We start from the raw sequence: 144,179 nt of genomic DNA, 5'->3' as shown, positions 1-144,179 counted from the left end.
TTTATAGCAAAGTATAAATGTTGGTCATTAAATACTTTCCCCAGTGTTGTTCATATTTATTAGTACAAAGTCAAAAGACATTATGTGTTTAAATGTAAAGTGGACATACTGTATGCACTGAAAATATATTAAATAACAAAAACAAAAGTGTCCAAACATTTATTTCCCCCACTGTAATACCTTGAAATTGTGCCACATGATGCAGTGGTATATGGGATTGAATTGGTATTGATTCTGACCATTTTCCTCTGACCTCACTTATCAACAAGGCATTTCCACCCACAGAACTGTCACTCACTCAATGTTTTTTTGTTTTTCACACCATTCTTTGTAAACTCTAGAGACTGTTGTGTGTGAAAATCCCAGGAGTTCAGCAGTTTCTGAAATATTCAAACCAGCCCTCGTGGCACCGACAACCATGACACTGTTAAAGTCACAGAGATCACACTTTTTCCATATTCTGATGTTTGATGTGAACATTAACTGAAGCTCTTGACCTGTATCTGAATGATTTTATAATGCATTGTGCTGCTGCCACATGATTGGCTGATTGGATAACTGCACAAATGATTCATTAAAATGAATCGTCTCAAAAGAACAATTTGCTCATGAGTCGGACACTGTTCGGAACTGACAATAACCAAATTGAGAGAAGGTGGTTTAAAGAAAAGAAAAAAAAAAGGAATCATAAAATAACATGACTGGAGATGTCTGTCATTGGGTGAGCCAGATATTAAATGAGCCTTTTTGGTTCATATTAGCTTTGACAACATGAATATACATCTTCAAAACAATATTAAAAACCTGAATTTTGACTGAAATCAAGATGTTCCCTTAAAACATATGTTTTCACAACAATAAATATCTTCACTGGAATAGAGCAAGTGCATTCTTATCATAATTAAATTAATTTCATACTCAAGTCTCTAAATAAAAATCTAAGGAATATAATTACACTAAGAGTAAGTCAAGACGACTTTCTCACAGGGAAAAAAAAGTTATTGCTGTTGAAAATCCCAAGAATCAATTCTTTTTCAATTTACCGTCTGCTAGCTTATGACCCGAGACATTGTTTAGTTTTCTTGGCTTCCTGCGTTCTCACTGAGCTTTCTGGAAAAGTGAGCAAGTGCCAGTGTGGTTTAGGCATCCTATGTCCCTGAGGTCAGACCACCACTGTCCGAGAGATGGGCCGTGACCTCAGACACGTGACAGCCACATGAGAGTCCAACCGGTGTAATAACATCTAGTGCACGAAGGAAGCAGCATTTACTGCTGTAGCACAACAATGTTCAGACTACAGGTTTAGTCTCTTTTAGAGGATGTTAATGCCGGCACATCTACTGGATGTAAAAGTTACCTCTTTACACTAGATCTATTTGGACATATTTTGCAAATGCATACCAGGCATTGAGGTAATAAAAGTTGTCTAGACTCAGTTCAAACAGTTTTCCTGGTAGTTATGAATTGGATTAAAAGAGAATGGAAAGGATTTTGCAAATGGCTGCCAACTGCTCACCCTCACTGAGGTAATCCCACACAGCTGGTGTAAATCATTACTTTAGGCTGCTTGGAGACGAATATGCTTATATCATCGCTACTGAGCATGCAGATTTCATTCTGCTGCCAGCATGCACCAGGCTCTCTACAGCACACTGCCATTCATTAGCACACCTCATGTCTTGTCAACTACAGACCCATTTACAACCTTCTATTTTTATTTAAGCTCCTGGAGAAAGTCACACCTTCACCATCATCTATTCAATAATAGTCTATATGAACCTTTCCAATCTGGCTTTCGGTCTCAAGAAAGTATAGAATCTGCCATCCTCAGGGTAGTTAATCACCTTCTTTGTTCAGCTGACTCTGGTTCCAATAGCATTCTCATACTTCTGGACCTTTCTGCCGCGTTTGATACTGTTGAGCACACCATGTTGCTCTCCCTTCTTCGGTCTCAACTAGGCATTTGTGATACAGCTTTGGCCTGGTTTACATCCTATCTCACAAATAGACATTTCATCTCTATTGGCAAATTCAAATCTCACACTGTTACTGTCTCTCAGGTTTTCCCCAAGGTTCCATTCTAGGTCCACTCTTATTTATTATCAATATGCTTCTACTCGGTTCCAGTATTCGTTACCACGGCCTACAATTTCATATTTACGCAGATTTCATATTCTTCTTCACTTCCTCCCTCTTCCCTAATAAACTGGTGATGTTAAACATTGGATGTATCTAACTTTTTCAAACTAAACAGTGCAAACACCAAAATCCTCATCACTATAGGCACTATATAAAATAAACTTATTTTTATTTTTGTTATTATTATTATTATAATTATTATTATTATTATTATTGTTGTTGTTGTTGTTGTTGTTGTCTTCAAATCCTTATTCATGTACATGAGTCATTTTAGAGACATGGTGCAAAATACAGTTCCCCAATACACATCCATCCATTTTCTGTACCACTTATCCTACACAGGGTCACATGGGAGCCTGGAGCCTATCCCAAGGAACACAGGGCACAAGGCGGGGATCACCCTGATCAGGGTGCTAACCCATCGCAGTGTACATTCACACACTAAAGACAATTCGGAAATTCCAATCAGCCTACAGCACATGTCTTTGGACTAGGGGAGAAAACCTGAGTACCTCGAGGAAACCCCAGATACACTTGGAGAACATGCAAAGTCCACACATACAGGAAGTGGGATTTCAGCCTCAGAGGTGTGTGGCAAATGTGTTATCCACATGAATTGATACTGAATTGAACAATGAAAAGACACAATTTGTGTTTTCACACAATTCACACAATTTTTAATTTTTTGCATACTGTTTTCTTATATACCTTGTATACTTTTAGATAACTATGCACATTAAGTTAAAATGTGCTTGTCCAGCCTTAAAAAAAAATCTTAAAAACTGTAAAATATGCTGTCCCCAATTTTCATGTCAACATTGAAACACAAAAATCTCTTTGCAACAAAGCAATATTTTTGCTATGTTGAGTAGATATCCTTTAATGTTCTGTGATTTAAATGTTTGTCCTCTGTCCTAGTGTTTAAAAAGTCTGAAAATTTGCATTATGTCTGCTTGTAAAAAAAATATACAACAAATGTTATCCCTAAATTAGTTCTTTTGGAATGAGATTGTTACAGCACCAAATTGTTTGATTGCTAATGAAGAATTACACATTAGCACATTTTATCAGTAGCTGAATTTATGGCCCTGAGTTTATTGTTTGATTTTGCTTGCTAGTGGAATGACAGCGACTAGCTTTTTTCCCCAAAAGCTTTCAATTCAGTTACAATCCACAAGTTGATTTTAATTTGTAATATGCATCCTAAGTTTATTTGATGGGCCAAATTAGAACTTTTATCAGGCAGGACTCAGCCTGAGGACAGGATGTCTGATACCCCTGGTATAGAGTATAGTATAGAGTTGTAGAAGAGTAATGACTTATAATCCCACTATATGGTGTCACTCATAGTCGGTTTCCTCTCTAGGTTTCTTCCTTATTTCTTCACAGGGAGTTCTTTGACTCCTTCAGGATGTTCATTACATCTACATTTGGATTTCTCTAAAGCTACCTTGTGACAATACCTACTGTCAAAAGCGCTACACCAGTAAAGCATAAATTGAAAAACTGAGTGCATCTCGCCTGAACCTGAACCTGTACAGATTTGCAACTTCATATATATTCATTCATTCATTCATTCATTCATTCAAGACAATCCTTAGTACATTGTATTAAGGATTCTGTGTCTTTATGACCAAATTCAATTTATGTGAAAACTCTTCTCTTGCAAAAGTTAAAGTCAGGAAAGACAAAAATCCTACTTAATTGTAAGTTAACTTATGTTAAGGTTTACCCATGTTGGCTTCTCTTTATATGGTCAAATCTTTCTTACTGTACAAACTTTTAAGAAAAGAAGTCTAGTTTGGCATCTTTTTTCCCCCTTTCAAGTGGTTATTTATATTTTTACTCAAATGACTGTGTTATTTACAGTGCTGGTTGTGGTTCAGTTCTAGATCTCACTGAAAGCTAATATCACTGAGTGACAAACAGATGTTGCCAGCTGCTTGTGTTTCATGCAAAGAGGCAAACAGAGATGTTTCAGGAATGAGCCCTTCCTTCAGCATGTGGACCCCATTTGTGCTCGGTGTGGTGAGAACATGGAGGACAGAGAAGCCCTGTGGTATCTCTTTATCCATCTGCTTGGGCCAAATGATCGAACTCTCCAGACTCCAATGAGCATAAATCAGCACTAGAAACATGGACACGTTTTCTTTTTCCCCGTCCGTCATAAAACAATGATTTAGGGCCTCAGGCTGTCAAAACATGGCTCTGCGGATTTCATCCAGCAGCTTGAGGAAGGAACACAAGGACTTCATCGCATCTGAGCAATTTATAGCCACTGAGGGAGCCTGGGCCGATTAGGGCTCGGGCCACCAACACACAGAAAAACAGGAGGAAGTGAAGCAAGCCCCAGCTGAAACACAGGGCCTGGATATACCCATCAATCCAAAGCGCTCCATCACTGCTCCAGGAGAAGCGAGGATATATCATACATTTGGCATATCGGTATGTATTCAGAACATTCCATTGGGTTATACTGCATTTGTGGATTTTGGAGTCTCTACATTAAATAGTACTAAAAGACACATGGATTTGACTCGAGGCACCATATGTGGCCAAGCAAAATATACAAATGGAGTCGCCTGGGTTGCAGGAGAGTTATTTGTGTGCACGGCTACGTGTTTTCCCCGTGAGATCTCAAAGCATTTATTTGTAATTAGACACTGAGTGAAGCAAGCCACATGGCTTAGAGTGGAAGTTGTCGGAAATGGTGAATGTAGATGTTGGAAACTTCGTAGCCAACACTTTTGTTGGCTTTAAAGAAATGAAGCAAAAAAAATAATAATTCAGTTAATTTACCCTACAATAAAATAATATGCAAATCATTATCTGATTTGTGCAGTTATCTGATTAAAGAGATCATGTAAATATCATACTATGATATAACTATGATATAACATAATATTATATAAAATTAAAACTAAAATCTGATTTCAAATAGCGTTATAAAGACATCTGAAGTTTATCCCATAATCTAATCTATGTATTTGGCGTATGTACAGTATACCATTAACTTGCTTTCTTTTATTTTTTCACTTCTGCATACATGCACAAACAAAACTGTTTAGAAAAGAACATTAAACATCAGCTTAATTCAATATCATATGTGTCTAATGACACAAGACAGCATTCCTTTAAACAGACTGCTAAATATACTGTATGTTCTAGTAAAGTGACTCCATGCTAAAAAAAATTAAAAATAAAAAAGCAGTTGGTGAAGCCTGCATTAGTATTCACATTATCACATCTGTAAATTTAGATTAATATTTGCCAAGAGAGGTATTTTTATCCTAGTTTTCAGATTATTTTGATCATGCAAACATTCTCCTAGAGTAAAAATCTTAAGGCCAATTATAAAGATGTTTTTTTATGTACCATCAGACTGTACATGTTCATTCTAAATGTACAAAAGTCATTTAAATGAAGCATGTAAATGAATCATAATTTATCCTGATGCTGTTATGACAGTGATCAGAGAGATGTACAACCAGCTGTGATTGTCTGATAAAGGCTATCTACAGCACAGGATATTTCTCTTCACATCATTTAAATGACTTAAACAGTCATCAGTATTTCAGTCCAAAAGAGTATGACAAAATTTCTCTCACTTTGGATCAAATGATTAATACTTTGGCTTGAACTTCCAAAGATTAATCGCCTCTTTTATATGAGCTGAACCCATTAATTAAATCTACAGTACCCAACTCACCTAGGCAGGCAAAAAGGGAATGGATCATGATCATATGATGTCATTGTTAGGGTTGGCATTTCAATAATGTAGAACATGAAGACATTTGCATTTTATCTCTCAGTATTACAGAGTATTCCCAAAGTGAGTGCTAACACACTTTATAATGCTTTGGTACTGGGGTTTCCCTTTCAACATCTGTTTACTACCATGTTCCAGAGTAATGATTAAAGGTGCAGGTTGGGGTTTAGTCACTGCTGAGGCCACAGCGGTGGCATAAAATCAAATGACTGAAACATCAGTAAAAGCAATATTAAGTGAAAGAAGAAAAGGACGTGCAAAACAAAGCCCCTGAAGCTCCACTGCTTTTTCCTTGTCCTCCATCAAGGGGTATGTCAACTGTTAGCCCTCAACTGAGTGATAGATGTGAAATTTTCCCTCCAAACACAAACATCTTCAGTGATTTCAGCTGTAGAATATACACGTGGGACAGTGAGCAGACCACCGTCACAGCTGATTCTTTTTTCTACCATCTATTTTTACAACTTCCATTTAATTCCCTCACCAATCGTTTCGCTCCATGTGAAGAAAGGCTATGCCGGCCTCACAAGATGATCTTCTGCAAAAAAAGACACACACTACTGCCATTACTGCAGGTGCTTTCCAACACGGTATGACGGACGGATTTGAAATTTTATTACCATTTTACCTTTAAAAAAAATCCTCCTTGAATGCGATGTTTTTTTTTGTGAGGACCTGTTTCTTTTTGAGCATTTTTTGGTTTTTGTTTAAATGCCTGAATTAAGGTCTGTTTAATTCAAGCTCAGGATGTTTTCACGTTTTATTTTACGACATAGAATACATACAAAATTTTCCTTTTCGAAACCCAAGATACAAAGGATAAACCTATATACCACCTAATTTATTAATATTGAATATTTAATATTGTAATAATGTTGCATACAGTATATATGAGAACAGATATGAAAAGACGACACATATTTTTGTGTCCTATTACATCAATTCAGTTCAATCCAGTGTTATTTGTATGCCACTTTTAACAAAAACGACAGCTTTACGGAAACCCGGATGTAGACTTAGATCCCTAATGAGCAAGCCAGAGGAGACAGTGAGACGACATGAGGAAGAAACCATGAGAGGAACCAGACTCAAAAGGGAACCCATCTTCTTCTCGTCACACTGGATAGTGACATTATGAATTATTACTGTATACAGGTGTAGAAGAGTAAAGAAAATAAGTGTGTTGAAAGGATATTCAGTATGAGCAGATTGTGAATAAGAGTCCGGGGATGAGTACAGGACAGTCTTTATGATTACAGCAGCAGTTCTTGGGTATAAATCTACAGAATCCAGGTGAAATTATCCACAGCAGTATCACTTTTCCATTACTGTGCCTTAATAGTGTATTTGTTCTGGAAAAACGTGTGCATTTGGCTCACTTCGGTGTCTTGGCCTTTTCTACATTCCATCTTAGATTTCTGCTGATGGTCATTTCCATGTCTTTAAGCTTTCACAGCTTTCATTCATTTCATTTTAGATAAACTCGAAAACTGCTAACAGAACCATGTGACCTGATGAGACACAGGTTAATGCAGCAGCAATGAGTCCCCTGGGAGGTTTTTATTTACTTCAACTCTGAGGTCTGTAAGGAAACTTCCTGTGTCCATGAAACCAACGCTCACTGGTTCACCTGTGCAGCTCTCCTGAACCTACTGTGTGTCTCTTTTATACCAAGCGATGAATATGAACAATATGGCATATCTAACATACACACACACAATGCAGTACTACACCACAGAGCTCTCACTGAGTTCAACAGTAACAATGAAGTCTTAGTCAGTAGGGGGCGGTGTTGTTGTAAATGAACTCTTATAAGACGGCGTGAATAATTCAAATCCTGGACAGAGGAAGTCCAACACTGTACTATGGCGTTGTTGCTGCCTTAACACATCCAACAAACCAGTTAACTACGATGTTTACTAGGCATGACCTTCAGACACCCAGGACTGCCTGCTCAAAGAAAATGCTTAGTTGGAGCATTTTGGAGCATTACTGGTAGCATTTTCATGTAAGGTTCTTATAGTAGCTATTTTATTTATAATTCATTAAAAGATTAATAATTAATTAAGTAAGGAATAAAATATGACAGTGTGCTGTAACAGAATGTAGGATCATTTGGAGTTACTGGTACCACCCCATAACATATATTTCCTACAACAACATGTTCTGAAGCATTTTATTCCTCTTACAGCCCAACAATTTGCTAACAATTATTTTTTAAATTTATTTCTTAATGAATGACATGCCATTCTTTTTTTAAATTTTTTTTATCCATTTGTAGTTACATTTAATGTTGTGGAATATCCACAAAACAAGCTTGTTCTTATCATAACTTATGTCATAGCAGATATAAACTGTAATTCCTTCACCAGACTTTTGTGGCGCGTCTACATTCTAAGAGTGTGTAAGCCTAAGTGCACGTTTTTACTATAGGAATGATAATCAATTATAACAAGTACTGTCATATGACCCTGTGATTTGTCTTGCTGCTAGCAATACTGTCAGAACTGCTGTTACCGTAAATGACCTTCTAAACGATTGGCGTTAAGGATTCAACAGTGCTGTCTTATAATGGTTTATTAATGAATAATTATGGTGGAAAGTTAAATATACATTATCATTATTAATCTTTTATTAATTTAGGCATCAGGGTAAAATTTCCTAATGTAATTACATCTTTATTTCTTTTTTTCACTGATTAATACATTACTTTTTTAGACCTCAACCCCAGCCCTGCACAGTTTCAGGCTTTCACTGCTCCTAACACTTCTCAACATCTCAATAGCTGATAGGATCAGGTGTGCTGGGAATGAGGCAAAAATCCGAATCTTTGAAAAACAGTGGACTGCTGACTTTTAAAAAACTGTTTTAAAATGTACAAATGTTAATAATATATTAAGAAAGATTTTGATGTAATATTTAATTAGTAAATCACTGATTACTTGCTTATAACCAGTTTACTACAGAACCTTATATTCTGTTTGGATGTAAATCAGCCACTCATTAAATTCCTTACTCACCTGCTTCCCTTTTCATTTCATGTTTTAGTATGTTTAGATTCAGTAGCACTTCAACATTTTAATTAGGATCATATAAATTTCATCTAGAGGAAGAAAAAAACAGTTGATTTAAAACGATAACTTGCATTAAATCATCTTACTCCTAAACCACCCTGTATTGATCATTATCCTATAAATATCATCTTTTTATTCCTTACATATTCTCCCCCCTATTGTGGTTTCATTTAAAACAGGACTTAATTCTAGCTTAGCTCAGAGCACCAAAACATGATGGATAGATATAGTAGATAGATAAATAGATAGATAGATAGACAGTAGTAAAAATAAAATAAATATAACTGTAAACACCAGTCCTATATATATTTGTATATATATATTTGATTGCAAGTAGTAATAACAGATATGCAGCAACAGATATAATCAGCAGAGTGTCCACAGTATGTTGTAGAGTCCAATTATATAGTGAATTAGCAGCAATGCAGAAAACAAAATACCTCTCTACTAAGTGCAAAAATTTAAACAGCCTGATGAGCTTATTCAAGGAGTAGGCTTTAATGCACAATATTGTCCCGGCACCGTGATGACCTATTGTACAGGTGATCGCTGTCGGTAAAGAAGGCCTCCTGTACTGCTCCTTGCTACAGCTGAGCTGAATGAGTCTGTTACCGAGTGTGCTCCTCTGTTTGACCAATAAATCCTAGAGTGGATGTGATACTGTACATTGTCCAGGATGGACACTAGTTTGTTTAGTGTCCTCCTTTCCATGACCACCTCAGAACTGTTCAGGTTACATCCCAGAACAGCGCCAGCCTTCTTAGTCAGTTTGTTTAGCCTCCTTACTTCTCCACCTCTAATGCTGCCTCCTCAGCATATTGACACTAAGAAGACAGCACTGGCAACAACAGACTGGTAGAAGATCTCAAGAGGTGGGTAGTAGCGCATTGCATTTACTTCGCTTTTTGAAAAAAAAAAATACTTTTAAGAGTAGGTTTAACTGGCCATACTTATACTCTTACTCAAGTTAATTTTTAAACACAGAAATCTACTTTTAGTTCGCTACATTTGGTGACATTCCTCTGTTACTGTTAAATATTAATGAATATATGTAGTTTTAATAAGGTCTGACTTGTACTGGACTTTGTACAGTGACAGCACTGTTCTCTGTGGTGCTCTGGTGCTGCTCAGTAGCCGCTCAGGCATGCAGCTGCCCAGATGCACAAACTGAAGTCTGTCTGAGACATAGTCTGTGACCCAGGAGATCTTGGAAGTGTTAATCGTCATTCTAGCCGTCATCTCACTTAGCAGGAGAGGTTGGATGGTGTTGAATGCACTTCAAAAATCAAAGAATGTGATTCTTACTGTCGTGTTGGTGCAGTCCAAATGGGATTGGGCCTTCAGCAGTAAATAAATTACTGCATTGTCCATGCCTGCTTGTAGCTGGTAAGCAAACTGCAGAGGGTCCAAAAATTAGTGCACTTGATGTCTGAGGTAGGCCAAGACCACCCCAGACCTTCAGAACATGTGTTGTGAGGGCATGTCATGCTGTATTACCCTTCAACTCAGTTAAATGACACCATCCTCCAACAAACACATTTCTGTTACTTAATTTCAGACATGATCACAGAGCACCACCTGTCATAGATTCTTTGCTTCTGTTACTCTATGTGTAAAAGGTGTGTAAAATACAATGTATAAAGTGTAATAAGCTCATTATGTAATATTTGTCATGGAATGTAACCTACCATAAATATTTCTAGGTCTAGTAGCCATATCTATGTCAAACATTTTATCATCAGTGGCCCATAGAAAGTACCTGACATGTGTCTGTCTTGATTTTTTTTCTTCCAATTTTATCCATATGAGACTTTTCTCCTATAAAGGGGGTTTTATATGGTTTATCTAACTGCATATATGCATTTGGAAATAAATACAGTATACTATGTATATTGTATATAGGCTACTATTTTTCTCTGTTTTTAGAACTAGTACAGAATTTCATTGCTGAATTAGCCACAATACAATTAATAAATACATTATTTAAATGAAAACAAAATTTTCATTTTGTAATTTATTGCTATTGTGTTTTTGTCTATTTCAGACTTAATGTAAGATTATTATAAATTAAATTTTGTTGCAGGACAATGGGAATTTAATTATAATTACTTCAGAAAAAAGCCTGTGCAACTTTATTGTCTCACCCTTTTCTTTTTCTTTGGTTGTATTGTTGTGCTTCTTTTCCCTTGCCTGTCTATTATTATTATTATTATTATTATTATTATTATTACCCACTATCTGAGTCCCTATGTCCCCCTTATCCCCCCCCCCCACTCTCTCTCTCTGGGGCATTAAGAATGTGTCATGTACTGTTGAACAAAATGGTGAAATAAAGTTAGGTAAACCCTAACCCTAACCCTAGGGCTCTTTTAAATTCAAATCTCTCTCTCTCTCTCTCTCTCTCTCTCTCTCTCTCTCTCTCGCTCTCTCTCTCTATCTCTCTCTCTCTCTCTCTCTCTCGCTCGTGTGTGCATAGAAAACAAAACATCCATGAGAAACCATTTACAGCCCCTGCAACTTTCAAGACTAATGAAACTGTTGAAATGCCTTATTTGTTCTGAATCACCTGACTGCACAAAGCCATCTTTCTCTCTGCTCTTCACATTCAAACGGCTGTTTTTTCATCCTTGTGCTTTTCCTCATACTGTGCAATATGAAAACAATTCCAGACCTCTTCTCTCATTTAAAATGGCCTTCAAAGTGCAGGCAACTCATATGATGATCATAAAAAGCAAAGTTTAACTAAATCTTGTAAGTTTTTTTGGCTTTGAAAATATGAACCGGCTCATGAAAACTCATGAAATTCAGCTAACGTATATAATAATAAATCATATTCTCATATGAATTTCAAGCCAAAAATGCTGGCTCTTTAAGACTTAATATCATACCTAAATAACAAATATATATAAGCAAAGTTAGATTTGTATTAAACAATACATTACTATTTTTGCAGTGTTTATACAGGAAGAAAACGTTGTTTTTTGAATGCCTGGTTGTGTCACACTGTTGTGTGTAAATGTTTTCGTAGCTCCAACCAAACCAAAATGTCCCACCGGATTTACTAAGTTCGCTTAATGCTCATGTGTGTATGTTGATAAATACCAATCACTTGTAAATTACCAAATGCATTCCCAGCACAGCTGATTTACATTTAGTGACGCCCACAAAACTCCATAAAAGGCTAAGCTCACACAGAGCTGAAAATGGCAAAATGACGACCAAATGGTGAAAGCATGCGCTAAGCATGGTATGTGCTAAATTGTCCAAGTAATGCTTATAAAAGATAGTAAGGCTAACATAGATAAACTCTAACACTTCCTCTTTTTTTAGGGCCTTTCTATTTTCCAATTCTATCTACTCTTATTTGTCTTCTCATTAAAAAAAAAAAAAAAAAAAAAAAAAAAAAATATATATATATATATATATATATATATATATATATAAATTTTATATATATATATATATATATATATATATATATATATATATATATATTTTAATGAGAAGACAAATAAGAAGACAAATAAATATATTTTATATATTTATATAAAATATATAAATATATATAAATTTGCAGTAACTCAGTGCCAAGATTCACACTAGTGAGTCTCCTTTTATGTACATTTACTCAGAAGCTCTCATAGGATACAAGTAGGTTTATTGAGTTGTTCAGTATCTCAAACAGAGATAAATGGTTTAAATGGTTTCTAAAAAGCTATACAATGGACAAAATGATTGCTTAAAACCCTATATCACACAAGCATTAGACTCGGCTAGGAGAAGGTGAAGGCCATAGATATGATTGAATTGGTATATTTAATTTTATACAGAACTATTCTGCGATTTTACCTGCTGCTTTCTGTATAAATGGTATAACTGAGCAAAATAATATTTTTAAGGCAAGTGTGTGATCATGTTTCGGAGGCTATATGCTTATTTACCTGTTAACAACAGTACTTTAAGGGAACACTTTATATTTTAAGTGAAGGTCCTAAACTCCTTCTGATAAACCAGAGCTGAGCTCATATTATAGTGTGTATGGTATACATTTGTGCCAGGTGGGTGAATTCTAATCCAACCATAATCCAACATTTCTAAACCAACACCAGCCCTGCAACACTGCATAATGTATCGTGGCAAAAAAGTGTTGATGCCTTATAATTAAAAATTTAACATTACCATGTGCTGCTCTGCACATGACAGGCTTGGCATCAGTTATCTGTTTTGAGGAAAAAATAAAAGTAGAGGTGCATTTATGTTTTCTATTCTCTTAAATTCTCTTATTTATACCTATGTTTTTGAAAGAATTCAATTAATAATTGAACACAGATGGCATACAAGAACCACTGGATGTTATTCCATCCATCCATCCATCCATTCATCTTTTATATCGCTTATCCTTCCTTCAAGGTCACGGGGAAACCTGGAGCCTATCCCAGGGAGCATCTGGCACAAGGCGGGGTACACCCTGGACAGGGTGCCAATCCATCAGGGCACAATCACATACACATTCCCACACCCATTCATACTGGATGTTATTCCATTAAATTTAATAAAAAACAGCACTACTTATTCAGAAACCTTTTGCTATGGTCTTTACTTTTGAAATTGTGCCACCCAGGGTTATAAAACCAGTTCAACCCTTTGGTATGTTTCCTAATTGCTGCAGTTGTTTCAAATCTACATCAGACCATAATTACTCTCAAAGCTTTTGATAAGGCTTTACTTAAAACAAACAGAACCTTCAAACAGCCACCCATTAACACGATTAAATTAAAAGGACCACATTGCTAAAGTGCTGTAACCAACATGCTGGCTCCTAAACTAATGGTTGCTGAGGTTAAGTAAACAAGTCCAAAACAACTGGAAAGCCCCTGCAGCACTCGGTACAGTAGCTGGAGTAAGTCCCAGGAGACCCAGGACTCCAGATTACAGATGTAGACTTTTACACTAATAAACATCAACTGCTCTATTTTTGTCCCATCTGATAATAAAATGAGAAGAAAATTGCTTTTGTGCAGATTTACTTAAATATTTAACATGAATTAACATATTTTGGAACCACCAACCATCATAGACTATCATGAACAAGCAGATGCATCTTTGGTTAAAAAAAAAAAAAAGAAAAATGAGAAAAAAGTCACCTGAGAAATGTTTGGTGCCCACATTTTGCTAGTGTCTGTAAGGCTAATGTAGCTAGTAAGCAAGAGAAGCTTATGCTTGCTGAATTTGTCCTGCTGAATATCATACACTTTTTTCTCAAACTAGTTGTTCAGTGCCTCAAACATAATTGCTTAGGGGATTTTTGCCACTCTATAACACAATATTACAAATGATCAAAAGCTAAAATCTTTGGCAGTTGAAGCTGAAAGCACTTTTTTCCTCACCATGAAGGAAGCTTTGTGAAGTAAATTTGTAAAGTTTGTACATTCGGAGGTATATTTATGTAAAAATAATAATAAAAAAAGATGTTGGGTGAAATAGACTTCCCTGTGAAATCTATCCATTAAATTAGTCTTATAGCTCCAGTACAAAAAAAGTAAACTTCGGTGACCATACGTGCCTTGGCTGATTTGGGTTAATATTTGGGTTAAGGTGGAAAAATTGTGTGCATTTCATTTTCTGGCTGAAGCATCGCTTTAAGTGGAGAAACAGTAGCAAAGCAGATCAGATCCTTTCAGCCTCCAGGAAACCTATTATTCCCCCTAGTTTGACTCATCCTGTCATTTCCCCATCTGTGTGTGTGAGCTCAAGAGCAAATGATGTATTCTAGTGGTGTGCATCACTGCCTCTCCAACGGTCTATGGCTACTGGGAATTCACGTCCGCTCAGCCAAGCTCAACAACCATACTTGGAGATGGGCCTCAGATGTAAAATTGGGAATTTCCTGGATGGTTTTTGATAAGCCTGTATTTACTGATGTGGACCGCTCTAACATCAGATGGACAAACAAAAGAGAAGCATGGCTTTACTTTGATGGCTAGTGAAAAAAAAAGCTTGCAATGTAAACTGGCTCATTTTTGAGAAATGTAAAGATGCGCATCTGTTATAATTCTCTGTATGATTTGTATAAACTTAGTGAAATAGTTTCCCTTCTGTGTTCTCTAAAGTACTTCAGAGATCACTTCTCAAAGTCTTTCGTGTTATGCTTCTACATACTTATACCACAGCACGGCTCTGACAGTGGTTCTAGCTCTAAAGCAAATCCCAGGTTTATATTAATGCACTCATTCTTCTATAGTAACAGCTCATTTACAGGGACATGTATGATACATAGACAATCTAAATAAACAGGTTAAAAAATTGTGTAACATGTGATATGGTGACATTTTCTCTAAGAAGATGTTTATTTAGCATTTATGGAAGGAGACTCCACCGTAAGTGCTGTTTGTAACAGTCAGGAGTAATATTGTTCATTTTTTAATCCACAGGAAAGGTTTCAGCAAGAGGAGCATTGTGGTTTCTTGGTTACATGAAAAGCTGCAATTTATGTGTAATAAAAATCAAAAGAATGCTAAAAACTGAGGCTAGTTTATAACTGCTATAACCTAAATGATAACCGGAACTTCATTGTTTTACATACGTTCCACAACATTAAATGTAACTATAAAAAGATTGATTTGTCATTCTTTCATTAAAAAATTTGACTGTTGGAAAATTGTTGTGGTGTAAGAAAAATAATATACTTTGGGACTTGGTGTTACAGGAAAATCTTCCTTCCTTCCTTACTTAAGGAGAAACATTGACCAGATAGGGTTAGAAATAAACCTGATATCTTCAGACTGACAGGAAATAAAAAAATTATCCATCCATCCATTTTCCATACTACTTATCCTACACAGGGTGGCAGGGGATCCTGGAGCCTATCCCAGGGAACTCGGGGTACAAGGCAGGGGACACCCTGGGGCAGTTGCCAACCCATTGCAGGGCACAGTCACACACTACAGGCAATTTGGAAATGCCAATCAGCCTACAATGCATGTCTTTGGACTGGGGGAGGAACCCGAATACCCAGATAAAACCCTCAAAGCATGAGGGAGAACATGTACACAGGGTGGAGGTGGGATTTAAGAGTATATATTAATTATATTTTTCTAGGCCTTAAATTGATCTTGTTTTATCGGAAGATAATTTTGTTTCTTTTGATCAATTAACCAACCAATCAGTCAACCAATCAATCAATTGAACAAGACAATCAAAAGACTTAATATTAAAAATGCTATTGATTTTAAATTTAAATTTAAATTCATTCATTCATTCTCAGTACCTGCTTTATTCTGGTCAGGGTTGAATTGGATATGGAGCTAATCCTAGGAACACAATTCACACTGTCATTGACATCTAGGGGCAACTCAGAGTAGCCAATACACTCACCAGCATGTTTTTGGGAAGTGGGAGGAAACTGGAGAACCTAGTGGAAACCCAAGCGAGCTCTGCACAGTAACCTGAGCTCAAGGTCGAACTGAGAACGTGAAGTGGCAACGTTACCACCAACAGTGCTGACCACAATTTGAGATTTTTTAAATTTTTTTTTATTTGTCATAATCTCATAATAAGATTTACTGTATTAGATAAGTTCACCTACCTTCATTTTGTCCTGGATGTTTTGGTCCATGAAGGTTAAAATCGACACATGTGGTGTGACTCCACATTGGCCTGAATTCCTCCCCAAAATGATAGAAATTCCCTTTATCGCTCTCATTCTCCTGCCCCAGTCTTTCATATCTCATGTATCACATGTATTCTGCACCATGTGGGTAAAGGTGATCACATGCAGAATTTCTAAACCAACACCAGACCTTGGTATGCCTTATACAGAGTTTATATGACACCATAAATTGTTTGATGCCTCAGATTTAAAATGAATGTTAATGGTTCTGCACATTACAGGCTTGGAAATATTTGTGTGCTTGGTAGAAAATAAAACTGCATATATTCTTAGAAATGTGGTGTTTTTTTTAGTATGCATATTCTCTATTTGATATAATAATATGCTTTTTTCCTAGCATGAAAAAACCCATATTAATTGCAGTAACTGTTTAATATCAGTTTTATTAATTAACGTTGGTTCAATTTTTTTTCTTATTCATACAATTACTGCTTACTGCTTACATTTTAATATTTACATCAGTGGAGGAACTGCAAATATTACATGTACGATTTAACGCAGAAAAAGATTTCATCTCACTCACAGGAACTTTTAGGAATTTGGTGTTGAAGCCACAGCACTTTACAACAAGCTATAATGGAGCTGAGACATCTCTCTAAACCGACAACATCAGATTTAGCCTGACCTTATCCTGATAGCAGAATTATTTAAAGCCTGAGTCTTGTTTTTTTCTTGAGTGAAGGGGAGATACTATCACTCTACAGCTATTACACTACAGCGGTTAGAAAAATCTGAGTAAGCTGTTTTTCCCTCTGTATCAGCAGTGTTTCTAGGGGGCACCATTTTGTTTAAAGATCTACAATGAGTTAAAAAGAAGATAAAGTACTTTGGGTGTGTCGAGTCTGTGGTTGCTTTTGGGTTTGGGCAGTTTTAAGTGCCGTTTATTAAGTACTGTACTTGTCTTAATGGATATGTACAATGTAATGCTGTAGTAGTAATAGTAATTAATGCTTTGATTCTATTTTATTCTACTGCTGGCCCTTTTCCTGCCTTTTTACAATGCTTTATGGATTTCCGTGCAGTATCTGGGTAGTAACACGTACAGAAACATGCATGCACATGTTATTTCCTGAATTTCAATGTACAAAATGAACAATTAAAACATTTTTTCTTTACCTTGAAATCAACCAAATCCTGATCTGTTCTGATAAGACAGACTTATGTGCATGACTTTGTTAAACCCAGATGCTGGACTACAGGCAGTTATGACATGCTTTATCACCCACATGGCTAAATAATGTATGAAAGACCCTCAGCTCTCATGACCTGATAATCTCTCGGCAGCAGAATGAGGGCATTGGGTTTTCTCACCATCTCACCAGGAGGAGGAGCAGAGACACCATCATGTCATCACCTCACTGTTGGCTGCGGGCTGCCTCTTAAAAACGCATGTATTGAGAAGTGGCTGAACCCTGAGCACTGTCTCCTCAGTTCCTGCACAGCCCCATTTGGGGCTGGGGGGGGGGTGGGGTAGTTAAAATTTCAGATTTAGTGTCTAATTGCACTCTCTGCTTAAACAACACAGTTCATTGTGAACATACTGACCAAATATATAATTCTGTAACACTTTCTGTGAAGGCCATATACACTCACCATCCACTTTATTAGGAACACATTAAGACCTGCACATTCATGCAATTGTCCAGTAAACCAATCATGTACAGTAGAATTAATTAATAAAAAAAAATCAAACAGATAAAGGTAAAGAGCTTCAGTTAATATTCACATTAAACATCAGAATGGAGGGGAATGTGATTTCAGAAATTGCTGGTGAAAACACCAGAAGCGGAAAAAGTACTGAGAAATTACACTTAAGTGAAAGTATAGATAATGTGTCAAAATCTTACTTAATTAAAAAGTGAAAGTAACCAGCCAAAAATGTATTAAAAATAAATAAAAAAGTTGATACTAACATATTAAAAGTTAAAAGTAAACATTTTTAGCCGAAGAAATTACATAATGTCAGAGTTTTATGTGAAAGGTTACTTTTATTACTTATTAACTACTTCAACTATGTTGTTTTGCCTGAAAACATCAATCTCAAGTTTTCTGGTCATAAGCCATCTTGCAAAATCCTCATATAAAAACCAGTATTTACCACTGGCTAGAATTTGACTTGCCTTGCCAGTTACATTAGCTACTGGAATCAATGTTAGTCAGTGCTGGAATTAGCAAACAAAACAGGATAAACTCATTAAATATAGCCAGTTAATATTTTCAAATTACCTCTCAAACTTTCAAACTTACCTCAACATGCTTTTTCAAATTAGATTCATGCCTTCTAGGAGGACAAAGGAGACGGCTCATTTTTAAGTCTTCGCTTACTTCAGCATATTGAAACATTTTACTGAGGTAGGGCCTGGGGCAGTCATCATCAAGCTCCACACTACAGTCTGGTGGTTTTCCATATTCAAACATTACATGGATAGCTCTAGTGCTAACTACATACAGCAGATTATGATTTTTCTTGATAGTTCTTCCTACATTGATGAAACTGATTGAATGCTAAACTGAAATGATTGGATGTTAAACTGAAATGATTGGATGCTAAACTGAGCCTATTTGACTGATATATAGCATACAGTCAGTGGATGGATGGGAGAAGAGACCTTTGAGGATTGTAATGAGTACTTTGAGGGTAAAAACGTAAGAAGTACAAATTAAAATGCTGCAATGAGACATCAAGGCTGAAAGTAGGTAACAGTAGATAGACACTTTAGACAAGTGTAAGATTTTGTTAGGCCTGCCGTATAGTTTTTATTTTCTACTCTGGTTACTCTTGTATTAAGAATGATCTCAAAGGCAAAAGGTTGTTTAGATCCTAATTAATAGAGTCACAGCACTAATTAACTAATATCGCACTAGCAAGAGTGCAGTTATAGTGAATGTTAGCACAAGAAATTAATATTTACTAACTGATATTTTGGACACAGTATGGATCAAATATTCTGGTTCTTTTTGCTCCAATAAGGGAAATAGAGCCCAAAGAAGCCATGCGCACTTTATAGCACGTCGGCTAACTGGCTAGCTAGCTCACAATGATTTCCCATTACATTCCCGTTAAAGGTGCTTCCTTTTTATTTTCATCTGATGAGCTTTCATATTTTAAGTCAAAAGTTATATTCATGAAAAATCTATCTTTGCTATGTCCAGTGACGATATTGTGAACACCGGTAAACCTTTTGAACTAGAAGAGACACACACAGTGAAATATCCCAGTGCAGTACTCTTGGAACGCTGCTCATCCAATCAAATTATGAGCTGCTTTAAACTATTAGAGACTGTGGACTATGCAGATAGTCCACAGCTTTCCTTTTGCCTTCTAAGTGCTGACACTCAACCTGACAGCTCCTAAAGCTAAACCTCTTGACCTTGCTTTCATTGCTGATGACATGATATGAGCATGATGTTTAAGTGGAAAGACGGTGTCATTGAGGTTTTTACATTTTAACTGTCAGGTTTTGTGTACTATCTCTCATCTTCTGTAATTTAAGCATCTAATAATACTCGCCTGCCAAACAGCACAGCCAATTGCAAACACACGAGTCACAGCATACGGCTGGAAAATGTCATGCAAGAAATTATATACAATTATGCATCGCCAAAAGACGTTTTCATCTGTAAAATCGTTCTGTTTCCCTGTCATAAAGACTGTTTCCAAAACCACCCACGTATTTTTATTCCACTGAACAAGTGAGCAAGCGTGGCCAGAAATTCTCTAATCCTGAGCATCTGTCTCATTCTCTCTCCACAGAGGAATGATAAGACATCACTCTTGCGTTTAAGGGAAACTGGTGTGAAAATTAAACAGGATGTGAAAATCTATAACCCTTAATCTCTCACTTGATTTCTTGTTAGCCATATTAACTCATTGACAAATGATTGTCATCACTTTCATTAGCCGTGAAACCTCACAGATGTGATATATGGTATTTACTCTGACAGCACTGTCTCTTTCAGTGCTATCAACACATATTCTTTATCACAGTTTAACACTTAATGTAAAACAATGTGTACTGAAAGGCATCTCCAGTTAGCATCTAGTTCTGCTAATATAGCCTGACAAAAAGCAAATTTGGTGTTTATTTTGTTACAGAAAAATGTTTTAATTTGTGATACTGAACAATTCTCTGTACAATTCTCAGATATCTGGGGAAAACAGCAGCCTCCTTAACAACGTTACTCACAGGGGAATTGTACAGTGTTCAAGGGAAATAGTAGACAACTGCTGATGGATCCTATACCACATAAATAAAGAAAAATGTCTGGACATACAAGTGTCCGCCAAGTAACCCTATCCCTGTTCAATGCTGCGTAGCCTTTGTTCCATTTGATGAGATGAACGTTAGTGGTCCGTACTATATGAAATCATATAATAATGAGATTGAATGCTTGTTCATTTCTTCTTTCATTCATCTTCAGTAACCATTTTATCCTGGTCAGGTGCAAAAGCAGGATACACCCTTATGGGACACCAGTCCAAATCTTAAAAATAAAATAAAATAAAATAAAAATCTTTTACCAAAACACTGGCAAACAAATATATAACATTGGTGTTCCACAGTATGTGTTTTTGTAATAGTCAGAATAGCTTTTTACTTTTGAAGATTGTTAAACACCAATAAGGTGTCATTTTTTTCCAAGTTGTCCATTTTTTTTTATAGTCCTTTATGAAGGCAGAATTACTTCAGACGATCCAGAGAACTAATCAGAAAGCACCATTCAGAATTCTTAAGCTTGTGGCCGAAAAAGTGTAAAGCAAAAAAAAAAAAAAAAAGGTAATGGACAGTGTGGCAATCTGAGAATACCGAACCTGCTAAGTAAGTTACTTAGCTGCCTTAGCTAATGTTAATGATGAACACAAGTGTAGTATATTTAACTAGTCCGTGACAAACATGTTTAGAAAATGTTGTGGCTTTAATGCAAGGGAGAGGGAAGAGAGAAGACATTTTTATGCATGTACCAATGGTGGTGTACAGTATGATGAATAATGTAGGACAGTTTGGCTAAAGCACATAACGTACTAAAAAAGAAGATAAGGTAAAAAGTTAAATAGAGGCAAATGCTAACAGAGACGTAGTTCAGTGAAATGAGTAAATATAAGTCAAGAATGCAAGAATGTCCTGTCAACTGTCAGGCGCTACTGCATGCATATCCTGACACCTGAGATGAAACGTCATGTTACGACATTGAGCTCTGTGTACATGTTGGAGCTCTGAACAAATTACCCTCAATGGATACCCTCAATTGGTTCTCTAAGGCACAGCCAAAATCATTCATTCATTTATTTTCCTTCCGCTTTTCCTGGTGGGGGTCAAAGTGGCAGGGAAGGTTGGGCAAGACTTTTCTTTACCCAGTCACAGAGTCTAGCTCCTACTGGGGGATCCCCAAAACATTCCCAAGCCAGCTGCGAGATACAATCTCTCCAGTGGGTCCTGCCCCAGGGTCTCTGCACTCCGCAGTGGGATGTGCTTGATCCTGAAGGAGCCAACCAAGGAGCAAACTTGTACAGTGCCCAAACCATTTCAACTGGTTCCTCTTGATTTGGAGGAGCAATTGCTCGACTTTGAGGCTTTCCTTTATTGTCGAGCTCCTCACCCTATCACAGAGAGTAAACCCAGTAATTTCCACCAACTGCACTCCTGACCATAATCTTTCAGTCTCTACCCACAACACATGACTATAGATGAAGTTAGGGGTGTAGACTGACCAGCATACACAGCTTCATCCACAAACTGTGTTACTTTTTCATCAGCACAGACCATTGTCTCTAACTAAATCTGTTTATCAGTCTCATCATTTATGAATACCATCCAAAAAAACATAACTCCTCCACCAGGGGCAAGGTTTCTTTCAAGTTTTCAGGTGAGGAGAGCATCCCACTGTTTTCCAGGAGACAGTCATGGCCTCATGTTGATTTTCTTCACAGCCACTTCACACTAAGCAGCAAAATGTTCAAGTGTTTGTCTGAGGTCCACTTTGGATGGTTCCAAGAGAACAACATCATTTGCAAACAACAAGGACGTTACCTGTAACTCCTCATACTGGACACCTTCAGACAAAAATTGTAATTGACAAATAATTCTTGTTATCTAGAATGTAATTGATCAGTCTAGGCTTTTGGTTCATAAGCTTTGCTTCTTTAGTTTTGCACAGCAGGTCTAGACATAGTGTATAATACTAAATTGTGGGCTATATACTGTACGCGTGCTGTCTTATTAACAACATTAGCCCCATCACTCCAGTGAGAAAATGGAGAATTAAATGCCCAAAGCTGATTGACTTTATTTGTGGTAAGTTGAAAACCCTGTTAGGGTTGGTTTAAGGGAGTTCTAAACACTCCAAATCACTTTTGTTATTTAGAGTTGGTGTAACTAGACATATTTCCTTTGGAGTTGGAGTAAGAGTCAGGATAAAACTCTAAATCCAGAAGGGTTAGGAAATGAGAGATATTGCTTAGTTCAGGTGTGGCTAAGGAAAGTGGGTATTTCCAGCAAGAAGAGCTTCAGTGTGCAGCTATTTTAGATAATTTGTTGAAGAGAATAAATATTTACTTGTGTGCAATAATTGCATTATTTAAATAACCTTTTTTATTATTATTTATTATTTTTTTATACATATTATAACATCATTTATGTATGACATCAGATGTTTTTTTTCTAACGAAATCTACAAAACCTTGGTATTCTTTTCTTGTGGCATGTGTAGTTTCATACTCATTGGCTTAATGTTTCTACTTCTTAAGTATACCGCTATATATATATATATATATATATATATATATATATATATATATATATGTAAATATAAATAAATAAAGTACCAAACAGAACATTTTCCTCCAAACGTCATGCTAAAATCTATTCCAGTTGCTTAGTATAATGTACCCCAAAACCAGAGACCTGGCCAAAGCGGTTCTGAGCTAAATATGTAACATATAATAAGTATACTGTGTATGTTTCACGTTTTGGTGGCTATCACCATGAAGGTCTTATTTCTGACACATAGGTTCTCATGTGAATCGTCTGCTTAATGTGGCACACTCTGACAGATAATATTTTACACATGAACCTACACACATGGTAGAGGACTGATTAATGAGCTGTAGCCCATTAGTGAATCGCTCTGTGATCTGTGCTGGCTTCATTTCTCAACAGACATATTGTTGGTGCTGAAACTTGGTCAGTATCGAGCGAATGCTCTTGGATGCATGCCAGATGGGTAAGACCCCCTCTTTCCTTTCCCCTGCCTTCATGCGGATTTAACAAGTGAGCCTAGAGTGACCTGGGGAAACAGCTTAATTGCCCTCTATGGACACTATTCCAACAGTGGAGGGGTGGGTGGTCTGCCTTTGACTCTAATACATTGCAGGGGTGTGTATAGCATGTGGGCAAAAAGAACAACAAGCCTTGTATCAAAGATTAGTAATGGCAAAAACATATTGCAATCGATGTATTTATAGGTTGGGTATGATGGATTCTATTACAGCTAGTGAATGACTTCTAAATAAACAAAAACATATATGGATGACTGGTATGTGCAATCCAGAAACAGAAATGCTTTCAAAAATTCTTTGGGCAGTTTTTTTTGGTGTCTATCATTTTATCTTATTCTGGAATTAGTTCAGAAATTATTTATTACTTAATTTTTACCCAAGTAGATAAAAAATACCAGGGTGATTCCATGACTGGGGTACTATTTAGCCCTTATGTGGGATTGCACTGTAAATGTCTATCTGTCTAGTCATGGCAATATGGTGATAAAAGCTTTCTAGCAAAATCAGTTGCGTAACTTCTTGTAATTAAGCTTAATAACTTTATTTTTCTGCATTGAATTAACGGTAACAATCTCTCTCTCGCTTCCTTTTTTTGCAAGGTTTCTTTGCTGCCAGTGGCTGCATTTTCCTCTTAAGTAAGTAACAAGGCATTAGCATATAATTAGCAAATACACAAAATATGGTGAACTAGCCTCAAGGACATTCTAATAATTTACACAAAACGTGTTGTTTTTAAACAAATTATTTTACTTCTGTAGAATTTGGGTAACAGAATTTGGGTTGTACTTTCCAAGAGGCCTCCTCAGTCAATATAACAATATAACTAAATAAAGCAAAAAGAATGAGAGAACTTTCTTCTGTCCATTATTTTTTAGGAAATTCAGAGCATGAAACTTCCTGTTGAACGTATTTGGGATGTGGAATATCCCTAATACTTCAAAGGGATGAATGTGTTCATGTAACAGGGTTGAGTGAAGTTTGTGGAGCTAAAATGTAAATTTTTCATAACCTATAATGGATGACTTATAAAAACACATGTTTCAAGCATAAGATGTTAAATGGATTCACACATTAATCAAAATATTCAGATTTTTGAAGAATTCTAACGATTATATTTCAAGGTTTAATAGTTATGGTCTGAGATGGTCAAAAATGCTGTTTGTGCTAAGTGTTGTAGAAATTGCATATTTATCTGAAACATGCGCTTAGATTGTTGTGAAAATAGCACTTTGCCTATATTGTTATATATTTGCCTGTATTCATATGAATACAGTTCTAATCAAAATCATTCAACCCCCATTGCAAGTCAGGTTTATTAAATGTACAGACTTTCAGCTGTTTGCAATGAATAAATCAAACAAAATCAATTGAAATAGTTCAACACATGAAAATGCAACTTATAATGATTTCCCCAGTTTAAAAATTATTCAACCCCTTCGTGGCAAGCATCTTTAGTACTTAGTAGAGCACCCTTCTGCTGTTATGATCTCCAGTTCAGTAATATTATTGGGTTTGCATTCACTGCAAACAGCTGAAAGTCTGTAAATTTTGACAATAAATCTGATTTGTAATGGGGGTTGAATAATTTTGATTGCAACTGAATTATTATTATATTATATGTACTTTACCTTTACTGTACATGCATATTTGTAAGTGTAATATCAGTGGGACACAAATGGCAGCTCAATCATGAGTTCACCCACCTGAGCATATATTTTGTTATATATAAATTCATTTCATATTCACAGTATTTTATTCCAAAATACATCAATAACTAAAATATATTTCACAATATTTTGCACACAAACCCAAACTTGTCATGCCATAGATTATATAGTATTGTTGTTAAACAGACTGTTGTATACACTTGGGTAATTGAATGTTTCTGAAACAATGCCATGCTTTCATCATCATAGATCAAAGTATATTTTACTGAAGCATCAAGGTTTAAACCGTTTTCTACTAAAGTGATAACTGAGTACAGATACAAGACATAAAAACATGACAGCTACAACATCTCTCTCTTTTTTGGAGCTGTCTTCCCACGTATATACATGATAATGAGCACAACATGGTCCATGGCAGCTAGTTTTAATATCTCTTTCCCATTCTTTGGAGTTAGCACTATGCTAGTGTAGATGCAATACTAGCTTATATAAAATGGACACAGCCAGTCAATGCCCCACTGTTTTATATGTACAATGGCGCCATTTCTCAGGCCTGTATAAAGCCAAAGCCACTGTACTGTACATACAGAACGTGTTATTCATCTCAGCTGCAGCTGATCAGCCTCTGTGTTTAAAACCTGACCGGAGATTTTACTGCCTGCACCTCTGAGCGGGTCGACTTCAGTTCATCTAAGAAGCAGTTGAGCTGTACATATGCAGAATGTAGTTGGTGGTCTGCTAATCACATTCAGTGTCATACTCAAAATTTATTTTCATACACCTATCAATGAAGTGACTCTGATTAACGCCTGATTAATGGGATTTTCTTCTACTCGCTTCCAACTGCTGAATCCATGGTCTGCAAAAAAGCTATGGAAAGGTATCGCTCAGGAGAGGGGTACGAAAGAATTTCCAAAACATTAGATGTTACCATGAACACCGCGAAAGTCATCATCATCAAGTGGAGAATATCGAGCACTACAGTGACATTATGAAGAACAGGATGTCCTGTGGACAGATGGAAACCCTTTCTCAGGAAAAAAAATACCCAACCCAAGACAGCTTTTTACCCAAAGAACACCATACCCACAGCAAAAAAAAAGAGAAGCTGTGCAGCAAGTTGCCTTTAAATTTAAAATTAAGTCAACTTTTCTTTTTTTTTTTTTTACAGTGAGCCGCAAATCCAAGTTAAGAAAGGAATGGCTTCAGAGGAGGAAGATGAATGTTTTGGAATGACCCAGTCAGTGTACTTCGCTTTAACAAAGTATTGGTTAAACCTGCAATTTTAAAAAGGGTGTGTAGAGTTTTATATCCAGTGTATCTAGTCATGCCAATACTGTGTACGCAACTAGCTACGTAGTTTTCTAGCTGAAAGTGGGACAATTGGGTAACTGCTGAGCAAAAATCAGTATCTCTTGCTAGACTAAATACTGTTTTCATCCTTCTATCTCCATCATACTTAAGTATTTCATATAATTCTTTCATCTAATGTTGTGCATTGTTTATAAAAAGCTCAAGCATTTTTGGTCTAATTCTATTGTTGTGTTTAATTCATGTAAAGCATAACTTTCATTTTGGCTCTTTGGCAATAATTACTCTTATATGTTACTTATCAAAACAATACCAAGTTATTTTATACATATGTTTAAAAAGTTGGATCACAAGCACCTTGACCATAGACAAACTACCTGACATATTTCAATATGAAAGAACTGACATACTCCATAAAAGACCTACCATCAAATGCTTCCTTTATATGTATATTATACAATACAACAGATTCAGAATCTGACCAAAGTAATTAAGTGGCTGCTGTAGGCAGACCATGAAACTCCTGAGAGCCCAATGCTGATTAACGTGGCATGGAAATAAAAGAAAAGAGAAGGTAAAGGAAAGAAAATGGATAACTCACCGGGTCACTTTTTCTTTTACTTTCTGTTTTGTTTCGACTAATGAGTGTAACTGTAGCTTTTTACTGTAGTTGAGAAATTTTTATTGCCTCTTCAGACCTTTTGATGGACAGTGTTCATGACTGTGTCCAATTGGCAATTGGTTTATTTCAAAACCAATTAAATCTAAAATGCAGCAATGAAGCAACTCATAACAGGCCATGAGGATACTAATGTTACCAAAAAGTAGTTTTCTTCTTTTAGCTGAAATCACTGAAGTAACTTTATACTTTCAACTACTACAAATAATATATTTGAAAGGACTTGCAAAGCATTCAACAACATTAAATAGTTAGTAGTTTTTCTAACAGCATAGTCTTTATTGGCCTTTGTCATTCATCATAGGGATTTTTTGTCAATACCCCTTCTCACGCATAAATGGACTGAGTGATGGATCCACCTCATTGGAGCCCCTGAAATAGTTAAGAGCTGACAGCTGCAGGCTCACGTTGAAAAAGTTGACGCATTACGTTAAAATTGGCCTGTTTATACAGTTACAAATGCAATGTACTGTGAATGCAACTAGTCTCACATAAATAAATAAAAACCAACAACCTTACATTCTCACTATACTCTAATCACTCACTATGCACAATGCACTCTGAAGTGATCATCCAAACTGTGATATTTAGGCTAAATTGATGCCTTCCATAAAGAATTTATCTAATGTTAGCTGATATGGGTACAAATTTGTAACTGTCAGCCACTTTTCACTTCTCAAAAACAGTTGGTATCCAAGTCTCACCCTTGCGCCCATGGATAACCTCACCTGGATTCTGCTGATTTGTACCAAAGAGCTGCTGTAATCATAAACACTGTTCTGTGCTCATCCCAGAACTCTTATTCACAACATGCTCCTACTGAACATCTTTGCACAACACTATACCAATCAGTTTGTTTCACACTTTGCCTTTAATCTTCTTGTGTATAATGTAATTTATAATCCCACTATCTAGTGTCACATAGAAGAGGATGGGTTCCATTTTGACTCTGGTTCCTTTTTGAGGTTTCTTCCTCATATTGTCTCAGGGATTTTTTTCTTTGCCACTCTCACCTTTGGCATGTACATTAGGCAAGCTGCTTTGTGACAATTGTAAGAGTGCTATCTAAATAAAATTGCATTGTAAACGTCCTTGAGTCGAATGTCATGTTTCGAACAAACAGACAAAAAAGCAGCTACATTACTTGATGGAGAAGATAAAATACTTTAACAGTGTGAAGAAGACAGAGAAAAATGTGTACACTATCACACACCTATACAGCTTCAGAGACCAGCTTGGTATCTCAGTGCAACTGAACTGCTAATCAAGGTACATCAAGACTTCATCTAAATGTTACAGTACAAGCATCTAACGAAGCTCTTATTACGGGGGAACATTTTTCAATTCAGTCCAGTCATACATCATTGAGCACAGTTGTTGAACTTCCTTAAATTGTTGGCTACACTGTAAAATGTAAGACACATCCCCTAATTTTTTTTTTAAAAAAAAGCAACAGACAGAGAGAGAGACGTGCATTCATGTGCTTCATATATTTTAATTTAGAACATTTTAAGTTGAGACAATTATTAAAATAAAAATGACACAATTATGCTAGATTATTTAAAGTTGTTCTTCTACTTGTGCAAAACTAAAAAGTGGTTAAAATTTAATAGACCAAAGAAATGATTTTCTATAATGCTACAAAGCTAATTTCGTCAATAGAAAGCACACAAAAATCCAACAGCATGGCTATGGAAAGTACAAAATAAATAACCAAGCTTGTTTTTAAAAAATCCACACTGCACATATACATACAGTTGATGGATGTGTTAGGATTAGACTCTTTTTTTTTGGTAATCCACAGATCGGGGAAGAAGGGATCAGAATGGAAACAATAATAATGTTGTGCCCAGTTTTGAATGCTAAACCCAAACAGAGGCGCATTTAATGATTTATTTGAACATATATAATACTCGTGAAGTGCCCGCGTATGCTATAGATCACTCAGAGCCTGAGTTTTATTCCCAATGTGGTTAAAAAAGGTTTTGCCTGTCCCTGCTTGCCTGCTGGCACTATCGGAGGCATTGTGGGTCATAGGGGCGTTTACAGTGAACATCTGCAGCCGGTTAAGATTGTCATAAGCTGCAGCTCAGAGATTACTAGAGTTTGAGTAACCTGTTTAAAGTTGCTGAAGAGACGAGTGTGATTACACTGCTTCACTTTAATCCATGCACATGTGCATTTGTCTCAATGTTCTTCAATTGTATATTGTGTTGTGTCAATTGTGTAGGGTCATTTCATCTCAAGTGGTCCAATACAGGTTGCTCAACCATTTTAACTTTCCTAATTTTTTTTGAGTGATTACCTTTATGTATTTGCATTGCAAAACCACCAGTTATTTTTTATTTTACTTGGTTGTTGTGTCATGACAAATTTTGGTTATACATTTAGTGTAAATTTATAAAATTTGTAAAATTTTTAGGGGGTACCTACAAGTAAGTAAAGTGTGCATGTAGAACATTTCAGGTTTGAGACTTCTCTTTTTTTATGTAGCCAAAAAAGTGCATTTTTTTAAAATTCCCCTTAATTTTGGGTTGAATATCTCTGGTGTGGGACCAGATACAAAACTGAAATTTTCTCAGAAATAAGTCCTGTATAGTAGCATTCTGCTGGAAAATTGGAGTTCTCACTGGTTACAGAGCTTTCATGTTCTTACTCAAGTTCATATCTGGTCCCCTACCAGAGATTTTCAACTTCAAAGTGAGGGGAATTTTTAAATAATTGAACATTCTCACCCCCATAAAAAAAATATTCGAAGTCTCAAACCTGAAATGTTCTGCATGCAGACTATATTTACCTAGGTACCCCCTAAAAATTAAGACTGCAACTCAAACCCTTCCCATTATAAATTTACCCTAAAGGTGGAACTGTGAGCAATCTTTAGCATTACATTTGGACTTATGTTCTAGGTCTGAGGAAGAAAAATGTGCACAATGTTTATAAATGCACACATACCTTGTAATGTGCTCTAGAGATCAGTTTTTGTTCCAAGGAGCTGGGCCCATCCTAAGCCGAGATATTGAAGTTTCCGTAAACAGCTGTATAACCAAAATTTGTTGCATGCCATGAAACAAAGATGGACATTGTGGTTAAACCAAGTCAAATAATAATAATTTTTAAAAACTGGTGTTTTTACAATGACAATACATAGAGGTAACCACTCAAAAAAACAAAACAAAAAAAAAAAAGGTCAACTTAACCCTTTTTGGACCACTTGATATGGACTGATAGTCCAGTCCTACACACTGTGTTGTGTAGGACACTATAAGGTCAGTTTAGAGCAGAGCTGGAGGGGAGAAAAACATGACGGTGCTGACCTAGTGACAGTGACATAGCCAGGAATACATATCAGATGCTCAGAGAGCCATATGATCTGTATAATTAATGTGACGTGCGCTTGCATTTTAGGTGGATGCAGATAGTAGTAGAAGTGAGTGGTGCAACAGAAAAGCATTTGCCCTATTGTCTGGATATCTTTAGCCAATTGTGGAAAAGGGCCGATAGCGTACAATAGGGGCAACCTGACTGGTGGGTGGTAATTGGCAATTGACCAAATTGAGGGGAAAATTAAGGGGGAAACTGTTTTTTTTAATTGCCTTTAAATTATTTAAAGCACAATCTACCATCAATCAATCTTATCATATTAATAACATTAATAGGCACAGGAAATAAAATACCTTTATGTGAGTTCGCCAGCTAGTAACTTTCAAACAGAAACAAGAAGAAATTCATGAATTTTGTTACTCAACATAACAGCTGGAGGCAGATAAAATGTTATTAAACAAACTAAAAAATGTTTGTATGAAGTGTGAGGTTAAATCTGGATACATTGTAATGAAGACTTCTGTCTATCTACAGTATCTATCTGTCTGTCTGTCTCTCTGTCTGTCTATCTATCCATCTATCTATCTATCTATCTATCTAATGACTTCACTCAACTGAAAGCATTTCAGTTCTGCTTGAGATCAAGGTTGAGATGATGGTAACAGCGTTTAGGTTTGCAATTCAAATCAACCATTATTCCTTTGGTTTTAAACGACTGTGTTCTAAAGGCTAAATTGCTATGTGTTCAGGAATGCATGACGCTTGGAAAGATAACATATGAATACACCATCTCTGTTAAATAAAAGCAACAAATCATTAAAAGTGGGTAGTATGGAAATCCTATGCAGAATGAGGAAAACTGTGAAAAATGGGCCAACTTTGGACAAATCACTTACTTTACACTACTCAATGTCTTTCAACAAATCCTAAGTGTCATTTCATGTGAGTAATTCTAGTTTAATGAGTAAATTATAGGATGTTTTAATAAACATTCTACTAATTTTACTACAATATTGTGGAATTTTAACGCAAAAGAGGAGTTTGTAATAAAAATGAAAATTATTCAATACATTACCCATTAAGAAGTTGCATAAATAAAAATTGGAGACATCAATCCTCAATCTGAAAACCCAAATGAATTTAGTTGTTTTTGACCCCATATTAAAAAGTATCGCATCTTCATCATTTAAAAAAATGATGATAGTTTTAATGACTAAATTGTTGTCTTTGTTTAAGGGCACCCAATTTTTTTGTGGAATTTCCTTTAGCAAAAGGAAAGAGGAGAGGACCGAATAAGCAAAATACTGTTTCTGTATGAAGCAACGAATTCGCATCAGAAAAAAAAAAAAAAAAAACCAGAAGAAGCATAGCTATGCTAGTTTTAAAGCACTAGAATGTTGTTAGTCATAATATCTGAACTTCTAGTAAGTTCAGGTCTCATTTTGTTACCATCACCTACCAGCCCACATTTCTTCCAAGCCTCCTTCTCCCACTTCCTTTCGCCTTTTTAGTAACACACTGCCTGTTCACGAGTACAATGCTATCGTATCAGAGGTTTCTCGCTGTGCCACCCAGAAGGGCTGGCATGGGCTGCAAGTGTCCTCCTCCACTGCACATTATGAATGCACCAACATTAAGATAAATCTTCCTCACGCCAATCTGCACACAAGCCCATTCAACCCTGAACACATCTTATCTGCAGTCACTTCAGTCTCTCCTGGTTATTAACACACACAATAGGTGGATGAGAGCTTACTTTCTGACAAAAAAAAAGAAGCTTTATCCACTTTGTGTTTAAAACACTATGAGGCTTAACTCACATACTAATCTTCCTACGAAAATGGCCCTGCCTGGGTGGAGCCTGATATTTGTTTGTTGTACCCACATAGATCATTATCTATTCACAGAAGCTATGATAAAAACTAGCTTACCTAATGTCTAGTACAAGTTTTCAATATCCCAGAATCGCTTCTCAAAACACTTTTATTCCTTGAAATGTGTTGTCTAGTTAATACAACAGTGCATGCACTACACAAATAAACGTAGACCTAAATGGTGCAGAAACAAAAAAGAAATTTTCTAAATGTAAATGTTAGAGAAGAGGCTGGGGATTTGCAGCATTAACAGAAAATAAGCCTTTGTGCTCCTGCCAGCGTTAGTTCTATCAGCCTTGCCTCAATTTCCTGATTTCTTCACCATAATTGTTGCTGTGGTTGTTCCCACTTCATCTCCTGAGCTTTCTCTCATACTCTTACTGGTTGCTGCTTGATCGCATTTAAAAATATATTGCTGATTACTTCAGACATTTATCATTTCACATGCTTGTATGTGATTGCTTGTGGGACTGTGGGACGAGTCAGGAATGACCAGAGTGATACCAATCATCAGTGTAAAGGCCACTCGGTGTTCTGTGTAGACCAGGGTGGGGGGATGTTTGACTATCATACAAATGTGTCTAAAGTTTTTGCTATATAACTATACTGTATATTTTAGTATTGCACTTTGTGGAGACATGGCATCTCCACGGAGACATTTCTGATGACGTGCACAACTTTGAATGACCACATGGTACGTACACAGGTCAGCCTTCTGCTAACTTAAAACCAATGCACATTTAGACTGGTCTTATTGGTCTTTATGGACAAATACAAGTTATTCCCCGAATGTTACCCACCTAAAGACTATTTTCCTGAACAGTACGTTACAAAGTGTTTTATTCCACTTATTCTCAGGTCGTAACACAATGTCACTATTTGTATCCGTATCATTCTCTGTATCTGTATCCAAATTTATACCTGTATTGGACATGGCCATATATATGTGACTTATAAAACATAGACTCTACCACTATGTATAACTGAGTTCTAGAGGAGCAAAGTGCACACAGTAGCGATGTAGGAGCTAGGGTAAGTAAATATTTTGGGGGGGGGGGACAAGTTATGTTAGGGGTTAGTTAAGTGTTCATGGAAGAGGTAGGTCTTTAGCCCTTTTTTAACGGCTGTGACGGATTCTGCTGTCCGGATTGAGGTTGGAAGTTCATTCCATCACCCATCATTTTGAAGGTTCTGGAAAGGGACCCCATGCCTTGCTGAGTACGCACTACCAAGCTAACTGATTGCAGGTTGTGGGAAGGAATATAAACCTCAAGGAGAGTGTTGAGGTAGGGGGATGCTGTTCCAGACAAGGTCTTGCATGTGAGCATCAAGGCCTTGAATTTGATCCGGGCAGTTACAGGAAGCCAGTGGAGGGAGATGAAGAGGGGTGTGACGTGGGTCCTTTTGGGCTTGTTGAAAACAATTCTGAATCATCTGAAGGGGTTTGATGGAGCTGGCTGGAAGGCCTGGGAGTAGTGCGTTGCAGTAGTCCAGTTTTGAAATAACAAGTGCCTGGACTAGTAGCCTGATCAAGATGTAAGTAAGGAATAAAAGACTTGGGGGCATGCTACTATAGGAAATTCAATATGGCTCAATGTGAAGTGCATTTAATGTTACCATTCTGAAGTTGATAATGTTTAAATAACAGCAAAGTCTTTTATTCCTCTTATACCAAAGAATTATGCCAACAATTACAAATTTAAATGTATTACTGAACAACACATTCTAACTGTGGTAGAAAACATTCGGGCTGTTACAACGCTTTTACACTGGAGACCAGTTGAATGTTGAATGAATGTCTCCTTACAGAAAACTTGACCAATTCAAATTTTAAACAGTTTTCTTTGTTAAAAAAAAACAAACATTTTAATCCATTTATTATTAAGTTTAGGTTATGTTTAGTGTCCTCCATATAAGTCCCCATGAATTAGCTGTTACTTTAGACACAATAGCATATTAGAAGGAGTGCATAAATATAACCTGTGATTTGAATTAGAACTGGAACAATTGTTAGAGCTGCTGTTATAGAAAAGTAATCAATACCATCTGACCAATCAGATTCAAGAATTCACTTGCGCTATGGTATACTAACCCTCACAAAATAAAAGTATTGGTTATGCTGACATTTTTCTTATATTATTTGATTTCGGATAATTTGCTAATATTATTTGATTTCATTTTATATAGCGGGGCAACTTACCGAACAACTCTTAATCTCTGATATGCACTCTAAAAAATGCTGGGTTATTTTTTCTGCCCAAATGCTGGTTTGAGCCTTTTGAGTCATTTAATTGGGCTATTTTCTCAGTCTTGGGTAGTTTTTGGCTAGTCTTGTGTAACGCTATCTTCGTTAGCTTCAGCTTACTCGTTTGTAATGCCCACTGGATCGTAAGTTGGTGACTCAGTTTTTTTTGGATGTTTTAAACGTCTCCTTTGATCAAAATCTGATGTTTTTGTTTTAAACATATGACTTATTTGAGTCATTTACATCAAAGTCTATATATAAACATCGTTTAGCAGCTCTAACAATACATGTTAACAACAATACATACAATACCATGTTGACGTATTTGTTTATAATATGGTATATTTGACATTTTCAAAGGGTAAAAAATAATCCTGAAAATATTAACCCATTTATGAAATAAAATTAACTCAGCGTTTTTGTAAAAATTAAACCATCCTTTGGGTTGAAAAACACCCCATTTGCTGGGTTAAAATTAACAACCCAACTTGATGGGTTAGTTTAACCCAAAATGTTTTCTGTCTTATATTTACCCAGCTATTGGGCAAAAAAATTACACCATTCGGGTTGTTTTTAACCTAGTGTTTTTCAGAGTGTAGGACTCATTGGCACAGATCCAAACATACAGTCATAAAATAAATAAAGTTTGTGAGAAAGACTTCACCCAGAACTAGCTAACTTCCTGGGAAATAGCTAACTTCCTATATATTCCCCCTCTTTTTTTTCAGTTCACTTTTTATAGATTTTAACAATCACTTCTCACACTAGATAGAGTCTTTCAGATTAGGAAATCAACTTAAACATTGGACACTATATATTATCCATCTTAGCCTTTCTGACACTGCACACCTGAGGCTGTTGATCTGTTAATCTCCTGCAATGTTCAGAGAGCCTGAGCTCCCAGGTATCAACAGACAAAAATAATCTGAGAATATTTGTTTTAGGGTTTAAGGTGCAAGACTTTTAAGGCTGCTCTGAAAGGCAAGAGTGGCTTGCTTGCACTCACTTGTTCCATCAACACAGTGATCTCAGATTACACAGCTTTCTAGGGGTGCTGTTCAAATGCAAATAGTCAAGATTTTCTTTGGGAGATATGAAAATAAAGTCTAGATTTATTTAATATAGGACTGTGTCTCTACTTTCCTTTCACAGTAGTTATCCATTGTAAAGGGGAAATCTGTAATTTTTTTGTTGTATAAATGGGAGACATTTACACTTGGAAAAAGACTACTGAACTTTACCATTCAGGATATAAATGCATTAAAAAGTACTGTACTTTTAAAAATGATATATGATATATGATATATATAATATACATAATTGGTCCTTAAATGTGTAGTGCAGCAAAAATCAACATACACAATTTTCTACTTACCGTAAATGTGCAGATGTATCAGATTTGTTGGGTGTACAATTTTTTTTTAAATTTAGCTCTAAAGTGGACACGTATCAAATTAAAGGAAAAAAAACACTGACTCTGTTATGCTTTGGGGGGAATTAACTTTTTTAGCAACTGAGTTCCTGCAAAACAGTTTCTATAGACCTATTCAGAATGTTTGTGCACATACAGGTAGGCTGTTCCAGACAGTGGTGGTAAAAATATCAAAATTCTTTACTCAAATAAAAATGTAATTTTTTATCTAAATATATGGTAAAAGTTGAAAATACAGCTTCAAATTCTTCACTCAAGTTAAAGTAGAAAAGAACAGTCCCCTCCGAAACTACTGGCAGTGCCATTTCATTTGTTTGTGTTATACACAAAAGACATTTGGGTTTGAGATCAAAAGATGGATATGAGACGAGAGTTTAGGATTTCACTTTCTTATTTCCTGGTATTGGGTGCACTGTGGCTTCGTGGTTAGCACATTAGGCCTGACTGATTGGCAGGCCTAGAGTGTCCATATTGTATGAATGGGTGTGTGAATGTGTATGTGATTGTGCCCTGCGATGGATTGGCACCCTGTCCAGGGCCTTGTGCCCCATGCTCTCTGGGATAGGCTCCAGGTTCCCCACAACCCTGAAGGATAAGTGGTATAGAAGATGGATGGATGGATGGATTTCCTGGTATTTACATCTGAATGTGTTAAACAACAAAACATAGAACCTTTTGTACCAGACCACCCAATTTTTATGTGAACAAAAATATAGGAAGAGATTTGTCTTGATGTAAATTGGCCAGTCTAAAACCTTCCACTTTTTCCCCCTGATAAAGTCCTTTACTGAGTTGGCAGTGTGTTTTGGATCATTGACTTGTTGCATGATAAAGTTCCTGCTGATTAATTTGGATGCATTTCTCTGTAAAATGGCAGACAAAATGTTCCTGTAAACTTCTGAATTCATTCTGCTGCTACCATCATGAGTTACATCATCAATAAAGATTAGTGAGCCTGTTCCAGAAGCAGCCATGCAAGCCCAAGTCAGGACACTACCTCCACCATGCTTGACTGATGAGCTTCTATGTTTTGTATTATGAGCAGATCCTTTCTTTCGACACCCTTTAGTTTTTCCATCACTTTGCTAGAAGTTACTCTTGGTTTCAGAACTTTTGTGGATCATCTCTGTATTTCTTTGCAAATTCCAATCTGGCCTGCTAATTATTACTGCTCATTAATGGTTTGCAGCTTGTGGTATTGCTTCTATATTTCTGAACTTGAAGTCTTCTTTGAATGGTGGATTGTGATACCTCCACCCCTGCCCTATGAAGGTTGTGAGTGATGTCATTGACTGTTGTTTTGGGGGTTTTCTTTGCAGCCCTCACATTGTTTCTGTCATCAACTGCTGTTGTTTTCCTTGGCTAACCTGTTCCATTTCTGGTTGTTAATACACCAGTGGTTTTTTCCGGACATACCAAATTGTTGTATTGGCTATGCCCAATGCTTGTGCAATGCCTGATTGATTTTACCTCTTTTCCCAGCTTCAAGTTGATTGTTTTTCTCCCATAGACAGCTCTCTGATCTTTATGGTTATCCTTTTTAACAACAAATGCAGTCTTTACAGATGAAACTGAAGGCTAAAACCAAGAGAATATGTACAGAGCTATTTATTGTTTAAAGAATCAATCTAACAGGACACACCTGGGTAACAAGAAACACTTGTCAGTCACAAGTTCCAATATTTTTATTCACTTACAAATTGGGTGGTCGGATACAAAATGTGCTATTTTCTATTTTATTTAACACACCTACATATAAAAACTAGGAAACAAAAGCTGAACATGTAAACTCTCTTCTAATATTAATCTTTTGATCTTAAACCCAAGCGTCTTCAGTCTACAGCAAAAATAATTAAATTGGCCTTGCCATTCCAATTGTATCAGAGGGAAAATTAGTGCCTTTCACCAAGGAACCAAGGAATGTTAAAAAAAAAAAAAACATTAAGTAAGGCTAACTTACAATAGCTTTATTCCCAATCTCTCAAATGTTAGCAAACATTATAAAAACCCTGCCAACCTGGACGATCTGAATGCTAATAGCTAGCTATAAACAAACTGCCATGAGCAATGCAAAGTGTATGCAGTAGCAGAGAGATTACAGTGATTGATGTAGTGTCTTATTTTCATTGTCACATTTGTTACGTTTGCTGAATAAAGATTGACTCCTTGAAGTGGTTTGGTGTTAAAATGTCACCTTTTGACTTTATGTAAAATATATTTAAAATAAATACATAAAGTATTTATTTTCTGTATGTAAAATTTCATTTTTACTTTTGTTTTTAATACAGTGATACATTTTTTAGGTGAAAGACAAACTTACGCGATATACAGATATTTAAAATCCAGACTCAAGAACAGTAACATAGTACTTTCTGGTGCACTCTAAAAAATACTGTGTTAAAAACATTATTATAGGTTATTTTTAGCCCAACAGCTGGGTAAATATAGGACAGAAGACATTTTGGGTTAAACTAACCCATCAAGTTGGGTTGTTCATTTTAACTCAGCAAATGGGGTGTTTTTCAACCCAAATAATGGTTTCATTTTTACAAAAACGCTGAGTTAATTTTATTTCATAAATGGGTTAATATTTTCAGGGTTATTTTTACCCTTTGAAAATGTCAAATATACCACATATAAACAAATATGTCCACATGCTGTCTCCTTTATTTACACACAAGAAGGTGTTCAGAAATGTATTGCTAGAGCTGCTGAAGTGGTGTTTATATATAGACTTTGAAGTAAATTTCTCAAGTAAGTCATATATTTAAGACGAAAACGTCAGATTTTGATCAAAGGAGACATTTAAAAAACTGAGTAACCAACTTACGATGCAATGGGCAAGTAAGCCGAAGCTAACGAACATAGCGATGCATTTAATGTCATGTAAACTGGACTGTTATCGCACATTTTTGCTTTTTCTTGTGTACAGTAATGGTTTTATTGGTAAATATGTTGATCCGAACCTTCTCTCAATCATGTGTTAATTTTGAACACAACTGCGTGTCCAGTTAAGGACAACACATTTTGTGTCGCTTTTAACACAATCAGTGTGTTAGTATATTTAACACATGCTGTGTGTTAAACATTTCCACACAAAGATGTGTTAAAAAAAACACAAATTACACAGATGTGTTGTATGTACTTTTTTCCTTTCAATTATCCTAAAAGGCAATTTGTTTGTATGCTGCAATTCTACTAAAATGCTCACAAAATAAACAAACAGTTGCATGAAACTCAGGCAAGATTTATTAAAATCATTAAAACATTTGTCAGATGTAAGAATTGGAGTTGATGCATCTTTTTACACATCTCCCTGCCATCTGGGAAGAAAAGAGTCCCACTCACTTACATCTGAAAAACTATAAAAGAACAAAAAGTGTGTTGTTAGTTGTTAGCCACAAAATACGGACAAATGCCTTTAGGCTTTAACTGAGACATTGTGTTACAGAATCCCAAATTGTGTAATTTTGGAAACGTGACCTCCACTCTCCTAATCAACAAAATGGCGCTGTAGCCTCACCAGGAAAATCTAGCTAACTTGTGAATATTTATTTTTCTGCCTTTAACACCTAAATTAATTTAACCAACAGTACAGAGATTGTGGAATGCATCACAACCTACTGTAACCCCCAACCTCTCTTTTTATCACATTAAACTTTAGAAGAACTTTTGGCCTCGACATTACTGAGCTAGCTAAGTCCCGTTAGCCACTGACTGTCTGCACCTGTTACCCAGCATTAACATTCACCGGATACATGAAGAAACATGGCTCTAACCCATCATCCTAATGCTAATTACTACAGCTTGCCTTGTCCAAACCACTTGCTAAATGTAGTTAACATGAACCCACTCTCTGTATTACACCATGGTGAATAGCCATAATGCTATGTTATCTTTAACTTTCAAAAAGGTAATGGGAATGTTTAACATTACTGCGAGCTCTATCCTAAAGTTATTAACTAAGGTGAGCATTTAGGTGAACTGAAACACTGGCAATAATGGTAAAGCTTTAATTTACTAATATATAGAAGTATATATTGTGATGACTTTTCTCTAAGAAATTTTAAATACAATTAGGTACGTCATCTTAAATGAGCCTGTATGAATTCTGTATCTGTTTCCTAACTCTCATGGTCATCTGGTCCAAACGGAGGTAGCCAAGGACATCACTGAGTAATTAGTTGCAGATCAAGACAAGTATTTGCAGAAAGGATTTTATATACCCTCATAGCTCCAGTACAAATCTAAAATACCAAGGAAATGTTTCAGCTAATCGACTGTATTTGCAGGAAAAGGAAATTTGTCTACACATTATTTTTGACTGAATCATGCTGTATTTGTACATTATCATTTTTACCATTTACCATTCGTCATCTCATTCGTTTCCTCACAAGTTAGTCAGCACTGAACACCGCCACTTCTCCCCATCATCCCAGACTTCACACGTATACGTTTTTAAGACTAAATCAGCCTTCAGTTCAACACAGATGAAAAGGATAAGACACAGATAATTATCATTGCTTTCTGCAAAAAAAAAAAAAAAAAAAAGCTACAGTGTGTTTTTGCAAGGATGCATGGAGATAATCATGCAGCTTTTGCAAATGCACAGGTAAATAAAGAACTGCTGGTGCTAGTCGACACTGATCTTTGTATTGATTACAACACTAATGTTTTGGTAAAGCTTCCCAGCACAGGATTCGTGAATGCTGATGCCTGCAAAGCAATTGAGCTTGTTTTAGTGTTTTAGATAATTGTCCACAGTCCTTTGCTTATAGTCCGCTGGGAAAGTCGTGTATGTGCTTTGTCAGCAGCAGATTGGTGTGTGTATTTAACAGCCCTGGATCTGGCAATCTTGTCCTGGGGGGGCCAAGCTTTCACAGAGTGTTTCCCGCTATCACTCTTCGACATCAGCATTGCATTTCTGAAAAGTAGAAAGGGCAAGGCAAGACACAAACCTACTTCCTCCCACACACATACATATATGGGTTTATTTGGATCACCATAGGGTAGATACAGAAATCTTATTGAAGTTTCAGCTGAGATGATCTGCCTTTGGCCGGAGCATGGGTTGAGGGCAGCATTTGCGTTTGTTTGTGTATTGATTGGCCTGTTGATTCTGTGTGTGCTGGTCGTATGGCTTTTGCTTTGGTGCTGTTCTCATCTTGAGTCTGAACCACCTCTTGCCCAACATAACAGTGTGCCTGTGCTCACGTCATTGATTGCATTGTGTAGCTTGATGGTGGTGATTGTAGCGGTGGTTCCTAGTGGTGTTTGGAGTGCGCAGTTGTGTGTGGCATGGTATTGTTGGCAATAAGTGGAACTGAGGCTAAACAATAGTAATCGCAGATACAGTTTATGAAGATCTCTGCCAGCCTCTTGGCACTTTTCTAACACACTTCCCTGTCATTTGTATAAAATACACTTTTGCACACGTCCCAAAAAGATCTTTGTAGACAACTAGTACAACTGAAATGAACCAGGGTTATTTTAGCTTTGTGTATGCACTTTCACACACACACACAGACACACACGCAACCTGGGTGGTGCTCGGAAACTATTCTATATTGGCCACCTGAGTCGAGCATTTTGCGAGAGAACCAGCAGCTTGAGATGGAATTTGAGATTGCCGTCAGGACTTGAACTCTCTCGCAGCTCTGGATGACGACAATCAGTCAGCAACATGCAGCTATTCAATAAAGATGTTATCGACTGGCAGAGGCATTCGCACATCTCTTTCAGCAGCATTCACCACGGCGAGATCAATGAGCCGAACGTCTCAGTCCTTTTAGCCCTCCTCACTTTTTCTTCTCTTTCCTTTTGCACACGAGGGGGAAGAGCTGAGCGAACAAAGGGATGTCAAACTTACTGATGTCAGTGTGGAGGAAAAACTAGTCTGACTTGGTCGTGATGGCAGCTGCTTAGCATCTGAAGCAGCTGCTGAGCTAGTCAAACACTCGCAAAAGGTCAATGAGAAGTCAGCGTGGAGAATGAGGAGGAAACTCATCTGACTCAGGTGACTGGCTCGTTGAATTGGCTATCATGGAAAAAATCTTCTGTATTTGTATGTAAATAAAGCAAACTTCCTTCTCGCTGACTTTTTTGCTGACGCCAACTTGTTGTGACATTGCCTATGCCTATAAAATAATCCTTACTATGATTATTGTTGCCTGTGTAACGTTTCCAAACCGCCATGTGTGCTGTAATTTCATCCACATACTTTTGACCGCATGAGAAATCAAATACTGCCTGATATGGAGTAAATGTTGACTCCAGTCCAAGATAATTATCTTGTTATATCATATTACATATTTAATGTTATATATCATATGTTATATGTTATATGGCTTAGTGGTTAGCACGTTCGCCTCACACCTCCAGGGTTGGGGGTTCGATTGCCACCGTGGCCCTGTGTGTGCGGAGTTTGCATGTTCTCCCCGTGCTGCGGGGGTTTCCTCCAGGTACTCTGGTTTCCTCCCCCAGTGCAAAGACATGCATGGTAGGCTGATTGGCATGTCCAAAGTGTCTGTAGTGTATGTATGTGAGTGTGCCCTGCGATGGAGTGTGCCCTCCAGGTTTCCCTGTGACCCTGAAGGAAGGATAGGAGTGGTATAGAAGATGGATGGATGGACAGATCAGAACTTCAGCTTTTATTTCCTGGTATTTATATGTAGGTGTGTTAAATAAAGTAGAACATAGCACATTTTGTATCAGACCACCCAATTTGTGGGTGAGCAAAAATATTGGAACAAGTGACTGGCACATGTTACTTGTTACCCAGGTGTGTCCTGTGATTGATTATTTAAACAATAAATAACTCTGAACATCTACTCTTGGTTTTAGCTTTCAGGTTCACCTGTGGAGACTGTATTTGTTGTTAAAAAAGGATAAGCCAACATGAAGATCAGAGAGCTGTCTATGGGAAAAAAGCAAACAATTTTGTATCTGAGAGAAGAGGGACACTATCAGAGGCATTGCACAAGCATTGGCAGTACAACAATTTGGAATGTCCTAAAAAAGAAGGAAACCACTTGCATACTAACAACCAGACATTGAACCGACAGAAAACATTGACATGACAGAAACATTGACCAGACACTGAACTGACAGAAACATTGTGAGAGTTCTGAAGGAAAACCCCAAAACAACAGTGACCACCAACAACCTCCACAGGGTAGGGGTGGAGGTATCTCAATCTACCATTTGAAAGAAGACTTCAAGTGCAGAAATATAGAGGCCACAAGATACCATAACACACCATACCACAAGATGCAAACCACTCATCAGCAGTAAGAATCACAAGGCCAGATTGAAATTTGCAAAGAAATATAGAGATGGGCCACGAAGTTCTGGAACCAAGATTAACTTCTACCAAAGTGATGGAAAGGCCAAAGTGTGGAGAAAGAAAGGATCTGCTCATGATCCAAAACATAGAAGCTCATCAGTCCTGCATTGTGGAGGTAGTGCCATGGCTTGGGCTTACATGGCTGCTTCTGGAACAGGCTTACTAATCTTTACTGATGATGGTAACTCATGATAGTAGCAGCAGAATGAATTCAGAAGCTTACGGGAACTTTTTGTCTGCCATTTTTACAGAGAAATGTATCCAAATTAATTGAGTGGAACTTCATCATGTAGCAAGACAATGATCCAAAATACACTGCCAACTCAACAAAGGCCCTTAACCCAATTTAACATGCATTTCACCTCGTCAAGAGGAGACTGAAGGGAGAAACCCCTGGAAACAAGCAACAACTGAAAGAAACAGATTGGGGTAAAAGCCTAGAAAAGCTTCACAAAAGAAGAAACCAACAATTTGATAATGGCAATGAGTTGCAGGCTTGATGCAGTTATTGCAAGCAGGGGATATGCAACCAAATATTAAGTGTTATTTACTTTAATATACTTCAAGGTGTATCTGTTCCTATACTTTTGCTCACCTACAAATTGTGTGGTCTGGTACAAAAGGTTCTATGTTTTATGTTGCTTAACACATCTAGATGTAAATACCCGGAATTAAATGCTGACATTCTAAACTCTCATCTCATATCCATCTTTTGATCTCAAGCCCAAACGTCTTTGGTTTATAGCACAAACAAATGAACACACCTTGCCGTTCCAATAGTTTCAGAGGGGACTGTGTGTAGATCACTAGCGGTTGTTGCCCAGTCTATAGGCCTCCTGTCACTAGCTAGAAGCAACTGTATACATCTTATATTTGTACATTTATTTTCAAATGAATTCATGCAAAAGAATCAATTGTTTTAGTAACTGTTAGTTCATTCTCTACTCTGTGTGTATACACGTTTGTGAAATATCCAGTCATTAAATACTCATAAATGAGCTACATTCATAAAACAGACAATACCTTACATGTACAAATTATATGTTTTATCTCATAATTTCCTGCTTACTATGCCATCATCAAAACAAAAATCTTTTGTAAGAATGGTGTTCATCTCTCCAGTACAGGTCCAGAAACTTGTACAATCCCAAGGAGCACTGAAGCTATTCTGATGACATAAAGTGGTCCTACACTAAGATCATTTCTACAAAATAAAAATCAAAGAAAGACAGAAATAGCAGTGGTGACAGGCACTGATCTATTAGACTATTTAATTCATTCATTCATCTTCAATTCATATTCATCTTCACACTGTGTGTGTGTGTGTGTGTGTGTTTATATCTTAGTGAGGACCAAATGTGGGGACATGTTGTGCAAAGAAAAAAAACCCCTAAAAGAACCAAAAGCATTCATAAACTGCATTATGGAACGTCAATGGAAGGTCTTCACAATGATAGCAATACATGACAGAGTGTGTGTGTGTGTGTTTGTGTGTACGTGTGTGTGTGTGTGTGTGTTTCAGTTGCTGCAAACCTGTCGAGAACTCATGCATTAAACTGGAACGCTGCGTTTAGTCACGCCAGGTTTATCCAAGATGCACCCACATGCACTTTTGCTGTTTCGTTCAAACACACAACAGTTCATTTCTATTGAATTCATTTACACAGAAATCATCTTATTTTCATTCAGATGAAATGTTCATTTCTGCATTTGAATAATACTGTTTGAAAATAATATAGTCACTGGTCTAGCCTCTTGTTGACAGGATTTAGGGCACATTCACATTGAATTAAGAGGGAATTCACACACACACGCACAGAGACATGGACACACAGACACAGACACACACACACACACACACACACACACACACACACACACCTGCCACCCGGGCTCATGTAGACAAGATGACTGCCCTGCATTTCCACTAATCATTACATTTTATTGCATTGTCACATGTTGTATGTTTTATATAACTTTTTATATGTTTTACACACTAAACAGCCATAACATTAAAACCACTGAGAGGTGACGTGAATAAAATTGATTATCTCATTATAATGGCACCTGTCAAGAGGTGGGATAGCTTAGGCAGCTAGTGAACAGCCAGTTCTCAAAGCTGATGTGTTGTAAGCAGGAAAAATGGGCAAGCGTAAGGATCTGAGCGATTTTGACACAGGCCAAATTGTGGTGGTTAGATGACTGGGTCAGAGTGTCTCCAAAACTCCAGGTCTTGTGGGGTGTTCCCAGTATGCAGCGGTTTGTACCTACCAAAAGTGGTCCACGGAAGGACAAAAAGTGAAGGACAAACCAAGGCTCATTGATGAGTGTGAGGAGTTAAGGCTAGCTTGTCTGGTTGGATGATACAGAAGAGCTACTGTAGCACAAATTGCTGAAAGGTTAATGCTGGCTATGATAGAAAGGTGTCAGAACACAAAGTGCATCGCAGCTTGCAGTGTGATGCTCTGGGTGATGTTCTGCTTGGAAACCTTGGGTTCTGGCATTCATGTGGATGTTACTTTGACACATACCACCTATTTAAACATTGTTGCAGATCAAGTACACCCCTTCATGGTAACAGTATTCCCTAATGGCAGTGACCTTTTTCAGTAGGATAATGCACCCTGCCACACTGCAAAAATTGTTCAGGAACGGTTTGAGGAACATAACAAAGAAATCGAGGTGTTGGCTTGGCCTCCAAATTCCCCAGATCTCAATCCGATCGAGCGTCTGTGGGATGTGCTAAACAAACAAGTCCAATCCATCAAGTGGCACAAGGAGGTCCTTCACAATATTATGCAGGCGGTTTTAATGTTATGGCTGCTCGGTGTATGTTTTATGTTTTATATGTTTAGAAAACAGCATTTGGTGGTAGTAGAAAAACATCTTGAGAGGCACATGTTCTGCGTGGCATACAAGTGTTTTATGTGGGAGAGAAAGTGCAAATGAGGGCATGAATGATAAACAGCATGGTCTGCTGCATGCAAATTCATAACTGTTCCCATGATTTGTGTAAGAAAATGGATTTTTGGACAGGATTAATGTTCATACCTTTTTATATGACTTCAGTTTTATGATACAGTATTAAACCAAATCCAACCACATTACCCATGATTGCTCAAATCTTACTAATTTTGTGTGAGATCAGATAATAAGGGCACTGGGAACTGTAGTTAGGTGGAACACAGAACTGGAAATTTCTTGTGAAGGAAATTTCCTCAGATGTTAATAACTTCAGGAAAAATTAGTCCAATTACAGAGCTTTTGAAAGACTCAACAGCAGTACAAATGCTGCAAAAGTAAATATTAGGGTAGTGGTGGTTTCAGAGGATCAGTTCATAAGGTTGTCAGTAAAAATCCCAGGAAAACCACAGAGCCAATCTTGGACCTCTAAGCAAGACCTTTAACCCTTAAAAGTTTGGATTGTATACTCTTTCAGTTGTCTTCAGTATGTATTCTTCTTCTGCTTCATATAAAAGTATATAACCCAGTTTAGATTTGCAAGATAGTAAGATATTAATTAAATATGTTGAATCTAGATGTTGCTTTAAGTGCTAGTATACAGGAATGCTACAAATATTATTCACAAAGCAGTCAGTCCAGCACTTAATAACACACACTAATGACCAGTTTGGTTCAGAATTGAGCTTAGTTTACAGCTGCCACTTGTGGTATGCTTGCACTCTGCATTTTTCTGACTTGAAGCAGTCTTAAAAATCCTGACCCTTTCCTTACAACCTGGGTTTGTGGATGTACACTATTTATGTGACCACACTGCCATATAACGGAGACAATTTCACAAAAAAATTACCTAAATACTATCAAAATTTGCCGGAAATAACGGAAAGAAATAGAAGGAAATAGAAAACGTATTTTTTGTAAGTGTTGTGAGCCAGCTATTTCTACCACTAAAATATTATTATAGTATTATAATATTATATATAAGTGAAATCTATATTTTGAAGAAAAAAAAACTTTTTTTTTTTTAAAGAAAAGGCAAGCTGATTTGATTAAATCATCTACCCCTGCTTCTTGATAATGTGTTCATTCAAGTCCAGATTATTATTTTAATGTTTATATAACCTCCTTATTAGTAATCATTCAGGGGAAGTCATAGAACATTTATGTAGTTATTTAGCTCTGTTTCCCAGTTTATGTAGCTATAAAGCAGCACACATATGCATGTTCAGGCATTTAAGCTTTTAGTTAGTTCGCTGATTTTAAATGAAGTGCATTACCTAGATACAGTAGGCAGCTAGTTGGTTCGAGCAGGGTTGCAGTTTAGAAGAACGAGTTTTATTCCTTTCAGAAATGTTCTTCTATACAGCAGTAAGTAAAATACATTTTGTTGTCTTTATACCTTTATATGTCTCTTTTGGAATACCAACAACATATTGTTTAAGAGCTGATATTTTCTCTCACCTAGCGTTGTCTGTAGACAATTTTGCACTCTGCACTTGTATGCTTTAACGTGTAAGATTATGGCTTATTTAAACCAATACAAGAGACAGTTTAGTGTGACGTCCTCATCGATGTAGGAGTAGAAAGTATCTTCAAGGCAGAATGTTATCCTACAGATACAGTATAAGTGCATTGATGTGCCAAAAGGAAAGAGCATGTGTTTGTATGATAGTGGAATCCACAGGACGAGCAGTGAGGGTGGAGAAATGGCCCTGTGGTTTCATGCTCTGTCTGTTGTGTATCACACGGCGCCTGCGGTCTGCTCCACTCCGTCTGACACACTGACCACACATCCGGGAATGACACTGTCTGTTACACTTAATCATGTCTGAATTAGCTATGATTAAACACATGCAAATTCTAAAGGTGCGGGGAAAAATCAACAATAACATGAAAAGCATGCGTGCTGTAATACCACACAATTAACCTGTCTGTCTGCGACACAATGTACTTGTTGAGGTGCTGCCAGCTTGTTCTATCGCTGATCATTAATCATTACTTTGTGTAGAAATGACAGCTCTCTTTCAGACCGACACACATTAAACCTGTTTGTTGCTAAACTGGTATTAAGGAGATCAAGACTTTCACACTGTCTGCAGTTCCTAACAAAGTAAGAACCTGCTTTTTAAATCCATTGATGAAATCCTAGCTGGTGTGGAATTTGAGTAGAGTTTAACTGAACTAAATATAGGAGAACTTCAGGGTTGGAGTTTAATAGGAAAAGTCATAATTATTTAGTGAAAACAGGCATGAAAAATAGTGTCAAAATGTTGCTGTTGTAGAGTGTGATTTAAGAAAATATCAGCTTTCTAATAAAAATGTGGTTTGCACCAGTGTGTACAGATACTGTGTGACCGACAGTGGTGTAGCCAGGAATTATTTACATAAAGGGATGAGGAAATATGCTAAATAAATTCACCACATGATCAGTACATTTAAATTGAAAAATGTGACATGCTCATGGATTTGGGGTGGATGCCAGAGGGTAGAAGAAGCCATTCTTTTCATGGTTCTTTTCATTATTTAAGGCATGATCCACCAACAACCAATCTTGCCATAATGATCAATTTAATAGGTGTATGAAATAAAATACCTTTAAGACTGATGTACCTTATAAAACCAGATCTCTTTCTGTTTCTCTTTCTCCTCCTGCAATAAATGTCCAACACGTCATCTCAGACTGCAGCTGACTGGCTAGTAGCTCTCAAAACGATCCTGATTGATTAATCCTGTTTCTCAGCATAGCACCTGGTAGCCAATTAGTTGTGATTGTAATGATGACTTTATTGACTTTTCATTACTGTAGGAAAAGTACTAGGCAAAATGTTATGTACTATATAATCAGTTACGTAAACCAGCCATAACTAAACAGTTTCCAACCCACACCTCTGGAGACCGGTGATCAGAATAGTTAGAAAAGAAAAAACATAGAAAAAGAAAAATCATAAAAAGTCATAAAATCATAAATATACATTATTACAGTCCATGAAGTATCTAGCTAATAGAATGTCTGCTAATCAGATAATTAGTGGTTTGTATGATCCTGAAAGTTTGGAGTCTGACAGAGATAACATGGACGCTAAACGAATATTATCTCGAGCTATACTATATGGCCAAAAGTATGTGGACACCCAATCACTGAACATCCCTTTGTAAAAGCATGGGCATTAATATGGAGTTGGTCACCTTTTGTGCTATAAAATCCTCCACTTTTCTGGGAAGGCTTTTCACTGGATTTTGGATTGCAGCTGTGGGGATTTGTGCTCATTCAGCCACAAGAGGCCAAAAGATTATACACTGATGTCAGGTGAGACTTGGCACAAAGTTAGAGTTCTTCCCAAAGGTATTCACTGGGGTTAAGGTCAAGGCTCTCAGGTACATCTACACCAACAGTGGCAGAACATGTCTTCATGGAACTTCGCTCTATGCACAGGGGCATTGTCATGCTAGAACATGTTTGGACTCTGCCCCTTAGTTCTAGTGAAAAGAAATGTTAATGCTACAGAATAGACATTCTAGACAATTGTGAATTTCCAAGTTTGTGGCAACAGTTTGGGGAAGACCCACATTTAGGTGTTATGGTCAGGTGTCCACATACAGTACATTATGATTATTCATTAACTAACTAAACTTAACTGTATGGAAACATGGAAATATGGTTTTATTAGAAGTGCTTCTTTATTTTCTAGCATTTCGTAAATGGCTGACAATCTTGTAAGAACACACACTAGAGAAGAACTCAACCTCAAATTTTCTCGAATTATTATTATTATTTATTTTTAAGATTGATCTTTAAAAATTGTGTCTATTAATTATGTGTATTCATAAATTGTACATTGTTCTAAATCAAGCTCAGTATGAAAAAAATAGACATAGCAGAATTAGACAATTATAATAGAAGAATAGAAAAATGATGTACCAGGTCCAGACTGCGACTCCTGACTACATTGTAAAGTCACTCAGATGTTGTTTTGAAAATATGTTTTTATTTTTAATGGCCTGGTACTTCCAAGTAAAGGAGCGCACCTACACTCTTAGAAAGTTACATGCATGAAAAGTGCGTGAAAAATCAAAACAATTCAGGCAAACTGCACATGTTATATGTTATGAGGCAATAACATTTGTTGATCACTTGTTGATCACTAAACATTTTCCAAAGGGTGTTTCAGCTCCTGTTCCCAACCCTTGTTTCTAAAACAATGCAGCAAAACCACAGCAATATTTTTTTTTTACACGTAATTGTAAATTATACAGAATTTTATACATTGTGGGTGAATTAAAGGACAAACTAGTAACACACCTCATCATCTCATAGCGGGATCAAATTAATATAATTTTAAAAATGTAAAAATGATGTGCTATGTCGAGACAGCGACTCCTGACTACTTTGTAAAGTCGCTCAGAACTTGTTTTGAAAATATATTTTTTTAAAAAGGCATGGTACTTCCAAGAAAAAGAGCGTGCCTATGCTCTTAGAAGGTTATGAAAAATGCATGAAAAAACAAAACAATTCAGGCAAACCCTATGTATTATATGTTATGATGCAATCACACTTGTTGGTCACATGTTCACTAAACATATTCCAAAAGGTGTTTCAGTTCCTGCTCCCAACCCCTATTGCTAAAAGAATGCAGCAAATGCTGCGATGATAGCTATTCACACCTAATTGTAAAATATATAATGTTTTATACATTGTGGGTGATTTACAGGACAAACCAGTAGCACATTATCTCTTAATACTACAACCCTGATTCCAAAAAAGTTGGGACAGTATGGAAAATGCTAATAAAAGACGTGTGATTTGTAAATGTACTTTGACTTGTATTTAAACAGAAAAATGTATAAAGACAAGTTATTTGATGTTTTACCTAATCAACTGTATAGTTTTTTGAAGATAAACATTTATTTTGAAATTGATGCATGCAACACGTTCCAAAAAAGTTGGGACAGGGGCAATTTACGACTAATAGCAATGTGACAAGTTGAAATAAGAAGGTGATCACAGTATATAAGGAGCCTCCAAAAATGCCTAATCCTTCAAGAGCAAGGATAGGTCAAGGCTCGCCAATCTGCCAACAGATGCATCAGAGAATAATCCAACACTTTGAGAACAACATTCCCCAAAGACAAATCGGAGGATTTTGGGCATTTCACCTTCTACAGTGCACAATATAATTAAAAGATTCAAGAAATCTGGTCAAATCTCTGTGCATAAAGGGCAAGACCGAAAGCCACTTCTGAATGTGCGTGATCTCCGATCCCTCAGATGTCACTGTCTTAAAAATCGTCATGAGTCTGTAATGGAGATCCTGACATGGGCTCAGGAATACTTTGGTAAACTTTTGTCTGTCAGCACCATTCACCGCTGCATCCACAGATGCAAGTTAAGGCTTTATTATGCAAAGCAGAAGCCATACATCTACACTGTCCAGAAGTGCGACTACTCTGGGCTCGTTCTCATCTGAGATGGACAGTAGCACAGTGGAATCATGTTTTGTGGTCAGAAGAGTCAACATTTCAAATAGTTTTTAGACAAAAGAGCCGTCATGTTCTCTGGGCCACTGAGGAAAAGGACCATTCAAGCTGTTATCAGCATCAGGTGCAAAAGCCAGTGTCTGTCATGGTTCAATTCAATTCAATTCAATTCAATTTTATTTGTATAGCGCTTTTTACAATAGACATTGTCTCAAAGCAGCTTTACAGAAATATCAACATGGTATACAGATATTAAAGGTGCGAATTTATCCCAACTGAGCAAGCCACTGAGTGGCGACGGTGGCAAGGAAAAACTCCCTAAGATGTTTTAAGAGGAAGAAACCTTGAGAGGAACCTGACTCAGAAGGGAACCCATCCTCATCTGGGTAAATTGGTATGGGGGTGTGTCAGTGCCCATTGCATGGGTAAATTGCACATCTGTGAGCAGGACATCCAGAGCAGGACAATGCCTGGGCAGTGGTCACTCAGTGGTTAAGACACTGGACTTCGGACTGGAAGGTCATAAATTCAAATCCGAGCACCACCAAGCTGCCACAGCTGGGCCCTTAACCCTCAACTGCTCAGTTGTATAAATTAGATATATGTAAGTCGCTCTGGATATGGCCAAATGCCATAAATGAAAAAATAAATGAATGCCAAACCACATTCTGCCCGGATTACAAGGGCATGGTTGCGTAAGCAGAGAGTGCGGGTGCTAGCATGGCCTGCCTGCAGTCCTGACCTGTCTCAGATGGAGAATGTGTGGTGCATTATGAAGCGCAAGATAAGGCAACAAAGGCCTCGTACAGTTGTGCAGCTGAAGAATTGCATAATGGATGAATGGGGGGGAATTCCGCTTGCTAGACTTAACCAACTGGTGTCTTCACTCAGCTCCCAAACACTCAATAAGTGTTATTAAAAGAAAAAGTGATGTTACACATTGGTAAACAGTCGACTGTCCCAACTTTTTTGGAGTGTGTTGCAGTCATCAGATTTGAAATGAGTATATTTTCAAAAATAAATTAAATTCACAAAGTAAAACATCAAATAATGTGTTCAAATAATGTGTTCATGTGTTTTCAATATAGTACTGTATTGTAGTATTGTTTTTGTTGCATTTTCCATACTATCCCAGCTTTTTCGGAATTGGGGTTGTACATTATAAAGTATTACTTCATTATTAGCAGCTCAGAAGTTATTTGCATTGTGACTCCAAAGTAGTGTAATCTTCCTTGGTCGTAACCCATTGTGCTGTTTCCTATTTAGAGGTATTTAAAGGTCCTATTTATTTGCCTGAGCTTTCTTTGTCATGTGATGGCATGTCCCCGTTCAGTTAGAGTTGTTTACTCTTGGCTCAGTTTACACCTCCCATTAGCTATATAGGCTACCAGAGTTGTCAGAACAAACACACAGTTGACCTTTGAGAGCCTGAAGAATTGAGCTTGATGACTTACTTCCTCCTGTGCAGCTTAACAAACGCACTAACTGAGTCTGAAGTGTTTTTCATGTCATGTTATGATATATGAACTGTTGCTAGTCCTGTGTAGTTTGACTAATGGTTATAATGTTTAGTCTAAAGATTATACCTAGCAAGGGAAATATCACCTACAAGTATTTCAATGTCACATATATTGCATTGCATATTGCACATACAGTACATATATTTTGTTCTCTACACTTTATTCGCTTTACTGTACAAAATGTTTTTTTAATGTTTTTCTACGTATAAATGTATAAATGTCAGAATATTTATATATTGAATACTGTTATATTTGTAAAATTATATTAACTAATTAATATTCATTCTAAATTACAAATCGTTCTATTTATGTTTAGCTCTTCTGAATTTAACAATATGGAAAATGTTCTGCTAGGAATGTATTGTACCAAGTGTTTTACCAAGATTATAGTCGACGTTTAAGCCGAATTAAAGGCTTCTTATCATACTTGCTAAATAAAGCCTACCTACACTGTCTCTCTCTATGTAGCCTATGTTTTCCCTGTGAATTACCGCACAGTATGCGAGTGCGTGTGAGCGCGCGCTAGCGTGCCTGTTTATGTGCGTGTGCTCTCACTATTAAAGCCTCCTTTCCCCTCATTCCTCTCTGTGTGTAAAAGCACTTGCATGGCTGTTTGTGGAACAACTGATTCTTATTTAAACATAAAGTCAGATCGAAGAGATGCAGAGTTTCCGAAAAGCGATATAAAAGCTGCATTTGGGAAGATCATCGATACCAGAACGGCATGAATTTCCAAATTTTCCACATTCAGATAAACTAGTAAAGTAGTTAACTACTTGCATAAACGAGTTGGACAATATAAAAAAACCCGATTATTAAAAGCCTTTGATATAATCCATTTCACTGCAAACATGCGAATAAACAAGGCAAAGAAACAAACAAATAAAATATGAAACTGATGATGATGATGATGATGATGATGATTATAGAATTTATATTACTACATTCATTAATTTTGTTCTGTCTGTTCTCAAATATATTAATATATTTGAAAATATATTAAAAATATTTATTTATCCCTCAAATCAAAGTATATATTGAGTGATCATTTTGATCATGATAAATTTAATCATGCACATGAAAAAGGAAGGTATCAAATCTTAATATTTTGTTCAAATGTTCTTATTTTTATCAACTTAAATATTTATTGTTATATTTCTGAATGAAACACACACACACACAGACACACACACACACACACACACACACACACACACACACACATTTCATTTGAACATGCGTTTATTAGACACAGATGAATTTTGACTATAAATAATATAACTAGGATTTCGTTGTGGAAATCACAATAACAAACAAATTCACATTTAATACATTTCTTAATTCTGCTTACAATTATTAACATTAGGTAGGTATAATTATGTTTAATTGTATACTTAAAATAAAATAAAATTCAAGAAAAAAAAACGAATTCTCTAGACATAGACTATCATAAATTTACCAAATTAATTAACACCAATTTCATTGTTTTTATGTTTATCATTTATTTTAATTAACGTTATTATAAAATTAAATGTCATTACAACGTCCAAAAAAAACAACAAACAACTGACCGCAAATATTGCAGAAATCACCTGTGGTCCACAGATACAGCTATGAAAATTAAATTAATTACCGATTTTAACCATTTCAAACTTATACCAGTAAAGTGAGACTAGTATAATAATCCACTTTTTGATGGTATCCGGAAATTTCCCTCTGATGGAAGTCAGGGTTGCCATGTTAAATTGAGTCAAATGTTTGAAATCCTCACCAATTCAATATCATCCACAGACTACGTCACGTTTGGTAGTAAAAACTGAAGACATCATGAATCATATTCAATAAAAGCAATTTAAAGTATAGCTACAGGGTTATTGTTGACTTGTTGCAATCCCAGTGTTATTTGGAAACAATACCAGTTGGTTGGAGCCCAGTTTGACAACCGTGTAAATAATGCAGCGTCTCCAGAGGGTTTGACAGACATGACCACAATACAGCAATTAGCCTATACTTCTGGTACACACCAGAACACACGGCATGCATCCGACAACAGAGAGACGATGAAACGTCAGACTTCTATTACAGGGCAAAACAAATAGTGTAGTCTATTCACGCATATTGTAGCCCTTATTGAAAGCTTTGGGATTAATAACTACTAGCATCTAGCTCAATTGAATACTGTAGACAAATACCCAGTTTGCTAATGTTTTGTTGCGTCCCACAAATTTCTCAAGTAAGGCAATCTTAAACATTAAGATAAACCGAAGTAAAGAGCTATCAAATAACGCATTTTGGTATTTTCCCAAAACATTCGATAGTCGCAATATATTTTAACTTGCTTAAATGAATACCACTTAAATAATGTACAAGCTTGTTATTTTTTTTCCTGTAATACCAATTTAAATGAGGGAGGTGACCAGTGCCATGGAGCGCTTATGTCATTTCAGGAGAAGTGGATTGCGCGCATTGGCTTTTGCTGTCACCGGTGTTATTAAAAGTGATATATAAACCTGCGCTTGTGTTTGTTTTTACCAATTTTAGAGTTTCACTGAACATTTATAAACATTATTTGTACTGTTTGGGCTTTTGTCCGTGTTTATGAGGCTGAGGTGGGTAAGACCAGGCTGTGAACGCTGCTCAGTGCCTCATGCTGCTGCTGCTGCTTAATCAGAGGACTGGGAGGTTTTCTGTCTGCCACTGAAAATCAAAAGAGGGGGAGGTTTAGAGAAATAAATATGTCGTTCATTTCATCCCTGTTTATCTAAACCGAACACACACTGAGCTAACAATATTTTTAGCAATGTTTTTTTTTTTCTTTTTTTTTTTTTTTTGACAACATGCAGCCATCTTAAAAGCAAGTAGCATTAGGTGTGGCATGCACGCGCAGGATTCTCATGCTGAATTAACCCTAGGAGGCATTATCCATCAACATTAAAAGCACATTTAGAAGTAAATGCTGAACAGTCGTGCATATGATCCAAACAAGCCAGTAAGTATAAGACCTCACCATCTGATGGTGATTTGAAGTTCATGGCAGTGTGAAGGTGTGAGTCGTTATGCGCCAGGCCTGTTCCCTGAGGCTGCCAGTGATGCCCATAGTTTCCCCCGTACACCCCGCATTGACTGGGGGAAGAATAGGGGCAGGGGGGCATATATCCGCTAAGACTCGAGGGAGACTGTCAGAGATACGAATACACCATTAGTTTGAGCTTAGAAACTTAAAACAAAAAGGGTCTATAAGTGATCATGAATGTAGGTAAGAAGGTAAAATGAATAACGGGTTAAAAACTACAAATACTAACACACTACACTACTTTCAATGCATCCAGTTGGGTGAAGGGAAAGCTAGATCTAGGAATGTGTAGAGAGAGGGCACGCGCTTATCTTTTAAACAAGTCTACTGTAGATTAGCAATCATCCGGGTTTTCCACTAATCAAGCCTTGATTTATCACTACTACACATCAACAATAACGACCAAATCACCTATTCAAATAATCAAAAATTAAGCAAATATATCATTTTAATTTTACACCACAAACCATAAATCTGGATCTGGATGAATGTTCATGGTACTGGATTAACATTTACTGAGTCAACACCTACGCTACTTGACATTTGTGATTAATTAACACCAAGACTGTCATGACATGTACAAGTGCTGAGCCAAATATACAATACAGTGTTCATCATAGCGTGTGGTTGTCATGTCTACATCTCACTTTATGCTCTTGGATGTGGCCTAATTTTTGTTCCATCAATTATGGGAAAATTCAGCAGGTGATAGAATTTTGTTCTCAACAAAACCAATTCCCAGAATATAAGCGGGTTAGAAGAACAAATTTCAAGGTTAGACTGAAGGCATACTTTTACCAGATAGAGCAGCAGAAAACATTTTTACCGTTTGCGCTTATTTATTTATTTATTTACTTATTTATTACTTTTTATGTTTAGAATTTTCATACCACCCATTTTATACCACTTTACGGTTAAGGTTCAGTGTCAGGATTATCGCTACACTCGTAGATAAAAAGGTTGTTCTTGTAGCTTTCTAAAACGCTTCTATCTGGAGCTCTTTCTCATTGGGAAGTTATATTTCTACACGAATACGTTCAGTTACAGGGTTTTACAATCACTATTCTGTGTTCAATAATTTTTTCCTAAGAGTATAGATAGCTCGTTATTCGTACAAATTTGTCGTGAGATTTGCATAAATGTGGATTGATTTGCTACTTAACGGGTCAATCAAACGGAGAAAATAGATAGAATACATAGTTAAATGCATTAATTACCTGATTGTATTTAATATCGGTGTCTATATGTGATCTGTCAATGCCATTAACCGCATGGGAGGGAAATGAAGTTCTGTTCACACATGGCCACTCCTCCATTTTCTGCTGATATCCATCCGGTCCAGCGATGGCTATAGAGAGAATCAGAAAACGCTTTAATTTAAATAATGACCAGGAAGCACGCTTTAATTGAAATAATATGCAGCCTGCAATACGAATAAAAATGAATTCATATACAGGCCTACTGTTGAAATGGCAATGAAAATGAAAATGAAAATGAAAATAAAAATGTGAATTTAAAAAGTGAAAAGGAAATATATGTTATTATATATATATATATATATATATATATATATATATATATATATATATATATATGTTATTAAATATATATATGAATATAGACTACAGTTATAAGAAAAACAGTAATCAAAGCGCTATGATGTTATTCATAATATAGCCTATAAAGTCATTCATAAGACTAATGAAAGCCATTCAAATGTATCATCTAATGGTTATTGAGGCTACTATAAATGACCCCCCCCCCCCCCCCCCCCCATTCATTTGTAATAAATAAATATATGGGCCAACATAATATTTATTTGTTGTTTGTTCAACTAAGATTATTGGTATTATTGTTATTTTTGTAAATAATAATAATAATCATAATAATAATAATAATAATAATAATAATAACACCACTATTAGCTACTGTAAATAATATCACTGTCAACACAGGATTTTAATAGTTATGGTTACTCGAATTAACTGTATTATTTACATTACAATTTATTACAGTTATTACATTAATCCCACCGATTACTGCATAAATTGCAAAAAAATAAAAAATAAAATAAAAATAAGAAACTAAACGACAAATAAATTCTGTTTATCATAAGGAAACAATTCCATGAATCCTTTATTGATTACTATGATGATGAGATAAGCCTAAAGACTGAAACCGTTTAAGTATGAACTGATGTGGACTATTATTTAATATCAGATAAAATCAGGAGCCTTTTATTCCCTTACATTTTCTTTCACGCTTGCACACCAATGTTTTCTTTTATTAACCATAGAAAGCAAGGTAACCAGGCTAGTCTAGGCCCAGATGGGGAAAAAACAAATAAATAATAACAAAGTAAAATGTCCCCCAACCCCCCCCCCCCCTTAATTAATTAACACAGTGTCCTGTGCTACCTAACACACTGTCCCAAAGAGAACTAACGTCTATTAATTCATCTGCAGTGAGGGTCGCTTTGGCTCCGGAGCCTATCCCGGGAGCACTGTGCATGAGGAGCGAATACAGCACTAATCTATTGCAAGGCACCACACACACACACACACACACACACACACACACACACACACACACACTTTTATTAGTTATATTTATTTTAATTACTATATTAATTAATTACTTGTACAGAATGATCGTAGTTAATGTTCTATATTACCTTACTATCTATTTTAACATGCTGTCAAATTCTTAACCCAGTCTCACTGTAATACACTGTACCATCTACCTAACACACTGTTTCCTATTACTTCCCTACCACACTAACACACTGTGGATTAGGCTGAGACACCTAACACGCTTTCCCTAATACCTATTACACTGTCAGTGATCACCTAACACACTCTCCAATATTAGCTACACAGTGCTCCTGTTATTATCCATGCCACTGTCCCACTTTCCGCAGTGTACAGTATGGCACGAAGTACACATTATCAATTCCCGCTTTATACCATATTACCTGGCCATGTTCATTTGCTCACTGTTCCATATTACATTAACACACCATCTTACTGTCCATACCTGTTCTATACTGTACGATATTTGCTATGACACAGTCCCCAATAACACCCCCATAATAATAATAATAATAATAATAAGAAGAAGAAGAAGAAGAAGAAGAAGAAGAAAAAGAAGCGGAAGAAGAAGAAGAAGAAGAAGAAGAAGAAGAAGAAGAAGAAGAAGAAGAAGAAGAATGTTTATATTTTTGTGAAAATGTATCAATGAACATTTGATATTTATTTCATATTTGCACATTTTATTGTTGGGAATCACAAATTCATTATTATGTTTGTTTATGCATGCGTTTTATTTTGTACTTCATGTTTTATATTTTCCTTTAGGCTACTTTTTTTTTGCATTAGTTTTGTATTTCCTGTGCATTTTTTAATTTGTTTGTCATTTTGTATTTTTTTAGATAGTTTTTTTTTTTTTTTGTATCCTTAGATTTTCTGCATTTTGCTTTCGTCTATTTGTCTTAATGTAAATGTGATTCTGGTCTCAGGGTTTATTACCTGCTTTAAAAAATAAATAAATAATAAAAATAAAAAAAAATAGGAGAAGAAGAAACAAATAGCTAAAGTGGTTGGTTAACTTACCTGAGGGGTCCATGAAAGCTCGTATGCCTAAAATGTTGCTGACGGTGTGCACCGAAGGCCAGGCCCGGGACAGACCGACCCCGACGCCAGGAGGGCCGCCGAGTTTTGCGCTGGTAGGTGAGATGGCGTTGGGGTATGAGTAAGCACACATCGGACTGTAAGGAATCGGCGGGGCGGGAGGTTTAATGCTGCAGCCGGTCTCGTGCTGTCCGGGCTGCGACAGATTCCCAATCTTATTCCTCAAAATGCGACTGATGGAGCTCACCGACGGCACGTTGTATTTGTCGCACACAGCGTCGGCCAGCAGCCGGTCCCGAATCTCCCACGCGAACATGCCCGGGTCCGCGCGTTTATACTCCCGTATGCTTTTCACCACGTTGGGTGTGGTCACGCGCGGCTTGCTGCCGCCGATGGCTCCCGGCAGGACTGAGCCAGTCTCGTGGTAGCGCGCTAAGATCTTGCTCACGCAGCCGTGAGAGACGCGCAGCTGGCGGCTGATGTCGCACGGGCGAATACCGAGCTGCGCGAGCTCCACGATACGCACGCGGATGGCGTTGGGAAGAGGCCTCCCGTTCACAAACACGCCGCCCAGCTGATTCACCTCTCCGTACGACGGCTGCTCTGTAATAATAATAATAATAATAATAATAATAATAATAATAATAATAATAATAATCCACATAGGCTTAACGCTTAATATAGAAATGCAGCCATCAACTTATATATTATCGATTACTAGAACATTAATTTACTATACTAGTATAGGCCTAGTATAAATAATTTAATGCCTACTATACTACAGGTTCTATGCATTTGTAGATTAGTAGAATAACTATAAAGATTTAATACTATGCACTAATCTATTAATCTCCATATTAACATCACATGAAAAAAACTGAAGCCATCATTTATTTACAAGATATCATGTTTTATTTATTTATTTATTTTATTTAAGACTACACAGCACAAAAACTTCCACTTTAACATATTAAAATAAGTCAGTTGTTGTAGAGTTATTTTCATTTGTCTGGAGAAATACATGTATAAGAAAAAAAAGACTAAAATGTTAGCATGTTTAGGTATAAACTAATATAGCTAGTCTAAGATAAAAAGTCAGAGTTAACACAGAGTAAAGACATAACAGTCTAAGATAAAACATAATGTATCTATTTTGTGATTGTTTTTATTTTCAAATCCACGTTTTAAAAGGAATAGGCTATAAAATGCACTTACCCATTTGCAGAGACTTTACGGTGTTCACTCTTTACTCTGACCTTGTCCACATTGGAAAAGCAGCTTCTTCTTGTCTCCCGTTTAAATCTGACCTCCACTTTCCACTGGAACGTTAATGAGAGTACTGAAGAGCTGCACACTTCTCCCAGCACAACGGCCGGTGTGTGTTTGCGTGGATTAAACTCCTCCCTTTAGTTTAAACTCTTCATCACACTTCCTTTTGCACTCACGCTGCTCCAAAAACATAGGTTAATGCAGCAGCAACCACAAGAAAAAAAAAACACTGGGTATTTACCAGCTCAAAAGATTTTTCCCCAAAGAAAAAAGGGAAGCACAGACATTGGTCATTAGGCATCATTTGTAAGTGATGACCTTCTTCTTCTTCTTTCAGAGAAGGTATCTTCTTATTTATGAGAAAACATTGTTGTGTTGAAAATGTTAATTAAATTTGTTAATAACAGTTTTACCCAAGAACAAAAAGCTTTGAATCTGTACAAATATTATCTGTAAGATCTAACCTATCTACGTGCTCTGAGTTTTTGTTTTTAGTCTAATCAGACTGTACATTAACTCTGTAAAGCAGTGAGTTAATGTAGAAGCCATGCTCACATAAACCACGCATGCGCAACCTGAAAACCTGCCGCGCATTCGTGGTAAGAGCTTTAGTGTGAGAACATGAGTGCAGTGTGCACATGCGTAGTTCAGGAATAATACTGCTGTAAAAATAATAATAAAAAAAGGTCCAGTGTTAATTGCTTAAAATGGAAGTGAAGTTTAAACACATTGTGATGATTTTCCTGTACGGAAAGCGAAGCAGAAATATGTAAAAATTTGTAAAGATATAATTAAGTTTTTTAGTTGTCAGATTCCTGCCTCCTTCTGACAGCAAGTGGAACTACACAGAAAACAAACAAATAAATAAACAAATAACATCTCAGTTAACGCTTTTTATTAGCCTATAATTTTCAATATTCAGCTATATTTAATTTAATTTAAGTAGGCCTACTGTTTACACTAAAACTATGTAAATATAGAATATATGTTTACTGATGGACCTCCATTCAAATGAGCTATAAGTCCTCAAGATTTAAACTTTTTTATTATTATTATTATTTTTTTGCATATTTTTTAAGCCGAATGTTAGCCGTCATTTATTTATTTACGATGTTTTTTTTTAAATAAATGTGTTTTTTATTCAAGAAAATGTGCAAAGAGAATAGACCGAATGCTGGTAGCAAATTGCAGATGAATCATATTGCTGCTTTCGTTCATTTTAATCCTTTCTATCCGTTCTATTAATTTGACGACACCTGAGTGAATGTAATAATAATAATAATAATAATAATAATAATAATAATAATAATAATAATAATAACATCTATTATTATTATCATTCTTCTTCTTCTTCTTGTAGCATAGAGAAAAAAAAAACATATATATATATTTAGGTTCTGTAAATATCCCGCCAGAGATGATTAATTGTTTATTCATGTTTGCTTGTTCGTTTGTTTTTAATGCTATAATTATACTGTAGGTATTTGTCCAGAGCTTTGTGGAATAAGCATAGTCGATTAACAACATTGTAAAGTTTCTAAATGACCGGTTAATATAAGCCATAGCAAACGAATAAAGACAAAATAAATAAAGTGTGACGTCTAATGATCTCCGAGGCGTGACATTACTCCTTTATTTTAGTCTGTAGTTTATATAAATGCTCTGCGTATTTTCAGACATGTAGTAAAATTATCAAAGTAAAATTATTAGACTAATATTATATACTCATATAAAAGATTTTTAGAGGTTCGTATTTATTTATTTATTTATTTATTTATTTATTATGTATTTATTTATTTTAAAATAGCTAAATAAATAAATAAATAAATAAATGCATTTCTTTATTTTTCAACGATATATGAAGCAAATCTATTTTTATCTTTATTATAAATGGGCTATATTCAGTTTGCACTCTCTATTAGGCTAGTTGTTTCAGAGAACTTTTTACTTTAAATGCGCTTTAAAGGAAAGTCTTTTCGATATTTTTTCTTAAAAATATAATTTATTAGAGTTTTATTAGTTTTTCCCTGTCTGTAGGATGGAAATACAGTTGGACTGATATGGTCCAATAATCACGTCGGGATATTCCACGATATTACTGTAGCCGCTTTAGAAGGGAACTTCCCTTGTATTTCTGTTCAGATGGGAATCCGTTTTGAACCTATTCCTGATGTGAAATCTGTCCCAGTTGCATGGATAGCTTTGAGCTATTTTAGGCAAATTTGACAAAACATCATGTGTCATTCTCAGAGAAAATCATTCTCAGTGAAAGGCCCATGTAAGTTAAAGCGGGTAATACTTTACAATAACAGTGCATGAATAATCATGCACTAATACCTGAATTAATACGTCCTTAAATGTGAACTAATGATGTAACTCATCGTGTACTAATGTATTAACGTACGAATGCATGCAGCTAACCTATGACGTGAGTCTTACGAATTCATGCATGAATACCAGCCACCTTAAGTACAGTCATGTGAAAAAATAAGTACACCCCATGGTAATTGTTTTTTTTGTTTGTTTGTTTTTTTTGTTTTTTGTTGTTGTTGTTTTTTTTTGGGGGGGGTTTTTTGGTGGTTTTTTTTTTTTTTTTTTTTTTTTTACATATTTGTACAAGTAAACATTTGATCCTCTTTGAAACAGTGCCCATTAATAAAGGTGTAACACTCTATCAAATGACACATAAAATTGCATTTTGTAGTAAATTTCACAAAACAAAAAAAAAGAGCAGTCACATGGGAAAAGTAAGTACACCCCTATATTTATCACACCTTCAAGTCCATAAAATTTTAATCAGGTGTTCAAGATTGTTTGCCAGTGATTAGAACCTGTTTAGTGGAACCTGTGTTATTTATACTCTTCTCATCTCTATTGCCTGGTGTTCCTTTTGGTATTGAGGTGTGTGGTGTCATCATGCCAAGCTTTAAAGAGTTCTGTCAGGCCTTCAGAAAAAAGGTTGTGGATGCCTATGAGTATGGCAAGGGATCTAAAAAGGTCAAATTATTTGAAATACATCATTCCACCGTAAGGAAAATAATCTACGAATGGAGCAGATTTCAAACGACTGCCAATTTGTCCAGGACGGGCCGTTCCAGCTAATTCAGGCCAAGAGCAGACCGTCTGATGCCAAAAGAAGTCTCCAAGAACCACCCAAAATTCATCACAGGATCTGCTAGTAAGTCTTGCAGCTGTTGGTGTCAAAGTGCATGCTTCTACAATCAGAAAGAGATTGCACAAATTTGACCTGCTTGGAAGGCGTGCCAGGAAAAAGCCTTTGCTGTCTAAAAAGAACATTAGAGCAAGACTACAGTTTGCCAATGAGCATATAGACAAAGAACAGGCCTTTTGGAATAATGTGCTCTGGACAGATGAATCAAAGATAGAGTTGTTTGGCCACAGTAACAGCAGATATGTCTGGCGCAGACAAAGAGACAGCTTTTCAGGAGAAGCACTTCATACCAACTGTGAAGCATGGTGGTGGAAATGTTATAATTTGGGGTTGCTTCACTACCTCAGGGACTGGAGAGCTTTCATTCAATGATTCAACTATGATTGCTGCATCATATCAAACAGCGCTTGAAAATAATGTGAGGCTACCTGTCCAAAATTTGAAGTTGAACTGAAAGTGGACCTTTCAACAGGATCATGATCCTAAGCGCACTAGCGAATCCACCAAGGAATGGCTCAAAAATAAGAAAATGGAGGGTTATGGAACGGCCGAGTCAAAGCCCGGATTTGAATCCCATTGAAATGTTGTGGGGGGATTTGACACGGGCAGGACATACATGCAAGAAAGCCCTCAAACATGTTGCAACTGAAAGAATGTTGCATGGAAGAGTGGTTAAAAATTTCAGCAAGCCTGGTGGACAATTATGCAAAACAGCCATTCAGAAATTCAGAAAGTTATTTCTGCTAAAGCAGGAAATACTAGCTTCTGAGGCCAAAGGTGTACTTACTTTTTCCACAGAAGAATATAACATCTATTGATATTTCGGTTGAGTAAATGATTGAAAAAGCTCTTTTTCCTTGTGGTTTTGTTCAGGCATATCAACTGCATTAATAGGCACCGTTTCAAAAATAGTCAACTATTTGCTTGCTCAAATTTGTCAAAAAAGCCAACAATTCCATGGGATGTACTTATTTTTCACATGACTGTATATGTTAGTACATGTTTGTTAGTTAATTTATTAATTAACGCTTCGGGGTAAACAATCAAACATGCTCTATAAGACAATTCATTATAATGACTTATAATTCCCCATCCATTTCTCTTCAGATCTTACTGTAGTATTAGTACATGCTCTGGGAATTTCAAGAGAACTGGATGGAGAACGAGTTAAGCTGAAATTATTGGTGTTTTTTTTATTATTAGTGCGTCTTTCTACGTTCGATAAGGAGGATCAATGTAAATTATGAAAGTAATCCCGCACCATCCAGTGATGTTTGTGTACGCAGCTGCATATGGCAAATCTGAAATGATGCAGGTTTAATTCATATTCTTTTTTCTAGAGCATGTCTGATTTTGTTTACTCCCACATGTTAATGAATACATTAACTAACAAACATGTAGCCTACTAACATGTTTACTTAAGGTGGTTGTTATTCACACATGAATTGATAAGACTCACCTCAAGGTTAGGTCTTCATTAGTTTGTGATTAGTACATGTCTTAACTCATCATTAGTTCATATTTAAGTAATTATTAATTCAGGTATTGGTGCATGATTATTCATGTACTGTTACCGTAAAATGTTACCAAAAAAAAAAAACGTAATGGGCAGAACTGTCACTACGACTAAGGAATATTGTTTTAATATTTAACATCATGAAGGGGATGTTAAGGATCCAATGAGTCTCTTAGCCTATAAATGTGGAAGTGTGGAAGAACTTTGCACAGCTGACGAAGGACATTTGTCTGAAATGTCCTGTTCCTCTAGAAACTGTGTACTTCCGGTACCTTTCACTACATCCACTATCTGCACAATATGCATGTGTGTGTTTAGTGGTGGGAATTAAGTTGTGTTCAGGATTTTTGACCTAATTTTTGAGGTTTCTACAACCAAAGCTTAAAATTTAATTATTTATTTACAGTTTATGATTAATATTATTCACGTCTGAAGTATAATACTGTTTGTTGTGTGTGTGTGTGTGTGTGTGAACTAGTACGCAGTGTTTACATAGTAAACGTGTACTTAGCTGAGTTGTAATTGATCATGCTTGGGCAAACACTTTGAGGATCTGATTATCCAACTGCTCCCTCGTGTGGACAGATTTATGTTGTGCACTTTTGCTATTTAACTGCACCACTGAAAGGACATGTGGGGGGACCAGACGAAGGACTATGATAAATAACGTAATAACGTCTGATCTTTAGCACATTTGAACACAGAGAGAGAGAAAGAGAGAGAGAGAGAGAGAGAGAGAGAGAGAGAGAGAGAGAAGATAGAGGACACTGAGAGTCTTATCCAGACTTGTCAAGAGCGACAGAAGTGCTTTGCCATTTACTTGGAAGGAAAATCTTTACGCTAGAATAGTCGAATGATATTAACAAGCAAAAACAGGAGTCATAAGTAAATAAGTATAGATTAGTGGGTTTAACTGTCATTCCTTAATAAAAGGAATTTTACTGAAAAGAATTTTGTATTTTCTTTTTAATTAGAATGGGATTATCCGGCAATACCGAGACTCACCACGCGATGGCAGCAATGTTCCATATTCAGTTTGTTCTACCCTTAAGAATTGTAGTCAGACTTTCTCAGGTATAAAACATCACTTTATATACATATAGGGCCTAAAGATACAGGTGCGTGCGATTTCTAAGAACATTAACTCCGTGAAAAGTCGTGAAAAGCATGGAAGGTTACACGTTAATTTGTTAATCACTTTTATAACAAAAAGAACGCATTATTTTTCAAATTTGTGGATTTTTGGTATTAGCGGATTATTCAAAGCACAAAGGCTGAAGGTGTGAAGATGTGAAGGTAAAGGGGAAAAGAATATCATTAGCGGCTTGTATGAATTGTAGCTATAATAGCAATATTATGTAATTATAAATTATGTAATTATAAAGAGTTACTTTATTGGTTATAGCTTTATATATAAAAAAAAAACAGTGCATACTAAAGGGATACTAAAGTGTACATTTTTTTTGTCACTGGTGTGGTAGCCTCACCTTCTGTACTTTTGGTGCATTCAGTGTCTTTAAATGTAGTACATAAAATAAGATAAGATAATATTTGATTAATCCCCAAATGGAGAAATTAGGGTAGTATAGTGCATATATGCACATATATGTGCAAAGAAATAGTGCATATAAAGGTATAGTGCAAAGATGCACATATAGTGCATCTTTAAAGATTTATTAAAAGCGAAAATGTATAGTACACGTATATAAGTCCTTTTAAGGTACACAATATCCATGATTTTGGGTGAAAGATACACCAACATGATGGTACCACCCCAGCAACAAGGAAAATACAGTGTAAAAGTGTAAAAGTTATAAGCACCTGGGTTTCTCTATGATGGACTTATACCAAGTGACATTGTTTAAAAAAAAAAATGATAAAATGGCATTGATTCTGGCTGAAACACATACATAAAACATGCTGTTTCCTGAATAAGTAACACGTGATTGTTTCTTTTGTGTTTTAAACCCTGTGATGCATAAATTATTTCAAAACATATCCAGATTCTTTAGATTCTTCATTACTTACTTCATTACTTGCATGACAGATGAATTTTGACTTTTCATCCCTAAATATCACATTAAAAAGAAATGGATTGCCCTTGTGTATGAATACAATGAGTAAAAAGAATTAAACATAATACTGGAAATATAAACGGATTTTCGTGTGTTAAACAAAATTTGCATATATAAAAGCATTTTTTTCTCAAGTAAAAATATAGAAAAATAGTTCATGTTGAAAGTCTCACTTTATAACAAAATATAACAATATAATATTGTTATAATATAATATAATATTTATTCTGTAATTATCATAAATTTCATCTGTAAATAACAAACATTAATCTGTAAATAACATAAATTTATAGTAATCTGTAAATAACAAACTTACAGTAATCTGTAAATAACAAATGTACAGTAATCTGTAAATAACATAAATTTACAGTAATCTGTAAATAACAAACTTACAGTAATCTGTAAATAACATAAACTTGCAGTAACCTGTAAATAACAAACGTACAGTAATCTGTAAATAACATAAATTTACAGTAATCTGTAAATAAGAAATAATTAAGAAGTTCCAGTCAGCTGGAAATGTTATGAATCAACCTGGAATTGGACATGTGTCTATATCGTCTCAACGCACTGTGAAGAGGACGGTTCAAGTGGCCAAAAAATCTCCAAGGATCACAGCTGGAGAATTGCAGAAGTTAGTTGCGTCTTGGGGTCAGAAATTCTCCAAAACTACAATCCGAAGTCACCTACATCACCACAAGTTGTTTGGAAGGGTTTCAAGAAAAAATACACTACTGTAACTTAAAATGGGATCGGGTTCTATGGTCAGGTGAAACCAAAATAGAGCTTAGCAATAAACACCAGAGGTGATTTTGGTGCACACAGAGAGGTACCAATATGGAAAAGTACCTCATGCCCACGGTTAAATATGGTGGTGGCTCTTTAATGTTTTGAGTCTGTTTTTCTGCCAGAGCACTTGGGCATTTTGTTAGGATACATGGCATCATGGACTCTATCAAATATCAGCAGATGTTAAATGAAAACCTGACTGCTGCTGCCTGAAAGCATAAAATGGGCCATGGTTGGATCTTCCAGCAGGACAATGATCCAAAACATACATCAACATCAGCACAAAAATGGTTTACTGACCACAAAATCAAAGTCCTGCCATTGGCATCCCAGTCTCCTGACATGAAACCCATAGAAAACCTGTGGGGTGAACTGAAGAGGAGAGTCCACCAGCGTGGACCTCAAAATGTGAAGGATTTGGAGCGATTCTGTATGGAGGAACGGTCTCAGAGCCCTTGCCATGTATTCTCCAACCTCATCAGGCATTATAGGAAAAGACTCAGAGCTGTTATCTTGGCAAAGGGAGGTAGCACAAAGCAAAAAGAGTGCCAATAATTGTTGCACACCTATATGTAACAAAGATATTTTTAAATAAACCTGGGTTGTGTTTGCAATTGTTTAATATCCATGAGAGCAGAGTATTTTTGTGAGTTTTTGTACAAAAGATCAAAAGGTTAAACAATAAAGTCAATTTTTCACAACCTTTTCTGCTCATATTTACCAAGGGTGCCAATATTAGTGGAGGGCACTGTACATATATTTATTGAATACATAGGTCAAAACATTGATGGGAAAATCTTCCTGACTTCCTGAAAAAGAGAGAAAAAGAGAGCTGGTGAAGGAACTACTGTTTATAGCTGCTAGAATGCAAGTGACAACCGGAACGAACTTATGTCATGGACATTCCACAACATTAAATGTAAAAGTTATCACTGTTGACAAATTGCTGTGATATAAGGGGAGCACTTTGAGATATGCTCATATACAAAAATAATCAACTTTTGGGTGGTTAAAGTAACTCTGCTTCAAAATGGGCAGCATCACACCACCACTTCATTGGTATTTTTTATCTTTAACAACACACCCTGTTGTGTTGTAGCTATTCTTTACTTGAGTATTTAACACTGCAGTTCATGGTTAATTAAAGTTAGCTGAACAGTACTACTATTAACACCACAGGTTTATATTAATGTGCTCATTTTAATATATTATCGTTTCTGTAGTCACAAGTTACACAGGAATGTATATGATGGACACTCTACATATTATAGACTAATAATAGACCAAATAAAATGATGTATAACAAGAAAAATGTATGCTCATTGATATGGTGATGTTTTCTGTAAGTAAATGTCTCCAGTGTCAGTGCTGTGTAATGGTCAGGAGGTCTTATATTAACATGACCAGTTAAACATTATGATGTGTCTTTAGTTAATCATTGGCAAATTGCTGTGGTATAAGAGGAATAAATCGAGCAGTTATTGAAAAAAGGATGACTGGTGTAGTAACTGTATAACATCACATCATGACTCATCACACCATTCTGTCGTTGATTATTTTCCTATAACAGCACACCAGTCGTGCTTTATTCCTTACTTGAGTTGAGGCAGAATCCAGTACAATATAAGAGCTGAGCAGTAGAGAGTTGAATATTAAACAGTAACTCTGTCATGATCCTGGGATTTCAATTCAAAGGTAATGCTAAATCAGTGGTTAGGTCCCAGTCTCTAGGACAGAGGCTTAACCACTGATTTAGTTTCTGTTTACTTCTCTAAGTTACTTAAGCAAAAATAAATAGTATGTCAAACTGTTTGTGGTATTTCATTTTGTGACTTTTTTTAGTCTAATCCTCTGAAATAAATGAATTAGTTATTTTTGTCATCTGCTGGGCAAACAGGTGGTCTGAACTCTGCCTTTAAAGAGGACTGAGTGGGTTCAGGGGAAACACAGCTGCTTGGCCCAGTGCACTTCACAAGTACGCAGGATTAAACCTTCAGCATGGGGGCCAGTGGCAGAGAAAAAGAGAGACAGAAGCGGGAGAGAGAATTGGAGGGAGAGAAAATAGGAGAGGGAGATTGATTAGCGAGTGAGGCAGGAAAAAAGGAAGGATAAAAAACAGCAAAGGAAATGCAAAAAAGATGTAGCTTAATATTCAATAATAGGTTTATAGGAGCAAAGATCCGGTCACCATTAAAGATAGAAGATAGATGATTTGGTTGGTGATGAAATGGGGAATCAAGATCAAATGTGTAATAAACATACTGAACAGTAAATGGATCTTTTATTTTGTTTATAATAATAGGTGCAATACTACTACTAGCTCTTTAATCAAGTCATAAACAGTTTCCTTTATTAACATTTAATCAGACAAACAAGAGCAGGTAGAAATGAAATGGACAAAAAACATAAATGTTATTATTTTAAGCATGTTTGCTATGCTCTTAAAAAAACTGAATGTTTATTATTTTAATTCCTCTTTTTATTCTTTAAATGCACATTAGAAGATGTCCAAATTGTTGTGTTTTAGGAATACTGAGTGAGCGTAGAACGATAACTCATTAGCATAGAATTAATAAGAAATGTAAACAATACATTTTAATGATTTAAAAAAAAAAAACATTTAGATCGTGGTTAACATTTAATCTAGCCCATTAAGTAGGCTAATTATACTACTGATTCAGTCTATTAAGTTATCTTTGCAACATAGGCTATACTAAACTAAAAGCTATGCACTGGTAATAATGTAAGCTATGAATCTTTGTAGGCTAGAAATGCTTTAAGAAATTAATTCAGTCTTTAGCCTGGCAATAGACAAAAGAGGACGTCAAACCCTTGAGGGTCATGGCTTATTGTCAAGCAAATTCTAAACATTCAGTACAACAATTAATAATACGACTTTTCCATAAGACATTAAAACATAAAAAAGTTCTATTTCTCAGAAACTAAACTTGTATAGTAATTGTAATTGCTAGATTATTTTTTATCCATATCGACTCATTAGGCTTCATTGTATGAATAATTATAAAAATGAGTTCATGAGAACAGCTGGATAAGCAGACATGGTGCTCACATGTCCTATAGAGAACTATGGGTTAATCTGTTGGCCGGTTCTCATTAGTTCTGTAACTTGAGGTCAGGAAAAATGGTTAGTGGCCATTAAAGGGGGGAAGATGTGATTAAATCGAAAAAGAATGGCATAGGAAAGAAGTGGCGATTTGTTTATTCATACGAAATAAGTCAAACATCACTCAAAAAACTTTTTTTTTTTTTTTTTTTTTAGGAATTTGCATGATCCTGATGGGACTGGAAGATTCTAGTGGATGTAAAGTCTGTATGGTCTAATTAAGCCTGTGTTACATTAGAGCTTGAAAAATCTGCACAGTTAGATTGATATCTGCAATACTGAATAAACTCTTTACAGTGTTTACTTGAAACTGTATGAGAACATAATAACTGTTATTTCAACAATGGGGACTTTTCATCGTGTAGGCCTACATTAAATTCTTTACATGCCACACATTTGATAGTGGATCGAAATCAGCAGACAGGACCATTGGTTTATTTCTAAAATGATATCCACAGCACAAATAGGCCTACATCTAACAAGATAGTAGGCCTACATCAAACAATTCAATTCAATATCAGGGGACCAGAATAAACCATTTAAATAAAAAAATCAAAAAGATTTTAAGATTCCTGGATAGATTAGCTAGACAATGTAGTAACCCCGATAAAAAAAGGACATTATGTTTGCGGATTTTTAATAAAATCATTGCAATCTGATATACTGTAACTCCACTATCTATATATATGTAGTATATTGAACTGATACTATACGTTATTATTAATATCAGCAAAATATTTTGACATTTCGATGATAAAATCCGAGACCAAAAACCTCCAAAATTCGGGGGGGAGGGCGGTTTTTTTGCGCTTCCATTAGCATCAGACTCAATCCTTAAATCACATTAACTGCTGGAGAAAAGGAGGAGGACGGAAAAGAGAAAAGCGCACTGAAGTGGCGGCCATGCGCGCGCTCGACCTTTTCACCCCATCAGAGAGAGATGAAGCCCACCTGGGCACTTTCACCACAAATACACACACACACACACACACACACACACACACATGCATACACACACACACACACACACACACGGAGGGGGAAAAAGCAAAAAGCAAAAAAAGGACATTTGAAGTGTATGGAGCGCAAGGACACAAATATCCATCAGCAATTATACGATCTAATGGAGCTCTACAATGAAATCTAGCAGGGTTTAACCCTCATCATCTGCTACAGTCCAATTGATCTGTTTTAAATCTGTAATGAACATAACATTCATTTTCAAAAATCGCTTTTGTACTAAAGACATGATTTTCAGATGATTTTTAAACCCTAAAAAACAAAACAAACGGCGTTTTAATCGTGGATTTCGTTTAAGTTATGCAACACTACGCTTATGACGTCACACTAACGAAAGGCCGTGGTAACTGTAATGAAAGACTAAAGACTGAATTTCCTAATCCCACTGCTAACATTAACCCAAACAAACGAGGTGGTTCGTGTAAATAATTAAAGAAGATCCCCAGTTGAACGCTCTTGAGGCTCCGTTTTGTTTATGTTGCTAATCCGTGAGATAAAGAGACATTACACATTTGTGTCTTGCTCAACATTATTATTTCGTAAATCGAAATCCTCTAAAACAAAAGAGATTGTTTCACATGTGTCATTACAACAGCGAAAGCTGCATTACTAAATAGCACACATTATAGCATATACGGATTTACTGTAGAAGGAAATTCATTTCTGTTTTCCTTTTCTTTTCTTTTATAAAAATAGATCTTATATAGGCTAACAACAATATTGTTTTTTTATATTTCATTTTAAAGTAAGCATCATTACCCTAAACCTTGCCAAATATATAGAACTTTACCTCTCACCCCAGACTTTATTATTATTATTATTATTATTATATTATTATTTTTCACCCAAACTACTCATCTGTAATTATATCCATCCTGTTGTATATCTATATTTATTTATTTATCAAGTAAAGTGCGTTAGAAGACGAAATCCTTATTTAGAGAAATTCCAGTATAGTGGACCTGTTGCACTTTAAAAAAAATATTGTTCATATTTATAACGCCATATATTCATCACTCTATATATACACACATCTATCTCATTGTACCTCCTATTACTGTTTGTATTTATAACTTTGCCATTCTATTTATCTGCTTATTCTGCACTTCACTACTATTGCATTAATCTAGTCAGATGCAAACTTTTACACTTTGTAGTGATAACCCTGAATCTAATCTAAGCGTCTATTTAGGCTATATATTTCCGCTAGAATATATTCCACAGTGCATGGCTGTCCTGTAATGTTTTATAGTTAGTGAGAATTTGGTGTCGTTTTTAGGAGCACACGATGATAACACTAATCAAGCTGTGACGTTACAATGACCAATTAATATGATAATCCGCATATATTAACATATCAGATAAATAAATCACATGCATACACTCTTAGAGCAAATAACACTTCAAGGGCTTCAGTGTTTTTTTTTCCTACTTAGAACCCTTTCTAATAAAGAAACATTCAGCTAGAACATTTTAAGGATTCCTTCAGAAGGACAAAGAAACAACCCTTAAAGTTTTTTCCCCCAAGAGTGTACATAAATACACGAGAATGAATAATATTTTGAGAATAAATGTAGACAAAAAATGTAAAATTTGGAAGCGTTGGAAGAAAAACTAGCACAGATAAATCAGCCCCAGAAGCTAAACCATGAAGCTAAATCTATTAAAGCTCAGCCAGAACAGTTTTGAGGGTTGAATTAACACGTGCAGGAGTTTATCCAGCAGGACACAATAAACACTGTCAAGGCTTCAACACTATCACTACCAGTTATTTCAGGTTCTTTAACCCTCGTCATTTTTGCTGTTCATTTTTTTTCGAAAACATTACACATTAGGTTTAGCATGCATTGAGAAACTGAAGACTTAGAGGAATAAGGCTTGTTATTGGAATGGGTTATAAAAAGATCACTTCAAATCACTTCCATAAGAAACACTTTATAACTAATAAGACATGAATAAAAGGGGTGAGTATACCTGTCAGTTTTTTCCCGTTCCACCTTGCGCCTCTCCCGTGGACTTATGCTATATAATACTAACACACAAACACACACACACACACACACACACACACACACACACACACACACATATCACACAGGATAAATTCGTCATGGTTTTGTTCTGTGTGAAGACCTGAGCGCCATGCGGTGTGTGTGTGTTCAGAAGAGCGCACCGCCCCTGCATTGCACTGAACAGTCTCCCACATTTCCATAGCCTAGGCTATAAGTATAATCAAAAGCAGATTTACAACCAAAGTGTTTCCGCTTCCGTGAAAGATTACACAAATAGGCTAGACTAAACATACCAAACATTACATGCATTAATTTAATCATGAATAATAAATTAATATCGAATGAACTGCATTATTAATACTACTAACAGTACAGTAATTTGTTTATTAGCCTAATAACTTATGAAATTGTTATAGCTTATAAAAATGTAGGTACTAAACTAAAAAATAAAATTAACATATCGCTGTTAAGAATTATTATTATTACATTTTTGACCATGGATTGCAGCGGGATACAATATAGCACGTAAAAGCGTTTGTTGTGTGATCTTCTAGATTCATAATACATTTAAAAAAAAAAAAAGTTTTAACTTCGTGATATATACCACTCCTTATATTTCAGTGAAGTAGTGAACAGAATTTGCACTAACACCCGAAAAGTGTATTTTTTAAGCAGTAATTTATAAGCAAAACATTTTATAACACCGATTTAAACGTATAAAAGAAAAAGCAACATCATCAACAACAACAAAAACAATAACAAAAAAGAAACGTTAGGATAAGGTTTTGCTGGACTTACGTTGGCATGAAAACAATACGGAGTTAAGAAATTATGATTTATTAAATGTATCTACTGCTTGTGTGGAGTAAACAATAAATGTCGGTCCTGTTGATGACTGATGTAAAGGCGACTAAACTCAGTTTGAAGCCACGAAACTGAAATGAAATCATCTCTATTTATCAGCTGAGTGTTAAAGTAACCCTGTGAGTGTGTTCATTCAGCCCGGAGAATTTTAGCGTGCTGAAGAACAAAGTAAAATAATCAACTTTGGTACTTTATAGTGTAAACGATTATGAATGTGGCCTAAATTTAATAAAACGCACGAAGCAGGACGCACTCGATCCCTGGGTGGGGGTGCTCCCATGGTAGTTTTGTCCGCTTTTTTTTTTTTTTTAAACTTCCTGTTGCTCCGCCTCTCGTGTTTGTCGTAAGCCTCGCGCGCAGTTACGAACCAAGCAGTAAGATAAAGACGGCTTTTCCCCTGTGCGCGTCTATGCGCTTGGAGCATTAATACCGTGCAGTCGAGTGACCACACAACACCATCACAGTCATCGCTGCGGGGGATTTTCTTTTATATTCTTTTATATTGTTGTGTCGGGCTGTCGGAGCGCGAGCACATCCTCATCTCTGTGCGCGCGGGGGCTGAATCATGTCCCTGAGCCCGAAACACTCCACGCCTTTCTCCGTGAGCGACATCCTGAGCCCGCTGGAGGAGAGCTGCTTTAAGAAGTTTGCGTGCATGGAGGGCGCTTACCGGCAGCCTCCTCCTCCTGTGCAGAGCGCGCAGCATCAGCATCAGCACCACCATCAGCACCAGCACCACCAACAGCAGCAGCAGCAGCAACAGCAGCACGGAGTGAGCCACGGAGCTTATCACGTGCCGCACGGCATGTCACAGTTCTCACACGCGGCCGTGGCGGGATACTGTAACGGGAGCCTCGGCGGCGTGGCGGAGCTGCCCACTTACCAAGAGAGCGTGAGGAGCGGCGCTGCCACTGCGGCTTGGTACGGAGCAAACCCGGAACCGCGTTACGCAGCACGTGAGTTCATCCAAAACTCATCTTATCATTACTTTTTAATAGGAAAGAAAAGCCATCCAGCGTGAAGCATTCTTACATATAACGGCATATTGTTTTTTTTTTTTTCTGGTTTTTTTTTAAAAATAGACTATTGCAAGAAAAGATAATGAATACTTACAGTAGAAACACCTAGACACTCTAAACTGCTTAAATCTGTAAAGCAAAAAAGTAAATATTTCTAAAAATGGGCCAACAAAAAATTCTCTTCACCCGAGACATGCATTTTATTTATAGGCGTTTATTACAAACAACCTGTGTAAATAATACAAAATTTCTAATTATTAGGCTATAATTTGTTAATTTTTAATGACATCAAACTTAATAAGCTGAATATTTTAAATTCAAATTTTATTTATTTATATACATAGGCTACTTAATAACTAAAATGTGACATTTGTGACTGCAGGTTTTATTTTAGTGTTCAGTAGGCCTGTGCATAACAACGGTATTAATTATGGCCTATATCCATTCTCCTCCCTGTATTAGATCATACACAACTAGGAATCAAACAAACAAACGGGGAATTCTTAACGGTTTCTGTTCATTGTGGTGCAAAACTGAGATGCAAGCTAAATCTGTCACTATTTAAACTGAATGGCATATCTTCTAGTCGTTTTCTTCTCAATTTTATTAACCCTGGTTAGAACAAATTGTACACACACGCGCAACTTACCCATAGTATTTTCAGTTGTCTAGCTATAAAACAATCTTACACGGAGAACGTGCAACGAGCTTTACATAATATATGAAGGAATAACTGGGTTACGCATCACACTTATATTTTTAGACTAATGAGGGGGGAAAAAGAGACAATTGTATGTAGGCTATATATAGACACACACACACACACACACACACACACACACATTATATATATATATATATATATATATATATATATATATATATGAAATATTTTTTCTCTCTGTATTATATATACATGGACACGGTTTTAAAATTAGTATTTTAACAAATTTTATGTAATCAAATGTTGACTGATAAATGCACTTTAAAATTTTGTAATGAATCCGTTTAAAACGAGTCTTAGTTTATTCCTGTTGTAATAATAGCCTACTACTACTACTACTACTACTACTACTAATAATAATAATAATCTGTCTCTTTTGAAGTTCCTAGGTTCATGGGTTCCTCCACTACTATGAACATGAATATGGGCGCGCTCGCGGGAATGGACGCCAAGTCCATGGTGACTCTGCACGCGGCTCCGCGCAGGAAGCGTCGCGTGCTCTTCTCCCAGGCGCAGGTGTATGAGCTCGAGCGTAGGTTCAAGCAGCAGCGCTACCTGTCTGCTCCGGAGCGCGAGCACCTGGCCAGCCTGATCCACCTGACGCCGAACCAGGTGAAGATCTGGTTTCAGAACCACCGCTACAAAATGAAACGGCAGGCCAAAGACAAAGCAACGCGCGAGCCTCAGCTACAGCAGGACGCCGGGGACGCGTGCCAACAGCAGCAGCATTCACCGAGGCGCGTGACCGTACCTGTGCTCGTCAAAGACGGCAAACCCTGTCAGAACGGATCCGACACACAGACTTCCGGACAAAACGTTGCCATGGCTGCGGTTCCGCTACAGCAGCGAAGCCAAACAGTGGAGTCTTTAACGTCCGCAGCGGATGAGCTTGAGGACATGGCACCGAGTCCGCCCGCGCTGCACAGCGCTCACCTCAGCGGCCTGTCTCACCTGGACTCCGCCCTCCTGGAGTACAACATGGCGGGCTCGAACCTTCTGTACGGCAGAACTTGGTAGACGAATAAGCGTTTTGTGTGAACCAGAACCGGACGCAGAAACGGCCTCTAAAGACTCCAAAAACAATCTAAAATAACTGGACAGAAAGAGACGCGCATTTCAACATGTACAAATGTGGGGATTTTATTAGATTATATATCCATCCAGAAATTAAACCTGACGGTCGGACTGGTAGTGGTGTGGATGGACATCCGGGGGAAAAAAAAGGCTAATCACTGTCCACATCACTTTCCCTTCATTACTGTTCATGAAGCTTTTTGTAAGATACTTTTCAACTTTTTAGATAAACTTGATGCAAAGTATAAGGGACACAAATGACACCGCGAGATTTTATGCTGTTCATATGGAAACGTTTTATAATTTAAGGGGGAAAAAAAAAGTCTTCTGCAACAACTAAGAACTAAATTTAACAAATGAAACCATTCTGAATAATTTGCAGCTTTACTGCAAGGCAATGGGACATTAATCCATTATTTTGGAAAATTTATTTAGTTGGAGATTTATAGTACGGGTTTCAATAAATGTTCATATTGCACCATTAAGGGAGTCCGATTTGTTACACGCTGGATTTATGTTTAAAAAGTGGTTGATAAAATGTGCATTGCTGCTTCTTTAGTCCTTTCTCTCCCTCAGGTTGTCTAACAATTAAAAAGGCAGAAAATTCCCATGTTTATATTTAATTTCCATATAAGCAGATAAAAAAAAAATAATAATAAAAAACCCTATAGCCAAAACTGTGATGAGGAAAAACCTGAAAATATTTTATGATCGAATTGTAAATTTCTTTAGTCCAGTCTTGGTGACCAGGCTGAACAGCTGTAGGCATTTAGCACAATATTACAGAAATTGCACAATTTTTTTTTAAATTCAAATAATTAAATACATAGGTTTTCTGACAATCCACCATACCACTATTTTATTTAAAAAAAAAAAAAAAAAAAAAACCCAAAACATTTAAACAGCTGCTATCCCATCAGGTGTATATAAGCTAAACCTTATCTACCAAAACAAAAACCAACTCCGATGAGGTGATTTATTTTTGACTAGATATTAGACATTACATATGTGGGGGCATTGTGATACACAAAACTATAAAAATTTAAAAACCATATTTAAAAAAATGATTTCCACCAAACAGGGAGGAAACTATGAAGTCAGTTGTTGAACTTAAGCAGAATTAAGTGATTTCAGCAGCCGAATATGGAAACACTTCCGAATTCAGATCAAGACTGCTGTCCATTAACCTAATTATTCTATTCTCATTTAAGACAATGTTTTTACTCACAGATCTACATTCATAAGTCATCTATTATGTTGAAACTATGAATATTTAGCTCTGGATGAATACACTGGAAAAACCCAAACTGAGCACATTTTTTACATGCTAACTGGCTTCAGTTGAAAATATTCAATCTGATCCGAAATATATTTGTTTGAGGGGGGAGGGGAAAAAAAAACAAAACAAAAAAACAACAAACAAAACAAAAAACACCACCACACACAACGACTATTTGATTCTTGTGTATTTCTTAAATTTAACAAGAATTACAAAATCAGTTCATAAAAACTGTTATACTGACTAAAACCAGTTTTTTCCTTTTTTTTTTTTTTTTTTTTAAAAACAAATTAACAGCCCACAAAAAAAAACAAGTTAGGTTTCGAGAACAATGAAGGAGACACCGAGATCTACTTTAAATAGGGCTAATGATTCAGTTCCAGTTGTAGCGCCTTGCGGGTGGAGGCAGGCCGTAACTCCTCGAATTATAACCCTGGAGGGAAGCAAGAAATCTAATTAGCAAAATCACTTCAATTCTTCCAGGTCTGTTTAGGTGCTGGAATTTAAGGAGTTGCACATTCAACTTGAAACTTCTAGCACATTTGTAGTTCAAAAAGAAAGACCAAGACTACTATTGACCACAAGAACCAAATAAATACACGCGTACCTCCTGTGGTCGGCGATCATCCGGGCGTTGCACGTGCTGCTGAAAGCCACCTGCTCCTCCACGACCTCTCTGAATGTTCTGCTGATATGCAGAGACTTGAGTCTGCATCGCACGATCCCATCCATGAGCACCGTGCACAAGTCTAGATGAAGAAACATGAAGAAATATACATCCCTCACAAACAAAGACGTGACTACAGTAAAGATAATCCAGGCTTAACTAAAGATAGTTATACTGAATATTCTGATGTAGCCTGACCATAAAAGTGAGTGATGTGGCAAAAGTATTATATTAAATGCATTTTTATGATTCATGATTTGCACCAAAATATTTAAATTTGCTATTAAGTGTCAGATAAATAAAATTAAAGCAAAAAATTTTAGTGTACAAAAATACTTAACAAGAGATGGCACCAACACCCCATCAGCAACAAATTTTTAAAACTTGATTGCACTTTTTGTTGAGATTGATTTCATTATATTGATACTTTATTATATTTGTAGTCTACATGATTTTTTGGTGTAAGGGTTTAACTGAATAAAAAAAAAAAAAGCTACAGTTTTGTGCAAGTTATTTTTTTTGTACATATATATTAACTGAAGTGCTACAGTTAAGTCATTTTAAAAGCCTAGCAGTTTTTTTTTTTTTAAGGAAAAAAATAAATAAATAAATAATAATATATATATATATATATATATATATATATATATATATATATATAAAAAGTAAAAATTCAGTATTGGTATCGGAAAAGTGTAGTATCGCACCATCTCTAAACAAACGCATTGTAAATGTTTTTACACCAGATACATATATCTCCTGACTGCATTGCTAAACACAACAAGCACCTGAAGGGTCATGAAATGTATTGCGGGTGTAATGAAGATAAAGAGTTACAAACCCTGCCCCAAATCTCATCTTCATATTAACAAATTTTATACAGAAAAAGCTGAAGGTTGCAATGAATTCAGGTGGCATGCAACATACAATTAATAGGCTGACGTTTGGTTTGCACAAGGGAGTCCTCCTTGTCACGTGCTGTGAAGACTCACGTTTTAAGCCTTCAGGAGCCACTGGGATTGCATATTCTAAAGTTTTTGTGGATGCTGGAATGCTAAGTTAATAAGAGTTTTTTGATACTGGGCCTGAAGGTTTTGTTTTTTTTTCCCCTTTAAAACTGAAACATTAACATGTTGCAAAACTGCAATACACACACACGGATAGGAGCATTTCTTTTTCAAATTGTTTTCAGGTATATTGTAAAATCTCCAAGCTGTAATCGAAGTTGTACTACACAGTGTCTTTTGCACCACTACGAAATGATGAGTTCCCCAGAGTTAAAAAAAAGTTTAGCTTTGGGATGCAACATGACAAAATATTCTGTTGGTTTGACATTTAAAATTTGTTAAAATGTTAAAGGCAATTAAAAAAAAAAAACAGGCTTGCAGTAATGCATCAGTAACAAGGTCAGTTCTCACATAGCTTTAAATAAAGAATGCGTTAAAGAATTGGTCTGGTGGGGCATTTCTATAAAATCATTTGGAATACTGTTCCTGGTTTTTGCTGTGTTTGACATTGACAGTTGGTTCTAATCCGTTATATCATTAGTCCTATGCTAACAGACATGCAAGTTAACCGATCGTGTCTGCAATAAATATGATTGCCAACTAGCCAAAGGCTCTAGTGAGAACCTGAACAGAATTGGGGAACTGTGGAAAAACTGGTTTTAGATCTTAAACAACCTGATAGGAAATTATTAGGGGGGGAATCATTCTTACACACTATTGTTCACCAAAATCCTGTCATGTTTTGTGTTTGAACATGAGACTAATGGGAATATCAAAAGTGATCAGTACCATATAGCAGATACACCAGTAAATGATTAAAAAAAAAAGGTTTAAAAAATAATAAATAAAATACAATCAAATTTAGGAACATCCAAAAGGATATTAAAAAGGCTCAGCTTGTTCAGTCTTCAGCACAGCTTTAACAGAATGAGCGTTTTCTTACTGTAAGGGTCCTACATGCTGACCAGCTATACTGGCAGAAGGACTACAAAGCCCAGACACATACCAATAAACTAGCCAAAAAAAATTCACTTTAACACATTTAATTGGTCTGCTCTAAGGTCACATTTCCAAGTAAATCAAGATAATTTTTTTGTTCGATGATCGCTGTCAGTAGGGGGAGGAGGGAGAAAGGAACATGACGTGCATGGTGACGTTTCAAAAGTCATATGTTTATAGACAGGAAATTGGCACTGCATTGTGACGAAGTATTTATTAATATTTATTAAAAATGTTTCTGTATGGATGAACAACATGGTGATGGAGGGGAAAAATATAAAATAAAATCTAGGCAATTTAAAAAAAAAACAAAAAACAACAAAAAAAAAAAAAACACAACCCCCCGATTCGGGTTATTCCCCAGTTACTTTCTGGTCGTTTCCTACTGAGCTCAAAACTGTTCGTTTCTATGAATAGCAAATCTGCAACATGTGGCAATCCATAAAGCAGGACACCCGTACTACCTCTAATCCAGGCTCTATAAGATAGAGAGGAGAAAAAGAAAAGCGGAATCCTAACCATCCCTCATTACTCAAACATGTCACAGCCTTCCCAATGCCTGCCTTAGCAAACAACTGTGGAATCCATAATCCCTCCTCCAGGTTCCTTTATGCATTTCATTCGTGTCTGTCCTGAGTGCTTAAAGGAAATGCGCACAGTCGCCACTAATAACTACTGACCTAAGGTGACACAGGCCTACAATAGGCTTGGTAGGACTAAAAAGTTGAACCCAAAAGAAGCTGATTAGTGCCTGAAGAGGTCTGGAGCCAGAATCAATGGCTGGTCTGTGTGACCGCAGCGGCCCAGCCTCCGAGGCGATATTGGACCAACAGAATTAGTGCTGCCTCATTAAGTCCTGCAAACCTCTTCAGGAGAAAATTTGTTTAGCCTGTGCAAAATAACCAATTCCATCCTAAGCCCTCCCACAGAGGAAGCGAAAGGGAGAAAGAGACTAAGTAATTCCAGGAAAAAAAGGATTTCTATATTCAAAAGAAATCAGAAAACGTCCTTTCTCATGACATTCTGATCAATTCATGCAGCGTTACTGCATATATAAGAGCAAGATGTATAGATATTACATTCAGTATGGTGAATATGAAACGCAGAGGTTGGATAAAGCTGGAGACTTACTGTGGGTACTGCGGTGGATGAGATGGTGGTATATTTCTCGGAAATCCCTGCTGCCTGGAATCTATTAAGGAAGAAAAATGTATATTATTTTTATGAAGTCATGAACAATGGTTTCCTATATAATGGTGTGTAAGAAATAATCTGTTATACTGAATCTGAATGGGGCTTTAAATCAGTTAATTTCAGATTTACTTGTTGCAATCAGAATAATGAAAGCAAAACAGTTTCAGTGATGCAATTAAGCAGGAGCAATTCGAATGACAGCAGTACCTGGAAGGGAGGGGGGGCGGGCTGTTATGCATTTGCATTTCTTCCCCTACAAAATGAACTAAGCATTCATCTGGCGACATTGTGCCGGGCTCAAGTGCTCTAGTTCCAGCGAGGCAAACCCCTCGACAAAGGCACACTTTCAAAAAAAAAGAAAAAAAAAAAAAAAGAAAAAAAAAAAGTAGCGAGTGGCTTCGACCCAATCTCCCGTTGCCAAGGCAATAACCAGCTGCAGAGCTCAGACTTGTTTGTTTTATAGTGGTGAGTGGCTGAGATTGGGGGGGGGGGGGGGGGGAGAAACTTCAGCTGTCATTTACAAACGGGTTCCAATCTGCTCTAGGGGGAGGAAAAAAAAAAAGGAATGTTTTCCATGTTTGTCGTAATCAGTTACACCTGCAAATGGACCAGTTGCTATTCTGGATTCAAGTAGTTAAGACTACAGCAAAGGTGGCATTCAATTCTCACGGCTTCATATATATACACACTGACCAGAAAGAGGAAAAACAAAAGGGACCACCCACTTTTAGCCCAATTATCTTGCCCCCCCCCACTCAGCAGAGCTCTATATACATCCTAAAGACAGCGTTATAATCAATTCATCCATAATAAACCCAGACTAGTCTTAGGACAGAGGAGCAGAAAGGATCTGAACACCAGGTGACAAATAGGATTACACCAGCAATCCTCTGTAAACTGTCTTCTCATTAACTTAACACAGGGATTACACTGTCCCAATGCATATCTTGTAAATACTGACATACTGCCTGGTTTTTAATTAGACCCACATGATGGAAAGACCAGTTCTAGTCTCAGTTGTACACCGTATAAAAGTTTCACATTTCTCAGGGTCTGACTGCTGATTCATTGAAAGGGACAGGAATGCTCATCAACAGAAGCAGTGAAGTGAAGAGAGCTCATCTAAACTGGTCATTTATTTCCCACAATACATGGGGATGCCCCATTCTCACCTAGTCATAGATAATGAGATGATGGAATAGATATGGAGATACTGAACGAAGAGACATATGTGATCATCTACTTGTTATTGAGAGTAATGGTGGAGACGTACACACATTTTATATTTATTTATTTATTTATTGAGAGAGAGAGAGAGAGAGAGAGAGAGAGAGAGAGAGAGAGAGAGAGAGAGAGAGAGAGAGACTTGACAAATGTTTTTCTTAAAAACCTTCTGATCTGAACTAAATGATTGAAATCAGTGTTGTAGACAAAAATATAATTGTGTCAACATAATTTCTTCCATTAGAAAACTAACATTTTCACAAAAAAGGACATTTATTTATTTATTTATTTTCTCAAACTGATGACTTGGAATGAAATATTCAGAAAAGCAGACGATAAGTGTACAGCATCGGTGTGAACTCCTTTAATACTGTTTAAAAAGCATCTCAGGGAAATTCCTCAAGAAATCATTGAGGAAAATGCCCTGCACCCTGATGTTAGAAATTTGCATCAGCTTTATAATCCAATAATTAAAATAAAAAAAACCCTATACATCAACTGTCTTTGCTTTTATAAGGTGAAAAAGATTTATGAAAAATATTCAACACAGTAACAATAAATAATGCTAATATTAGCAGAACATTATCAGCTCATGACTGAATCTACTGACTAATTCGCAACTTTACCAACAGCTGCTTCAATTAAAGTCAGTAAACGCCAGCGATCCGTCTCAAACTTTACATTGAGCAGGCTCCACAGGAGGTGATGGTCCAGTGAAAAGGGAACGTTAACTAGGTTTTTACCGCTCTCATGCCACTACTCAAACATGCTCCATCAGAGCCAGCGCATCCCCCACACACCCGCTGTATGCAACGATGGTTCACGTAAAGATAATGGCTGCTCTCAGAAGTGAGGAAGCTTAAAGCCCTGACCTAAGAATTAAGTTGGAGGTCAAGGCTTGAGAGAAACACATACTTAAAAGCCTCTGTTTGGTATCTGAAAATAATCCACATTTTGAATGTGTAAAATCTGATGCTCCTGTGGGGAGGGGGATAGAATAATAAATAAATAAATGGGGGGGGGGGGGGGTTAAGACAGACAAGCCAGTTATTTAAACGTTAAATGCATTAATGACAACTAATAAAAATAAATCAACACTCATATGGGGACAATTCTGTGTAACCATAGTCCTCAACCTCTCCTGATCATGTCTTTATTTCCACCTAAGATACTAGTATCCGAGTTGTGAGGTTTTGCATGGCATTGTTTTTATATTTTATATCATGCGCACATCCATTGCGTTGTACAAACGTACAACTTGTTAATTCACAAAATTTAGAATAGTGCTACTTTAAATAGGTAAATCAAACTGCCATATCACTTCCAACAAATCCAACCATTCCCTGCATCAGATACACACCCAAAAAAAATTAACAGGAGCCCCTTCAACTGCTATGCCATAATAAAATGTGGTGGATGGTGCATTCAGTAGTTAGTGACGAGAAGCAGAAATAAAAGGTCAAGGAAAGACGTAGGCCTCTATATACACCTTCAACTCAACATGACTACATTTGCATTAAGTGCTAGAAGGATGACCTCGGCTTGCACAGAATAGATCAGCCACCAGATGAGATTATTCATCAACTTGCAAATCATACATCAAAGTGAGCACAGAGAAGCGAACAGAGCGGTGCCCGTTTCTGTGCTCGAGTCACACTCTGCTTCCTCTGGGACAAAGCCAGGTGACTTAACGGCACGCTTGGACATTGTGGCAATTTCTCAGACACTACGACCAAGTACTACTCAGAATTCAGAGTTATGTAACAGTAGAACATTATGTGAACAGAATCACAACACAAGGATGCGATCATTACAATACCCCATCGGCCACGTTAACCTATATAATAATAAATAATAATTATAATACTTAAATTTCACTTGAAGGATGCTGTATGAGGTATTAGGCAATTGACTATACCAGGGGTTTTCAATCCTGGTCCTGGGGACCCACTGCACATTTTGCTCACTGACACCCAACTGTCATCCCATTGATTGAAAACACCTGACTAATTTCACATTCAAATTAACTGCTAATCCAAGAGGTTCACACAATTTTGCCACTCACAGATGTGTCATATTGGATCATTTTCCTCAATAAATGACCAAGTATAATACTTTTGTCTCATTTGTTTAATTTGGTTCTCCATCTACTTTTAGGACTAGTGTGAAAATCTGATGATATTTTAGGTCATATTTATGCAGATATTTAGGGCCATACTGTTTTTGGCCTATTATTTTAACATTAAAGCAATTACATATACAGCATTTTGACTTAAGAATGTGACCTAAATATACTGTTCCATGTGAAGAGAAAGTGTGTGTAACTCACGCTGGTGGTCTCGAAGAGGTGGACGATAGTTCCCTTGGTGATATGTACTGGGGGGCGGGGCATTGCTGTATTGCCCGCCCATGGTTGGTGCGACTCGAGGGGGCCTGGGGCCATGTTGACCACCTTGTTGAGGACTGCTGATATGATGGCTGATAGGGAAAAAACAAACAACAAAAAAAACAACAGCTCAACAAGCATGCATACGTGACCTTCCAAACGCAAACTCCCATCAGGAATTAAAACTCTGGCTCCTTGTTCCACTATAAAAGTCTGAGCACCTGTTTGCTTGGTCTAATCAAACCCAACGACTGCCTTCATTAAGAGATTAAGGCTTAGGCGAGCAAAAAACCTGCCCAAACCACGGCTGCATGAAGTGATGCATAATTCATCATTTCACACCCAGGCCTGATGAATCTGCCAGATGTTCAGTTAAGTTTTTAAGCAGCTGTTCTAGTTTTCTCTGAAACAGTGCTGAACCTGACAACGATCATGCTTTACCAGCGTAAAAGACCTTGTTCTATTGCCACGGAAATGACTCTGTCAAACAGCTCTGAACCAATAATCAACCTTAAATCAAATGCTCCTCCTCTACATATGAATGCAAACATGACCACCAACTACCAAACCCCTACACATCAGTCTGCTACCGGTATACCACTATTGCTACGATTTCATTAAAAAGCCATGGTCGCAAAATGTGAATTTTTCATTTGCTATTAATTTTTATACAGAGCGAAGTGCACGAAGACTAAGTGCAGCTACAAGGCAAATCACAGGTTTACATTATCGCACTCACTCCAATATGTTAACATTTATATAGTAACAATTCATTCACAGAGACTTGTACGGAGAACTGTAAGTGCATTTATTTATTTAATAAAGTAACTTTTGATATGGTTAAGAAGTTGAGACGTTGAACATATTTTTGAAGGCGTCTCCAGTGAAAGCATACAGCAAGTTAGAGACAAGTAAATTTTCCCCCCCACGAGTAAGTCTTTGTTGTGGGCTTTGGGGTTCTCCGCAATACTGAAGTTCTGTCTAAACTTAATTAATAAAAAAAAGGTTACTGCTGGCAAATTATTGTGGTATGTAAGGAATAATGTGCACAGAACAGAGTGGTGTGATGTGGCCTATGAGAAGCAGACTTATTTTCTTATAACAGCATGTCTGCTTACTCCTCTTAGACCACAGCAATACTGACAACAAATACAACTTTTATTAATAAATACAATATGCTTATTAACCGTTTATATTATGTGTTGTAGCACCTCCAAGAGTTAATTCTAGTTAGCTCCAGTTATATTTGTTTAGCAAATATATAAACAGTTGCATAGTTAAAAGCATCTCCCCCCCCTTAAAGTTAAAGAAACCGGAAAACACACAAAAGTTCTCCATAAATGTTAGTTTCATAACAGAAAACGTCACCATATCAACCATGTTACATAACATTTTGAAAAACCTGTTTATCAGACTTTGATTATGTAGGCCATCTTCCAAAATCACAAGTCCCTGTGAATGAGTGGTTACTATAGAAACAGTTATTTGAATAAGTTTGAATTACAAATTAAAGCCAGCATTGCCATCAGAGCCGTGCTGTTATTGAAAATGATTTTCCTATGACCACCCTGCTTTATTCCTTACATATAGGGATTTATAAACAAACAAGTTATGAAATATGTTGTAGAGCCCGACACCTACCCCAGCGTCCTGAAGGCAGACTGGTCCAGGTGCATTTGCTGGCGGTTGTGATTAAAGCCCAGTTGGGGTCTCCATGGTTGTCTATTAGACCTCTCCCAGTCACCAGGCTTCAACACTTTTTGGGGAATCCTGTAAGCAAAGATATTTACCAAAAGGACAGGGGGGTTGTGTAATTACCTTACTCAAAAACAGCCAGCCATTTTTGGTTTGCTATCTGCAACAACCACTCAATAGCCTGGTAGAAATATGGTACAAATTCATAATGATGTACAGAATTGGGCTAATAATCCATTAATATAGTTGAGTGTAACACAATATTAAATACAACTACTATAAGATTAATACAAAAACTGACTTTACATAAATCACCACCATCTAGTTTCAATAAGGAAGAGATGGTCTAGATTGCAGTAATTTTAGGCAAGTTTTCATAGTTTCTAATTAAAGATGAGGGAGTCTGTACATACTTTGCCCCAGGAAGGATGACTGCTTTGAACACATAATTGTCTTCATACTGTGGATCCTTGAACTTAATTCTGAAAAACAAACACTTGATTAGATCTGTGGAATCAGTGCACAATTTTTTTTTTCCCCCTTTTAAACTTGAATTCCCTAGGAAAGAACATGAAAGATTAGACTTATTGGTTTGCAATCCTTAACAATAGACGAAAACTGACAAGTCATTCAGATAAATTGCACATTTTAGACCTGGGGTGTTCAATCTTACTCACGTACACATCATATTCAAAGCTGATGTGGCTGTGACTTTCATTCCAACCAATTCAATTCAGCGGATTAAAACAGCTAAATCACGACGGATAGTTTGAGTGCAATCTGGAAATTATTCTATGCAAGACGAGCGGTGTGGATAGGACTGAGTTTGTGAGGGCCTTTTTTTTTTTTTTTTTTAATAAACAAAAAGGGGTCACTTAGGGCCCTAGGACCACCAGTGGACCCAGTGATTTTTAATGCACACTTTGCTATCATTTGGCGAAGAGGTTAATGTAGTTTACAGGGGGTCCCTTGTGGTGTGAAAAGAATAGGTAACGAACAACTAAACATTAGACGTTCACAAAGAAGCAGTAATCATCAGGGGGGGGGAATTTCATAGAAGCAAGTAAAATTTGGACCACAAATGTGCCTTAGATCATTTGGTACAAGAGTAAAATTGCACAAATGTGACGGAATACTTTAAGGAGCTAGTTTCACATTTGATTGGATACGGTAAAAATGCAACTGAACATCTGGACGGATAAAAACGCTTAATATGTGTTTAGGTGAGTGCAGTCTAGCAGATTTATTTATTTTTCAATAAATAAATAAATAAATAAATAAATAAATAAAGAGAAAGGAAGAAAAGCACAGCTTACAGAACTGCACTGCTGCATGGAATATCCCTCAGCATAGGGATCGGAGATTCTACAGGTCTGAGAAAAGACAACAGAAAAAAAATTATTAGATTTGATGCACATTGCTCAGATTAAGAGTCCATAGATAATAGCAAAACAAAAACAAAAAAAAAAAAGGAAGTGTTGAATTGAGGATAAAGCACCTGTTCCTTACTTATCTGGTAGAATAGGATCTTCATCAAGTGATAATGCACCTTGGATCCCAAAGCACAGCTCTGGAGGAATCCCAGTGCCCTGAGTGAAGGTTCAGACAAACATGGGTTCAGGATTGAAAGTGATATAAAGCCTAAATGATCGAAGGGCCACCACAGGTATACAGCTTCCACAGACATGACGGAATGGTTTTGTACTGGCTTTCAAGATTTTCATGGAGCCTCCACCCCTTCAGGAAAATTTTCCATTGTACATTCATTCTTAAGACTGTTAGTTTTAGTTCAGATTTTGGTCGACAGAGAACATTTCATACCTCGTAAGATTCTGATCTATAGAGTTCCTTGATGAAGTCACACAGAGGGTGGGATTTCGAGACAAAAACCACATCGCTGCCCAAACTATTCCTTCTGACTGAAAGGGAAACAAGAGCACATTAGGTAAATACAATTTAGATTTCCTGATTTATTAGATCATAAATGTAACCTTTTATTCAAGTGAGAGCTAGTGACCATGAATTTCCATTTGCAACCGAGACCTGGTCACAATTGTCAGGTGCATCAACATGCATGAATAACTCGTGCTCGATTGACACAAAAGGAGTCCATCGCATTTTAAAAATCACTTTTCTTAAGCAATTCAATTCTTTATAATTTTCAACCACAAGTCCAAAACAAGCAATAAGTTTATGACTAAACACCATGGACAGACAAATCAGAAGCATGAAAAAGATTAGGGGACCAGGTTACTAGCTGTTTATATATAAAAGAAAGAAAGAAAGAAAGAAAGAAAGAAAAAAATCCATCTGACTATTGGATGAAAATCGTTCTATAAGATCAGTTTAACCCAATGACTCCTCCCCCAAGTGAGAATTGATGTACTTGTCTTGGTCTGTATTACTTACTTAACTAGCTCACAATCATTTGTTACATTGCATTAGTGACCTTTTTTAAGCCTTGTTAATCAGGTTTTCAGGGCATCCAAAACATGGGAACCTTAACTCGGACTAGTTAAAGAATTCATGATTTGTGCACCCCTGAAATCACAATGCTTGGCTTTACTACTGAAAATGAAAGTCTCAACATTCACCTTCATCTGGAGTTAAGTCAGGATAGACCTTTTCCAAGGCTGCCCGCAGCCTGCGCTCATCAACAAATGGCAACAAAGCAACACCTTTAATAACAAGAGCATCATCAACAGCATGGTTTAAATAAATAAATAATTTTAAACAAAATAATTTGGAGAGACAACAGTGGATTGTGTATGAAACTGTGCTTACCCTGCCAGGCGAACTTCTTTCCATTCAAATCAATCGCAAAGTCTTCAGGATAGAAGTCGATGATGGGGGAGTCCTGTTTAAACACAGATTACACAATGCTTAAAGTCCATACAAAAAGCTACAACACTGAACAGCTTCAGTGTTTTACATGACATCATGAAACTATATAAGCATTATATTTAAAGTGGCCTCACCGGGTCTGACATCAGTTCCCGCCATGTCGGAGGCAGGAAGTTCCCACTGGCAGCAGGAAACACTCCCATCAGCTGCTCTAGAGGTTTGAACTGAAAAGCAAAAATGTAGCCGTGCACAAAACCGTTATTGTAGCTTTTTTGTTTTTAGTATCCCATCAGGCAGACGTGACTCGACAGGGATTTACTGAAGCACATTCATATTTTGACAAAAGGCACAGTAAAAACTACATGTTTTCCAGTTCCACCTACTGGCTTGGTGCCTTTTTCGAAATCTGTGAACATGTCCTTGATGTCTTTGAAGTCGGATGCAAACGGCGCATAGTGGAACGGAAAGTACCACTTCCAGGACGCACAGCCCTGTAAAAGAGTCAGGAGGTTAAAAAACTATGCATAAAGTTTATTTTGAAAACACACAAAATATTCAGTTAGTGTGTTTGTATGCCTAGAAATGTTTGTTTCCGTGGTGTCCGACAAAGTACAATTCAGTTGGGGCAAAATGTTTGACACCAGCCATAAGTAAATTTAACCGGAGAACGTCTAAATTGCAATTGATTTGCATCGACGTGATCCATGTATAAATCACAGGACTGGGAGGGTCTTACAATGTACGCATGGTGGTCACACAAAACCTACATTAACCTCATTTTAATACAAACAAGGCTTGCGGCGATAGTTTGTGTTCACGGTGTTAGCGCCGCACACTGATTACATCACTTGCCCACCACAGCAAAGCCTCCCCCTGACGGTTTGCCTTTTCATAGTAATGAAAATCATTTAGTTCAGTTAGAAAGCGGACGCAATGATTAAAAACCGAAAGCGTTCGATTCCTTCGGTTCATGCTGAATTGAACAGAGTCGCAGTGAAGAACAGCAGGAGTCAAACTTCATTTATCACGTGACGAGAGTGAGGCGAGCCGACTGACAAGATGATGGTGGAAAATTTGGTTTAAAAAGTTCTATGATCAAGATAAGTGAGTTTGCCACTGTACTATTTTGCAGTTGTGTTTTTCCATTAAGAATAATAATGAACCTGTCTGTCATGCCTTGATTGACCAGTGTGAAAATTTTCACAGTCACATCCCTAATACAAACTTTTTTTTACCTTTATTATAAGTGCCTGTTCTAAGCTATACTTCATTATTAAGAAGTCACACGACTATAACATGTCTGTAAGCTAGACCTGTGCATGGTACTCCAAGATAAACCTGTTGGAAGCATTGCTTTTCTGACCAGTGGTTTTAAGCATGGTCTCAGTCTTATTGTTCTGCGTTTGGTTTCAGTAGAAGAATCGGAAGAAGTGTGTTTCTTGGAGCATCATCATAAAGAAAAAGGTGCTATATCTCTTTTCCAACAGGTTATACCGAAAGCTTTACCAACATTAATTTAGCCATAATGTATTACCTAGGTTTATTTTCACTGGTCATATTACAGAAGGTATAAGACTGCAATCTGGAATTGTCTGCCGATTTGCTCTCAGCGGCAGACAAAATAAAATTCTTACACTGCTGCACATCCTAAAACTCATTGTGATTTTGTTTCTATGCATAATTTATCATCACGTGAAGTACCAATGAACTCATGGTTCTCAAGTATACAACCTCCTAAACCCCCACGTTTGCAAGGTTAAAAATAAGCCATGTGAATATTTACCCTATATTTACTCCTCAAAATGTCCTTCATACACCTTTCGGTTCTCTGTGTGTCTTGTGTGTGTGCGCGCATGTGTGTGTGCGTCTCGTGTGAGATCCTGTAACAAAAGCATGAATGTGTGACAGAGGGCAGCAGAAGCATCTCCGGCAATTGTGAGAGCTCGAAATAAATCTATTCAGTCAGACTCATGGGAGTGAAGCATGTGGAGGCAAACAAGCCAGAGCATGTACATGAGCTCCTATTTACTGCACATAAATCCCTCAGCCAGAATCCTAATCAAACCAGGATCTGCTGGAGATGGCACGCAAATAATTATTCAATTTACAGCTAAAGATCAAGACCTGCATTTATAACGGCATACATTATACCGTCTTTGAAGGACAAGGCAAACAGAAAAGGCATTATAATATGATAAGAGGTGAACAGACAGATTGGAGGCAATGTATGCCTCGATATTAATGGGAAACAAATGTCGTCTCATGGTACAATACAGTGATAGCTTGTTTATTTATTAAATCAAACAAAGAGGGATGAAATAGAGCATCAGGTTGGCAATTTTCTGTCCACTGCATGCATTATTAGCCCTGTAGGTGGGACTTCTCCAGGTCATAATTATATAATGCATACAGCTGGCATTTAACTCCTGTCTTATAATAAATGTGGTACATCACCAGTATTGTAACCTTGGTACCAATATCATTGAAACTTCCATGGTCACACCAGGATAGTTCAAGACGAACGCTGCTTTATAAAAGTGGCTGGCGAGGCGAGGGACAAATCTCTGATATCTCATCACAATACTTAGACATTTCTATGATGCATGATATGCATTGCAGTATGCAGGTTTGCTAAAACTGCTAACAAAATAGAGCTGCATTTTGTTTTGGAAAAAAGTCATTCTCTACACACTGAAAATAATTCTTAAATATATTTTTACAAAATCATAACTTAGCAATTTTAAAAAACACAAAACAGGAAGAAACTAACATCAAAAGAGATACTTGGAATCAGAGTATTAAAACAAAATTGTATACCTGATCTTATTTTACCAATTTATCACATTATTATTTTATATTATATTTGTCATTGCACAGCTCCATTTCAGCATTAAAAGTGCATTAGTCAATATTAGTCAAGACTGGAGCACTCATTTACTATGTCAAAGTAAAAACATAGTTGCACCAATTTTTCCTCCTTGAATCCACACTCCCATTACCACCCACTTACACAAAGCACACCGCTACCTACAATCTACAGTGGCCAGCGAGGTTGTTATTGACAGCAGTACCAAAGATGGTCATGATATTACTTTCAAGTGATGACGTAGGTGTGCATTAATATAAACCAATGATCTGAGTTACAGCACAGTTACAGTTACACTTGGGTATAAAGAAACTTGTACATGATGCGTCGTTATTTTTTTTCCCCTGCACTCTGCAAAATGTTTTTTAAAGAAAATTTGTATGGCGATTAATGGAAGTGCAGCAAGCAAGACAAGGGTTAGAGCAGTATTCATCATAGAGGGTTCATATTCTGTCACCTACCTGGTAGTAGTATCTAAGAACCCAGCAAAGGCCCTCCACATAAGCCTTGACCACCTTTTTACGAAATTCATCATCAGTCTCATCCACGTCAAATTTGGTTTTGTAATACCGCTGCTTCCATCCTGCCTCCCACAACCTAACAAACACGACAAAATTAAACAGCTACACAACCCACACGCAAAGAAACCAGGCTCAAAACCAAGTCAATGATCAATAGAATAATTATATTGGGGACAAAACTGAATTAATTTATTTTCATTAACTCAGCTGGGCTGGTTTTGTGCGTCAAAACACATCATGCTTCTTTCATGCATATTCGCACCCTCATAAATATTTCTGCTGGCCCAGGAACACAAATTTGGTGGACTCTAGAAATGCAGCAGCGCTCCACTCATGTAATCAAGGATGAGCGGCATCTGTCGAGTCGATCCTCAACGCGTCCCCAGTGGGGCAAGAAATACTGCTATGAATACCAATTTAGCCCAACGGATTTAACAGTTTTGACAAGTGCATCACAAAGGAATATTCAGCGCATATTCCCCTTTCCATATTAATCACTGGCACTTATAGAAGAGGCCACAACCAGAGTTGAGCAGGAGGGGGAGAACGAGGGGGATTAATGAGTTGTAATGGTGGGCTCCAATCAGATCATCACCTGACGTTATCTTCAGGCTCTGGCTCGCTGTCGCTGTCTTCTGCTTTCCTCTTTAAACCGTGCAGGTCTGTACTGTCGCTCGGCCCTGCAGGATCCTGAGGCGAAATTAACAGCAAAACGTCTTTAGCTATGTGATGTTGAGTAGTGTTAAAAGATCAAGATGCATGTTGATGCCGATTTGAATTATTGGAAAAACACAGTTGTTTCATAGTTACAAATATATTGCACCGTCTAAAAGATTAGATAATAAACTGCATGTAACAGGATAATTGTAATTATAGACTAAATAAATTTGAGAGACACCTTTCACTAACAGCTGGACAAAATTAATCCTGCAGATAAAAAGGAAAAATTTGTTTATACTTGCCTTTCCACCATTTCTCAACATGGCTTTTAAAGAACTGGCAGCATCCTGCAGGTTTGGTGAGGGGGGAAGAGAAGGGCAACCAATAAAAATGGAAAAAAATACCCAACATGATAAATTAATAATACAGATTTAAAATGACAAACCAGGGTTTAAAATAATTCAGGAGGTCACCACTAGTTTGATGTACGCACAACGGAGTGTGAATGGAAACCTGCACTGTAAAGTAGCTCCAGTGTGAGCTCACGGACGTACTTTGTTCTGCTGGTAGTTACTGCCCTGCATCCTCATATCATAGGCCGTATGGCGAGCGTTGTGTACAGGCATCGGTCGGTCTCGTCCTCCCAATGCACGAGGGGCAAACTGACCTCCTGTGACAAATGCCGGACCCCGTTCTGCCTAACACACACACACACACACACACACACACACACACACACAATTATAAACACCAGCTCTGTTGGGCTCAGTGCAACTTTCCCTGCTATCCAGTTAAATGATGGGCTTTGTAATCAGTTATAATCGTGTATGCTTAAAAAAATGGGCAGAAGCAATTGATTTTATACATATACCCATCACTAAACAAAGGATTACATGTGCAACGTTTATGGCCGCCAACAAACCATGCATTATTAATGTAAAACTTCACAGGCCTCAGTTTTGTGCACAGCGTAATACACTACTGAATCTCTTAAGGACAGCAGTAGCAGCTATTCCAGCAAATCATGCTGCACACAGTCTCATTCATCCCGATTATTACAAATGACATTAAACACTATTAAGATGTAAGAAACCGGGCAAATGATTTAACGTCCAACACACAGGATTCTCACTGAAATGATAACAAGTGGGAAACAAAAGTTAACGAGGTGAACCTCAAGGCAATGCATGAAAGCAAGACTGATGGAAACAAAAGACTGAGCCGTTTTCTCCTCTTTCTGGAAAAAAAAAAAAAAAAAAAAAAAAAAAAGCACTAAAATGAGTGGAATTTTATTATTCAATAGACTTCACATTGGCTTTGTGCTTGCTCTTTGCTCTGTGAATGCACTACCCACACAAGCACCACAGAATAAAATTACTTTGCAAAGATAGAACTTTTAATAATGATGACAAAAGGGCATAAAAAAAATAAAATACAAAAAACCACACAAGAATGTTAAAACTGCGGGAAGTTTTCACTCGAAAAAGATTTATAGGTCTTCATATATTGATGACCCAAGCAAAAAACCTGCTTGGGAAATTAAACCGGCTAATGCCGATACAGTGTTTATTATATTAGTAGTACAATATGAGATACTAGCACAGAAGCTTAATGAGATGGGTATATAGCTTAATGAGATGGGTTGAGCGTAGCCCGTTTCATTTTGGCTATTTGAGATTAATAAGGGAAAATATCTACGTCTAAGCTCACTATAAAACACAGTTTAGATACAAAGATAGAGACTTAAAGAGAAACAAAATCAACCATTCCATGTGAATTTTAAAATATCCAAGATTTTAAATCAAAGGAGAAAAAAATTACTATTCTATTCTTATTATTCTCCAACATGCCAACACCTTTGGACATGACTAATTTAAAACATTAATACAGTGAAGTAACAGCAGGATGGAAAATTTAAAAGCAATGAAGGACATTGGAACTAAAAGTTTGGAAATTGGCACCGATTTAGAAAACTACATTAAAAAAAAAAGGTCATTTATGACAGAATAAACCAGTAGAAAGAAGACACTAATGATAAACACAAGGGCAACACAAGAGCAAATTCCACCACATAAGAGATATCAAAGAGAAACTACATTGGACATGTGTTGTGTCTAAGAGGACTATAACGAACATGTGCATCGTATCAAAAAGTGACATATTTAAAAATAAAAATAAATAAATAAATAAAAATTAATTCCACTCACCTTCATTCGTTTCTTCTTTTCCTTTGATCTCCTTTTGAAATTTTCCTACAAGAAACAAAAGTGAGCCCTCACATAACCACTCAAACAAACAGAACATGAGAACACGTGTCCGTGTTAAGCAAGGAGTAAAACACTTGGGGATGAGCTGTTGAAATCATTGATTATTTTCCTTCATCAAAGCAGAATGCTGTACCTCATCCTCTTTGCGCTTCTTGAATATGTTGTCCTCAGCAACCCCCACAGCCTGCATGATAAGCTCCACTCGCTCCAGGTTGACAAAACCATGTTCTGTGAGGTATCCCTGCAGAAAAAGCACCAGTTTAAAAGCATTTCTCTCTCAGGCTATTAGGCCTGGCATGATAATGGTTCTGAAATATAATGGAAAAGCATTTATTACCCCAGTCTTGTGCACAACATCTTTGTAAATACCCACAAGCCGGTCGATGGCGCCCTCTCTGAAAGCAGCACGTGCAAATCAGGATGGGAATTTGAGGAAGATTAAGCAGCAACACATTCTTATACAATGGAAGGTGTAAGAACTGAAACTGCATTGTTCTAATCGCATCAAATACATACAAGACGTCTTCTAGATAATGCTCTCCAATGGGAGTGCATTTATATAACAACTATATAAAACCTGATAAGAAATAACCGATTTCACCAAATTCTCCAGACTTTTCAGTTCCAGCAGTTGCCACAAGCCACTAGTGATCGTCATTGTTAGCAAAAGGAGTGTTTGTTACTAAAAGATTAATTGTGAAAAAATGAGCCTGTTTTGGGGCTCAAACATTTATGGTGTAAAACATTATGTACATAAAAAATTAGGTGATGCATACTGTATATTTTCCCTTAAGATGACAGAAATTGCATTCTGCACATTAACAAATCTGGAAAATATAGTGAATCCCACCTTATTTCTTAATACTAGTGTAATAAATAAATAAATAAATAAATAAAAAGGTTGATAGAAAGGTTGTCTTGATGTACCTGATTTCTAGAGAGGGCAAATGGGGCAGAAAATCATTTCCCACAAAGAAGCACATGAAAACCCAGTCATCAACACTCCTCTCGAAGTTAAAGGGGAAAGGCAGGCTGGCCATGGTTAACTCTCGCTCCAGATACTGCAGAGAAACAACAACCTTCAACCACAGCAGTGATAACGGCTCAAGGAGAAATGAGCAACATTGTCTGAAGCTGCACTGCTCATGCTGTGTAATCTTCTCTCTGTGTGTGTGTGTGTGTGTGTGTGTGTGTGTGTGTGTGGTGGAGATGGATACGTACCTCACGTAGTACGCACAAACGAATGAAGATAAACTCCTGCTCGGATACTGGCACTGTGTCAGCAAACTCATCATGCTGGGGGAGACAGATTTAATAAAGTCACCAGATTATTTGAATAAATGACCGCTTTTGAAGTACAGAGACTTATTTATTGTATTACCTCTCCTTTCTTCTCCCTGGCCACACCCTGGCACTCTTTAATTTCATGTCCAATCTGTCCACACAGTGCACATGGTCTGGGTTTGTTAGGCTTGAATTCTTCTCGGATGATGGTGAAGTTGGGCTCGTGTGTTGCCAGACCCAACATAATAAGATCAGCTAGTGACAAGAAGATTCAGCTTATTAAAAAAAACAAAAACAAAAAACAAAAAAAAAAAAAAACACAAACAAAACACAAAGCTGAAAGTTATAAAGTTATATGCAAAAATTGCCAAGGCAAAATTAGGAAGATACCCAGAGAGGAAAAAATAAACAAAGCACTTAAAAGCAATGGTAAAAGTCCAGGTTTGCAAATTGTGTCACTGTACGCTGACAGAGTACATGCCTCTGCTTGCCAGTAGTTTCGCCATTTCAATTACTTTTCTTCTCTGTGGGTTTGGTTATCATGAAATTAAAATCCTCCCCTTCATGAAGACCCTGACTGATTGGCTAAATTAATTTCTTCCACATTTAGTCTTTTGTTCAGTCAAATTCAGTGTGGACTGAATCAGGGCATACACAAAGATGGCTGGATCCATTTAACTGCAACTTTATCCTATTACTCAATTTACTGTATATAAAACCAATTCACTGATCCTAATTATGGGTCACAAATGCACGTAATACAGTCATATGAAAAAATAAGTACACCCCATGGTAATTGTTGGCTTTTTTTGTGACCCATTTGGAAAAGCAAACCTTTGATCCTCTTTGAAACAGTGCCTATTAATAAAGGTGATATACTAGCAAAGGACACAAATTTGACATTTTGAAGTAATTTTCACAATTTAAATTAAATTACAATAAAAAAAATAAAAGATAAAATAAAATAATAATTAAAAAAACAGATCACAAAAAAGTAAGTACACCCCTACATTTATCACACTTTCAAATCCATAAAATTAGAAGTCAGGTGTTCAAAATTGGGTGCCGTTGATTAGAACCTGCTTAGGGAGTGCAGGTGGAACTGGTTATTTATACCCCTCTCATATCTAGTGTCTGGTGTTCCCTTTGCTATTGAGGTGTGTGGAGTCACCATGCCAAGATCTAAACAGACTGCAAGGCCTTTAGAAAAAAAGGTTGTGCATGCCTACGAGTCTGGCAATGGATTGTTCCAGGAAAAAGCCTTTGCAAGACTACAGTTTGGCAAATGAGCACATAGGCAAAGACCAGGCCTTTTGGAGCAATGTGCTCTGGACAGACTCTATCAAAAGATAGAGTTAATTGGCCACAGGAATAGCAGACCAGAGACAGCTTTTCAGGAGAAGCACCTCATACCAACTGTGAAGCACGGTGGTGGAAACGTTATGGCTTGGGGTTGCTTCACTACCTCAGGGACTGAACAGCTTTCATTCAAATGACTCAACTATGAATTCTGCATCATATCAAACAGTGCCTGGGGATAATGTGAGGCCACTTGTCCGAAAGTTGAAGTTGAACAGAAAGTGGACCTTTCAACAGGATCATGATCCTAAGCACACTAGCCAATCCACAAAGGAAGGGCTCAAAAAGAAAATGGAGGGTTATGGAATGGCCTGTTCAAACCCCGGATGTGATGATCAAACGTTTGCTTGTCCAAATGTGTCAAAAAAGCCAACAATTCCATGGGGTCTACTTATTTTTTCACATGACTAAATACAGTTCTTACATTGCACAGTGGCAACAGGGACACTCTAGAGCTGCTCAAAGGAAGACACACCCCAAGTTCCTTTCAACCCTAACTAAGCAATATTTTTTCTCCTTTGTCCCCCAGGGGCATCATACACCAGTGATTGCTACAGTCCTTGTAGTTATATTGCATGCCTGCTAATTGCGCCTATTCATAAAAGGTTCCAAGCATTACTAGATGGTTCAGTCCTCTCAAGCGCCAACAAGCTTATTACAGCCATTTCTGTCCAGTATAACAGGCACAGACACAGCTTTGGTTCAATGCATGACTGTATAGAGCTAAAGCTCTGACAAATGTTATAGTTAAAGGAATAAAACAAATGAATTAACAGTCACTTACCATCAGCACCACAGAGACAGTGGTGTGTATTAGGGTCATGATTGGGCTGACCTGAGCAAAGAGAGAAGGGAAAAAAACAACAATATTTGACTAAAGCTTGAATGAACAACACAGCAAAGCAAAACTACAGGGAATGTTTACTATAAACAGTTATAAGAAATTACAATGTAGAGGATATGTTAAGTGGCTTTATGTGCAAGAGTTTTACCATTTACTAAGAAACAACTTTTAAAATGCAATCAGTACAACCTTAACTGATTTGCCATGCTACCTGTAATATTTTTTTTTATTTAAAGTACAGTTCATTAACAACTAAACGGCAGCCATGTCAACTCCGCCTGTTGTCTGGTTCAAGCCCCTCCCCTTCTGCTACAAGGTGCATTATGGGACAGAAGTGTTTGCTTGGGGGGTCCATTACATTCCGTTACTGATCTTCCCAGAATGACCATGGTTACGTATAAAAAACATACATACATACATACATACATACACATATATATATATATAAAAAATACCTCGCTGTCTCCTGATGAAATCCATGATCTTATGTTCACCTTCTCCGGGAACACTAGCATCAGAGAGAAAGACCTGAAAATCAATGGAATCCAGTTTAGCCCACGCACATGACTGCCAAATCTTTCATTTAATTCTGTAGAAGAATGTATAAAGGCTTATATAAAATGCATGTTATAAAAACAGGAGCTAAAAGCATAGTATTAAAGCCTGAATACAAAAAGCGCTGTATGACCTACTGTGACATTCCGCCATCCAGGATCATTGCTCAGTCTGTCTGCAACGTAGTAGCGCAAACATTTGGCCAAGTTGTCCATGAACTCTGTGCCCTTCACATGAAAACACAAAACATTTCTCAGATTAGTTTTATTAGCAATACTCAAAGGAATAGAAAAAATTAAAATACATTTTTTATAATTAGTATATTTTATATATACATTTTCTTTACTACACCAGCATTTTCATCGTCAGTATTCGTTGTGATACAAAAGGGATTCAAGCGTTAAACTCAGCAGAAAATATGTAGGTGTATTTAACAGCAGAAAAATCAATAAATCCAATTCATCTTTACAAGACCAGAATTACCCCAATTTTAAACAAAGAAGCTATCCTCCCTCCAATTTTCACAGCTGCACTGCTCTGTGCTTGACCTGTGCTTGGCTGAGCATGAGAGTGTATCTGCGCTAAAGACCGTTGACCATTACCCATGCTGCTGCACTGGAGCCATCAACAGCATGGAATTTTCAGAAACACTGATATAGCAAACAAAGTGGAGTATTTAAGTGGACACAGACACAACAGAGAAAGAGGTCTAGCATAGAAATGATAAATCTGCCAACAGAATAACACCTAATAAGAAATCAGGTGGAAAGCCATGTCCAATTACCCAATCATCTTCCCCTTAGGGACCAGAGTTAATTATTGTCTGTCACTGCATTGGTTTACAACACTTTGCACAGCTTTTTGGTTAATATTTATTGGACATGTGCATCAGCATATCTGCACTATTAGTCACTGTACTACAGTACACAAGTACATAAGCATATTTGCACAGTGCTGCTTATCTAGATTTCTCTCAATGAGCTATTACTTTATTATTATTAATAATTAGTTATTTATTTTTATTTGCATGATGCTGTAAGACGCAACACTACTGACTCACCGGAGTGATGCAGTTGCTGTCAAACCTCTCTTTTATTTCATCAGGGGGCAGGTAACCACCTTGTGAAAATGAAAAGCACTATTATATTATCTTTTTAAAAAAAACAAAAAAACAAAAAAAAAAAAACAAACAAAAAAATAAAAAACCCACATTTATCATATTCATAAAACTAATTCTCTCCCCGACTACATTTTTAACATACAACTGTAATACAAATAAAGAATGACCATAAGAACACTACACACTAACTGAAGAACATCAATAAGGATGCTACAAAAATATAAAAAAGGCAGCCAGGCTACAGTGGTGAGGAAACTAGGCCCGTACCTCTCTGAAAAACTTCCTCCCTCATTTTCTTTTTCTCTTCAGCGAGCTCCACTCCTTCTTTGGAGGCGCGGAATCGTCTGGATCGCTGCTGGTTCATTTTGGCACGAGGAGCCTGAAGGAAAGACGTCCCACACACCATCACAGATGGGCACAATACACACTTCATGTGTTCACAAAAAAAAAAAAAAAAGACAACAAAAAACATTCCCAGATGTGTTGCTCGCCATGAAATATGCTGCAAGACATAACAGAGCCTAAAGGTAATAAAGTGCACATATAAATTGTTTTGGTAAAATACTAAAAGGCTAAGTGCAAACCTAACAAATCGGTTTTAAAAATATTACCACAGACAGAGACTTTACCATCAAGTTAAAATCAAAATTATTTGGATCTGGGATGACCCCAAACCCACCACAACAAAACAAACACCCAAATATAAAAGGCCCCAATCCACAATTATCCAACCACAAGCACCAAGTTGTGCTGTTCATTATGATGATACTCAAGTTTTCTCCTCATTAGGCGATGAATAGAGGGAGGGCGACCCAGGAACTCATGGAGTGTTGACATTTTTAATCCAATCTACTGTTATTTCAGTCAAGTTTTAGCTTTTTTCTTTCATCCAGTTCTCTTACGGTACATTTACATGACAACGATGTACTAAAAACGGAAAAGTTTTTCCTTTGTGTTTTTGAAAAAAAAAAAGTTTCACATACAGTCCACAACGTTGTTGAAACCATCCTGTTCACGCAGATCCGCAAAAAGACTAAAAACACGGTATTATGCATGCCAGGCCAGTAGGTGGCAAGGTCACATTGTAAAGAAACACTACGAACTTTCACACTTAAGCATTCACGTCAACGTGTCCGCCATATTGATCCGGGCCCAGTAAACAAACAAGTTAACGGGAAAGCTGTGGTTTTCTGGATAAAAAGCACAATAACGTTTACATTTCTCAAACGATTTCAGTGGTTTATGATCTACATGGAGTACCAAAAAAAAAAGAAATGAAAAAAAAAGGTCTGCCTTCAATTACTTAGAATCTCGAGCGTTAGACTTGGAAAATTATTCACCATCATAAGGAACTGTGAAAACTCACGCTTGTCAAGCATAGATTTGGCTTATTTTTCTTGGTTAATAAATGCTGAGACATCCCTAATGTACATGAAACATGCATAAAGATTATTTTCAATGTGAAATGGATTTTTCTGTCTTCAACCGCATCTTTTAGTTTTTCTTCTGCTCCAGGTCAGAATTCTGTTAACAAAGCTCGATCATTTTTAAATATTGAGAAAAAAAAAAATCTAAATAGTGCATCTTTAAGTAATAGAAATAATAACAACAACAATAGACAGTCATTGTACCAAAATGGAACAAAATCTGCAAATACAAATCGAATAGTGAGGCACTGGCAGTCAGTCTGCTTTCTATATTTTATTAACGATAAAAGTATACAGATACTCCAAAACATAATTACAAGCTTTTGAAAACCCCTTGTTTGTGTAGATGTGGGTTAATAATATAGCATATGTAACGTGTCTCCGCTGGTCGTAGTAGCGATGCAGTAAAGAGTCAACAAACTCAAAATCCTGAGCAGCACAAACACAGTCCTCTACTCCGCCATTCTAGTTTTGAAAGTCTCACGCATTGTTTTGAAGTACTTGCACGCATGCCTATAGACTGAACACGTAATACGGGTGCGCATGACGTCATTTTCAGAAATTCTCGTTTTTGTATGTTTACACGGAGACGATAATGGCATCGTTTTCAGACTATTGCACTTTAAATCCAGTTTTCAGAAGTTTGCGTTTTCAGGCCATAAACCGCATAAAAAGCTTTCCATTTTTAGTTGAAAACGATGTCGTGTAAACAGCCCCTTAATCTACACATTCTAAGATAGCATTCTGGACTCATTTATGTTTAATTACTGACACCCAATTTCAAATTGGTTCAAACACAGTTTGATTAAACACATGAAACAGCTGTGTGAACTCTGAAGGGCCAAATGCTGAGCCCGATTACTTACAACACCATCGATTGCCATGTAAAGAACTCTTCTTGGACGAACGATGTTGAAGAGCCGGTCAATGTACTCAAAAATTGCAACCATCATTTCATCCTCATTCTTGGGTGCAGGCCTGGAGAAAAAACAAAAACAAACAAACAAAAACCCACAGACGTCAGTAAAAGTCTCCAAAAAAACCCATGGCTTTAACTTTCAGTCAGAGTAAAATACTCACTTGTCCTCGGGGTGTGTGCAAGGGTGGATAATTCCATTCATGTCCAAATACAGGTTATCAAACTCCACCTCGTTTGGGTTGGGTTTAGTCGTATCAACAGGTATCCGGACACCATTGCACTCTTTAGACTGCAAGAAAACCAAGAGGCAAATGTAGATTCCTCGATTTCAGTGTGCGACAGAAAGTCAGCAACAGTGGAACAAAGCCTCATAGTCTTCATAAATGTACACTACACTAATATAGGATAAGAGGATAATCATATACTTATGCTTCCTTTAGTCTGTATTAATGCACATGAGTATCCTCTTCTAAAAAAAGTTCTGCTGTAGCATGCTTTTACCAGCAAGGGTTTTGGCTACGAGCTGTGGCATTTACATTACTCGTGTCTGGTTAGTGTCCTTATTTTCTTCCGATATATTTAATTGTCTTTAATGTTTCTACAGCCCTGTCTCTTATTGATTTTGAAAAGATTGTCTGTTATTTGTACACATCAATCAATCAGCTTAGTTAAAATCATGCTACACAGAGACTGCACCTAGGAAAATGCGAGTAGTGCGGTAGGGGTGAGATTCAGAACGATAGGCATGCACCACAATTCGAGGTGCATCACGCCACTGAACTGCACTGCCTTATCCGCCGGCCACCATGGGGGGGAAGGGTTACTGACATGTCCACCCTTGAGTTTAGCCACGTTTCCACCACAGGAACTTTCCCCAGGAACTATGGACTTTTGGAGGTACTCTGTTTCCCCCACAGGGACCAGGGTCTACATTAAGTTCCGGGTAAAATACTTCCCCCTCGAGAAGTCCCTACTTGGGACTTTAGGAACTTTGAGGGGTGGGACTTGGGCGCTGAACATGCTGATTGGTTACCACAAAATTTTTAATACAAGTTTACACAAAACTCACTTCATGTCTAAAGACGATTATAATAATAATAATAATAATAATAATAATAATAATAATAATAATAATAAGGAAAACACACGTAGAACGTTTAGCAATCTAGTACAGAAATCTCAATTTCATTTTATTGTCTTGTTCCAGTATTGGAAAGTTGCATCAGACTTTCTCTCATGCCAGTTTCATCCCAAAGATCTTTATTGTGAGTGAAATACAGCAAGTATTATAAGCGAAATGTCTGTAGATTTGAATACATGCAATATAGTCATCAATTTTATACATTAACTGCCCTTAGACTTCCATTACAATAAGTTTTCTGTTCCTCGGCAAATGTCAGTTATCGGAGATGCAGTGGACAAAGGTTCAAAAAGGAAAGATGTCCGAGTATTATCTTAAATGAAACCCCTGCCCTTCATTAACAAGAGTACCAAGACACCATCAGATTAAGTTAAGAATAAAGGAAGAAAACAGCTTTCCTCTTGACACAGATCTATAGTGACAGGAAATGGCGAGTTTTATACCCTACTTAGTGTGCTTATCTAGGGAGAAGGAAGACATGGTTACACAAATCATAAAAATGAAAATCTTTGGTAATTTAAAAAATAAATAAATAAATAAAAAATTAACTCCTCCGAATATTGCAGCATTTGCTTGATTATGCGTTAATTTCTACAATCTCGAAATCCTGGAGGGACTAGTGTGTAGAAAAAGTATGCAAGTACTGGGACATACGAACAAGTCACGCAACACATGAGAACGTTGTTGTCTAGTTACATAGACGGTCACCGTAAACAAATTCCTCGCTGCATTTCCACTTTTCTTCCTTATATAATTTATACTATGCAACTTCATTTACCATTCCCTTGATTTATTTTGCCACATTTCATTTACAACTCTCAAAAACACGCGCATCACCGATGTTGCACTCATCTGCCATGATTGCAAGTTGAATTCGGCGAAGCAAACCGTCACAAAACTTCAACATACTATGATTTAGGACTCACTAATTCTATTCTGTGATAATATTTAGGACGGATAATAGGCAAACTGGGATGCAGCATAACTGACAGGCATTTGGGACGCAGCCTAGGTCTGAACACGTGCAGTTATATTCAGTGTTGATAACTCCATGACTTTAGCCAAGTTTCCACTGCACGGTACGACTCGCTTTACTTTTCTGAGCTTACTTTTCCACTGCAGTTTAGTGCCATGTTCCACTCGCCTTCAGTCAGGAATAATGCACTATGGAAGCCCTGTACAAATACACGGTCTTCCTGGCTATAATTCTAGCAATAATATTTTATTATTCCATCCATTTTCACTGATTTTCTTCCTAACAATTCTCTGACTACTTACTATTACAAATTGTTAGTTTGTTGTGATAAGTCCATTATTGTTTTCTTTAATGACAAAACACTATTCTATTCTATTTCAAGTGTCTTCAGAAAATCTTCTCAAGTAAGACGTTCTGATATGCAAATAACTCGTTGAATATGCAAATTATCCCGTAACGTCACCTGGAGACTTCTAGCGGGTTTTTGAGCATGCATTAACCAATTTCCCCTGAAAACAGCAACACTGCTTAGTGTACTAATTAGCACTAGTTAACCTAATAGAGAGCACATTACATGTGAACTAAAACAAAACTTTAAAGTTAAAAGTCTCTGTTCACGGTGCCGCTTATATATTTACGTTAAACAACCGTTACACAGTCACAATCCCATTATTATTATTATTATTATTATTATTATAGAATAACAGTAACGGCTAATCATCTACACGTTCCAAAAGATAGCGACTCTATTTTGCCAACTATTCCGATTTTATTCATGCTAATTAGCATTTGGTGCGAAACTGTAAACTCAACTCGGGGCTCTGTGTTTAGCTAGCTAGCTTGTTTAGCATGTTAGCATACCTTCTCCTCCACGCAGTGTACAATTATGGACGGATACTTCCGACTCAGCCAACGGAAAAAAGCAGGGACACCCATCTTCAGTTAAAATACGGCTTTAAAAAACAAGCGAGTTTTAAAAACAACTAACAAGACTGAAATACGCTAGCAGAAAAAAATGCTAGCGTTACTACAAATAAATGACAACACGATTATTATATTAGCGCGTCGTCTACGTTTATAGCATAGCCAAGATTCATTTCCGGGTTTATGATGACTTTTTGGAAGTCTAGGGAAATAAATGAGCGCCCCCTACAGGCGGAAATAGTAACAATACAAATAATAATACAAACATTTCGTTTCTGGAGCAGAGGGTTTAGACTCACGTTTGATTGTTTTCCATGATTTAACCACAAGTAATAAATAAAACAAGCACAAGCATAAACCGTTTTTTAATTAATTTTTTTCTCAAAAGTTTATTCATTCACTCATCTTCAGTAACTATTTGATTCCGGTCAGGGTTGAGGTGGAGCCGGAGCCTATCCCAGAAACATTGGACAAGGCAGGAGAATTCACACAATACATCACAGTGCACCATGCATAAACACACATTCACAGCTAGGGGCAATTTAGCGTAACCAGTACACCTGTGTTGTGTTTGGACAGTGGGATGAAACTGGAGGACACAGAGGAAACACATGCAAACCCACGCAAACACTGGAGCTGTGAGGTGGCTGTACTGTGTGTACAGTGGACTATACAAATAAAATTATTTCAGAATTTTGTCTTACAATTAAAAGCTTCTTTCTTAAACCTAAACATGTGCTGAGAGAAACTTTAAGGAGTTTCTACACAGAAGGTGAGAGTACAGAATCAGCTTGTGGGGCTGAGTATTTAAAAAATTAATATCAAGTGGCTCCATATTATTAATTGACTCAAAAATTAAATCCCAATTCTCAATGTCTTAAAATAAAATGAAATCAAAATGATAAATATTAACCACAACAACAATACTACTACTACTACTACTACTACTACTACTACTAATAATAATAATTACAACAAAAAGCTTAAACTATGCTTGATCAATGTTCATTGCAAAATATATTTACATTCATCTTTAGGCTTATCTAGATTAAGATGTAGAAGCAAGAATGGCAAAGAAAACTCCCTGATTAGACATGAGGAAGAAACCTTGACTGTAACATTGTAACATCTGCAACATTGGACAGTGTGATTATAAATCATTACAGTATACAGGTGTAGAAGAGTAAAGACAGTCAGTACTAAGTGTGTTGAAAGGATGTTCAGTATGAGCAGATTGTGACTAAGAGTCCTGGGATGAGCGCAGGACAGTCTTTATGATTACAGCAGCAGTTCTTTGTTATAAATCTACTATCCAGGTGAGAATATCCACTGAAGCAAGGTTGAGTGTTGGGCAGAAACTGTAGTGCAGTGCTGTAGTGTAGTTTGGGAAGTGCAAATATTTAGGATGTCCATGTGAGACCATTCTGGAGCAGGAAATCAGTCATGCGTTCAGAAAGCTCCAAGCAGATGAAATCATATCAGACAGCAGAATTATTTGCATTTATTACAAAAATATATTTCTCATTAATTATGAAAAAAATGTATCACTTAAAGGAAGATATTTTTATGAGAATGATTTTTCTTAGTGGAATTATTAGTAGTTAGTAGTTTATTATTATCTGAGAGAAAAGGTGGAACTATTGTGTTTAATGTATATACTCTAAAAAACACTGTGTTAAAAACAACCCAAATTAGGTTATTTTTAGCCCAATGGCTGGGTAAATATAGGACAGAACACATTTTGGGCTAAACTAACCCATCACGTTGGGTTGTTAATTTTTGTTTTTACCTTTTGAAAATGTCAAATATACCACATTATAAACAAATACGTCAACATAGTATCTCCTTTATTTATACACAAGAAGGTGTTCAGAAATGTATTGCTAGAGCTGCTGAAGTGGTGTTTATATATAGACTTTGAAGTAAATTACTCAAATAAGTCATATATTTAAGACCAAAACATCAGATTTTGATCAAAGGAGACGTTTAAAACATCCAAAAAACTTACGATTCAGTGGGCATTACAAACAAGTAAGCAAAAGCTAACAAAAATAGCGATGCATTTAATGTCATCTAAACTGGACTGTTATCGCACATCTTTGCTTTTTCTAGTGTACAATAATGGTTTTATGGGTAAATATATTGATATGAATCTTCACTCTATCAGTGTGTTAGCACATTTAACAAACATGTTGTGTTAAACATTTCCACTCAAAGATGTGTTAAAAATAACACAAATTACACAGATGTGTTGTTTATACTTTTTTCCCCCTACAATTATCCTAAAATGCAATTTATTTGTATCCTATAATCTTACTAAAATGCTCACAAAATAACCAATTGCATGAAATTCAGGTGAGATTTATTAAAATCATTAAAACATTTGTCAGATGTAAGAATTGGAGTTGATGCATCTTCTTACAAATCTCCCTGATATCTGGGGAAAAAAGCATCCCACTCCCTTCCATCTGAAAAACTGTAAAAGAGCAAAAAGACTGTTGGTTAGTTGTTAGCCGCAAAATATAAACAAATACCTTTGGGCTTTAACTGAGAAATTGCATTACATAATCCCAAATAGTGTAATTTTGGAAACATGACCTCCACTCGCTTAATCAACAAAATGGCGCTATAGCCTCACCAGGAAAATCTAGCTAACTTTTGAATATTTATTTTTCTGCCGTTAGCACCTAAATTAATTTAACCAACATTACAGAGATTGTGGAACGCACTACAACCTACTGTAACCCCCAACCTCTCTTTTTCACGTTAACTTTGTGAATAACTTTTGGCCTCGACATTACTGAGCTAGCTAAGTTCCGTTAGCCACTGACTGTCTGCACCTGTTACCCAGCATTAACATTCACCGGATACATGAAGAAACACGGCTCTAACCCGTCCTCCTTATGCTAACTTGCCTTGTCCAAAACACTTCCTAAATGTAGTTAACATTAACCCCCTCTCTGTATTGCAACATGGTGAATAGCTGTAATGCTACGTTATGGTTAACTTTGAACACATGAATTTATTATTTACAGGTGATTTTTTTTACACAATTAATTTATTCTCACATATTAATTTTTCTCATGTATAGAGGATGTGATTTTATTTTTCACAGGCAGGGCCTGATTGTGATTTTTTTTTTCATATGATTAATTTATACATTCATTTTTCAGATCAATTAATTTTTCATTTGTGATCAGATATTATTCAAATGAAGCCTAAGGTGTTTCTCGAATTCCTAATGTGCCATTTCTGGGCATAACATGTTGAAATACAAAATGCACCTTCACATGATTTTCACACGTGATCACATATTAATCATGTGACATGTACGTGAGGTTACTGACAGGTCAGTTGTCCCTAAAGCTTACATGTGTTTTCTACCCACTCATCTTCCAGTATGAAAAGAAATAAGAGTCCTGTTTTGTGTTACAGCATTATTTTAAAATGCACTGACTAATGCAGCATGATATGTTCAGAATATCTTATGCTGAAGGAGGTTTTGTCATTTATGATTCAGCCGCTGATTTCATTGCACACAATTAAGGCAGATGAACAGTTCACCTGTAGGTCAGTGCTGTGATTATGTATTCAGCAAGGGGTTAATGTGTTTTAATTGCACTTATATTAGTAGGCTGCTTTCCTGTTCTTTTGCTAATAACAGACATGGGATAATATAAAGAGTTATTGGTATGAAGCCGGTCTCTATGCGGAGACTTTGATGTAGCCTAATGCATATGCAGTAGATCAGTTCTTATCTTCTCTTTAAAACTCAACATTGTGCACTGCTGTAACATTACTTTCACAAATCAAAGACTGTATTCATTTATGCATCTTATTGCCTGCACATCTTTTTTTTTTGTTAAAATCATAAGCTATTATTGAGACAGTAATATTTTCTCATGCTTTTTTTGAGCCCAGGTGGATAAAAAAAAAGCAGACAATAAGATGCATTAATAAATGCGTTAAAAAAAGTGATTGATTTGGCTTTCCAGAGATTTTGGGCTAGTTTTGGAAAGGTTTTGGATTGGACATGCAAGTTCTGAACACCAAACACAAAAAGACCTGAAACTAGCTCAAACAATTTTGGCATGGGAAAAGAGAGACACTTTTTTTTTCTCAGCCTTTGCATGGGAAACAAGGTCACCAAGGTGCACACACACTTCTGACATACAGACATTATCCATTCCCCTAATATTTGTATTATATCTGACAACAGAAATGTTATATAGTATATAGTAGGTCAGTATGCGGTTTCAGATGCAGCCGTGCTCTCTTGTTTGCCCTTATAAATGGTTGAGCACTGCCGTGTGTGTGTGTGTGTGTGTGTGTGTGTGTGTGTGTATGTACGTGTCCTGTCGCAAAATGCGGTGAAAACTCCCACACGCCGTTAATAGTCGGATTAAGGTGTGTACATATCTGTAATGCACTTCGATAATGCGACTAAAATAGGAATACTCCACACGTCTTAATTCCATTTGTATTTACTTCGAGTATGACTCAATAATTGCTGTTTACATAATAGTTTCTTAATCAGAATATTGCCTTAATCGGGTTATTATCAGATTATTGTTGTCCATGTAAACGTACTGAATCTAAATCGTCCCAAGGTGTGATTGTGTGTGTGAATATGTGTATAAATAAATAAATGAAAATCTATTCATGTACTTTCATTTTTCCTTTATTTTTAAAATAGTGTTTAAATCTTAAGCTTTCTGTGAATTAAAATATAACATTGATATTACATCAGTATCATCAAAATATTTTCTTCTACATTACACTCTCTTCAAAAGCCAATCTGTAAAAAAGATGAAACATCTTTTCACCATTTTCCTCCACTCTCATGCTGTTCAATCAGGTCAAATCTTCAATTCCTGGACACTATTCCGGCATTCACGAAAAGGAAAAAAAAAAGAGTTACTTATTTCCATGCCCGTAATCAAGAAATAAGCACATATAAATGTACTCATGGTCGCTTTTTGTGGAGGCTGAATGCATTAAAATGACACTCTTTATTAGGTACAGGGTGAATACAATGAACAAGCCCTTAATACATTTCCAAGGCCATTCAGCAGAGAACCAGATCTGACCAATCACACTTCACCAAGCACAACCAGCATTCACATACAGCACTGATCCTGGATCAGAATGCTCCACTATCAGTCCCTGTCTTTATCAAGACGTGTGTAGAAGCTGTGCTGCTCTTCAGACAGAATACCTGCTATTGTAGTATCTGTGAACATCAAGTCCAGCTCTCATTTGTATTCATAACATGCAACACAAGGACAATGTGTCTCTCAAAGGCTCCTGAATAGACAACCTTAATACTCGTAAACAACCAGGGACCAATTACTTAATGAATCGGCCTTGCACATAATGAGGCGACACAAAGAGGAGCGTAAATGCATTTGCTCAACATCACAGACCATCATTACTGTTCCTGGTTCTTGCTGTGAACCTCAGAAATATCATCAGGAATTGAAATCTGTAGTATATATATTTAATAAGTTTAGCTGTCCATTATTTGCATCAAGATCTGTTTGACCATTAGCACGTTTATTCTTAGACTAAATTAAACAGTCAGTTTGTGTGCTGTTAGCTGGATATGTTTGATTGGTACAATGTCCATTGTTAAAAGTGCTATAAAAAATGACTAGATGAGTCTTTATTCAAGACATAGTCTTAAGAGGGTTGAGGGCAAGTAAAGGCTGAGTCCAAATGAAACCAAGACTGAGGCCAGGCCTTTACGTCAAGTGATTGGCTTCACTCATACATTGCTCAAATGATTAGGCTATTTTTCTACAAGAAGAAGTTACTTCATGTCATACTTTATCCATAAGAAAACAAAAGACAATACAAACATGATTTTTAGAAACATGGTCGATACCAAGACCAAGACAAGTCCAAATCCAAATGTCAATGAACCTTGTGAAGAGTCCATATCAATACAAAAGTCTCGAGACCAGACCTAACCAGCCCTAAGCAAGTGTGCTCTTATGGTGGTCCATTTCCATTGAAGTACACAGTACAAACTGTAGCAACAGATGCAATACAGTCAGTAACTGTACACTGTTATGGAGCAGAAGTGGATGCAATTGTTAAACATGTCTTTATAAGAAACCAGAATGGCAGACAGTTCCAAAAAACATAAGACAGGGACAGAATCTAAAGACAGGCAAAAGGTCAGCAAGCAGCAAACAATGTAACAAGGGCTATCCAAAAATCACAAAACTTGGAACAGTTGCAAGGTCAAAATATTAGGTCCAAGTGTGTGTAATCAGAAGTCTGGTGACTGTGACCGTGACAATGGGTGCATCTCAATCAGCTCTCTATTTCAGTAGTCAGGGCACTGATCAGGGAGTCGGCCATTTTAAGATCTGTCTCCATTGCAAAATCCTTCCAGTGCACTGGAACATTCACTACCTAAAAAATCCCACAATGCACCACAAAAACCAGGGAGCATCGATGCTCACTATGTTCCCTTACTAGAAATAATGTCATATTTTCTGAAACCTCTCAGCTTGAAAAAATGGCGAATGAATTTTCAGCCAACTTCGTATACAAATGTAAACAGCTTGTTATCGTTGTTGGGACTCTCAAATGATTATTTATGTTTGCGATTTTTAACTTTATTTGACATTCTATATATGGTTTGTTAATGATTACAAAAAATCCACTAGCTTGCGTACGATCCTGCTTGAAGAACCATGACAAAAACGTGTGTGATTATGACATATAATATCAGAAAGATATCAGTCCTGCCTGTTGTTGATAAATGCCAGTGGTTACGTTTTAAAACACGAGTATCTAGTCATGTCGCCAGAAAATTAGTCATCAGTGTCCCCATGTGTAGTGAGCCAGAGTCCTTCCCAGTCCCCCAACTCGTGTACACAATATACTGATTCATGACCTAGAAAGCAAGGGAGGTGATTAAGACGCACCCAGTAACTGCATGTGATGGGAAGCCATGTTTGTAGGTTGTGGTGCATTGTGGGAATGTATGGTAGGTGTTCTACCTGACAAAAAGTATAATTAGAGTCGATAAAAGGTGAATGTTCTTAATAAATGGGCCACTGATTGTGTCCACAGGAACCTTTTCTCCTACCATTATTATTATATAGCAGTATCAGAGTACTTAATAGTCAGCATGGAGGAGGGCTGACAAATGGCAGATAGCTATATCCCTAATTCAGTATATATAAAATGCACCTAAAATGACCAGTATGTGTAGATACAAGGCACGTGCTCCTAAAGAATTCACCACTGCGAGTTAGCTATTGTATTAGAGCAAGCACCATTACAACCAGCGCTACTGTCAATCGACACCGACTGACCAATCAGATTAGAGAATTCAACAGTGGTATGGGTTAATGGAGGTTACTGCACTGAATGACTTGCATTTACACCGTTTTTAGATTGTCCTTCCATGTTACACAGTGAACTACTTACCTATAAATTTTGCACTACTAATTTATCCCTGTTCTTTTCATTTACAGTTGTGATCATAAATTTACCCCTTCCAGAATCTGTAAAAAAAAATAATAATAATAAAAAAATACAAGAGGGATAATTAAGATGACATTCAGTTTTTTTTATTTAGTCCTGCCCTGAATAAGCTATTTTACATAACAGATGTTTACATATAGTGCACAAGACACAATAATAACTGAATTTACACAAACAAACCTGTATGACCAACGACTGTTTTTATGTCTTCTGATAGTCCCTTGCTTGCCCTGATCAGTTAAACTGCCCACTGTTCTTCAGAAAAATCCTCCAGATACATCTTTTCACACTGAGGACAACTGAGGGACTCGTACACAACTATTACAAAAGGTGCAAACATTCACCGATGCTCAAGAAGACAACACAATACAGGGGGGTGTAAGAGCCAGAGGGGTCTAAACTTTTGAACAGGATGATTGGTGTAAATTGTTCTTATTTTGTCTTCTGGGAAACATGTAAATATCTTATGTAGCTTCTGAAGGACAGTACTAAATGAAAAAAAAAAAAGATATTTAAACAAAATAATAACAATTTACACCAATCATAGCAATGGAATACTCCCAACACTCGATATATACATTAGAGATCACTGTAGAGCTGAACTACACAAAGTTATAATTTATTATTATTTCTATATTTCAACGAAAATGAGTGGAATTAGCATGAAACAAAGCTCATACTCATAATCAGAAAGTGATCATAATGAGTTATTTATTTATTTTTAAAAAGTCATTCTTTGACAGACTACCTGCCTTTAGATATGAATGAGACTGTGAGTGTGTGTATGTGTTGCCCTGTGATGGATTCGCTTTCCATCCAGGGAACATTCCTGCTGACAAATAGATGAATGAATGATTAAATTAATAAATGAAGAAAGCATCTAAAGGAAAACTGTGTTGCTTTGTGCAAAATTGTGTACAGTATATCAGTGTGTCTATTTTTGTTCATGTTAAGAAGATAGCAATAGTAATAAGCTCTAAGGCTTGTTGATGTGTATAATGGCTGTGAAACAGTATGACGTGTACTTTAATCACCAAATAAATTCATTAGTTTGCAGAAAATCCACACAAGCCATTATTCGTGGTCTCCCTTTCTATGTTGTGATTAGCAACAGTTTGAGATGCATGAAAAGCTCGACATGAAAAGCTTAAGACGAATTCAAATAGCACAAAAGATCGATTTACACCTCCGAGGCTCGACCGGGGTCATGAACCGTGGGCCTCTTTGAAGAGCACCTTCTTTAAGCCCACTTTGATCAGTAAAGAGAATGAGCACCATTATCTACCATGGCTGAAATTCATACACAATCACAGTTGGCTTAGTTGTGACAGACTCAGAGATTCTGCAGTATCTCATTGTAAGAAAAGGATCCTAGATTCCTCATCTACAGTAATGTATGTCTCTTCAGTGTGTTGTTATGCGACAGTTAATAAAGGAATAAATATCTGAATAATTGTAATAGATCAAACTGAAAGAAATGTGGAAACTGTTGCATGGTTGGTGGGCTCTTATCTGCGTTTGCATCAGTTTTATCCTGCATTATGTACATTATGTGATAGAGGTTAGGACAGATGCAAATGCAGATAAGAGATATATTAGAGTAGAGATAGGGAGACAAATCCAAGACGTGAGAGAATAGCGTGGTCAAAAACAGGCAATAGGTCAGGCAATCGGCAAACGGGCATAAACAAAGCTAAACGGGAATTGAGAAACCAGGACGAGAATGGGATCAAAACTATGACATAAAACACAAGGCCCAACGTCTTTGCGCGGTGATAACACGAGGCCCACGTCTTGGCGCGGTGATAACACGAGGCCCACGGGCTTGGCGCGGTGATAACACGAGGCCCACGGGCTTGGCGCGGTGATAACACGAGGCCCACTGGCTTGGCGCGGTGATAACACCCAATACTTTGCACTGAACACAGACACATGGGGGTTTAAATAACAAATGTAATCAGGGGTGAAACACAAAACAGCTGAGAACAATGATGACACATACGGGAAACATCCAATGATGATACAGGGGCAGAGACAGGACAGAAATCATCACAGATGCACATGTAGAATGTAAACAAAGTCAAAGTCGCTGAAAACCTGGAAGCGTGAGCTCGAGCTTCAGAGTGAACTGTGTACCACAGCACTAGTGTGAGGGGAAATCATGACACGAAGACCTTTAGCTCATTCACTGGCATTATATAAACTCTACATTTTATTGTCGTGTCCATTGTAATTAGTCTCTTGTTCACAATTATCTTTCCTCTGCATTTGGTAATTATACACTGCAATGCAGAACATCTGAGCACGTGTATGGCAGTAAACTATTATTATTATTATTATTATTATTATTATTATTATTATTATTTCCATTGTAGTTGTTGTTGTCTGATACATAATCATATTCACTATTGAACCAGGTTCTACATTAAATGAGGATTCTCTATTTAAAAGCATATTTCAAGAATCCAAACAGACCCAGCATCGTACATGTAATCCTAAAACTGGACAGGAAAAAAATTGTTTTGATGGCCACTAATGGTTAAGGTGCTTCACATAATAGTACACTAATACCAGTAATTGACTTAGACTGAACCGGCCACAATTTGCTACAAAAATGGCTTTTATGGTCCATTAATCCGATCATTTAATATCTGATAATGGAACAATGTAGGACGGTGGTCTGAAGAACAGAACAGTAATAACATTCAAGTTTTACTGTGGGGGGGTTACAGACTGACAGAGGATATTCTATAATATGGACAACCTCACAAACAAAACACAACATTTTTAAGTTATATTTATTCTACAGACATTGAGTATAGCCAGTGTTTAACTGCTAAAGTCCTAAACTGTTCAAATGTGCTAAAACAAACAAACAAACAAACAGATGATATTCCTGTCAAGCTTCCTGTTTTGGAAGCCTGGTGCCCATTGCATCTGCTTATACGGACTTATACCACTGCACTGTTGAATTCTAAAATCTGATTGGTCAGGATGTGTTAATTCATTTTCTATTACAGCAGCTCTGACATGTAGTTCTAGCTGCAAGGCAAATCACAGATTATATTAAAGCATTTGTTCTGATGTTATTGTTATTATGTTTTTGGGTTGTCTGTCAGTCCTTCCTTACGTGTGCCCATCTGAGATTCTCATTTTTAGCACAGCATCTCAAGAACGAGTGTTTGAATGTTTGTAGAATTTACATGGAATTATTAATGTAACCAGCAGACAATCTGATTCGATTTTGGAATTGATCCCAGCAGGGGAAAGGTCATTGATTATTTTCATACTGATAAGTAAGACTATATTAGCATGTGCACTGCTGTCAATTTTGTTGTCATTTATTGTAAAGTCTTTCAAACACTAGCATTTGGAATAAACCATCAGACATAGTAAAGTTGAAAAATTGAACATGTGAAAGGTGTTGTACCCGTTATTTTTATGCCAAGACATCCTCACTGAACACTACAATGAATTTCAAGAAGTCAAATAACAGAAAAAATGTCTCAAAAATTTCATTGCATCATGGAAACTGGGATCTTTTTCCTTTGGCCTAATTGAAAGGAGTGGGTTGAAACACAGCTCTAAAGCACTCTCGGTGGATGCGGCATGGTTTAATTGGCCTAAATTGATGTGAATTGAAAGCACTCTGTAAAAAGCAAGACAACGCGCTGGCGGGTGGCCTGATATAGCCTGTAATATGAGAGCGTGAGGGCCCTTAGCCTCCCATTAGCATGGAAATGCGGAGAATGAGCATCCGGCATAAAGGATTTTAATAACAAACGCGCTTCCTCCCGTTAGTCTCAAGCTGGAGTGGGATTCGGTTATTTTCTGAGGCCGATTGTTGGCATTTGTGCTAGGTACGAGAGTGCTTTAGCCAATTTTTCCTAGTTTTGGAAGGAATGTAATCAGACCTTGGCTAAAATGTATCACTTATCTGAGGAGGGATTTAACTAACAGAGCTCTCAGTAGATAGTCAACATTAACCGTGTATTCATGACCATGGTTATTTTGTGAAATGACCACTCAGTGTGTGCTGACCAGAAAATCATGGCCATGGTCATGGGAAAACTAAAAAACTAAATTGTTGCCTGAATATCACAGATTGGTCAAATACCTTTTGGTTAAGTTCAATGTTCTCCTTGTGTCTGTGTGGGTTTGCTTCAGGTTCTCCAGTTTCTTCCCACTTCACAAAAACATGCCATTAGCTAAGCCAATTTGCCCCTAGGTGTAAATGTTTGTGTGTAAATAATGTCCTGTGATAGACCGGTGTCCCATCCAGGGTGTATTCCCACCTCACACCCAGTGTTCCTCGGATCTGGATCCACCACAATCTTGACTTGGATAAAGTGCTATTGAAGATTCATGAACCATGTAATTTTGTCAATTTTTATGATCTTAAGTCTGTTCGAGATCCCTGGCACAGTTTCCTGCTGAAAAATCCAAGATAGTCTGACCAGCTATGAGGTACAAAAACTCAAGCTGATAAAGTTGGTAGAACATCTTTTCTAACACCTTATTGCTACTAATGCTACAACGTAGACAGGTAGTTTTTAAGAAAACAACATTAAGGCAATTAGAAAATATTGGACATGTATTGGTCAGGTAATAATGAAGCTGGAAAATAAATAACTTACCATCTGGGAAAGATGTCTACCAGCTTGTACAGCTTTGCCTGTGTCTTGGAAACTGGTAGCTTGTCAGAACAAGTTGGATTTTTCCACAAGATTTGAGGTGAATATACACTATATGGCCAAATATTTGTGGACACCTGACCAACACACCCATATGCGCTTTTTCCATTCCAGATTTAGATTTATTACATTTGCTGTAATAATAAGCTGCACTCTTCTGAGAATGCTTTTCCACCAGTATTTAGAGCATAGCTGTGGGGATTTGTGTTCATTCAGCCACAAGAGCATGAGTGAGGTCAGGCAGTGATGTCGGGTGAGGAGGCCTGGGGTGCAGTCAGTGTTCCAGTTCATCCCAAAGGTGTTCAGTGGGGTTAAGGTCAGGGTTCCTGTAGGATACTCGAGTTCTTCCTCTCCAACCTTGGCAAACCATGTATTCATGGTGCTCGATTTGTGCTCAGAGGCATTGTCATTCTGGAACATGTTTGGGCCTCTTAGTTCCAGTGAAGGGAAACTGTAATGCTACAGCATAAAAAGACATTACAATTACTATATGTGCTTCAAACTTTGTGGCAACAGTTTGGGGAAGACCTACTGTGCCATTGCACGATTGGCAAAGTGGACCATATCTATCATGCTTTTATTGTATAGGTCCCGGTTCTGGCCATGGTTTCTGCAGTGCAAGGTGAGGTTCTCATTCATGAGAGACCTAGGACCACTCTTTTTACTCAAAAGGTTCCAGCAGCATGGAAAGGAGTTGAATGTAAAGGCGTTGAGTGAAAGCATTCAGATATTTGGAAATAGTGATAAATATCTTTACATGTTAGCTTGTTGTCACATTCATTTGCTGCTCTTTTCTAGCCAAAATGAAGCACTGCAGGTGAGGACAGAAACATGAGTGCAGCTGCCCACTCAAAAAAAAATCTCATTTACTCCATTGGGCAGTCACGACTGAGCAGCAAGAACCGATTCAAGGTGCCGGTGGACCGGTTCAGCTTCTCACAATGTGTTAACCTTGGGACATACACCAGATGAAGGAGAGCAAATCCATTAGGACTTTCTTTTCTATTTCTGCAGGAGTGCCTCAAATGAGAGGGTCCTGGCCATCACAAAGACAACCTGAAACCTATAATTTTGAGAGGGTTATGTGTCAATTTACACTTTAGCTCTTCAAAGCTCTGTGTTTTGTTGCTACTCTGTGTGTTATGGTGGTGTTTCTCAGACTGAAAGGAGAAGCCTGGTCAAGATGTACCAGTCAAAATGATAGGGTATTAGTGATGGTGGTATATTATTCTGCATTCTTCTTTTAAAAAGCCTTTTGTAATATAAAAGCGGTGGCCTTTAAACTAAGAGCAGAATAATGGAGGTTTTACAATGGTGTAATGCTTAAGCTACAAGACCACACACTGGTGTATGGTTTTCTTGGTCACTGATCACTCTTTTTTATTCATTATACAGTAGTGTACATTTTCACATTGCATTTCTTGCTATTGAGAATTGATTAATTACATACAGGGTAAGGGATACCCTTCATTTTTGACTAAAATTATTGCTTTATTTACAGTCCATTCTGAAATTATTAGAACAGCAAGGCCAATTCCTTTGTATTTGTTATACACTGACGACGTTAGGATTTGAGAGCAAAAGAACTTCTCTAAGGTGTAGTTTGTTTGGGGGGCGGGGGTTGGTTCTGTAGGATTCTGAATTCATTTTGTTGCTACCTTCATGAGTTACATCATCAATAAAGATTAGTGAGTCTGCTCCAGAAGCAGCCATGCAAGCCCAAGCCATGACACTACCTCCACCATGCTTGACTGATAAGCTTGTATGTTTTGGATCATGAACACATCCTTTCTTTCATCACACTTTCTTAGAGGTTAATCTTGTTTCCAGACCTTTTGTGGATCATCTCTGTACTTCTTTGCAAATTCCAACCTGGCCTTCTGATCCTTACTGCTGATGAGTGGTTTGCATCTTGTGGTATGGCCTCTATATTTCTGATCTCAAAGTTTTCTTCAAAGTCTTCCGCTTTTCTCCCATAGACAGCTCTCTGGTCTTCATGTTGGTTGATCCTTTTTTAACAACAAATGCATTCACTCAAACCAGGGCTCACACCAAGAGGAGACATTCAGAGCTATTGATTGTTTAAACAGTAAATCTACGTAACAGGGCACACCTGGGTAACAATAAACATCTGTAAGTCACATGTCCCAATATGTTTGATCACTTGGGTGGGTTCAAACAAAAGGTGCCATGTTCTAAATTGTTTAAAACATGTAGATTTAAATATCAGGAATTGAAAGTTTAGTGTCAAACCCAATTGTCTTCAGTGTAAAACAAACAAACAAACGAAAAAATGGAATTGACCTTGCTGTTCCAATACTTTCAGAGGGGACTGTATATAAATACTCAATACTATTAGACTAAACACACAAAATGTCTGCCTGTTTTCAGTGGCTCTGTTAATGGATAGACTGAGTGTAATAAATACCATCAGTATCTTTGTCAAAGGGATTGGAAATCAAGCGGAAATTCTGAGATGACAAAAAATAGGATTTAATTCAGTTTAAGGCCAGGCTGATAATGTCCACAGTGCACATTTGAGATGCTCTTAAACAACCCACGCTATCTTTAAATGTGGTCTCAATGTAATCTAGGAAGGTGAATATTAATGTTCACTTATGCAACAGCAATCTACACTCTACATATGTACTGTAATTCTATATATTAGATAATACTATATAATATTTTTAGCAATGTAGCTCACAATATATACAACGCCTGCAACATATTGTAAATATATCGCCCAATTTATATAATAATGCATAATAACACAGGTAGTACTGCAGTACATACAATTATCAGAGTCCTGCTTCTCTTTATGTTGCAGCCCTGACCTTTATCTGTTTAATATCATATTATATGATCACATCACTGAAAATCAATACAAAGTTCTTTTGGCTGATCACCTTAATGCTAGGATGAAACATGTTCTCTTCTGGGACAACCCCGGTCCCACCCACAGAGCACAAGGATCCAGTGAATGGTTTGATGTAAAATTAAAATGCTGTAGATTATGTGCTATGGATTTCACAGTCACTAGGTCTCAACCCAACTGAACACCAATGGGAGCGGCGTGTTAGACATTGCCCTGCACCACCATCAACACCACACAACAAATTAGGTAATATATATTTTTTTTAATGGTGTTTCATTAGTCCAGTACGGTTCCAGAGATTTTTTTGTTTTGTTTTCTTTATAACTGTGTAACAAGTTTGAGAGCAACAATTGTGAAGCTATATCTTCATGTGGGGCCCATAATGGCCTCTTTGTACAGCCTGGTGGCCTTGGTTGCTAAGACCTGCTCCTTCTGCTCAAAAGAGGGCCTATTTCCATCAAATCCTTTCGGAATGTGCATATATACTTGTTCAAAAGGACATAATAATGCATAGTAATTATATGAAAAGACAAAAGAAAACTTGTTTATAAACTTGATATTTAGCTGGAGACACGGTGGCTAATTGGTTAACACATTTGCCTTGCACCTGTGGGGTTGGGGGTTCAAATCCTGCCTCGGCCCTGAATGTGCGGAGGGGAATGAGCGGAGCTTGCATGTTCTCCCCGGGCCTTGGGGGTTTCCTCCCCCAGTCGAAAGATGGCATTTCCAAATTGACTATAGTGTCCGTATTGTGAGCTGCGATGGGTTGGCTCCCCATCCAGGGTGTCCCCCACCTTGCCTGGATAGGCTCCAGGCTCCCCCATGACCCCGTGTAGGATAAGCAGTATGGAAAATGGATGAATGGACATTTAGCTGATGATCCCATCCATCCATCCATCCATCTTCTATACCGCTTAATCCTTTTCAGGGTCATGGGGAAACCTGGAGCCTATCCCAGGAAGCATCGGGCACAAGGCGGGGTACACCCTGGACAGGGTGCCAATGATCCCAACAGAGTCTTTTCATGTAAATACATTCAGCTACATTAGTGCCTTATGTAAGTCACCAGGGATCTACCTCACTTTTGTTCCTTGTCATATTTGCTTGCTTTTTTTCACCACACTAAATCTAAAGTTGTTCTTTTGAATAAACTTTCACTTTGTTAAATGATGAAACTTCTTGAGAGCTCTCCCACACAGATCGGTGAAGATTCATCAAGTAAAGAGGACACCGCTCAACACATCTTCATATTTATAACAAAGCTTCAGGACATTTCATAACACAGCTCGGCACAAGTTGACTCTCAAAGCTGAGAGGGAACTGAAGGGGTGTCTGGAATAAAAAAATAGGGAGAAAACTAAGAATCAGACAGGACAAGAGGTGGGCAGATAACCATAATCCTCCTCATGCAAAGCTCCGTCACTAATTCTGAACTTGACTGACTGTTGAAAAAGAAAACAGGAATTCGCTCTTTCAGTCATGTGGAAGGCGTTCAGTCAGTCATGTTTAATTGATTTGTCTATACACATTACATATGCACCTGTGGTGCATGGAAACATATTGGCGGAAACAGGCAAAACGAAACAAAATTCAAGACCATTTTAAGACTCAATCAAGAGGATATGCCCAAGAAGAAAGGAACGTCTAAACACCTCAAATCCATGTACTGAGTTCCATTTTTCATTCAGTAATTACCCAGAGCAACTTATAAAAAGTGCAAACAGCTGAAAGTCTGATGATGTAAAGTATTAGGAGAATATTCATAACCTGAAAGACAAGAGTAAATATGGTTCATGTAAAAAGTGTCACATCAATAATACTGATATAATCTAGAGTCTCAGCTCAACTCTCATGAGTGCATATTTTAGAGCAGGCCAAGTTCTCTGTTCTGTGCTTTTTAGAGACGAAGAATGCTTTTTGTCTTTCAGCACATATAAAACAACCATCTACTGCATTTATGATGGGACTATATCGAGATATTACTGCAAAATGTCACAATTATGATTATTAGTATTAGTATTCTAATATCATTTGAAGTGATTGTGCAATCATTCTTGATAAACAGACATAATATGCCCTCGAGCATGTCCATTTTCCATCTTACAGAAATGATTTCATCATAAACAATAAAAACAAACACTCCTTTTGAGAGTTGTGTTAATCTCGCCCCCGATAAAGTTGAACGAGGCATATTACAGGAGATCGGTGGTTGTACACATTAATAGCTGTGCCACAAAACAACATATGAGCAGGATATGGTAGGTCAGTGGATCAGTGGATACTGTGAGAGGTTCAGAGCACACAGACTTGATAGGTTTTATATCAGGAATGGATTGTGTACTGGACAGAGAGAGAGAGAGAGAGAGAGAGAGAGAGAGAGAGACTGCAACAGAAATTCAGACAATGAAATGATTCTAATTCATTATCTTTAACACAGAGACCTGAATTCTGGACACTCCACATAAATCAGACGTAAAGCTGTAACTATAATTTTTCAGACATCATACATGGGAAAGTGAATATACTATACGCACAGTATATACTTTTGCTTAGGATAGCCACATAACCACCTCGCACCCTGAGCACCCATCAGCCATATGCTTTAAGACACATGCAGACGGTGCATGAGCGGGCTGAACATCTCTAATGAACACAATATCTCATTAAAAGAGACAGGTCAAAGTGTGTGTTGGGGGAACAACAGGATTCTGCCAAATGCAGGCTTAAATGGAGCTGGCCACAAGTGTTTCAGCACAAAGCTCATTTCTGCAGACATCTCTGGCCTTTTGTTTTGGTGTGTTTGCTCAGTCTGGTGGTGGAGAGTGTTGACCCTGCTACCCTTTGGGACTGATTATCCTCCACATTCCCAGTGATCCTGGAGATCAGTGAGGAAAATTGAAAAAGGATTCAGGAGCCAGACTGTAGGAGACGTAACGCTTGATAAAGGTCCGAAAAGGATCCGCAGATAAGCTGAGTGTCTAGTTTTCCTGTTGGATTTTTATAGCAAGAAAGTGTGAGAAGCGCTAGCTGTTGTATTCAAACAACAAGACAAATGGAACATTTTATCTTCCATCTACAGATTATGGTGGAGAAAGTTAGATGTATGAGTTATACAGTATACAGTATAAGATATACAGTAAGTGTACATACTGTATAATAATTGGATAGATAGATAGATAGATAGATAGATGGATAGAGAGTCCACTTTATTCATCCCAGAGGCAAATTCACCTATTACAGCAGCGCAGAGAGTTAGAAGTATACTGAGTAAATATGTGTATATTGACAAGTGAAGTGAACTGTGAAGTGAGAAACAGAAGATGGCCATCAATAAAAACAATCAAAAACATAATTGTTTTCTTTTGAGTGTCTGTACTGTGTACTATGTGTCACAAATCATTTTCTTTATATTGATGGTACAATGGAAGATCATGAAGGAACAGTACATATGTTTATACACCAGTCTGTGATAATTAATGCAAATGTTTGTATTTGGGAGAGATGGTCCATTTCAAATACAATCTGTTTACAATTTTGCTAGTTTATTAGGTAACACCTGCCTTGTAGCTTCATTCATTGGCCATTTATCAGGTACATCCACCATATTGCATCTTGGAAGTACACAATTACAGACTGTAATTCATTTATTGATTCATACAATTAGCCAGTCCATCCACAATTTACAACATCCATCAATTGAAATGGACCACCAGTAGCCCATAGATACTGTATCATTTGGGAGTTATATGAAAATGCAAAAATTTGGAGGTGGATGCAAACATAAGCTTTTTGTTGTTGTTGTTGTTGTTTTGTTTTTAATAAAATACAACCAGAACAAACAAATTCACTGTGAGATTCATAAACTGAGAAAATCAAGAACTAGGTCCCAAAACATGAACATGATGTACTGCATATAACAAGTAACAACAACAACAATCTACCACAATGATAGCTACTAAGCAACTAAGAGGCAAAAACGCAGAACTTATATGGGAGACTAATCAGGGAGAACAACAACAACAACAACAACAACAAAAACAGGCATGCACAAACACAAGATGTGATTGGTACAAACGAAGAGGAATGCTGAATCCCAGTTCGCCTACTATCCGTCCTCAATAGTATCCAAGATTAGAATTAGTGTGTCCCAAATTGCAGTATGTTGAAATGAGTATCGCAGACGTACCCGGATGGTCTGCTATTTCCGCTAGATTTTCAAAGTATGGATTCATGGACAGTTTTTCAGCTAATATTACCCAGAATTCCTTATGCGAGGGGGGAGTTTTGTGACGGTTTGCTTCGCCAAATTTGACCTGCAAACATGGCGGATGAGGGTAACATCTGTGATGCGTATTTTAGAGAGGTGTTAATGAAAATAAATCAAGAGAATGGTAAATTAAAATGCATGGTATAAATTATGTAAGGAATAATGAATAAAGAAAAGCTGAAATGCAACAAGGAGTTTGTTTACGGTGACAGTGTGCGTAACTAGGCAACAATGTTCTTTTCAGTTACACGATGTGTTCACATGTCCCAGTACTTGCACACTCAAAAGTATTTATTTTTCTTCACAAAAAGAATACATACTTTTAATGCATAGTATAAGTGGGCTAATTGGGGTGCAGCATTACCCAAATCCATTAGAGGGTGCCATCTGACATCTTGGCGGAAACTGTCCATGATGGGTGTGACAAAATCTTTGGGAAGATTATTATTTGGGTAGTCAATTTTCATATGTGATAAGGCAGGCAGGATGTATAACTAAATATAAAGTCTAAGAGTTAATTTTGAAACACGACAGCCTTATGAATCAACAGTGCAGTTCTGAAATAGTGAACTTTGGTTCTTCTTTGCTTCCTATAACATCCTCCTCACTGGGCAGGATGGGTGGATTTGGAGGTATACAGTATTATTATGGGATATATAAATGCTTATGGAATATCAGGGGTGCCTGCTGAAACAAACAATTAGAACAAATAGAAACCATCACGGAAATTCGAATGGCTTCTACTAGAAATACCATTACAAACCACGAGTTAACCATTAAAAGCATTACCATTACCATTATGAGTCCTTAATAGTATCCACTATACTTTACATGCCACCATGCTTCAGGAGTTTCTTCCGGGTACTCCGGTTATCTCCCCCAGTTCAAAGACATGCATTGTAGGCTGATTGACATATCCAAAAAAGTGTCTGTAATGTATGAATGGGTGTGTGAATGTGTGAGTGATTGTGCCCATGCCCCCTGGGATAGCCTCCAGGTTCCCCGTAACCCAGTAAGGATAAGCGGTACAGAAAATAGATGGATGGAATAGAAGGCAACAAATTACCATTACAGTTTCCATGAAAATCAATACAATTCCCATTATAAACCCTCATACATCATTTTTTTTTCATACATTGTTTTTTTCAGGAGGGTGGACAAATCATAAATCTCACATAGCCCAATGGGTAAGGAGTGTTGCCCAGCATGTTGCCCAGTCCCAGTTGTTGTGAACACTTCAATTATAAGATCTGCTGATCTATCCTTGCATCACAAGTAAGTAAGATAGTATTCTTAATCACTGATTGTAGTCTGACTATTACCTTTATTTTTTTCTGAATATGTTTAACATATATATAGTGACTGCGTTCTATGCTAGCAGGAGAGTTGCAGGACAGTTTTTATTTTGTCTGTCATCTGTCAGTAAAAATAGTTTGACAGACTGCAACAGGTAGCCTGCACTATACATACACTGTGATGTGGCATAATGTGTTGAAGTGCAATATGTTTAAACATAGCTACATAGCAAATGGAAAGCAGTAAATAAGTTTTTTTTCTCTCCTGGTTGTTAAACCTGCTTGAATAATGAAAAATAATAGCCCAGGCATGAAATATACTTGTGCCTTCTGGATATGTAAAATGAAAGAATTTTTGATTTTAAAAAACCCCAAAACAAATTAGTTGTTCATTTTCCAATTACACAAATGTCTCAACAACCTTCTTCCACTTTTGAGTTGTTTCCTCTTTAGAGAAAAGTAAATAATGAATTTGGTAATGTAATACATTTAACCTGTTTTTTTAAAAAGGTACAAATAATTCTGCATTTAACTAGACTGCAACATGGCTTCAGCATCATCTCATTATACTATTTTTAGCCTCATGTAAAGAAAAAGCTACATCTTTCCATCGCTACCGCACTGCTGCTTTCTCAAGTACCACTTACATTTAAACGATCCCAATGGGACAACAGTCGCAAATCAGCCGTGCCTTTAACTAATATCTCATAAATTTAGTCCTCTGTTTTTACTCAGGGCAGACGATGGTCACATAATCATGCTGCCTAAAAGATAAGTGTCTGTTCTTTTGAAGCTCATGTATATATTCAGAGTCTTGCTGATTTCAAGGTCATTTTTGGCAGATCTACCTCGGCACACTGAGTAGGAAATTACTAACAGGTTTCTTTTATTACATAATTGTGAAACGCTGAAGAGACATGTATCAAGAGCTTATAATTCCTGATGCATTTAATGAAACCCACCGATTTATAAGCTGTACTGATTGAAGTACATGTATTCTGCTTAGGGCTTGCTGGAAAGTGAACTCAAAATGTACACAACTCATTATACAATCACATCTTTATTACATTGCAGTAATAAAATATTAGACTGTGTAATACTGTGTTGATTCACCTTGGCACTTTCTCTCTTTTCAGAAGTGCACTAACTGCTTTTGTCCACTAACTGCTTTAGACCACATAATGCCTCATGGTGCCCGACCATTCATTCACCTGATGGCCTAATCATCATTTTAATCTATTCTCTTTTGTGAACCCCAGAATACACTTTTAAAAACAAAAAGTCAGTCCTTAACCTTTAATTCATCCAACTCTTCATTACAATTAATCAGTTAATGCTTGATTTGTAAGAATACACTATGTAAAATGAAGATTTATGGCGGTTTATAATACAAGAAGTCTTTGTATTATATTGAATTACTGTACATCTAAACATCCTGTCCACAGATCATTCTCAGTAGTGCACTAAAATAGGTCATGTCTGCTCAAGACGCTTTTGAATGACCAGCTCAGGAAAGCCGGTCCTGCTGTCCATCTCTCTGGTAAAGTACAGATCAGTGGCTTCCCCTAGAATCACTTCTGCTGTAGTGAACACTTCCAGGTCACCCAGCACGTGACCGCCAACGGTTCGACCCTCCTTATCAGCCAGGCAGATGTGAAGATGAGCTTCGGTGTTTAGTGTGCCTACCAGAGATACAATCTCAAAGCATTCTTGCAGCTGAATCACCTACAAACACACACACACACACACACACACCAACCATTAAAAACTAATTCATGAGGCATAGAAATACATAAACAATTTTTAATATAATGTAAAACACAGTATTTTACTGAAGGATTTAGACATGCACAGTGCTGCATCATGGCTCCATCGCAATACTAAAGAAGCAAACCTCAGACACAGAATATACAGTATCTGGTCTGATTTACTATATTGCGAAACTAGTACGCATTTCCTTTAACTATATAGCTGATATAGACCTGATTGGTGTTGTCTGCTGTTGCATTGGCCAATCGTAGTGTTGCCTTTGTCACGCTGCCCACACATGTGATGATGAATGGAGCTTTGAGCTGCTTCTCCTCTACAAATGCCTGCAAAGAGGAGAGTAACTCCTGTCCTGGGCCCAGACGCAGGGCAAACACACTCAGAGGTGAACCTGGTGCGGCCTACACACAAACACACAGACAGACAGAGAGAGTGACTATGTGTAACGATACCTGCTGGAGACAAGCGCGGACGCGCAGGGTAGCGTGCGTAGAATCGACGGAAGAGTAAACACGGAAGACAGATGGAAGTCAGGCGAACAATCCAAACAAGGCAGGGCAGGGAATCGTAATCGATAAACAGGCAGATATGTCCGAAAACCAGGAAAATCCAGAATGTAACTAAAGGCTTGGTCAAACAACTGAGTTATGAGAACTGAGCGTTTACTTCGCGCCACGCTGACATTAACAAGGCCTTTTATAACTTAGGGTAAATCACAGGGGACGTGTAGTCCTCGTCCGCCATGTTTGTAGGCGGCACTGCATTCTGAGCACTGCAGCCGCGAGTTCGCCGCGATGTAACAGAGCCCACCCCAAAGGGCTCACTCCTGGAGCCGAATCCCTCCGAGGCCTCCCTCTCCTCCGGGGTCCCGGTCTATCTGGGTGAGCAGCATGGAATTCTCTGCGCAAGTTTGCATCCAGAATGTCCTGGGATGGGATCCAGCACTGCTTTTCTGGGCCATATCCCTCCCAGTCCACCAGATAGTCGAGTCTTCTTCTCCTATGTCTGGAGTCCAGGATGTCGTGGATGCGGTAGGCTGGGCGGCCTTCAGTCTCCAGCGGTTCCGGTGGGGAGTCATCGGGCACCGCCATGGCCAAGGGACCCGGTATTACTGGCTTGAGGAGAGAGACATGGAATGACTGGGCAATGCAGCTATGCTTGGGCAGGTCCAGGCGGTACATGACTTCATTAATCTGCTTCAGGATACAGAAAGGGCTGATATACTTGGGTTTAAGTTTTCTGCCCGGGAGTGGCGACTTTCGAACTCTTGTGGAAAGCCACACCCTGTCCCCGGGTTGATAATTGGGGTGATTCCTCCAGCGCCGGTCTGCCTTCTGTTTGGCGGTGCGGGAGGTCTGCACCAACTGTTGATGGGTGCGTTCCCAGACCTGTTCACTCCGGCAGAACCACTCATCTACCACTGGTGAGTCAGTGGGGGAGGCGTTCCAGGGAAACAATGGCAGCTGATAGCCCAAGACACACTGAAAGGGGGTGAGATGGGTGGCGGAATGTCGTAGAGAGTTTTGTGTGTATTCCGCCCACGGGAGGAAGTGGCCCCAGTCCTCCGGATTGGTGGCGCAAAAGGTTCGGAGGAATCATAACTTCTTGATTGGCCCGTTCTGCCTGTCCGTTGGCCTGGGGGTGGTAACCGGAAGTGAGATTAACAGTGACTCCTATCTTCTCCATGAAACTGGCCCAGACACGAGACGTGAATTGCGGACCCCGGTCACTCACAATCTCCTCCGGGATGCCGAAGTATCTAAACACGTGTTGGAAAAGTAGTTTGGCTTGGGAAAGCGGGTACACTCGACCCCGAGGGGGACTGGCTCCGGGTAGGAAGTCTATGGCGCAGTCATAGGGTCTGTGTGGTGGTAAACCGCTTGCTCTTATCTTGCTGAACACCTCGGAGAGGTCACGATATTCTGGAGGGACCGTGACAGGAACATGACACCTAGGACTCTCCACTGTCGTGGTGGCCACAGGGACCGTGGGGCCACTCAGGCAGTGGTGTAGACAGTACGGGGACCATTGGGTAACTTGTTTGTCCGTCCAAGATAACTGAGGATTGTGACATTCTAGCCAAGGTATACCGAGAATAATGGGGTGCCTGGTAGAGACTGTGAGATACAAGACGATGGTTTCATGGTGAAGAGCACTGACTTGTAGGCTTATTGGCTGTGTACAGTGTGATATAATCCCCCCTCCTATTGGGGACCTGTCGATGGATTGGACCTCTCGAGGTTGGAGCAAGGGGCGTATGGGGAGGCCGAGATTCTGCGCTGTCCTTTCATCTATGAAATTTTTGGCTGCTCCGGAGTTGATGAGCACTGAAAGAACAACAGCCTGGCTTGAATGCTCTATTATCACAGGTAACACAAAGATATTAGAATTATATAAATAGACTGGACTCACCCGGTGGCGACGAGGTTGGCTGTCCGTGCTCCCCTCGGCCTGTCGTGGCATCCTATGGGGACACTGGCGAATGACGTGGGTGCCCTCGCCGCAAACACCGTGACTCATGACGTCGCCTCTCCCTCTCCTCCTCGCGGGTCCGGGCACGACTGAACTGCATTTGTTCCACTGGTCGCGCTGGCTCTGGTGGAAGCGGGCACCACAGCACGGGACCATTCGTACGGCATAGATGGTCCAGCCGTATTGCCAGGTCAATGAGGTCATCGAGGTATAGCTGCTCGCCCTGGCATGCCAACTCTTGAACCAACTCCGGGTTTAGCCCCTGACGGAACGCGGTCTTCAGTGCTGGCTCATTCCACCCACTCCTTGCAGCGATGGTGCGGAACTCCAGAGCGTATTCTACCGCGTCACGTGAGCCCTGCGTGATCTTCAGGAGTTCCTGACCAGTCTCCCAGCCGTCAGGGGAATGATCGAAAGCGCGTTGGAATCGTGAGAGGAGATCCACTAGAGAGGGTCTGACACCGCCTCCTCGCTCCCACTCCGCTGTAGCCCATGCCAGGGCGCGTCCGGTGAGTAACTCTATGAAGTGAGTAAGCTTTCGGGCCTCCGGCATCTCCGGGTGGCTCTCGAAGAACAGCTTGCACTGAAGCATGAAGCCCTTGCATCGCTCCGGCTCTCCAGCGTATCGCTCCGGTGTAGGCAGTGGCGGATAGTGCACAGGAGTGAGCGCCGCTGGCTCTGGTGCGGCATACGCGGGGGGAAACGATGGAGGAGGTATGTCAGTAGTGGGGGGAATCGCGGTTTGTCCCCCGGAAGCACTTAAGCGCGCCAGTCTCTCATTCAAAAGCGATATTTGATCCCGCTGTTCAACTATCGCGGGGTTTTGCTCCAAGATCTGGCGTTGCCACTCTGGCACGTCCGCTGCCTCCATAGTAGGCGAGGTAATGTGTAACGATACCTGTTGGAGACAAGCGCAGACGGGCAGGGTGGCGCGCGTAGAATCGACGGAAGAGTAAACACGGAAGACAGATGGGAGTCAGGTGAACAAGCCAAACAAGGCAGGGCAGGGAATCGTAATCGATAAACAGGCAGATATGTCCAAAAACCAGGAAAATCCAGATGTAACTAAAGGCTTGGTCAAACAACTGAGTTACAAGAACTGAGCGTTTACTTCGCGCCATGCTGACATTAACAAGGCCTTTTATAATTTAGGGTAAATCACAGGTGTTCGCACTCAGTACTCCGGCGAACTCGAGCACGGGCATGACTGGGAAGTGTAGTTCTCGTCCGCCATGTTTGTAGGCGGCACTGCATTCTGAGAACTGCAGCCACAAGTTCGCCACGACGTAACACTATGACCTCTAGTTAAGACTCAGGAAAACATTGCTACCCAAAGAAAAAAAAAGGTTATATAGATACTACAAGACAAAGTTTAATAAAACAAACAAACAAAAAACACATCCATTGATTCATACTTTATGTGTGGCCAGTATGCATTACTGGTCACTACAGCTTGAGGTGACATGGATATGCATGTGTTTTATTATACTGTTGCCAATAATGGTGTTATGGATACCCCGGAGGCTACTCTGGACTACAGCTCCCAGCAGCCACTGCACATCATGATCACATGACCACCTGCACCTGAATCACATTCTAGTTAATGAACGATATATATATATATATATATATATATATATATATATATATATATATATATATATATATATATATGAAAAGAGAAAAAGGTTCCAGCACACATCTTAACCAGAGAATAGCCTGTAATGGAGTCAACTTGTACTTCTAGTGTCACGATTTAGAGTTGGAGACGGATGCAAGTGCAGATAAAGGTTTATTAATAATCAAAGCAGACACAAAAGAAGCTATAGACAGTTGGTATGAGGTGCTTCTCCTGAAAAGCTGTCTTTGGTCAGCGCCAAACATGTCTGCTGTTACTGTGGCCAAACAACTCAGACTTCTTTTTGCATCAGATGGTCTGCTCTTAGGCTGAATTTGCTGGGATAGTCAGTCCTGGACGGATTGTCAATCTGAGCCATTTGTAGATGATTTTCCTTACAGTGGAATGATGGATTTCAAATCATTTGGAGATCTTTTTAAATCCCTTGCCCGACTCATAGGCAGCCACAGCCTTTTTTCTGGAGGGCTTATATAACTTTATTTAGATCTTACTTTTTCCATGTGACTGATCTGTTTGTTTGTTAATTTATATAGTGAAAATGACTACAAAATGTCAATTTTATGTGCCATTTGATAGAGTATATCACCTTTAATAGGCACTGTTTCAAAGAGGATCAAATGTTTGCTTGTCCAAATATGTAAAAAAAAAAAAAAGAAACCCACTTATTTTTTCACATGACTATATGTACATCTGGCCCATTGAGTCGAATTAATGAATGAGACACAGCTGTAGTGAGACACTATTGTCAGGCGTCTGGGAAAGGAGTAAACCCTGGACAGGAGCGGCTGAGCATCTGGAATTTCACAAACGCGCTCAGTGTTTTGTCTAGTCACTAAAGAAATTGTGAGGCTGTGTATCTTTCAGCAGAAGTAGGCCTCTGCAGTGTGTCCTTTTCTCATTACACACCGCATGCTGTGAATGCACTAGTGCCTTTGCGCAGTTTGTGTTTTGTGTTCCACAGGTCAGTGCATCTATTCAGCATGTCTTTCTCTTGCCTGTCTTTATCTGCCTCTAATTCTCTTTCTCCTGCGGACTGCCTTCTCCGTCTGTATAGGCTGCACACACCCACCGTCTTTCTGTGTCTGTCTCTATCTCTCTGTTTCAATGAACTCTTCATGGGGGCTAAAAGGGGCACAGTGGACACCTGTAGACTCTGTGAGGGTGTTTTTTTTTTTTGTGTGTGTGTGTGTGTGTGTGTGTGTGTGTGTTTTTTTTTTTTAAGGCCTGGGCCTCCTGACACTAGCCAGCTGGAGCATTTTAAATTCAGACTGTATCCAAGATGAAATAGAATTGTTTGGCCTAAAATGAAATGTATACTGTACAATTTATCTTTAACTGAAATATAAGCAGTCAGCCAGGACATGTTTGGTGTCTGAAGTTTACTTGTTCAGTTTTATACTGCGTGCCTGTCTTAATCATCACACATTATCTCAATAGACATCATGGTATTTACATATAAACAGTTTCATTAAAAAAATCTGAGTATGTGCACATTAACCACATGGTTTTCCCCTCTGCTGTGTAGTTTTGTCTATTTACTTTTAGATTGCAGAACATCTTGACACGGTTTTAAAATTTACACATGTAGTTTGCATTATGCTAATTCCCTTCTTTTTTGATTACCCCAGTTCTCTCATAACTCTTCATACCCTGTGCATGTCTGTCACATGGACCCTTGTCTTGTGTAATGATTCCAATTTACTGATTAAACATTGTACACTACATAAGAGACAAACAGGAAAGACTACTTTTCTTTTCAGTAAAACATATATACTCATACCATTGAAGTTTCCATTTTCCATAACAGCAGCTCCAGCTTCTAGGCAAATCACAGGTTTATATTACTGTGCTCCTTCTAATATGTCATTGTTTTCAAATATTGTGTTCTATTATGTTTCTGTAGAAAGAAAAACTTTTTGTAACAGTCTAGCGATAAAGCTGTGATACTCACATGCACAAATGGAGAACATACCAAAGTGCACGTTTTGTTAATAACTAACTATAGTATGTGCAGTGCCAACGTGCCACTCAACAACTTAATGTTGTTGTTTTTTAAAGATCAACAATACACTGCTATACATCACATACAAAATATTAATAATAGTTTATAAATGAGCTTACCATTTGGCTTCTGGCAAAGTTGCCCCCTTGAAGTCCTACTTCACACTGAACACGTGTGGCCAGTTTTATATGTATTTCCTTTCTGGTTGTTGGAACCAGGAAAACTAAAAGAGCTACAGTTAAAAGTTACTAAAAAACTATTGAAAGTTACAAAGAAAAACACAGAATAACGAGAGCTGCATGCAGTGTAGGAAGTTTACCCAGTTAGAATGTGTTATAGGAGCTATAGAAGAGTTCAATCAATAACAACTGGAAAAGGAGTAAAGGTTAAATGTGCGGAATGTCTTTAAACCAACAAAACGTTCAGCCAAAATTGCTTCACGTGATTGATGTATTAAATTGGAATTTTAATACAGCAAAAAGATACAAGCAAGCTGACCTTTAACGTGTCATGTTGAGTGGCTGGGTGATGCACTACAACTAAAACTAAAAGCAATTTTCATAGCATCTGTTAAAACATAATAAAGCAAGTGTTCCCTAAAGAACAATGAGTGGTCACGTATGGCCACCTGCTGGTCAACGTCAATGAATACGTCTAGATCTAATTCAGAACAATTGCTGTTTTGGGGTGTCAGAATGACCCATTTAACCCTTTAAACACAAGATTTAAAAAAAAAAAAAAAAAAAAGATTATCCCTACGTTTTTCTTCTTCTTCTTGCTTATGTACTTTTTTTTTTGCCATTAAAGTGGATGGGAAGAGTTTCCATCCATATATGAATTTCCATATATTGCTAATAACTGAATACATCTAATATTCATAAATAAATATTACAATTGTAGTGCTTTATAAAATCTAAATGAATAGCAAACCAGAACATTGCTAAGAAATGAATAGAACTTATTATTTCTCATTGTAATTCATTATAACTCAACATCCTGTACACATTAAAGCAGAAAAACACTAAAATCGGGAGTTCCAGAGAAATTAAGTGGCCCAGATAGGGAAACATCTGGGCAAAAACAAACAAACAACAACAACAACAACAAAAATAAACAAGTCAGTTAAATGAACGAAATGATAAACTTTCCATTTGGTGTCTTTGGATGTTCCACTTCATTCTGTGGAGCCCAAACATTTAATAACATCTGAAATATCTGATCACATGAAGGCTGATACAAAGCATTCCAAGCAAATCAATGTTTGTTTTCTGATGCATTTGCCGCCATCATTCTTAAGCTATAGATTGATAGAAGGAACATCTTTGACGTTTCATCATAAAGAGTCACATAAAGAACCATACCTTCTTCTAAACATCCACCTTTATGGACGTTCCTATTACGGCATAGATGAAGACGTACTGACCCAATTCCACAAGTGTTCCTCTTATAAAGAAAGGGGCTGAATGTTTCAGAGAGACATTTTTAATCTTATATCTGTGACCCTGGTGCAATGTAGATGCTCTTTTTCTTCCTGGTAATAAAGTGGATTAAATAGACCTCCATCATGCTTGCGCTTCAGGTACTTGATGTTGAAGAATACAGGCCAATTTCAAATGTTACTATGGGAGAACTGGAATTTGAAAGCATAGTTAACTGAAAACTCAAATGCAATTTTCCATTTGTCCCAAAGCAGATGACTTATTTGGTGTCTGAGGTTTTTTTTTATGTCTGATTTTTTTTTTTTTTTTAGCTTTGCCCTGGATACAAATGTAGCTAAGTAATGGAAGTACAATATATAGAAAGTATAAATATCTGCATCTAATTCTTCATTGATGATTCTTAGTTTCTAGGTGTTTCTCATATCATTTGAAATGAGGCTCTCAATTTGATATGTATATGTGTCAAAATATTCCATCCATCCATTCATCTTCTATACCGCTTATCCTACAGGGTCACAGGGAACCTGGAGCCTGTCCCAGGGAACATGGGGCTCAAGGCAGGGTGCACCCTGGAAGGGGTGCCAATGCATCACATACACATTCACACACTACGGACACTTTGGACATGTCAATCAGCCTACCATGCATGTCTTTGGACTGGGGGAGGAAACTGGACTACTCGGAGGAAACCCCCACAGCACGGGGAGAACATGCAAACTCCTCACACACAGGGCATTGGCGGGAATCGAATCCACAACCCTGGAGGTGTGAGGCAAATGTGCTAACCACTAAGCCACCGTGCACCCACGTCAAGCTATTAATTCAACAAAATGCATATTAAAGTAGGCTACGATGCAATTAAGTTTAATAAACTTAATTGATGTCACGTCAATGCCGTATTCGGTTTCTGACTCCATTTCTCAGAATGCACCTCCAACTACAAACATGGCTGCCATGGACTCCAACTCCCAGTTCACATGCTCAAGTTCACCCAATTACTGATCGCACACACCTGGACTCACTCACCACTGTACACCATATAAACACACTCACTGCACATAGACTTTATGAAATATTTGTTCAGCTCTGTATCTCATCTGATATACCAAGCCTTTGATGAAATGTGTATTTTTGCTGTGCAGTATACATTATTATAGTATACACTAGTACAAGAGTAAAGACAAACAGTACTAAAGGTGTTGAAAGGATGCTCAGTACGAGCAAGTTTAATAAGAGTCCTGGGTTGAACACAGTAGATGTCTACTGAATCCAGGTGAGATTAGAAGACTAGAAGAAAAGGTGAGATTTGGTCATAGACTCTTTATGGGAAATACAAATTTTTAGGGTATTCATATGGAACCAGAATGTGAGTCACAAGTGCAGAAGCTCCAAGCAAAAAGGAGCAAAAATTAAAAATGGATTTATTATACTGGTAACTCCCATTAAAATAATCTTTTAGTGGCATTAAAATGTCATAGCAGGAAAATCTTGCTAGCACGTGGGAATTGTACAAGTTTATACTGAATTGTCACACTTTTGTGACAATTCAGATCTTACCCGTCTTGAAGCCAGAAAAAAAAGCGAAAACAACAAGAAAAAGTGTAACAGACGAAGCAGAAATGTGTTAAGTGGTGGAAATAATGTAATAATGAATTAATTAAGGATGACAGCTGTAGGCTAAACCATAAAGTAAAGTAACGCTAGCCCAACATCATTTTGGCAAGCAAGCAAACAGCTAGATAGGAGTCAGCGCTTGCGTTGGCACATGTAATATTAATTATTAATTTTTTAGTTATTATTTGGTCAAATGACAAATTATAGCACTATATCTAGCATGCAGAATGCATCTAGGTAACATAATGGCAATAAAGAGGGGAGAAAATGAATGCCAAGAGGACCTCTTGCATTTTCCTTCCTGTGGCCCCCACAGTCCCTAGAATCACCTCTGTCTGTACTTCCTGGTACTCACATCCTTCTGGTTATTTCACAGCTGAGCACCAAACCACAAACTTTATTAGTGCCATGAAGCCACTGTTCTGTTCGGAACACTGGGTGGCGCAAAAGCATCAGTTTTTCATCATCTGTGTCATCTCCCACCTGAAGTTCTCGCACTGATCTGCATCCTGAGTATCATGCCAAACTCAGATCCATTCATTGTTTAACAATGTCTTGTGGTATGATTATTTTGTGGAGTAAATGGCTGTGACTGAATGCCCATTCAAACTACATGACAAGATCATCTGTGCTGCTACTTTGGCTTCCCACAATTCAGTGCAACTGTGAAGCTTATATGAGTTGAGAAATCTTTAAAAAATGAACACAAATCCAGTTGATGTGCAAAAAAATAGGCCATTGCTGACACAATTCAAAAGATAAAGCAATAAAGTGATAAGGCAATACAGTACAATGAGTACAATATGAAGCCATGTCTTCTTCACTGGGGCTGACAGGCCACTCCTCCTTTAGTAATACAATCACAGCTATATCTTAAAATTTGCCATTGATTTAGTATTTCAACATGATCAGAATAGACATGTCTGAGTATCCGTCTCCAAAGCTCTGCTCTCTGTGTGTGTAAAGCTCACCCTCGTGTTTGGCACTGGTTGTAAATGCTTGGCTACAGGCCACCCCAAATGGCTCCGTTTGTCATACAACACTTGTCTCCTATTTGAGACCGTGGCTGAGGGAGAAACATAATGGCAGTTCAATTACCTGCTTTATTACCACATGATCTGTCCTTACTGCCTGCACACATTTTGATTTGTCCCACCTTGCACACACACTGGCAGCACTCTCTACAGCCTTGGCAAAGAACTGCTGGCTCGCCCGGGCCCATGTGAACCTGCTCGGTTTGTGTGGGAAGGAAGCAGGTGACACCTATTCATTAACCATTAGCACTCGGCGTCCGCGCCAGGCCAGCTGGCCTCCGTGCGCTCCTTCACCCAATTCACTCATATTTCTCTAAGGAAGGAGCTTTTAATAGATGACAAAACTAAATGAATGAATTTGCTGCCTCAAAACGAGCTGCAGATGTGAATGATGGATAACGGACACTCACGTAGACTCTAATTTTCATACCTTCTGTCGCAGACACCATCAAAGTAATGACCTGAGCATGGGGCATCAGGTTGAGATTATAGTGAGATTATAATGAGGTTATAGTCACAGTTTATGATTCTGCATTAATTAATCCCTTTGTGATTGTTGTCTTCTGTCTTTATTCTATCTACTGTGTTGTGTTGTTAAGTATTTCATCTGGTGGTGTTGTTCAAGTCTGTTAGCAGTAATGTGACATCAGTTATTTAAATCAAATCTAATTTACACAATGTTCAGTTACCTAATACACTGTAGTTCATCAGTCAACATATGGTTAGTGTTCACTTTTTGCTTATTTTATTTTAGCTATCACGCTAATAAAAGGCTGTCTGACCCAAAAATATATCTATAAATCTTTCACGTTTGTTTCACGCAACACTGGTAAGCCGTACAACTTCCTGTTTTCTGCTACAATATTATTTTCAATCATTGGAAAGACCATGGAGGTGGAATGAAAACATAAACGTGATTCTGGTCGGGTATGCTGTTCAGTGTGAAAACTTCTGCAGCAGTGATTTTTCTTTTTTCTGGCTTTCTTTTAAGAAATAAATAGATATTTCATCAGGATTGAACATATGACAGGCAAGTGTTATTACACCATAAAATATAACAGCCAACTAGGTTCCAATCCAGGCCATGTAACACAGTTTGCCCAGGGAAGAAGTACGGGTATATAAGGTTTGGGACATTTCTAATTTGCATATTCATAGTAGCTGGATTTTACAGTTTTCTTTTCTGTGTATTTCTGTACTCACTTTAATATATTTATTATACAACATGACCCTGTTGAAACAAAACATTTTAAAAATGTTTTGAAAAGGAATTCGTTCTTCACTCTTGCCCCAGTGTTGGTCGTCTTTAGGGTCTTTAGAAAAAGAGCAAATAAAGCTGATTGATTTTCCAGGTGCTGTCGCTGCACAGCCAGGCAGATATTTACAGAAGAGGCAGTAAAAGTGTGCCATGTTTAACCAGCCTGATTTGTGCAGACAATTGTGTGTGTGTGTGTTTGTGTGTGTGTGTGTGTGTGTGGATAGGAGGCAGATGCTGTGGGTAGGTAGAGCTCACAGATAAGAGGCCTTTCAGTCTTGCCTGAAGTGAGATGTGCTTGTAAATGCATGTCAAACTCACTGGACTAAAAGTCATTTACAGGTCTGGTTTCATGGACATACAGTAGTTTAGCTTCTTTAAGATGTGGGTTGGACACATTCATGTTGTTGTTTTTTATGGAAGTATTTATGACATACTACTTCTCTTACCAGATCCAACATGTTAAATTGAAACCGATATAACATTGCTCTTTCACGGAATACAACCCAAGTAATATCTGATTACTGCTGGGCCTATGACAGTCCAATTTCATATACAGTATAGACAAAGTAGAGGGTGGTGATGCATTGTGCATAGCAACAGATGGTCTACATCAGTAATTATACACCGTCTAAATAATACTGTCTAAATGTCCAAATCAGTGCATCTGTAGGATGAAATATACTATATCTCATTCTCATCACATGTCCTTACCAGACTGCTTTTGAAGCTACAGATGGGCTGAACGAAAAAAATAAAATGCTGAGCATCCCTGTTCACTGCTAATCCCAAGAATATGCTCAGCTAGAGCTCCATCTAAACCCAGGATTAGCAGAAATAGTCCCTGTGTGCAGCAACAGTCCAGGACTGATTACAGCAGAATCGAGACACTTGTGGCTAAATATTAATGAATGAGTCAAACAATAAGACTTTTGGGGTGCTGGTGAATAAAGCTATATATAATTATACAGTGATTTGTTTTTCTTTACACTTAAAACTCTTTACATTTTCATTGCATGGATGTAAAATGTAAAGAGGAGTG

General features: G+C 37.4%; 4 protein-coding genes across 7 annotated transcripts; 1 reads left to right on the top strand and 3 right to left on the bottom strand.

The window, feature by feature from the left end:
• Positions 1-54,992: 54,992 nt before the first annotated feature.
• pax1b (paired box 1b) lies at positions 54,993-61,768 on the bottom strand. 2 transcript variants are annotated; one of them, XM_053614636.1, is made up of 5 exons: positions 61,678-61,768; positions 60,445-61,065; positions 58,051-58,181; positions 56,768-56,936; positions 54,993-56,457 (listed from the first exon to the last, which is right to left on the bottom strand). In XM_053614636.1, exons 1-5 carry the CDS (start codon positions 61,679-61,681, stop codon positions 56,357-56,359), a joined length of 1,026 nt encoding a protein of 341 aa, XP_053470611.1. In that variant the 5' UTR covers positions 61,682-61,768; the 3' UTR covers positions 54,993-56,356. The 2 variants fall into 2 exon arrangements, with proteins under 2 accessions (XP_053470611.1, XP_053470612.1); XM_053614637.1 differs by having other exon boundaries at positions 56,368-56,457; positions 56,768-56,883.
• Positions 61,769-76,382: 14,614 nt separating this feature from the next.
• Positions 76,383-79,288, top strand: nkx2.4b (NK2 homeobox 4b). The gene is made up of 2 exons (XM_053613942.1): positions 76,383-77,259; positions 78,429-79,288. The coding sequence occupies exons 1-2, from the start codon at positions 76,869-76,871 to the stop codon at positions 79,061-79,063; spliced, it is 1,026 nt and encodes a 341-aa protein (XP_053469917.1). The 5' UTR covers positions 76,383-76,868; the 3' UTR covers positions 79,064-79,288.
• Positions 79,289-80,569: 1,281 nt separating this feature from the next.
• Positions 80,570-109,472, bottom strand: xrn2 (5'-3' exoribonuclease 2). Of its 2 annotated transcripts, none has more exons than XM_053613940.1 (31): positions 109,216-109,472; positions 106,399-106,526; positions 106,185-106,296; positions 104,159-104,270; positions 103,832-103,890; positions 102,909-102,998; positions 102,672-102,744; positions 102,157-102,207; positions 100,111-100,268; positions 99,951-100,025; positions 99,657-99,790; positions 99,067-99,124; positions 98,863-98,970; positions 98,670-98,714; positions 97,017-97,160; positions 96,765-96,809; positions 96,398-96,492; positions 95,743-95,878; positions 92,799-92,906; positions 92,550-92,639; positions 92,356-92,428; positions 92,166-92,249; positions 91,393-91,490; positions 91,081-91,160; positions 90,888-90,944; positions 89,985-90,053; positions 89,518-89,646; positions 87,820-87,968; positions 84,204-84,264; positions 81,007-81,148; positions 80,570-80,832 (listed from the first exon to the last, which is right to left on the bottom strand). In XM_053613940.1, exons 1-31 carry the CDS (start codon positions 109,288-109,290, stop codon positions 80,773-80,775), a joined length of 2,898 nt encoding a protein of 965 aa, XP_053469915.1. In that variant the 5' UTR covers positions 109,291-109,472; the 3' UTR covers positions 80,570-80,772. The 2 variants fall into 2 exon arrangements, with proteins under 2 accessions (XP_053469915.1, XP_053469916.1); XM_053613941.1 differs by lacking the exon at positions 109,216-109,472 and adding an exon at positions 108,488-108,957.
• Positions 109,473-130,956: 21,484 nt separating this feature from the next.
• On the bottom strand, positions 130,957-138,246 carry LOC128601478 (bifunctional protein GlmU-like). Of its 2 annotated transcripts, XM_053614712.1 has the most exons (4): positions 137,915-138,246; positions 137,574-137,690; positions 131,898-132,083; positions 130,957-131,640 (listed from the first exon to the last, which is right to left on the bottom strand). In XM_053614712.1, the coding sequence occupies exons 2-4, from the start codon at positions 137,586-137,588 to the stop codon at positions 131,389-131,391; spliced, it is 453 nt and encodes a 150-aa protein (XP_053470687.1). In that variant the 5' UTR covers positions 137,589-137,690; positions 137,915-138,246; the 3' UTR covers positions 130,957-131,388. The 2 variants fall into 2 exon arrangements, with proteins under 2 accessions (XP_053470687.1, XP_053470688.1); XM_053614713.1 differs by lacking the exon at positions 137,574-137,690 and having other exon boundaries at positions 137,915-138,243.
• Between the last annotated feature and the right edge of the window lie 5,933 nt (positions 138,247-144,179).

This window comes from Ictalurus furcatus, chromosome 25 (assembly GCF_023375685.1).
Source record: "Ictalurus furcatus strain D&B chromosome 25, Billie_1.0, whole genome shotgun sequence".
Classification (NCBI taxonomy): domain Eukaryota; kingdom Metazoa; phylum Chordata; class Actinopteri; order Siluriformes; family Ictaluridae; genus Ictalurus; species Ictalurus furcatus.
The sequence above is the reverse complement of the archived record's forward strand: the minus strand, read 5'-3'. Positions and strand labels throughout refer to the sequence as shown.

Bases quoted from the DNA above. Each gene is read 5' to 3' on its own strand.
- nkx2.4b (XM_053613942.1), top strand. From the start codon at position 76,869: ATGTCCCTGAGCCCGAAACACTCCACGCCTTTCTCCGTGAGCGACATC. The intron at 77,260-78,428 runs GTGAGTTCATCC...TCTCTTTTGAAG, and splicing joins GGAACCGCGTTACGCAGCAC to TTCCTAGGTTCATGGGTTCC.
- pax1b (XM_053614636.1), bottom strand. The intron at 56,937-58,050 runs GTAATTAATGCA...TATCTCTGACAG, and splicing joins CCGATATTAAATACAATCAG to TCTCCCTCGAGTCTTAGCGG. The intron at 56,458-56,767 runs GTGAGGTCTTAT...TTTGATTTTCAG, and splicing joins CTTCAAATCACCATCAGATG to TGGCAGACAGAAAACCTCCC.
- xrn2 (XM_053613940.1), bottom strand. From the start codon at position 109,290: ATGGGTGTCCCTGCTTTTTTCCGTTGGCTGAGTCGGAAGTATCCGTCC. The intron at 99,125-99,656 runs GTACATCAAGAC...TGCTGCTTTCAG, and splicing joins TTGCCCTCTCTAGAAATCAG to AGAGGGCGCCATCGACCGGC. The intron at 92,907-95,742 runs GTAGGTGACAGA...ACTCTTTTACAG, and splicing joins TTCTTAGATACTACTACCAG to GGCTGTGCGTCCTGGAAGTG.
- LOC128601478 (XM_053614712.1), bottom strand. The intron at 131,641-131,897 runs GTCTATATCAGC...GTGTGTTTGTAG, and splicing joins CAGCAGACAACACCAATCAG to GTGATTCAGCTGCAAGAATG.